This window comes from Hemicordylus capensis, chromosome 2 (assembly GCF_027244095.1).
Source record: "Hemicordylus capensis ecotype Gifberg chromosome 2, rHemCap1.1.pri, whole genome shotgun sequence".
Lineage (NCBI taxonomy): Eukaryota > Metazoa > Chordata > Lepidosauria > Squamata > Cordylidae > Hemicordylus > Hemicordylus capensis.
Window position 1 is genome coordinate 215,799,886 of NC_069658.1, and position 143,549 is coordinate 215,943,434.

General features: G+C 48.8%; 3 protein-coding genes and 1 long non-coding RNA gene across 4 annotated transcripts; 1 reads left to right on the forward strand and 3 right to left on the reverse strand.

Moving 5' to 3' along the window:
* Positions 1-5,746: 5,746 nt before the first annotated feature.
* Positions 5,747-80,973, forward strand: LOC128346847 (uncharacterized). Its single transcript, XR_008317235.1, has 3 exons — positions 5,747-5,869; positions 41,687-41,742; positions 80,232-80,973. It is a non-coding gene; the product is annotated as an uncharacterized LOC128346847 (long non-coding RNA).
* On the reverse strand, positions 52,068-53,903 carry LOC128346845 (E3 ubiquitin-protein ligase RNF167-like). The gene has a single exon (XM_053300572.1). The coding sequence runs from the start codon at positions 53,490-53,492 to the stop codon at positions 52,434-52,436; it is 1,059 nt and encodes a 352-aa protein (XP_053156547.1). The 5' UTR covers positions 53,493-53,903; the 3' UTR covers positions 52,068-52,433.
* Positions 58,876-60,273, reverse strand: LOC128346846 (E3 ubiquitin-protein ligase ZNRF4-like). The gene has a single exon (XM_053300574.1). It carries the CDS (start codon positions 60,013-60,015, stop codon positions 59,104-59,106), a length of 912 nt encoding a protein of 303 aa, XP_053156549.1. The 5' UTR covers positions 60,016-60,273; the 3' UTR covers positions 58,876-59,103.
* A 10,840-nt stretch (positions 80,974-91,813) lies between the features above and the next one.
* Positions 91,814-115,271, reverse strand: LOC128343770 (E3 ubiquitin-protein ligase ZNRF4-like; the record flags this gene model as incomplete). The annotated part of the gene is made up of 3 exons (XM_053293206.1): positions 91,814-92,544; positions 113,282-113,396; positions 115,223-115,271. Coding segments are annotated over 3 exons (810 nt in total), but the record flags the coding sequence as incomplete, so codon positions are not given.
* Between the last annotated feature and the right edge of the window lie 28,278 nt (positions 115,272-143,549).

Genomic DNA, 143,549 nt, shown 5'->3' on the forward strand with positions numbered 1-143,549 from the left:
CAAAATAATCCCAGTGGTAATTGGCACCCTAGGTGCAATTCCAAAACAACTTGAAGAGCACCTCAACACCACAGGGGCCACAGAAATCACCATCAGCCAATTACAAAAAGCAACTTTACTGGGAACAGCCTATATTCTGCGATGATATCTATAATAATAACAGCAACAACATTGACAATAAAATTCAGCCATCCCAGGTCCTTGGGAAGGTCTCGATGTCTGGATAAAACAAACCAGTCAATAACACCTGTCTGACTGTGTGAATAATAACAATAACAATTGATGCACCACTGTCCAAGATCGGTCCTCTTCCATCTCTTCCTCCAGTGGGTCCCCCATCTGCACATTGGATATTTTCCCTTGGCATCTGCCCAAATATTCTGGCCCCTGCCTCCGCCCCGCAAGCCCTGCTTAGAGATGCTGAAAAGAGGAAAATGGAGAGGAGATTGACATGGCATTGGATTCTGTGCTGCAATCTTGTTTTCCTGCGCTGAGGCTGCCCACTGGCCAGAAATGCCTTCCTCAAGCAATGCCATCTTTAAAGCATCTTTCCTATTGCGGGATGCTGGCTAAGTGATGTGACCATATTGGAATTGACATGGCAGCCAATGGTGCTTAAGAAGAGGCAATAATTTCCAGGAGAGGTTAATGCAAAATCAGTGTTAGGTCATGGACGTTTCTGGCCAGGCAAAGAAACTTGGCCAAGGTGCCTGCAGGGCTGCCACCTTGTAACCTGAACACATTCCTTTTCATTATATTGCCAAAACTGGTAATTACCTCATTTGGAGTCTGAATTTGCCCCACTCATGATGTATACATGTATCATGAATTGAGCATCATTTTTGTGATTTCCAATTCAGAACGTAACACACAATTTGGCATGTGCCAATCATCAGCAGGTGTCATCCTAACAAAGCACATACGGAGCGATGGCACGTTAACAAAGGTTCGGCCCTGGTGTGCATTTGAATGAGAGACCACATGTGAGCACTGTAAGACATTCCCCTTAGGGGATGGGGACACTCTGGGAAGAGCATCTGCATGCAAAAGAGTCCAGGTTCCCTACCTGGCAGCATCTCTAGATAGGGCTGAGAGAGACTCCTGCCAACAACCTTGGTGACGCTGCTGCCAGTCCGGGTAGGCAATACTGAGCTACATGGACCAAGGGTCTGACTCAGATTATGGCAGCTTCCTATGTTCCTATGATGCTGACCAGGTTGCACTTCAGAAAATTATGTTAGATGCCTGCAATGTCGAGCCTTGCACTGAACAGTGAAACACATCACACTGAGACCAAAAGTTCTTTTTCAGCCTTTTATCCGCTTGGGGATCATGTCCTAGACACTAATCACAGAGGTATGCAACAGCTTCCCTGGTGGCTTCTTAAAGTCCCAGGGACTGGAGTGCTCCCTGAGCAAGCGCCCCATGATACTTTGTCTTGGGAGCCAGGAACCTAACATAAAAACAGCCCTGCTGGATCAGGCCCAAGGAAGCCCCTCTAGTCCAGCATCCTGTTTCACACAGGGGCCCACCAGATGCAGCTGGAAGCCTACAGGCAGGAGTTGAGGGCATGCCCTCTCTCCTGCTGTGACTCTCCTGCAACTGGTACTCAGAGGCATCTGGCCTTTGAGGCTGGACTATAGCCCTCCGACTAGTAGCCATTGATAGACCTCTCCTCCATAAAGTTATCCAAACCCTTCTTAAAGCCATCCAGGTTGTTGGCTGTCACCACATCTTGTGGCAGAGAATTCCACAAGTGGATTATGCGTTGTGTGAAAAAGTACTTCTGTTTGTTGGTCCTAAATTTCCTGGCAATCAGTTTCATGGGATGAATCCTGTTTCTAGTGATATGTGAGAGGGAGAAGAATTTCTCTCTCTCCACTTTCTCCACACCAGGCATGATTTTATAGACCTCTATCGTGTCTCCCCGCAGCCGTCTTTTTTCTAAACTAAAAAGCCCCAGGTGTTGTAGTCTTGCCTCATAAGAAAGGTGCTCTAGGCCCCTGATCATCTTGGTTGCCTCTTCTGCACCTTTTCCAGTTCTACAATGTCCTTTTTTAGATGTGGTGACCAGAATTGTAAGCAGTACTCCAGGTGTGGCTGTAACATAGTTTTGTATAAGGGCATTATAATATTAGCCGTTTTATTTTCAATCCCCTTCCTAATGATCCCTAGCATGGAACTGGCTTTTTTCACAGCTGCCACACATTAGGTTGACACTTTCAACGAGCTGTCCACCACGACCCCAAGATCCCTCTCCCGATTGTGTGAACCCACACCAAGGTGCTTTATGGCTTGAGATGAATCTGAGCTTCCGGCCTTGGCCTGGGTTCACACGCTCACATTAATGTTGGTAGCCCACATTAAACCTAGATCCAAATAATGGTGTGAACCAGGCATTTGTATATTTTTCTCGTTTTGTTCACAATAAAGGTAAGTAAGCATAACATCTGGTACGTTCTCCTAAGACCCACACATCTTCACAGTTTGCGCACCTACCTGGAAATCTGTAGCCAGCACAGCTGAGCTGTGACAACTCCTTTGGGGGTCCCCTTCCCAGCTTTCGCCTCATCCTTTTCAGAAAAGAGAGTCTTGTTTCTTTTGGTTACGGAGGACAGAGAAACAAGGCCAAAAATTAAGCTGAATTTGAAAATGCATCCCGAGCCTTGCAGTTCCCTGGCTTTAATCGTGGTGCATCGGGTCCCCAAGGAGCTAAAAGCCACTTAAGCTGTCAGCTCCAATCCGGTGCGCATCTGAAGACAATCTCATAATTATATAAACATGGCCGTGGCGATGAAAAAGGATGGCCTGTCATCCCTGACTCTCTTCTCCGGCGGCTGTCAGTCAAGCACCTGACAAGGAGAGGGGACTAACAGCTCTTTCAGTGTGCGTTTTCCAAGACTTGATGGAGCAGGACAACGGACGTATTTCGCGCACGCAAAAGGCCTGGCGTTTGCACATGGCTACGCTCGGATTATTCACAGGAGTGGCTGTGACCTCCAAAAGGGTGAATGGGTTTGGGGCTCCACCCCTAGAATGCTCTCAAGTCCTTCCAGCCTTGCTTGCCTGAATTGGATTCCCTGCCCATGCCCACCCCCACCTCCCTGTCTCCACTGCACCATGTCATTTAAGGGTAAAAGCAATCTCAGCTTTTATCCAAAATTGCACAGAATGTGCACCATTTTAGATGACAAGTGAGGTTCTGGGGGAGGAAATGTATCCCTCTCTGTGATGGGGGGTCATCTTAGAGGGGGGTCAGGAGCCCCATAAGCTCAGATTCACTGATAACCTGCCTCCCCCAAATCGATCCTGTTGTGATTGTATGTATGGATCAACATTCTTTCTGTGCATGCATGCACAGCTGTGCACAATGCATGAGCAAATGCGCTCCAGCAGACTGGAAACACACTATCGAAAAATAGTCTTCCTACCAGGTTTGGGTCCTGGGCCCCAGATCAGGGAAGAGGCCTCAGAACCGGCCCCTGTGTCCTGTGGATAGGTGAAAATTAACCCCTCAGTTGCCCATTTTTTCCTGTGTATACCGAGGTCGAGTGCCAATTCCCCAACCACTGAGACGCAAAACTGCGGATACGGAGTCCACAATTAACTAGGTTATCCCCTATGAACAAAATTTGGAAACTGAAACACAAAACCAACAGAGAATTCCTAGTGGATTGGTTCCACTTCTGAAATAAGACATAGTCATCATGAACTTTACTTGAGTATACGGGAAATTTGGATAGAGAGAACTTTGGAAGCAACTCCTAAATTGGGCACCATTTGCTGAATTTATGAGACTCAGGTACGGCCTGGATTTAAATGGAGTTAACAAGGCATTCCTGTTCTGAAAAATCAATGCCCGGCCAGCAATTTAGAAGTATAACAGTATTTACTTAAGCAGTTACTGTAATAGTTGGTTAGCTTTTTGGATATTAAATTGATCAGACTATTTAAATTCTCTCTTTCTCTCTTCCTTTCTCTCCTTTTATCCAGCATTGAGATTAATGTTGGACATCCAGCCAATTTTTTCTGCCTAGACTTAACTCTTTGGGAACATAGTAATAACAGAGTGCTGACAGAACTTAATGGAAAATTACAGAAGGGTTTCTTCATGGTAAAGAAGAGAGGAGGAGAGCTGGTCTTGTGGTAGCAAGCATGAATTGTCCCCTTTGCTAAGCAGGGTCTGCCCTGGTTTGCATTGGAATGGGAGACAACATGTTAGGGTATATCCGCTCTGGGAAGAGCAGTTCCAAGTTCCCTCCCTGGCAGCATCTCCAAGATAAGGCTAAGAAAGACTCCTGCTGCAACCTTGGAGAAGCTGCTGCCAGTCTGTGTAGACAATACTGAGCTAGATGGACCAAGGGTCTGACTCCATATATGGCAGCTATGTAAAGGATGAGAATGCATAAAGGTTGTCCACACATTATGTTGTACATGTCTGTACTTGTGTTTGTACAGTATCTTTGTGAATATAATGGTTCGTGGGTTCATTTTCAAAGAAGCATAGACTGTGAGAGTTTGTAGGGACCTTCCAGGTCTTCTAGTCTGCCCCCTGCCCCGACTCAGTGCAGGAAACTGCTACAGCATCCCTGACAGATGCTTGTCTAGTCCAAAACCTCATGAGGCAGACTGTTCCACTGTCAAACAGCAATTAGGAAACTCCTGCTGATGTCCAGCTTGAATCTACACACTCACAATTTCAACCCACCGATTCTAGTCCTCAAGAGCAACAAGAGAACAAGCCTGCTCCTTCTTCTGCGTGACTGCCCTCAGATATTTGAAGATGGCTATCATATCTCCCGTTAGTCTTCTCTCCTCCAGGCTAAACATACCCAGCTCCTTCAACCATATGGACTATAGCTTAGTGATAGAGCATCTGTTTGGCATGTAGAAGATCCTAGGTTCAGTGCCTGGCATCTCCAGGTAGGGCAGGTAAAGACTCTTGCCTGAAATCTAGGAGAGCTGCTGCCAGTCAGTGTAGACAATACTGAGCTAGATGGACCAATGGCCTGACCAAGAGCGTAGCGATGCCACTGGCAGTTGTGCCCAGCTGTTGCCAGAGGCCCACAGACCCCTAGCCACGCCCCTGCGTCGGACATCAGACGCGGAGGGTGTGTGGTCGGGTTTGCAAATAGGGCAGTTTGTGAATAAATTCGAGCCAGCACCACATTTGCAGCGATGGCGGAGAGGGCCTGTCTCTGCTTGTAAAGGCAGAAAGACGCATTCCTGGCCAGGCTGTGAACCCAGCACTGTGGCTCCATTTTTTGAAAGCTTCTGCCAGTGCTCAAATGTGGCACTGGCTCTAATTTACTCGCAAATAGGGATGTGCAGAACTGGTCCAGTGGTCTGGGATCTAATGGTTCGGTCTGGGGGTTTGTGGGTTTGTGATCAAACCGAAACACACACACACCTGCCCCCGGTTCCGTCTAGACCGGAACCGAACCGCTGGTCTGGTCCGGCAGGTCCGCGAACTTTTTTAAAAAAAAATTTAAATGAAAAGTAACTACCTGTAGCCCCTTCGGGGGGGCTTGCTGAAGCCGCAGTGTGTGTGTGTGTGTGCGCGCGTGTGAGGGTTCCCTCTCCCCCCACCGGCCTCCTTCATCACCACCGTGGCCGGGTAAATGTAATCTTTTTGGCCCTTTCGTGCCTCCGTAAAGGCGAGCGGTGGCCATTTTGGCCACCGCCGCGCATGCTCAAATGCCCTCTGCGAGGCCTGGGTGAGGCCGCCGCTCACCTTTATGGAGGCCCGAAAGGGCCCAAAAGACTACATTTACCCAGCTGCGGCGGTGATGAGGGAGGCCAGCAGCGGGAGAGGGAACACCGCCCCGCCCCCCTCGCGGCTACAGCATGCCTCACGAAGGGACTACAGGTAGTTACTTTTCATTATTATTTTTTTAAGTTCGTGGACCTACCAGACTGGACTGGACCGGGGGGGGGGGTTCGATGGGGGCTGGGCCAGACGGTTCCATGAACACCCCTACTCGCAAATGGCGGGGGGGGAGGCCCTGTTTGCAAACCTGACCACACCCCCTTGCGTCTGATGTCAGACGCAGGGGTGTGGCTGAGGCGTGGGCCCTGGGCATGGCAGCCTGGGTTCTTTGAAAACCCCGCCCCCCGCACAATGGTGGCTCCGCCCCCGGGCCTGACTCGATATAAGGCATTTCCCATCATTCCTAAGTTTGTAACTGGTCCTTGAGGGACTTGGTTTCCAGACCCTTCACCTTTCCAAGTTTGCCTGGGTTTACCTACTCATCCAGTGCAGGGCATGGATCCTGTGTATTGTTGTATTTGGGAATTGAACAAAAATGTGGGCATAACTGTAAGTGCGTGCAGATCAACCTTCTGTGCAGGGGCGTAGCTGGGGAGAGGGGTCCCATGTTTGCCCCTCTCCCCAGCAGCCCCTTGGAGTGAGGGAGAAAAGGAAGAAAATAAGGAGGGCTGGGGCTGGGGGGCCCTCTGGAGTTGGGGGGTCCGGGTTCTTTCAACCCATCCACTCAATTATAGCTACACCCCTGACTCTGTGTTCCCTATAAAATATCGGTGGCCAAATAGCAGTCTCCCCACCAGTGTGAGCACATTCCGAGTACCCAAACCGTAGGCTTCTGCCCTCCCAATTTCAGAAACAAATCTAGCCATCACCTTCCGCTGCCACGGACCCTTTAATAACTTGGCCATTGCCGGTCACTCTGCTGCTGCTTTATACCCTAATCTGCTTGCGGTACAAGAGGAAATTGTCAGTTCCGGCCTCCAGTTAGCGAGCGGTAATTTGCTGGCTGCAGTTGTCAGACACTGTGGGCGCCTCTCCGAGAAGGGGGAGCCACAGCCTCAAGAAGGGGGAAAGTAATTAACTCCGAGAAGTGTGCGTAATTGCTTTGCCTGTTTGGGATGCAGCGGCCCCCACGGGCCACCGGACTGCTTGCAGATTTCTTCTGGATGCACAACAGTTTGCCTGTCAATCAGAGGGCTGCCTTGTGTTTTGGGGGTGGGAAGGGACATAGGGAGATAGGTACATAGGCACATAGGAACATAAGAAGCTGCCATATACTGAGTCGGACCATTGGTCTGTCTTGCTAAGTATTGTCTTCACAGACTGGACCTAGGAAGCTGCCTTATACTGAGTCAGACCATTGGTCTATCTCGCTCAGTATTGGCTTCACAGACTGGACCTAGGAAGCTGCCTTATACTGAGTCAGACCATTGGTCTATCTCGCTCAGTATTGGCTTCACAGACTGGACCTAGGAAGCTGCCTTATACTGAGTCAGACCATTGGTCTATCTCGCTCAGTATTGGCTTCACAGACTGGACCTAGGAAGCTGCCTTATACTGAGTCAGACCATTGGTCTAGCTCGCTCAGTATTTATTTATTTATTTATTTATTTATTTATTTTACATTTATATCCCGCTCTTCCTCCAAGGAGCCCAGAGCGGGGTTCTACATACCTGAGTTTCTCCTCACAACAACCCTGTGAAGTAGGTTAGGCTGAGAGAGAGGTGACTGGCCCAGAGTCACCCAGCAAGTCTCATGGCTGAATGGGGATTTGAACTCGGGTCTCCCCGGTCCTAGTCCAGCACTCTAACCACTACACCATGCTGGCTCTCAGCTGCCTTATACTGAGTCAGACCATTGGCCCATGTAGCTCAGTAGGGATGTGCACAACACCGGAAAACCCAGTTCAGTTTGAGTCAAACCAGACTTGAACCCAATTGGGTCCAGCCTGGTTCTGTGCACACTAGAGCTGGACCGTGACTGGCTTGAGTCTGAACCAGTTCGGGCCTGGTTCGGGGGGAGGGATTTTTTTTAAAAATGGCAGACTTACTGGCATCGCAGGGCCTTAGGGGTGCTGCTGCAGCTGGTGGGACGGGAGGCCTCTGGAGTCCCCCCCCACCAGCCTCCCCCCAGTCTCAAACGGGCTGTTCAGCAGGTTTTCAATCCGTTTCAGTCCTCTCTGCGCTGGCAATGGCCATTTTGGAGGCCACCACACATGTATATTGGCCATCTGCGTGGCTGGTTCATGATGGGTCAGTGCAGAGAGGCCCCAAACAGACTGAAAACGGGCTGAAACGGCCCGTTTGAGACTGGGGGGAGGCCAGATGGGGGAGAGAGAACGGCCAGAGACCCCCCTGCAGCCGCGGCAGCACCCCTCAAGGTCCTACAATGGCAGTAAAACTGCCATTTTGTCTTTAAAACAACAACAACCCTGAACCAGCCCTGGACCAACCCAGGGGGGTTGGCTCGACCTCATGCTGAACCAGGCCTGGTCCGGCTCGAGCGGGGTGAGGATCACAGAAGAGCAGGATCACCTTGTCCCTGGGTCACTGATGTCTCCCATTTGGTTTCCCCCTCTGGACTTTCCACCCCTTCCCCACCTAGGAATTCAACATAGGACATAGGACACTGCCATATACTGAGTCAGACCATTGGTCTATCTAGCTCAGTATTGTCTTCACAGACTGGCAGCGACTTCTCCAAGGTTGAAGGCAGGAATCCCTCTCAGTCCTATCTTGGAGATGCTGCCAGGGAGGGAACTTGAAACCTTCTGCTCTTCCCAGAGTGGCTCCATCCCCTGAGGGGAATATCTTACAGCTCACACTTCTAGTCTCCCATTCATATGCAACCAGGGCAGACCCTGCTTAGCTAAGGGGACAAGTCATGCTTGCTACCACAAGACCAGATCCCTGGCTCTTGCATGGCTCCTCTCCCTGGCTCCTCTCCCTCGCTCCCTGCTTCTCCTCTTCCATGGCTTTGACAAAATATCAGGCTGGGGCCGGCCTGCAGATGAGTCACAAAACCAGGTTTGGCCAACCAAGCGCTCTCAGTAAACTTTCTGGTTTGGTGGCTTGTCTGAGACCATAAGTATTGCCGGGTGGCGCGAAGGCCTGTGTTTGGCTTGGTGGGGTTACATAGGAAGCTGCCATACGCTGAGTCAGACCATTGGCCTATCTACTCAGTATTGTCTTCACAGACTGGCAGCGGCTTCTCTAAGGTTGCAGGCAGGAATCTCTCTCAACTTGGAACCTTCTGCTCTTCCCAGAGTGACTCCATCCCCTGAGGGGAATATCTGACAGTGCTCACACTTCTAGTCTCCCATTCATATGCCACCACGGCAGACCCTGCTTAGCTAAGGGGACAAGTCATGCTTGCTACCACAAGACCAGCTCTCCTCTCCTCTGGGTTACCAACTGTCCCTTATCAGCAGGGATGTTCCTTGTTTCAGCCCCAAATTGCCCATCTCTTATGGGATGCCATCATTTCCCCCTTTTTTCAACGAATGGGAAGACCCTCGGGCGCAGAGCAAACATTTTCATTAAATTACATTTTTGATCATTACATTTTCACTAATAATGAAATAATTAATGCGCTCCAACTCCTTTGCCTTCTCCCTCCTTACCAGAGTCCTCTGTGGTTCTGGTGGGCTGCAGGTTGCCAACATACCCGTATAGGGGACATTACAGCCATCAGTGATTGACTAACGTAGCATTATCTGGGTATCTGGATCATGAAAACCATGCAAGCAATGACTGCTAGATAGTGCTCATGTGTGAAGCCTATTTTTACTGGCTAACAATGCTTCTCTTTCTAGAAAACAAAACGACATCGTACCCAATTTGGCTAACCATGGTTGTATCAATAAGCAATCTAAGTTGTAACATCATACACTGTCGTTTAAGATGAAAGTGGTAAAAAGACATACAGCACTCCGGCTCACAATGACTCCTGCATAGTCATGTCCCATATACGAATATGAATACGACAAATATTCATACACCACTTTTCAACAAATGTTTCCAAAGCGGTTCAACATAGATATAAATAGATAGATAGACAGATAGATAGATAAAAGGGCTCCCTGTCGCCAAAGGGCTCACAATCTGAAAAAGAAACATAAGACAGACACCAGCAGCAGCCACTGGAGGGATGCTGTGCTGGGGATGGATAGGGCCGGTTGCTCTCCCCCTGCAAAATAAAGAGAATCAGCACTTTTAAAAGATGCCTCTTCGCTCTGTTAGCAGGGGGATGTTGACAACCCTAGGTAGCCTCCCAGGCTTTGCAGAGTGGCTCTAGGCAATTGCTAACCCCCTCTCCCCAAATTAGGCTCTCTGGCTCATGTCTGACTAAACCCAGCATCTTTTCGGGTTGAAAGTTCTCCTAACGCATTGCTGAGATGAAATTTTGCCTGCTCCTCTTTGCGAACCCCAAGCACAGGTCGCTCAGTGGGGAAGCATCTGCTTGGCTTGCAGAAGGTCCCAGGTTTGATCCCTGGCAGCATCTCCAGCAGGGCTGGGAAAGACCCTCCCCTGAAACCCTGGAGAACTGTTGCTGGAGAATATTTAGAGATGGAGCTGTAGCTCATTGATAACCTATCTTTAAAAAAAATAAAAGTAATAATAAAAATAATCTGTACTTTTGTATTTTAATTATGCATTGTTTTAATTACTGTAAACTGCTTTGAGATAATCTGTACCTTTGTATTTTAATTGTGCATTGTTAATTCTATTATTGTGAACCGCCCAGAGATGCGGGTTTGGGGAGGTATAAAAGTGTTAATAATAATAATAATAATAATAATAATAATAATAATAATAATAACCGCTTTGAGATTACTTTAAAGAAAAGTGGTATATAAATCGAACAATCAATCAATCAATCAATCAATATCTGCTTTGCATGCAGAAAGTCCCCAGCTGCATTCCTGGCAGCATCCCTGCTAGACTTGAGAAAGACCCTTGTCCCTCTGAAACGCTGGAGAGCCACTTACAGGCCAAGGGTCTCATTCAGCAGACCGCTGCTTTTTAGGAGCATCCGTAGCTCAGTGGATATAGAACACCTGCTTTGTGTGCAGAAGGTCCCAGGTTTACTATCCATGTAGGACCGGGAAAGGTCTCTGTATGAAACCCTAGAGAGATGCTGCCAGTCAGTGTAGAGAGTTCTGAGCTAGACGGACCAAGGCTGTGACTCAGCAGACAGCAGCTTCCGATGTAAAATAAGAAGAGCTCTGCTGAAGCAGACTAAAGAGTTTTCTGGTTCAACATCTGCTTCCATCAGTGGCCAATCTAATGTTTCTTGGAAAGCCTACAGACCAGAGCATAGAGGCAACCGCCCTCTCCTGTATGCCTCCAGCATTTGATCCTCTAAGGTAGACTGCTCTTGGACAAGAAGGAGCCATCTAGCTGTCTTTGCTAATAGCCTTTGATGGACCTCCCTTCCATGAATTTTTCTAACCCTTCCCCCCCACCCCACCCCCTGCTGAAATCTTCTACGCCAGAAGCTGTCACTGCAACTCAGGGCAGTGAATTCCAATTAAGTGTCATTTAAAAAGAAGTGCTTCATTTTGCTTCTCATCCTGGCTGGTGTCCACTGGACATCTTGTTGGATTTACAGCTCAAGAGAGCCGTGAGAGGAAAGAGGCTTGGATTACCTTTATCCGTGCTCTTCATTAATACTAATCACGGTGCTAGTCACGGGGCATCAATCACATTTCTGTCTTGCTGTGCAGGCGGATGTTTGGTGGGCAAAGGGTAGAGGCATGCTCCTGGTCCTTTTCTACATTTCCATCAGCCAGTTTCCATCAGCCAAATCTCCACCAGTTCATATGGACTGGTTTTAAAACCTGATATTCTATTGCACTTGTGATGGTGTGATGCCTTCTTCCTATGATCAGTGGAAGTGTCAGGAGGCATGAAGCAGAACGTTGTGTTTGGGAGGAGGGCTGGTCTGTTGCTAGCAAGCGCGAATTGTCCCCTTTGCTAAGCAGGGTCCACCCTGGTTTGCATTTCAATGGGAGACTACATGTGTGAGCACTGCAAGATATTCCTCTTAGGGGATGGGACTACTCTGGGAAGAGCATCTGCGTGCTTGCATTCAGACAGTTATTTATTTATGGAATTTATATACCGCCTAGTATAAAAGTTCCAAGTTCCTTTCCTGGCAACTCCAAAAGAGAGACTCCTGCCAGCAACCTTGGAGAAGCTGCTGCCAGTCTGTGTAGACAATACTGAGTTATTTGAATGGGAGACTCCATGTGTGAGCACTGTAAGATCTTCGCCTTAGGGGATGGAGCTGTTCTGGGAGGAGCATCTGCAGGCTTGCATGCAGAAGGTTCCAGGTTCCCTCCGTGGCATGTCCAAAATAGGGCTGGGAGAGACTCCTCCATGCAAAATATGGGAGGAGAGCTTGTCTGGTGGGAGCAGGCACGATTTGTCCCCTTTACTAAGCAGGGTCCACCTGGTTTGTATTTGGACGGGAGACTAGAAGGCTGCTCCCTTTGTTTACGAGTGGGAGAAATGAACTAGAAAGACAAAGATGGAGAGAAGGCATGGGAGAGCAGGAAAACTGCCCCGAGCAGAGCAGTGTCCTGGAGGGGCAGGGTATAAATATTTCAAAGAAATAAAGGGGGGGAGGGGGGGCAAGAGGTGGTAAGGCAGAGAGAGTCTGAGTCTGGGGGAGGTTGGGGATAGGACCGCAACTCTGTGGTAAAGCACTTGCTTCACCAGGAGGCACCAGTTTCAGGGTCTCCTGGTAAGACTGGGAGAGGAGAGGAGACCTGGTCTTGTGGTAGCAATCATGACTTATCCCCTTAGCTAAGCAGGGTCTGCCCTGGTTGCATATGAATGGGAGACTTGAGGTGTGAGCACTGCAAGATATTCCCCTTAGGGGGATGGAGCCACTCTGGGAAGAGCATCTAGGTTCCTAGTTCCCTCCCTGGCAGCATCTCCAAGATAGGGCTGAGAGAGACTCTGGCCTGTGACCTTGGAGAAGCTGCTGCCAGTCTGTGAAGACAATACTGAGCTAGATAGACCAAGGGTCTGACTCAGTATATGGCAGCTTCCTATGTTCCTATGTCCTTATGAAGGACCCCTCTCTGGAACCTCAGAGAGACCTTGCCAATCCAAGCAGACGATACTGAGCGAGATGGAGCAACTGAGCATAAGACAACTTCCTAACGCCGTTTATGGGGATGGGACCACAGCTCAGTGGCAGGACTACATGCATAAGCACTGTCAGGTATTCCCCTGAGGGGATGGGACTGCTCTGGGAAGAGCACTTGCATACTTGCAGGCAGAAGGTCTCAGGTTCAATCCCTGGCAGCATCTCCAGATAGGGCCGAGAGTGACTCCTGCCTGAAACCCCGGAGAGATACTGCCAGTCAATGTAGACGTAGGTCGCATTCACACATAACATGGAGCCCGAGTTTAATGAGCCAGTGCAGATGTCCAGTGCGCATGGAAGCAAAGGCAGGATACTCCGCTTCCGCGAGGCGACCAACTTTCTTTTTTCTTTTGCAACTCCATTCTGAACCCTACGGTCTTGATGAGTTTTGTTGCCCCAACACGAAGTTAAACACAGCCTATGTGACATCCAAATTTGGAACCGCAGGCTGCATACCCTGTGACTTGAGGGAGGAAGCTCATTCCTCTTTCTGGTCATGATTGGCTGTGCGGGCTGTCCTTGATTTATTTATTTATGACATCGATATCCCGCTCTTCCTCTGAGGAGCTCAGACTGGTGTACATGGTTAATTTTATCCTCACAACAACCCTCTGAGGTAGGTTAGGCTGAGAGATACATGACTGGCCCACAGTCACCCAGTGAGTTTCAGGCTTGAATGAGGATTTGAACTCAGGTCTTCCCGGCCCTAGTCCAACACTCTAACCACTATGCTATGCTGGCTCCCTCAATGCAAGAAGGAAGCCTGCACATCCAGTTTCCCCTCCTCGCTGCAGACTTGCTGACTGCCGGCTCCTTGCTCTCCGTTATGTCTGAATTTGGACAGGACACCCCGGGGTGGGGAGCAGAACCGCGGGCCCATTGGACCCACAGTTGCACGTTATGTGTGAATGTGGCCAATACAGAACTAGATGGACCAATGAAGACAGCTTCCCATGCTAGGCTCATGGCACCTGCTTTGGATGCAGAATGTCCCAGTAATGTTTACTCTCTGGCAGAGGTGCACCTAGGTAATTTCGGAGCCTGGAGCTTAAGGCCTTTGGAGGCCCCCCCTCTGCTGCAAGTTAAGCATCGTTTTCTAACACGTCGGTTCTTGAGGGCGACAAACCACACCACCCAGGACAGACTAAAGAGGATTTGGGGGACCCCAGGGGGTGTGGAAGCCAGTGTTCCCTCTAACACTTGCAGAAGGCTCAGAATCTGAGGGGTGAGTTAGAACTCCCTGTGCTGGATGGGGTTACACTCCCCCAGAAGGAGCAGGCTCTCAGCTTGGGAGTACTCCTGGACCCAGGCCTCACCCTGGTTTCTCAGGTGGAGGCCATGGCCAGGAGTGCTTTCTATCAGCTTCGGCTGATTCAACAGCTGCACCCATTCCTTGAAGAGGATGACCTCAAAACCGTGGTGCATCAGCTGGTAACCAGCCTGCTTGACTATTGCAATGCACTCTACGTGGGGCTGCCTTTGTACGTAGTTCGGAAACTTCAGTTAGTTCAGAATGCAGCAGCCAGATTGGTCTCTGGGGCAACCCGGAGAGACCATATTATGCCTGTTTTGAAACAGCTACACTGGCTGCCGATATGTTTCCGGGCAAAATACAAAGTGCTGGTTATTACCTTTAAAGCCCTGAACAGCTTGGGTCTGAGATATCTTAGAGAGCGTCTTCTTTTACATGACCCCCACCACACGTTAAGGTCATCAGTTACCACTGGTTCGTTTGGTGGGGACTCATTCATTCATTCATTCATTCATTCGGTTTCTATACCGCCCTTCCAAAAAAATGGCTCAGGGTGGTTTACACAAAGAAATAACAAACAAAAAAGATGGAACCCTGTCCCCAAAGGGCGGACTCAGAGGCGGGCCTTCTCTGTAGCTGCTCCCGGGCTGTGGGATGCACTCCAAGCAGAAATTCGCGATCTTAATTCCTTACTGACCTTCAAGAGAGTCCTTAAAACCCATCTGTTTGGCCTGGCCTTTCAGAGTTTTAATTAGTTTTAATTGTTTTAATTCTAACCTGGGTTTCAGGGTTTTAATTGTTCTGATAGTTTAATTGTTTTTTAAGATGTTTTTAATTGGTGTTCATATTTATATTTCTGTTTTAATTGTTATTGGTTTTAATGGTTTCTGTTTTTAATTGTAAACCGCCCTGAGCCATTTTGGAAGGGCGGTATAAAAAAATCGAATAAATAATTAATAAATAAATAAATAAATAAATAAATAAATAAATAAATAAATAAATAACAGGGATTCCCAGATGTTGTTGACTACAACCCCCAGAATCCCCAGCTGCAATATCTTTTGCTTGGGGATTCTGGGAGTTGTAGTCTGGGAATCCCTGTTAGAGGGAACAGTGCTGGAGACCCTGGACTTTGCCCCCCAAGTCCAGGGGTAAGAGCGCCTCTGGTCTCTGGCAGCATTTCCAGGTAGGCCTGGGGAAGACCCATCTCAGATCCTGGAGAATTGCTGCCAGCCAGTGTCGACAGCAATTTTGAGCTTGGACAAACTTCCAAGGCAACTGGTCAGGGCCAAAGTCAAAGCCAGTCATGAGGCTTTGGAGCTAGATATTGCAACACAAGGGGAGGTTGCTCCAGGAGCATCTCTCAGCAAACTGCTGGGTTCTGTAGCCTGCTACTCTGGCAAGGTGTCTTGGCCCCGCCCCTTCCAGGAGCAAGCCTTGGTCTTTTAAAGGGGCCTCGTTCAATTTTGCGGGCACCTTCTTCAATGGAACTGGGAGGCCTCCATCATAGCAGGGGGATCCTTGGAAGATTCCTCTGAAAGGGAGGATGTCAGCAGGCCATGTTCTCTGGTCCCAACGGGGGTACTGACTGTCCTCCCGGTTCAGCCGGCATGGGGGTTCCTAATGGTGTGGAGTCACTTGGTGCCTGGGTGGATGGTCCCTCCCAGGTTCTGCCCTTCCAAGGAGGAAGAAAGCCTCCTATGCCTGCCTATGGAAGGTTAAAAAGAAAGAAAGAAAGAAAGACATCCTCTCTCCCTGCCAGCCCCCAAAAATCCAGTGCTAAGAAACAAATCCATTACATGAAAAAATAATCAGTCGTGCTCTGAGTCATTGACTCGTCCCTTTTCATGTGCTCTGGCAGAGTGGAGTAATTGCCTCCTATAATAAATCAAATGCTTTCTCTGGATGAACTTCCCGGAGTTACTGGTGTGGCGGAAACCCTTCCTTCAGTTCAGTAAGAAGCAACGACTCAGCCAGAGGGGGATTCTGCTACCACTTCCCTGGCAGATGGCCATCCAGCCTCTGTATGAAAACTTCTAGAGGACATAGGAACACAGGAAGCTTGGGACCTTCTGCATGCAAGCAGGCAGGTGCTCCTCCCAGAGTGGCCCCATCCCCTAAGGGGAATATCTTATCATGCTCACACATGTATATAGGAAGCTGCCATATACTGAGTCAGACCATTGGTCCATCCAGCTCAGTATTGTCTACACAGACTGGCAGCGGCTTCTCCAAGGTTGCAGGCAGGAGTCTCTCTCAGCCCTATCTTGGAGATGCTTCCAGGGAGGGACCTTGAAACCTTCTGCTCTTCCCAGAGCGGCTCCATTCCCTGGGACCTTGGGACCGACTGCGTGCAAGCATGCAGATGCTCTTCCCAGAGAATATCTTACAGGGCTCACACATGTGGTCTCCCATTCAAATGTGAACCAGAGTGGACCCTGCTTAGCAAAAGGGGACAATTCATGCTCACTACCACCAGAACAGCTCTCTTCCAGCATCCAGCTCACCCCCAGTTGGAAAGCGGAATTTGTGCAGCCCTGATCTACGGCCTGGAGCACAGACAGGTCTCCCCACTTCTTCCACTTACGGAGTTTCCAGACTCGGGTTTCATGCTCTGCCTGCCCTGAGGCCGTTGCTGCCCCCTTGTGGCAGCCTGCTACATTGCAGCCATCTCCTAGCCTTCTGAAACCCTGGACAGGTAGCAGGAAGCGTAAAAGGTTTCCCGGGTGAGGCAGACATTGAGGCTCTCCACAGGAGGGCTTGGCCTGCTCTCCCAGTACAAGAGCACTATTCCCTCCCTGGGTGGCTGGATCGGCTCTGTCACGGAGCTGGTAGGGGCAGTGGGATCGGAGGCTGCCTGGATTCCAGAAGTCCCAGAAAGCCCAGTGTGAGTTTGCAGGGCATTCCGGGGAGACACCCGAGGCCGAGAGGCTTGTTGTAGCCTCCGGGAGGCTTGTTGTAGCCTCCGGGAGGCTTGCAGTAGCCTCCCGGTTGGGGGTTTCCTTGTGAGTCACCACGGCGTGGAGCTACGGAACCTCATGGCCTCTCAAAAGTGGGCTGGGCTCCTTTAGCCCGCTTTTGAGAAGTCGTGAGAATAGCCTCACAGCCTCTGTCTCAAGGTCCTCTTGTGCTGGTGTGCTGTCTTGCTGCTTCTCCTGACAGTCTGCTTGGTGTGATCCTTGGCTATTGTCTGACCCAGCTCCTCTTGTGATTCTGGCTCTTGGCTTCTGTTTGGTCCTCTGGCTCCTGATGACAGTTTGGTTTGATCTTTGACATGGCTTGACCTCTAGCATGTTACTGACTTCCAACTCCTGTCTTGACCTTCCTGGCTCCTGGTGGCCCACCTGGCTTGAATCCTGGTTTGTTCCTGATCCTTGGCTCCTGTTCCTCTCGCTCTCATCGGCTTCCTGGCTTGACCTTCAGGATGTTCCTGGTTCCTCGTTTCGGTCTGATCCTCTGGATCGTGGTTACTACTTCGTTTGGCTTTTGGCATGTTCCTGACTCTTGGCTCCTGTCTTGATTCTCTGACTCTTGATTGTTGATCTGACTTGACCTCTGGTGTGTTACTAGCTTTTGACTCCTGTCTCAACCCTCCTGGCGGACTACTGGTATGACTCCTGGCATGTTCCTGACTCAGGGCTCCTGTCTTGACCCACCTGTCTCCTGATGGACTACTGGTATGACTCCAGGTGTCTTCCTGAGTCCTGTCTCTTGTCTCCTGTCTCAACTTTCCTGCTTCCTGATGGTCTACTGCTATGACTCTTGGTGTGTTCCTTACTCCTGTCTCCTGTCTCAACCCTCCTGCCTCCTGATGGACTACTGCTATGACTCCTGGTGTGTTGCTGACTCCTGACTCCTGTCTTGACCCTCCTGGCTCCTGGTATGACTCCTGGTGTGTTCCTGACTCCTGTCTTGACCTGCCTGGCACCTGATGGTCTACTGGGATGACTCCTGATATGTCTCGACTTTCCTGCCTCCTGACAGTCTACCAGTATAACTCCTGGCATGTTCCAGGCTCCAGATGGTCTACCTGGCATGACTTCTGATATGTTCCAGGCTCTCTCAGTCCTGTCATCAGGGTCCTGATCCCTGCAGGACCACTGGCTGCCCTCTGCTTCAGGCCAGTCTCCCACCTCATCCTTGCCCAGCACCAGGGGCGTAGCAAGGTTGGAGTGGGCCCAGAGACAAAAGGTTTTGTCAATTGTGGACGATGCAAGTCATTTAATGGTACCAGAGAAAGACATGCTGTTCTGGTAGCTCCAGGTCTCAACACTCACATCCATTTCAGAGGATGAATACAACTGAAGGAAGCCCAGGTGGGTGTGCAGCTGGGGGAGTCAGTCATGTGACTTGCCTTTAGCGGGGGCCCCAAGGCAGTGGGCCCCCAGACAACTGTCTCCCCTTGCCCTGTTATAGTTACGCCCCTGCCCAGCACTTTATACCAACAAGACAGGCACACAGAAACAACTCCATCCAGCCCAAATCTGAACATACCTGCTTGCTCAGGCTTGAACGAGCAGATCATTTCCAGCAAACGGTGCCAACAGCTTGTGGGCAATCCCACAAAAGAAACCAACAACATCATGCACCTTGATTGGGCCATATGGATCAGAATTAGCTTTATCAAAGTGAAACCATACAAGATTATCTCTTCCAATTGCACTCAATCTCCAGACCATCCCAGTCCTTCTGTAGCCAGGGGGAAAGAAAGGGCTTGGGGAGGAGGATTCCGGAAAACACCAGGCAGAAGCTAATTGCACCATCATTGCTGATAAAATTGGAATGCATCAGAGAAAGAGAGAGAGAGAGAGAGAGAGAGAGAGAGAGAGAGAGAGAGAGAGAGAACTATTTAGTTCTACATTGTTTGCAACATGGGTGGACCAACGTAGAGCAGATGAGGTGCCATGATCCTGATGTGGGGCCAGCCCAGATCCTGATCCTGATCCTGTTCCTGATCTAGATCCATGATCCTGATGTGGGGCCAGCCCCCTTCCCAAATCAACCTTTGCAAGCTATGAAAGTGGGGCAGCGGGGAGGGCAGGTTGTCAGCAGCCTCTCCTTCTCTCCTGGTGCTTCTTGCAGGCTTTGCACAGAGGGTGAGGAGAGGCGTTCCTTGTGAAGCTTGCCAGGGTCAGATTTGTTCCGGAGAGCTGCTCCAGTGGCAGCCGTGGGAGGCATCTCACTACTCTGCTGATGGCTCAGGGATCTGCCATCTGAGGCAACCGCCTCACCTCACATAGGAACATAAGAGCCCCTGGTGGCGCAGTGGTAAAACTGCCGCCCTGTAACCAGAAGGTTACAAGTTCGATCCTGACCAGGGGCTCAAGGTTGACTCAGCCTTCCATCCTTCCGAGGTCGGTAAAATGAGTACCCAGAATGTTGGGGGGCAATATGCTAAATCATTGTAAACCGCTTAGAGAGCTTCCAGCTATAGAGCGGTATATAAATGGAAGTGCTATTGCTATAAGGAAACAGCCATATACTGAGTCAGACCATTGGTCTATCTAGCTCAGTATTGTCTTCACAGACTGGCAGCGGCTTCTCCAAGGTCACAGGCCGGAGTCTCTCTCAGCCCTATCTTGGAAATGCTGCCAGGGAGGGAACTTGGAGCCTTCTGCTCTTCCCAGAGCGGCTCCATCCCCTGAGGGGAATATCTTACAGTGCTCACACATCAAGTCTCCCATTCAGATGCAACCAGGGCAGACCCTGCTTAGCTATGGGGACAAGTCATGCTTGCTACCACAAGACCAGCTCTCCTCCCTCGCCTCAAGAACAAGCTGTCCCGTATTTATAAACTCTGGAGAAGAACCTCCACTAACTGGGGGGTGATGGGAGTGGGAATTCAGCAACATCTGGAGGGCCCCAGCTTGGGAACCCTTGTGTTAGGCTGCTCTCTCGTTGCTTTCTCTCGCTCCACTGCTGCTTCCTTGTTCTGTTTGTCCGCCCACAGGAGTCGCTGTCGACTCCTGGCGCCCACAGAGCCTTGTGGTTTTCTTTTGGTAGAATACAGGAGGGGTTTCCCATTGCCTCCTCCCGCGCAGTCTGAGATGATGCCTTTCAGCATCTGCCCGATATAGTACCAGCGGGATTCGAACTGGCAACCTTCGGCTTGTTAGGCAAGCATTTTCCCCACTGCGTCATTAGGTGGCTTCCAGTTTGTTACTGCGTGGCATACAGCATTTTATGTTTTCCCATGCCAGCTACAGCAGAAGCGGTCTCAGAGAGGTCTGCTCGGAATCTCCAGTTACCAGATCTTTACTGGCTTGAATGGGAATGGAACTGGAATAAACCCGGCCGTAGCCAAGTCTGAAAGAAACCCCCCAATGTCTTGGTTTGACTCCTCGGCTCTCAGAGATTTGGGCTGGGAATGCTTCAGAGCTCCTAATGTAGCAGGGTCTGCTGGCTTCACAGACATTCAGCACCGCCCTGGCCTAAAAAAGGGAGTGAATATAGCCAAGCAAAGAGCTTTTCCAAATGGACTGGTGTCTGGCGTTTGATTTGCTGCTGGCGTGCTCGCCTCGAGGCTTTGCACGGAGATGTTAATCATTAGCGCTTTTTTTTTTGTATTTTCAGCAAAAAGGAGAGCGGGAGAGGGAGAGCCGGGGAGCAGGGAACACACAGACACCGAAAGAATCGGTCACGCGTGGCATTCATTATTGGCCCAGTGGCAAAGTATTAAACTGCCAAAGTACCTGCCGACCTTGGCTATGCAGGGGTAAAAACACTTGGTTTTTGTAAGGGACACAAAGGGCACCCTGTGACTTTTATTAATAATTGGGAAACCATGGCTGGGCCAAAGTTTGTTCTGAATGTGAGGCTCAGCTCGATTCCTAGGTTTTGGAATTATTTATTTACAGGTACAGACCTGCAACAAAATGTTGCAGTATATCCCTGGCGTTCATGTGTTACTTGGCGGAGCATGGTGAACGTTTTAGACCTTTCCACCTCAGAAGGAGGCATTGTGATTGTCTTGAGGGAGTATTCTTCAAGCTGAGAAATGTCCGACTCTTTTTGTTCAAGCCCTCCTCCTCTCCCCCTTCTCGCCACTGCGTTCCAGTCTCTCTGCCCACCTGCTTGTCTATTAACTGCCCTCTGAGTCTGCAAACATTCCACTTCATTGAGTTATATTGGGGCAACGGGGTTTTTTTGTCCTCCTCTGATTTTCTATTGAGATTTTTGTGAAACTAAAATATTTGTGGGTTACCCAGAGTCTGCCAATGCCCCCCTCTCACCCTCAGGTGCTCCTGTGATGCTTCCATAAGGATAAAAACATTTCCAGCTCTTTCAGAAATAGGCATGAAGAGATATGCTGCATGGATAAACCACCTTTCTGCCCTGCCACTTGAGGGAACCACAAACAAGAAAAAGTCAGAAGAGATACATCAGAATTGTTTCACACCCTCGGTCAGGAACAGAGGATATGAGAGGCCTCAGATTTCTGGCCTGGGTGCCTCTTGCCTTTGAAAGAACTGGCAGGACCTCAGAGCTCTCGCTGAAGAGACGCACAAGGTCAGATCTCACTTGGAATACTTTGTCCAATTCTGGGCACTGCATTTTAAGAAGGACATTGATAAACTGGAATGGGCTCAGAGGAGGGTACCCGAGATAGGGGAAGGGTCTGGAAACCAAGTCCTGTTAGGAGCGGCTGAAGGAACTGGGGATGCTGGGCCTGGAGAATATAAGACACAGGGGAGAGGAGAGCTGGTCTTGTGGTAGCACGCATGACTTATTCCCTTAGCTAAGCAGGGTCCACCCTGGTCATTTATGAATGGGAGACTTGATGTGTGAGCACTCTAAGATATTCCCTTCATGGGATGGAGCAGAAGAGCAGAAGGTTCCAAGTTCCCTCCCTGGCAGCATCTCCAAGATAGGGCTGAGAGAGACTCCTGCCTGCATCCTTGGAGAAGCAGCTGCTGCCAGTCTGTGTAGACAATACTGAGCTTAGCTAGATGGATCTATGGTCTGACTTAGTATATGGCAGCTTCCTATGTTCCTCTGATGGCCATCTTCAAGTATTTTTATATTTCTATACTGCCACATTTATCAGCTCTGGGCATTTCACAACAACAAGACAAAGACATATTCAGTTATCTGAATATCTGATGGACTGCCTTCCTTGAAGAAGCAGCGGGCCTGTACTCTCTTGCTCCTGAGGACAGAATCAATGGGTTGAAATGACAAGGAAACAGATTCTGGCTATGGTTAAGGGGAGTTCCTTGACTGTCAGAGCTGTTGGGCAGTGGAACAGTCTGCCACATGCAGTGGTGGGATCTCCTTCTCTTGAGGTTTTCAACCTGAGGCTGAATGACCACCTTTCAGGAATGCTGTAGCAGATTCCGGCTTTGAAGAGGAGCTTAGACTGGGAGATCATTGTCCAAGATCATGAGAATGTAAGAACATGAGAACAGCCCTGCTGGATCAGGTCCAAGGCCTCTCTAGTCCAGAAACCTGTTTTCCAGAGTGGCCCACCACACCAGATGCTTCTGGGAAGCCCTCAGGCAAGAGGGGAGGGCATATCCTCTCTCCTGCTGTTGCTCCCCTGCAACTGGTATTCGGAGGTATCTTGCCTCTGAGGCTGGAGGTGGCCTATAGCCATTCAGACTAGTCACCATTGATAGATTTGTCCTCCATGAATTTGTCCAAGCCCCTTTTCAAGCCTTCCAAGCTGGTGGCTGTCACCACATCCCGTATGATCCCGTCAGATTCTACAGGCCTAGGAGTCTACATCTGTGATTGATTGCTTGATTGCTTAAGTGCCGTCAAGTTGGTGTTGACTCTTAGCGACTACATAGGTAGACTCTCTCCTGGATGATCTGTCTTCAACTTGGCCTTTAAGGTCTCTCCGTGGTGCATTCATTGCTGTCATGATTGAGTCTATCCACCTTGCTGCTGGCTGTCCTCTTCTTCTCTTTCCTTCAATATTTCCCAGCATTATGGACTTCTCAAGAGAGCTGGGTCTTCGCATAATGTGTCCGAAGTATGAACGTTTGAGCCTGGTCATTTGTGCCTCGAGTGAAAATTCTGGATTGATTTGTTCTATGATCCATTTTTTTGTTTTCCTGGCTGTCCATGGTATCCTCAAAAGTCTTCTCCAGCACCAAAGTTCAAAAGCGTCAATGCTTTTCCTTATCTTGCTTCTTCAAAGAACAGCTTTCGCATCCATAGAGCGGCACGGGGAAAAGCATTGTCCAAACAATTCTAATCTTTGTCATGGCATCTAAATATTCTTTCCAAGGCCTTCATTGCAACCCTACCAAGTGCTAGTCTATGGCGTATTTGTTGACTGCTGGATCCTTTATGTTGATGGTTGATCCTAAAAGGCAGAAGCTATCCAACACTTCAATGTCTTCATTATCAATTCTGAGGCTGGTTGCTGTACCCGTTGTCATTAGTTTAGTCTCCTTTTCATTTAGTCGCAGTCCCATTTTTCCACTGTGCTCCTTGGCTTCCATTAATTATTAGACCATTCAGTCTATAGTGGGGACATGGGTCAACCAGCCAATGAAATGTTCCATGGCCCCTTATGTCAGCGACAGCCTACCTGTTGCATTGTGGAGCAATTGGTTGACTTCTGGAGCAATAACAGCCTCAATTCATGAGCCATTTGGGACGATCAGTATCATCTGGGCTCAGCGTGCTTTTTGACAAGGTCTACACCCGGGAGACGGAAAAGAGGTGATAGCATGGCTGGACTTCCAGCTTTTAGTGTGTTATCATGCTTTTATTGTCGTGACCACCGGACCTGCAGTGGCCAAATCTGTAAGGGTATTTTAAAAGCTTTAAAAGTTTTTAAAACACAAAAACTACTATAAGAACTACTATAACTACTATATAACTATAAAAACCATATAACTGCAAAAACTACTATAAAAAGAGAGTACTCCGAGTGTTCTCAGAGTAATAGAAATGAACACTGGCAGAAATGTCCTCCAAAGATTACTCCATGGAGAGAATCATAATGCCCTTATACAATATATATCATATACCACAAAATAAAGTAATGTGTGCCGTCGAGTCGGTGTCGAGTCGGACCTATGGTCTGACTCAGTATATGGCCACTACCTATGTTCCTATGACTCGTGGCAACCACAGAGCCCTGCGGTTGTCTTTGGTAGAACACAGGAGGGGTTTACCATTGCCTCCTCCCGTGCAGTGTGAGATGATGCCTTTCAGCACCTTCCTATATCGCTGCTGCGCAGCCCTTATACAAATCAACGGTGCGGCCACATTGGGAGTACTGCGTAGAGTTCTGGTCACCATATCTCAAAAAGGGCATTATAGAACTGGAGAAGGCATTATAGATCCAGAAAAGAGGGAAACCAAGATGATCAGGGGCCTAGATGTAAGGCTACAACACCTAGGGCTCACCTATTGAGTTTCTTCATATTAATCAGCTTCTGTTTGTTTCAGCATTTTGAATTTTGTGTTATCACCTATTGGGATATTTATACACTGTATGCTTACTCCTCACTTCTATTCTATTATTTTACCATTGATATTATAATATACTTCAGCATTGACTAGGTACTTTTCTTTTTGTGTGTGTTTCGATTTTTAGTTTAGTAAAAAGACGATTGAGTGGGGACATGATAGAGGCCTATAAAATAATGCATGGTGTGGAGAAAGTGGGGAGAGATACTTATCCCTCTTGAGAGACACTTTTCTCCCTTTCGCGTAACACTAGAACCAGGGATCATCCCATGAAACTGATTGCCAAGAAATCTAGGACTGACGAAAGGAAGTACTTTTTCACAAAGCACATAATTAACCCTTGGAATTCTCTGACACAAGATGTGGTGACAGCCTCTCGTCTGGATGGCTTTAAGAGGGGTTTGGATAACTTCATGGAGGAGAGGTCTATCAATGGCTACTAGTCTGAGGGCTACAGGACACCCCCAGCCTCAGAGGCAGGATGCCTCTGTCTACCTGTTGCAGGGGAGTAACAGCAGGAGGGAGGGCATGCCCTCAACTCCTGCCTGTGGCTTCCAGGGGCATCTGGTGGGCCACTGCGTGAAACACGATGCTGGACTAGATGGGCTTCCTTGGGCCTGATCCAGCAGGGCTGCTCTTATGTTCCTAGAGTAAAACAATTTGTTCATTATTACATAACCCTGACATGAACCCTTTTCTTTGTGCAAAAATGACTGCAATTTTGCCCTAATAGTCTACCTCCCCAGGTCATAGCCTTTTGCACATACAGCTGTGTGTTCTCACCCCTTCTTTAATGCTACCCCTAGAAAGCTGCAAGTGCGACAGTGCTATTGCCTGTACTCTATGGGAGTAAAGTGTGCCCTCTAGTCATATTCGACTCCTGGTGCCCACAGAGCCCTGTGGTTGACTTTGGTAGAATACAGGAGGGGTTTACCATTGCCTCCTCCTGCACAGTCTGAGATGATGCCTGTCAGCACCGTCCTATATCGCTGCTGCTTGATGATATAGGTGTTTCCCGTAGTCTGGGGAACATACCAGTGGGGATTCGAACCGGCAACCTTCTGCTTGTTAGTTAAGCATTTCCCCGCTGCGCCACTTAAGGTGGACCTCTAGGGCAGTAGATGTTGCCAGAAATAACTATGAGCATTTGTCCCCTGAGATGGTACCATTGGCTAAAATTTGTGGGTCTGGCTCATGGTCTACCTTGACTGTTTCTGGCTCGTGATTCCCAACTGCCTGCAGTCCACAGGTGCCAGTTAGTTCTCCTCTCCTTCATTCCACATGGTCTCCCCTTCTCCTTCTCCAACATGGATTGCAAAAACCTTCCCCCCGCCCATAGGCTGTTATGTGTCAGGAGTTAACATGTTGTAACAGCTTTTGGAGTCTCAGGTGGCAGGAGATCTGCAGCTGTCGGTACCTAATTAAATTCTTAACAAGTGGTGCCACAATTAGGCATGCTGAACGCTCCTACAGACTGAAGATCTTGGTTGCCTCACGCAGAGACCTGGCAGCGGAGGACTCGTGGAAAACCCACATCTTGTTCAGGTGTTACAGGCTCTAGGTGCTGGTATTCTCTTTCATCAGTTCAGATTCCCAGTCGTCACATCGAACCAGGAGCAGGGGGGTGTTCTTGAAAGAGGGACAATGGCCGCATTCTAAGTAGAGTTTGCTAGCAAACATTTGCTCAAATATTGGCCCTAGTAACCCCCAGCACAGTACCTCCAGTGACTGTTGCTGGTGTCTGCCTTATGTTTCTTTTTAGCTTGTGAGCCCTTTGGGGACAGGGATCCATCTTATTTATTTATTATTTCTTTGTGTAAACCACCCTGAGCCATTTTTGGAAGGGCGGTATAGAAATCGAGTAAATCATCATCATCAATCATCATCATCATCTCCAACTTTGTGTACATCTGCATAGGTATGCATGTGTGTGTTAGGGCTGTGTCGGTCTGACCAGTATATTCAACCCAATGTGCCCTCTGTCAAGCATTGTCGGAATGAGTTCAGACATGACAGCTCTGACCATTGGATGCTCCTCACAGTGATGGCTGAACTCCGACAGAGTTACGACATCCAGTTGGACCCAAATTAAATGGCCAGCAAGCTGTCTCTCAGCTCTGGGCCGGTCATTTCACTTGAGTCCAGCAGGATGTCAGGAAATGGCTTTCCAATCTGACACAACATGACCTGACAATTTTGGGAGCCAAGTTAGCTCTCCTGATAATTTCTCTCTTGGATCAGATTGGACATGAAAATGCACAAGCCTAGTGTGTATTTGTATGCTTGTATAGATAAGTATTATAGTACTGATTAGAGCTCAACATATTGTACATGAATTCAGCTGTCTGTATGTACATGATCCCATTGAGCAAAGAGGCACCTTTTAAAAGTGGCGATTCTCTTATAGCAGGGGGAGAGCAATTGGCCCTATCCACCCCCAGCACAGCATCCTTCCAGTGGCTGTTGCTGGTGTCTATCTTATATTTCTTTTTTAGACTATGAGTTCTTTGGGGAAAGGGAGCCATTTTATTTATTTCTTTGTTGGATTGTTTATATCTATGTAAACCGCTTTGGGAACGTCTGTTGAAAAGTGATCTATAAATATTTGTCATATTCATCTTCGTATCCTCATGTGAACGACTGTGTGTTCATTTCAAAATTGAACCTCAAACACAGGGTACAGTCAGGAAGTGTTCAGCTCTGCATGTATATTGAACATAATCTGTGAATGACCAAATGTGTGTATAGATCTCCTCCTAGTCCCACATACGCAAGTGGCTAGCAGGGGTTGCCCACTGGGATTGGGGGGAGGGGCAGCACTTTGCACATGCTCAAGGGAACTCTTATTTTAAGAGCAGAGCAGAGCAGAACACAAAACCAGAAACATACTCAACTGCCTCTGCAGTCTTCTGACTGCTTAAACTGAATTGTTTATCTTTGCGCGTGTGCATGCTGGGAATCCTTGAAGGGCGAAGATTGATGGAGTATTTAAAGAGCAGTCACAGTGGTTCTTCACCCACAGCGTGAGCCTAGCTTGGCAATTTGCATGACGGAATACACACCAAGAAGCAGAATGCTAGTTCAGCCATCCGCTTTGCTTCTCCCTATTTGCTGTGGCAGGCTGCCCACTTATTTGCCAAGTAACACATTCACGTTTATTCATCTATATGGTAATATTTTCTTTCATTCAAAAACATGCAGAAACATTTTTTTTAAGTTGGAATGTTGCAGCAGGGTTAGTGATAACACACGTACTAGCCAGTCAGTACCCACAGCCAGATTTCCCTTGGTTCCAACTTAGTCATTTCAGAGCTTGCTCCAAGAGAGAAACAGGTATATTTGTACTAATTAGAACTAGCACTAAATTATTGTTTTTTTAACGTTTCATTTGAAGTGAATTTCAGATTTACTCTCAAAAAGAAACATCTGAGAATTTAAGGGGTCAAAGAAATTTCTATACGTCATGTGAAATTTCTCAACAGGTTCTAGAAAAACAAAGGCTGCTCCCAATTTGGCCTCAATGGGCTAAATATTTATAAAGTTGGCAATCTTTTTGTAAGTTTATGAGCATGCATGCTTTGTTTGTAGATCATAACCCTTTCCCAAATCTTTGAGAAAGGACAGAATGCAAACCAAACAAGGAGAGGAGAGCTGGTCTTGTGGTAGCAAGCATGACTTCTCCCCTTAGCTAAGCAGGGTCTGCCCTGGTTGCATATGAATGGGACACTAGAAGTGTGAGCACTGTAAGATATTCCCCTCAGGGGATGAGGCCGCTCTGGGAAGAGCAGACGGTTTCAAGTTCCCTCTCTGGCTTTTCCAAGGTAGGGCTGAGAGAGATTCCTGCCTGCAACCTTGGAGGAGCTGCTGCCAGTCTGTGAAGACAATACTGAGCTAGATAGACCAATGGTCTGACTCAGTATATGGCAGTTTCCTATGTTCCTATGTTCCTAACTCAAAGCTATCCTGATGAGCTCGAACACTGGGGTCAAAACCAATACAACGAAGTTCAGCAGAGACAAATGCAATATTATGCATTTGGATTAGAAAAATTAAATGCTCATGAACAGAATGGGGGAGATGTGACTTGGCAACAGGACATGTGAAAAGGACTGAGGTGTTTTAGTGGATCGCAAGTTGAACATGAGCCAGTAGTGTGATGCAGCAGCCCAAAGCACCAATGCAATCTTAGGCTGCATTAACAGAAGCATAGTGTCTAGATCATGAGAAATAATGGTTCTACTCTATTCTGCACTAGTCAGACCTCACTTGGGATCCTTTGTCCAGTTCTAGGACCCTCATTTCAAGGATGCTGATAAACTGGAATGGGTTCAGAGGAGGGCAACCAAGAGGGTAAAGGGTAGGGATGTGTGAACCGGCTCAAAGCCCAGGCTTAAAATAAAAGCTACTTTCACTTGCGTCCCCACCTTACGTTAGCAAATCCCTCTTTATTTGTAAAGGGCAATCCTCGCCAGATTCCCCTTTACAAGTATACTCCCAAAACGGCCCACAAATTGGTTTGGCCCCGTTCAATGGCTGAACTGAATCAGACCCAGTTTGCCCTGGGTTTGAATCCGGTCTGGATTCAAACCGAACTGGCCAAACTGGTTCTGAGCACATCTCTAGTGAAGGGTCTAGTAACCAAGGCCTATGAGGAATAGTATGTTTAGCCTGGAGAAGAGAAGACCAAGGGGAGATATGAGAGCTGTCTTCAAATATCTGAAGGGTTGTCACATCAAAGAAGGAGCAGTTCTCATTTATTGTTCCTGAGGCCAGGACTAGAATCAGAGGGTTGAAATGATAAGGAAGTAGATTCAGACTGAGCCCTCCTTTCCCAAACTTATTAAGTCAGGGAAGCTGTCAAGGAGGGTTCTCGGAAACTACTGCTATGGCCTTCGGACTCCGGATACTAGGCAGCATGGGAAAGATGTTGCCCATGGTTTCCGGTGACCCTGCATGTACTGAAGCATCCAGGTACATCGGGAGCCCTGGGGAATACATTTCCCATGCTCCCGAGCATCCTTTAGTACTGCTGTACACATTTTCCTGACATTGATTCAGGCTTGAAACCCTATTCGTGTTCCAGTTCCCAGAAGCCACTTACCTCTCAAGTCTACGTGTTTGATTATTCACAAGTTTGACTTGCATCTGGCTCTCAACCATGGGGAAGAGAACGAGGGACTAAAGAGAAGAATTATTTGACTATTTCTCTTCCTGGAGATTCTTTTTTGAAAAATTAGGGTTTGAAGCTCTATCTCTCTCACTTTGGAAGGGGCGTCCCTCTGGTTTAGAAGTCAACCCGCACACCCGGCAAGCCGCTAATTGTGATTTTCAAAATCAAAGGCCTGTGCCAAAGGGGAAAATATATGTAATCGTCTACGGAAGCCTGCCCTTCCTTTCCCTGCCTTGAATTTGAAAGTGAAGGGATGCAAAACCTTTTGAAAGCAATAGTTGTAGAAGTAGAGATAATAACAACCCCATCGAAATGCAAAAGGAGCTGCTTGATTTTGAATCGTCATGGCTAGCAGCCACTTCAGAATCTGGTGGATTTGCTTACCGGGTGGAAGGGACCACTTGATGCAACATGCTTGATTTTTTTTTTTTTTTTTAAGAATAGTGACTCTCTTTTTCTTTTGTGCCATTTTTGCCATTTGGAGTACAGCGTACAGTTCTGGTCACTGTATCTTAAGAAGGATATTGTAGAACTGTAAAAAGGTGCAGAAGAAGGCAACCCAGACGATCAGGGGCCTGGAGCACCTTCCTTATGAGGCTAGGCTACAACACCTGGGGCTGTTTAGTTTAGAAATGAGGGGATTATGGGGATTATTCATGGAACAGAGAGAGTGGATAGAGGGAATGTTTTCTCCCTCTCTCACAGGGGTCAACCCATGAAATAGATTGCCAAGAAATCTAGGACCGACAAAAGGAAGTGCTTTTTCACACAATGCATCATTAATCTATGGAATTCTCTGCCACAGGATGTGGTGATTGCCACTAGCTTGGATGGCTTTAGGACAGGTCTTTCAATGACTACTAGTTTGAGGGCTATAGGCCACCTCCAGCCTCAGAAGCAAGATGCCTCAAAATCCCAGTTGCAGGGGAGCAACAGCAAGAGAGAGAGCATGCACATACCTCTTGTCTGCGGGCTTCTCAGAGGCATCTGCTGGGCCATTGTGTGAAACAGGATGAGAACATAAGAACAGCCCTGCTGGATCAGGCCCAAGGAAGCCCATCTAGTCCAGCATCCTGTTCCACACACTGACCCACCAGATGCCTCTGAGAAGCCCACAGGCAGGAGTTGAGGGCATGCCCTGCTTTTACTCCCCTGCAACTGGTATTGGATGCTGGACTGGATGGGCCTTGGGCCTGATCCAGCAGGGTTTTTCTTATGTTCTTATGAACCCCTGGGAGTAGGCAGGGGTATAGTGGAGGGGGGATGTGCAGGGACGGAGCGCGGAGACTTCTCGGTTTCTCTGGCTGTTGGGGTGGGCATGGTCGTGTTGACTATCATGGAGAGTGCTTGCACTTCTGAATTTGCAACTACATCACTGCTTGTAGGGAGTACACGGAGACCTGCCACCTCCCTGACTCACTTGCATGCTAAACTGCTGTCTCCCAATCAGGAGATTCTCCTCTCAAGCCAAGACAAGTACGGTCTCCAGGAGAAAGGGGGGAGGAGTGTCAGGCAGCACCCATCGTTCCTCCTCTCCATGTGATTGGCTGACTATGTGCTCAGGTTCAGCCCAGCCCTCCCTCAGGCTGACTGACAGCTTGGGCCATGAGGGAAATTCTGGCCAATGCTTAGCATCTGCATTGCCCTGGCTGCTGGGCCTGTCAGTCGGGCTGAGGGAGGGGTGAGCTTAACCAAGCCAGCCAGTCACGTGGAGAGGAGGAGGAGGGGGGAGAAGTGGGGCCAGGTCAGAGCCATGCTGTGGAACCCTGGTCACGAAGCTCCAGAGAATGGGAGAAGGAAGTCACAGCAAGGAGTTAGGGGGCTGTTTGTTTGTTTGCCTGATTCCAGAGCAGATTCATTTAGATGGCATTTTGGTTCCCACCAGTTCTGGCAAGATTTACTTCTGTGTGTCACGATTCTTGGTTGCTTATGTGGGCTACCTGAGCTCCAGCTTCGAGAAAGAAGGTGTGCTCTTGTCATTTTATTTACAACCCTGTGGGGTAGGTTAGGCTGAGAGATGTGTGACTGGTCCAGAGTCACCCACAGGCATGCACAAGTGGAGATGCATCATCCCCTGTCCCCCCCCCGCCCGTTTCATTTCCAGTGAGGTGGCTTTTGTCGGTTGGTGCCATCTGGCCGAGATACCCTGGATATCGCGTCAGCTCTTGGCAGCCGGCTGAGGGGAGGCGGTACCTTTGGGAGAGAGGGATTCTCCAGCTTGAGTCACCAGAATGACTTTTCAATTGGCAGCTCATTCCAGAGGGAAGGAGGCAGATGAAAGAGACGTTATATGGGGCCATAGCTCAGTGGTATATATGTTTTCACAAGCAGGACATGACTGGTTTAGAGTTTAGGTCACAGAATGCTAGAATTTTAGAGTTGGAAGGACTTTGGGGGTCCTGCAGCCACACCTGGAGTACTGTGTACAATTCTGGTCACCACATCTAAAAAAGGTCATTGTAGAACTGGAAAAGGTGCCGAAGAGGGCAACCAAGATGACCAGGGGCCTAGAGCACCTTTCTTATGAGGCAAGACTACAACACCTGGGACTTTTTAGTTTAGAAAAAAGACAACTGTGGGGAGACATGATTGAGGTCTATAAAATCATGCATGGTGTGGAGAAAGTGGATAGAGAGAGATTCTTCTCCTTCTCACATAACACTAGAACCAGGGGTCATCCCATGAAATTGATTGCCAGGAAATTTAGGACCAGCAAACAGAAGTACTTTTTCACACAACACATAATCAGCTTGTGGAATTCTCTGCCACAAGATGTGGTGACAGTCAACAACCTGGATGGCTTTAAGAAGGGTTTGGATCACTTCATGGAGGAGAGGTCTATCAACGGCTACTAGTTAGAGGGCTAAAGGCCACCTCCAGCCTCAAAGGCAGGATGCCTCTGAGTACCAGTTGCAGGGGAGTCACAGCAGGAGAGAGGGCATGTCCTCAACTCCTGCCTGTGGCTTCCAGCAGCATCTGGTGGGCCACTGTGCGAAACAGGATGCTGGACTAGATGGGCTTCCTTGGGCCTGATCCAGCAGGGCTGTTCTTAGGTCTTCTAGCCCACCCCTCTGCCCATTGCAGGAATCGGCTACAGAATCCCTGAGGGCTGCCAAGAGCTGACGCGATATCCAGATGGCCACTCAGCTCCTGTGATCCAGCAGGGCTGTTCTTATGTTCTCATCCAGCAAATGAGAGCTCACTTCTGCATGTCAGACACTTGCACTGTCCCACAGCACATAAAACCTGGAAATTCCTGCTAACACAACTAGGTAGGAGGAGAGAGAAGTGATTGTGTGGAAGCAAGGTAGGAGCAGAGGTGCACTGAGGTTATTTTGGAGCCTGGACCTAAAGGCCTTTGGAGGCCACCCCCCGCTGCAAGTTAAGCATCACCCCCCTATTCTTACCCCACATATTTCTTTCCCCACTTCCCGCTCTGTCTCTAAAGCACCCGGCACACGGCGGGGTCTCCTCTTCTGTCACCACGGCATGGAGCCGCACCGTGGCAGAACATGATTGGAAAACCCAGGTTAGTGGAGCACTTGGGTTTTCACCACCCAGGACAGACTAAAGAGGATTTGGGGGCCCTCAGTGGGTGTGGAGGCCATGGACTTTGGCCCCAAAGTCCAGGGGTAAGAGCACCACTGGATAGGAGGGAAACCTAGCCAGGTTTTCCTCCTACCTTGCTTCCACACAATCACTTCTGCCTCCTCCCAGTTACTTGTACCCACAGAATCGGAAACTGGGAGCACACATTGCTCCCAAACCTGGGTAGAGCAGTTTCCGCATGTGTGAACAGCATCATCGCTTAGTCTAAACCTGCTTCCTTGTCATTCTAACCCATCGGTTCTAGTCCTGCCCTGAGAAGCAATGGAGACGAAGTCATAGGAACACAGGAAGCTGCCATATACTGAGTCAGACCATTGGTCTATCTAGCTCATTATCGTCTTCACAGACTGGCAGCGGCTTCTCCAAGGTTGCACGCAGGAATCTCTCTCAGCCCTCTCTTGGAGAAGCCAGAGAGGGAACTTTGAACCTAGATGCTCTTCCCAGAGCGGCTCCATCCCCTGCTGAGGGGAATATCTTGCAGTGCTCATACTTCTAGTCTCCCTTTCATATGCAAGCAGGGCAGACCCCGCTTAGCTATGGGGACAAGTCATGCTTGCTACCACAAGACCAGCTCTCCTCTCCAAGTCCATTTCCTCTTCAACGTGACAGCCCTTCAGACCTTTGAAGACAGCCACAAAGGAGCCTGAAGAAAGTTCCCTGCCCCCAAAGGGCTCCCAGCAGGGGTGTCGCTATAACTGAGTGGATGGGTTCAAATAACCCAGAGGCCCCAGCTGCTTTGGGCCCCCCAGATCCTCCCCTCCCTATTTTCTTCATTATCTCCCTCACTCCAAGGGGCCTCCAGGGAGAGGGGCAGGCCTCTCTTCTAGCTATGCCCCTGACTCCCAGTCTAACAATATAAAAATAAACAAGTGCCACACACATACATCACTGGGAGGGGTTCTATGCTGGGCTGAAAGAGGGACAGTTGCTCTCCCCTTGCTAAGAGAGGAGAGAATCACCACTTTCAAAGTTTCCTATTGGTTCAGTTAGCAGGGGTGATTCCCCAGCTGCGTGCCACAAACAGACCTGAAGAGGTCCACTGCCCCAAAGGGACTCATAACCTTTAAAAAGAAGCACAAGGGAGACATCAGCAACAGCCACTGGGAGAGTGGCTATCCCTATCAGGAGGGATAGTTGCTCTTCCTCTGCCAAACAGAAGAGAGCCTCCAGCTGAAAAGATCACTCTTGGCCCAGTTAGGAGAGGTGATTCCCAAATGCAAGAGGGCCTGAAGATAGTTCTCTGCCCCCAAAGGGTTTACAATCTGCTGGGCTGGGCGGGATAGGGACAGCTGCTCTCCCCTTGCTAAATAGGAGAGAGCCTCCAGCTGAAATGTTGCTTAGTTCATCCATGGATGGTTTGTACCTGAGTAGAATCTGGTCCCATCTCTGGTCCTGGTGGTATTGTCATACAATGCCTGCTGTCCTCTGGGGTTCCTGGGCACATATGAAATCCCACCCCTGCCTCCCACCTCCGTGGGCCCCTCCCTATGGAACCTCTTCCTGTTAATTACATGGGGGGGGAATCCTCTCCCCCAGAACTCGGCGATTCAAGGTGGCATTTGAGAGGAATAGTTCCCTTTAGCATAGCCGACAGCTAATTTGTGTAAAGTTTAATTACAGCGCGCATTAATTAACTGGCAGTGTGTTGCAATACTAAAAGGGAGGCCATCTGTTCCCAGAGAAACCGCCTCTTTCCCCCACCCCCTCCGGATTGCAGACTTAATAATGTCATTGCTGTGGAGGTTGTTACATCGGAGGCAGCCTGAACATAAAGTCACATCAAAGAAGATGGAGGACTCGCCGCTGAGGGGCTGAACCCAAAACGCTCAGGATCTGCTCTGGTGCAGAAGCTAGCTCTTGCTCTAATCTATTCCAAAAGCAAGACAGATCTTCCCAGCCCAAGGTAGCTGGCATGGTGATGTCATGACACCACATAGCCAATCAGATATGGCTAGCAGATGTCACAAGGCTTTATCAGAGTAAGGACAAAGTCATAGCAGAGTGAGGACAAAGTCATAGCAGAGTGAGGACAATGCTTCCTGCCCTCTTTAAATGTGAAAATAGGTTCTGCTTTGCATCCCCCCCACCCACTACAACTGGTAGGGTGAGCTCTCTCTCTCTCTCTCTCTCTCTCTCTCTCTCTCTCTCTCTCTCACACACACACACACACACACACATATCAACCTCTCTGAGATGCAGGACAGCTGCTGCCAGTCAGTGCAAACAGTGCTGAGCTAGCTGGACCAAGGGTCTGACTTGGTATAAGGCAGCTTCCAAGGATCCTATATTTGTTGCAGGGCTGCTCAACTTTGGCCCTCCTGCAGATGTTGGCCTACAACTCCCATAATCCCTGGCTATTGGCCACTGTGGCTGGGGATTTTGGGAGCTGTAGTTCAAAAACAGCTGCGGGGCCTAAGTTGAGCAGGCTTGGTTTAGGGGAAAGGGCTGTAGCTCAGTGTTAGAGCACCTGATTTGCATGCAGAAAGCCCCACATTCAATCCCTGGAAGCATCTCCATGCAGGGCTGGGAAAGACCACTCTCTGAGGTGCAGGAGAGCTGCTGCCAGTCAGTGTTGAGCCAGATAGACCAAGGGTCTGGCTCGGTATAAGGCAGCTTCCGAGGTTCCTCTGAGTGTTCCAGAACAGCTCCTCCTCCTGTCTCCCCCAATCTAAGCTGAGTCATGAGTGCGCTCTGAGTGACCCAGCTCCCTACCTGCTCCCCACACAATGCTTCTTGGGGCACTGCTGGGAAGAATTCGTCCAGCAGCGCCAGCCTCTGCTTGGTAAGCATCTGATTAAATGAAGGAGGGTACCTACCAGCTGACCCCGTTGCGGGAGTGCTAGTCCGATGGAGATAAAAAGGCTCTTTAGAGGATTGATTTCAGTATCGCTTTTTGAACTCTTTCCCGGCGCTTTAGGAAAAGATTGCTCACTTATCAGCAAACGGATGTCTGGCAGCGAAGTGGGGAACTGCAAGCTGCAGAGGAAAATGTCTGGGGAAATGCAGCATCCTAGGATCCTCCAAAGTTGCTCCAGCCTGCCATTTTCGTCACACCTCATGGAAATGGGTATCAAGAGGGAGACCTTCAGGGCCACCTTCTCCCATCGGAGGCCGCCCAGGGGCGCCTTTCCATGAGGCGAGGTGGGGCGGGTCGCCTCAGGTGGTGGATTGTGAGGGCAGCGAGATGCCTGCCACGGCGGCCGTTGGAGCAGCTCTTCAGGGTCAGTTTGACACTTGTGAGCTGTGCAAGGAGCACTTCTCCTGAGGGATGGGGCTGCAGCTCAGCGGTCGAGCATCTGCTTTACAGGGAGAAGGTCCCCTGGTTCAATCCCTGGCAGCATTACCAGGCAGGGCTGGGGAGCATCCCCTCTCCGGAGCCCTGGAGAGATGGTTCTAATCAGAGCAGAAAATGAGGCATTTCACACGATCAGTGTGAAGCGCCAGATGGGGTTAGGCGGTGAGAGAGGGCTTAGCCCACTCTCCCCGCAGACAAGCATGCCGGCAGCCCTGGGCAGCCAGATCGGCCTCCCACACTACTGCCGGCTCCATCATGGAGCTGGCGGGGGCCTGTGGGGATCAAGGGCAGCACGCCCACCCCCCCCAGAAGTTCCAGGGTGACCTCTCCTCCATGACGTTATCCAACCCCCGCTTAAAGCCATCCAGGTTGTTGGCTGTCACCACATCTTGTGGCAGAGGATTCAACAACAACAACAACAACAACAAATATTTATAAACCGCTTTTCAACAACAACAACAACACAAGTGGATTATGTGTTGTGTGAAAAAGTACTTCCGTTTGCTGGTCCTAGATTTCCTGGCAATCAATTTCATGGGATGACCCCTGGCTCTAGGGTTATGGGAGAGGGAGAAGAATTTCTCTCTCTCCACTTTCTCCACACCATGCATGATTTTACAGACCTCGATCATGTCTCCCCGCAGTCGTCTTTTTTCTAAACTGAAAAGCCCCAGGTGTTGTAGCCTTGCCTCATAAGGAAGGAGCTCTGAGCTATGATGATGATAGCAATAGCACTAGCACTTACATTTATATACCGCTCTATAGCCGGAGCTCTCTAAGCGGTTTACAATGATTTAGCATATTGCCCCCCAACATTCTGGGTACGCATTTTACCGACCTCGGAAGGATGGAAGGCTGAGTCAACCTTGAGCCCCTGGTCAGGATCGAACTTGTAACCTTCTGGTTACAGGGCGGCAGTTTTACCACTGTGCCACCAGGGGCTCCTGGTGATGATGACAACATTATTTATATACTGTTTTTCAAAAAATGTACCCAAAGCAGTTTACAAATAAATAAATAAAAAATAAAATAAAATAAAATAAATAAAATAAAATAAAATAAAATGGCTCCTTGTCTCCAAAGGGCTCAAAAGACACATAAGGCAGATACCAGCAGCAACAGCCACTGAAGGGATGCTGTGCTGGGGCTGGATAGGGCCAGTTACTCTCCCCCTGCTCAATAAAGTAGAACTACCCCTTTTAGAAGGTGCCTCTTTGCTCAGTTAGTATGGTCCTGATGTGTGTGCTGTCATACTCAGAGGACCAGTAGGTCCTCTGAGTATGACAGCAGGGTTTTCTTGGGGTTTTGGCGGGGGTACTGGTTCACCTAGTGGGCAGGGTCCTTGTCTGCCTGAGTCATCACTCTTCCCACTGTTAGAATATAAAAAAGCATAAGAATAGCCCTGCTGGATCAGGCCCGAAGTCCAATATCCTGATTCCCACAGTGGCCTGCCAGATGCCTTTAGGAAGCTCACTCTGCAACTGGTATTTAGAGGCATGCTGCCTCTGAGACTGGAGGTGGCCAATAGCCCTCAGACTAGTAGCCATTGATAGATTTGTACTCCACAAATTTATCTAAGCCCTTCTTAAAGCCATCCAAGCTGGTGACCATCACCACATCCTGCGGCAGAGAATTCCATAGATTAATTATGCATTGTGTGAAAAAGGGCTTCTGTTGGTCTTAAATTTCCCGGCCTTCCATTTCATGGGATGACCTCTGGTGTTGTGAGAGAGGGAGAAAATTTTCTCTCCACTCTCTCCACACCATGAATAACCATATAGTCCTCTATCATGCCCTGCCCCAGTTGTATTTTTTCCTAAACTAAGAAGCTCCAGCTGTTTTCTCTTTCTCTTTTCCTGGATTTCCCACCTCATCCCTTGCCTGAGGGGTTCCAGGGTCCAGGATCATAAAAGAATCCTTACATTCCTCACTGAACTTCAGATTGTCCTTGGAGGAATCCTGAAGTTCCTGTCTGGATTTCAGTTTGGGGACATTTCATCTGGCAAACCCCTAGAACCCCAAAACACATTTTCACATGCAAGTGGAATGTTATTTTGCACAGACACTTTACTGGAATAAAACAGATGTGCAATGGCAACATCAATACAATTCTGGGGTTGGTTTGTGCTGTGACTGCTTATAGAGCTTATAGAGTGGTTTATAGAGGAAAAACCAAAAATGCTAAGTAGCTCCACTTTGAGGATCATGGCCAGCATCCTGACTAATGTCCTGCTTGGGCAAGAAGGTTGCACTAGCACAAGGCTGTTGCACTATACTAGCTGTGCAAAGATGAGTGTTGCACTTGTGCTTGTGGAGCAAAGTGCACAGCCTTGGCACACCTCACATACTTTGCAAGGAGTGATGCACATGGCAATAGCGCCGTTCCGAAAATCCCTGTGATTTAGCGCAGTGGCGCAATCTTAGCACTGCTTTGTGGGCAACAGGATGCTAGACTAGAAAGGCCTTGGGCCTGATCCAGCAGGGCTGCTCTTATGTTCTTATGACTGGTTGACTCACTGATATGGAATTAATCTAAGGAACTCTCTGCCACAAGATCCAGCAGGGCTGTTCTTATGTTCTCATGATGGTTGTGCCAGCTCAGCGTTGGGCTGTCAGCCGTGGCTGGCAAGCTTGTGAGTGACAATGCCTCAAAGAGACTAAGCTGCAGAGCCGCTTCCAGGCAGATTCTGCAGAGGACAGCACATCTGGAGCGCAAGCATGAATTCTCCCCTTTGATAAGTAGGGTCCATCCTGGCTTTCATTTGAATGGGAGACTACACATGAGCTCCGTAAGATATTCCCCTTAGGGGATGGGGCCGCTCTGGGAAGAGCACCTGCATGAAAGGAAGTGCACAAATCGAATTTTCAGATTCGGTTTGAATTTGAATCGAAACTGTCCAATTCGATTCGGAATTCAAATTGATTTGAATTTGAATCCATTTGACCTATTTTGACACCCTTTTGACACACCAGGGCACCTGAATGGTTTTTAAAAGGTGCCAAAATGTCCTTAAACTGCCATCGAATCAATTTGAATTGATTTGACAGCCTGGAGGGTCATTCCATTCAAATTCGAATGGTTTGAATCGGCCAGATTCTAGTCGAATCAATTCAAATTGGTATTGATTCACACATCCCTATCTGCATGCTTGCATGAGGAAGGTCCCAGGTTCGCTCCTTGACATCTCCAGAGAGGGCTGAGAGAGACTCCTGCCTGCAACCTTGGAGGAGCCGCTGCCAGTCTGGGTAGACAATACTAAACTAGATGGACCAAGGGTCTGACTCAGTAGAAGGCCGCTTCACTTGTTCCAGGGTAGCATTTTACACCAGTTGCCTGGAAGAGGGTGTTTAACACCATGTCTTAAAGGGGGACTCGCAAAGCACAGTGGTGGCATGTACATGCAATTTGTTATGGAGCCAGGTCTGTGTGGGGGGCCGAGGGGGAGGGATACCACCCAGCGGCCATCCCCACTGCAGGGATAAATAGGAACTCCAGGAAACAAACAGCTTTTAATTAGAGCAGGTGCTCAGCGCCGAAGGAGCAGCAAACATTGGTTCAAGCCAGGAAGAGGCCCCAGAGAAAGGGCGGGCAAGACGCCATCTAGTCGCTCTGATCCAGAGAGGCCCTCGGTAATGTAGCAACAGTCTGTCATGTAAAAGCATGTGTCTGGGTCTGCAGTGGTTTGCACTCGCCATCTGAGCACGTGGGGAGGGGCGGTTGCTGGAATAAGCATCTTATCTTTTATTTAAGGTAGGAAATCCCTCTTGGTGTGAGGCGTTGGGATGGGGATGTTGTGGGACATAATTTGAGGTCGCCCTGCAGCCTTATTTATTTATTTATTTATTTACACAGTCAGACAGGTGTTATTGACTGGTTTGTTTTATCCAGACATCGAGTCCTTCCCAAGGACCTGGGATAGCTGAATTTTATTGTCAATGGTTATAGATATCGTCGCAGAATATAGGCTGTTCCCAGTAAAGCTGCTTTCTGTAATTGGCTGATGGTGATTTCTGTGGCCCCTGTGGTGTTGAGGTGCTCTTCAAGGTCTTTTGGAACTGCACCCAGGGCGCCAATTACCACTGGGATTATTTTGGCCTTTTTCTGCCACGGCCTTTCAATTTCAATTTGTAGATCTTTGTATTTGGTGATTTTTTTCTATTTCTTTTTCTTCTATTCTGCTATCCCCTGGTATTGCTATGTTGATTATTTTGACTTGTTTTTCTTTCTTCTCGACTACAGTTATATCTGGTGTATTGTGTGGCAGATGTTTGTCTGTTTGTAGTCGGAAGTCCCATAATATTTTTACATCTTCATTTTCTTCAACTTTTTCAATTTTATGGTCCCACCAATTTTTGGCTACAGGTAGCTTGTATTTTTTGCAGATGTTCCAGTGTATCATCCCTGCTACCTTGTCATGCCTTTGTTTGTAGTCAGTCTGTGCTATCTTTTTACAACAGCTGATGAGGTGGTCCACTGTTTCATCTTCTTCTTTACAAAGGGGGCACTTGCTGTTTGTGGTGGATTTTTCAACTTTTGCTCTTATTGCATTTGTTCTTAGTGCCTGTTCTTGCGCAGCCAGTATTAAACCCTCTGTTTCTTTCTTCAAGTTGCCATTCTTAAGCCATTGCCAGGTCTTCTTCTTCTTCTTCTTCTTCTTCTTCTTCTTATTATTATTATTATTATTATTATTACTATTAATTCAATTTCTATACCACCCTTCCAAAAACGGCTTGGGGCAGTTTACACAGAGAAATAATAAATAAATAAGAAGGATCCCTGTCCCCAAAGGGCTCACAGTCTAAAAAGAAACATCAGATAGACACCAGCAACAGTCACTGGTGATACTGTGCTGGGGGTGGAAATGCAGCCTCGACTTGGTAGACCAATGGGAAGTGCACGGTACACCCAGAAACATAGCAACATAGGAAGCTGCCATATGTTAATCTAAGGAACTCTCTGCCACAAGATTTTTTGTTAACCCAGGGTTTTGTTTACCCAGGTGTCTAAAGGAGTGTAGTGCCCAATCACGATGGAAGGAACATAGAGCAGCTATTGGTGAGTAGCACTGGTTGGGTGAAAAGTAGGGGTGTGCGGAGCCGGTTTGAATTGAACCCAGTTCGATTCGAATCGGCCTTTTCTGACTGGTTCCAGCTTGAACAGGACAGGGCCCCCAAAAGAGGGGGCTGGTTTGACTTTGAACTGAACTGGGCCTAGTTCGAATCGAGCCGGTTTGGCCAGTTCAAGTGCTTTACTTATAAAGGGGAATCTAGTAAACATTTCACTTTATGAGCGGGGGGCGGGATTCCCTAACTAAAAGGGGGTTGAGGCCTGAGCGGGGTGGGTGAGAAGGCACCATATCCGCTGTGGCAGTGGCAGTTCCTCGGTGGCAGCGGCTCAGCCCCACCGATGCTCCGCCCCGCCGAATCGCAGACTGGTGTTTGGTCCACTTCTGGCCATCGCGCATGCACGGAGACCATTTGCATTAGCCCTGCACATGCACAGAGGTTGGAACTCAGCTGTCCGCTGGACCATGGTACGGGGGGCGGGTGGAAGCGCTGGCAGGGCAGTGCTGGCAGAGCCGAGAAGCAGCCGGGGAGCTGCCACTAGGAAGCCACCACCGCTACAGCGATTCAGGTGCCCTCTGACCCGCCCCCCTCAGGCCTCAAGCCTTGTTTAGTTAGGGAATCCTCCCCCTTGCTTGTAAATGGGAATCTTTATTGGATTCCCCATTTACAAGGAAAGCACTCGAACCGAGTTGAACTGGGTCAAACTGGGTCAAACTGGGTCAAAAGCACGAACTGAACTGCCACCGGTTCTAATGAATTGGTTTGTGGACGGTTTGGTTCAAATTTGGTTTGAGCTCGAACCCGAACCGAGCCACTGATGCTGGTTCCATGCACACTCCTAGTGAAAAGGTGGATTTCTATAGTTTCAGCCCCTCAGGACTTTGGGACTTCAGGAACTGTGGATAGACCCTTCCTCACCCATCAGAGCTCTGAGTCTCAGTGTCTGCACATTTCACAGACTCACACAGAATCTCAGGGAATTTCTAACTAGCAAAAGGACGTACTTTTTCACAGAGCACAACATTAATGTGTGGAATTCTCTGCCACAGGATGCAGTAATGGCGACCAGCTTGGATGGCATTGAAAGGGGCTTAGACAAATTTACAGAGGACTGGCCTGTCAATGGCTACTAGTCCTGATGGCTATAGGCCACCTCCAGGCTCAGAGACAGGATGCCTCCGAATACCAGTTGCAGAGGAGCAACAGCAGGAGAGGGGGCATATCTCCACCACCTGCTTGTGGGCTTCCCAGAGGCATCTGGTGTGTCATTGTGGGAAACAGAGTACTGGACTAGAGAAAACTTGAGCCTGGTCCAGAGAGGCTCTTCTTATGTGGTCATAATATGTGAAGGCCTAAGGGACCCTGGAGGTCTTCTAGTCCAACCTCCTGCTCAATGCAGGGATTTTCTACAGGATCTCTGACAGATGAGGCCTCTTTCTGAAAAACCCTTTGAAAACTTGCAGGCATTTCCCTTCGGGAGGCACCCTGAAATCTGTGTGGTTTCACTTTGGAGGGCATCCTGTCGAATTTCACTTGCTGTGCAATGTTGGTGCCAATGTGTGCAGAGACCCCTCGAGAAATTTCATGTCTCTTAGAGCAGGGATTCTCAACGTTGGGTCCCCAGGTGTTATTGGACTTCAACTCCCATAATGCCCAGCCCCAGTAGCCTTGGGTTGGGGATTATGGGAGTTGAAGTCCAATAACATCTGGGGACCCAACGTTGAGAATCCCTGTCTTCGAGGATCTGCCTCAACCCCCCTTGAAAATCTCAGAGGGCTTCCCTTGAATCCAACAGTGACATCCGCTCCAGATTTCACTTTCTACGAAATTTCGGCTTCAGCCCCAAAGAACACTTTCAGTGCTCTAAAGCATCCCAAGATAATAATCTTCTTTGTAACAACAATTCTCCCAACAAGAATCGATAGCCAGTCGCAGCTTCTCTGCTGTGCTGTATTTCATTTACTCTGAAATAGCCTGTCCAGCCTTGCTGGTTGGTTTATTGGGGGCACCTGATTAGCCACTGTGTGGGAGCCAGTTTGCTGGGCTAGATAAACTTTTGGAATGATCTAAGGGGGCTTTTTCATCACTTCAGAGGCCGAGAGGATCACAGGCTCCTATGCCAAAACACTAGTATAGGAACACAGAACATAAGAAGAGATGTGCTGGATCAGGCCTAAAGCCTATTTAGTCCAGCATCCAGTTTCCTACAGTGGCCCACCAGATGTCTCTGGGAAGCCCACAGCCAGGAGGTGAAGGCATGCCCCCTCTCCTGCTTTTGCTTCCCTGCAACTGGCATTAAGAAGCATCCTGCTCCTGACCCTGGAGGCAGTCTATAGCCAAGACTAGTAGACCATGAATTTCTCTAAGCCCCTTTAAAAGCCACTCAAGCTGGTGGCCATCACCCTGTCTGGTGGCAGAGAATTCCATAGGTTAATTAGGGGCTCTGTGGAAAAGTACTTCCTTGGGCCGGTCCTACATTACTTGGCAATCAGAGATGTATGTTTTGGGTGGTATATAAATACGTTGTTTAACAACAACAACAACAGCAACAACAACGATGATGAAATAATAATGAAAAGAAATAGAAAAAATCACAAAATACAAAGATCTACAAATTGAAATTGAAAGGCTGTGGCAGAAGAAGACCAAAATCATCCCAGTGGTAATTGGTGCCCTAAGTGCAATTCCAAAACAACTTGAAGAGCACCTCAGGGGCCACAGAAATCACCATCAGCCAATTACAAAAAGCAACTTTACTGGGAACAGCCTATATTCTGTGACGATATCTATAATAATAACAGCAACAACACTGATAATAAAATTCAGCCATCCCAGGTCCTTGGGAAGGACTCGATGTCTGGATAAAACAAACCAGTCAATAACACCTGTCTGATTGTTTAAACAAAAATAAAAATAATAATAAGTTTCATGGGATGACACCTAGTTCTAATGCTGTGAAAGAATTTCTCTCTCTCTCTCTACCCATCTTTCTATACCGTACATAATTCTATAAATCTCTATCAAGTCTCACAGGAAGATAGAAAGCTGCCATCTACTGAGTCTGGCTCACTCTGTCTACACTGACTGGCAGCAGCTCCCCAAGCTTTCAGGCAGGCATCTTTCCCAGCCCTACCTGGAGATGCTGCCAGAGATTGAACCTGGGGACCTTATTATTATTTATTATTTATTATTAAAACTTTTATACCGCCCTTCCAAAAGGCACCTTCAGCATGCAAAGCAGATGCTCTGCCACTAAACTAAAGCCCCATCCCTGTAGCTGTCATTTAATGTAGAAATAGCATGTGGTTCTCGCCTCGAACCAGTTGCCCCAGGAGAGCAGTGAGCCGGTGCCTTCTCTGGAGGGCTTTGGGTTCCTGCTCTGTAGTACCCAAAGAGCTGCAGCCCTCTCATACATACTAGGGATGTGCATGGAACCAGCAGGGGCTGGTTCGAAGGTGGGGTGGACACTTTTCAGGACAGGGGAGTGTACACTTCCCCACTGCCACGTTTCCCCTGCCAGCGCTCCCAGACAGGCGGGGCAGCAGCTTACCTCCCTGCTGACCCCGTCCCCTTCATCGGTCCAGAAGGACCAGTAGTGTGCACACATCACTTCCGGTCACTTCCGGACCAAAGTGGGGATGTTGGCAGGGACGTATGCTGCCGCCCTGCCGGTCCAGTTTTCAAGGGAGCACCAGTGGGGAAAACGAGGCAGCGGGGTGGGGTAAGCGCACCCTCCCCCATCCATAAAGGTGTCCCTGTCTCCATATTCAAACTGGTTCAAACACGGGGTTCTGAACCTGTTCGGCGTTCTAGGAATAGCATGCCGAACAGGTTTGTGCACATCCCTCATACATCCATGGGAATTTCAATTAGCAGAGCACCAGCATTCGAACAGAGAATCCCAAATGTTGTTGACTACAACTCCCAGCATCCCCAGCCCAAGGCCTGTCATGGCTCAGACTTCTGACTCAGAAGAGTCAGAGCAGGATGACTTACCAGCTAGTGAGGGCTCAGAGGCACAGCCACAGGATTTGGCAGAGAAACCAGATTCTGAAGCTGAGGATTCACAACAGCTGCCAGACATGATCTCTGATGGGGAAGAGACTGGGATTTCACCTGTCTTGAGAAAACGTCTCAAGAGGCAGGCTCAGTGGGAGTCACGCAGGTGTAGGAGATCCCAAGAAAGAAAGCCAAAGTGCTGACTCAGGGAAGCCTGATTGGCTGCTGGTTCTCTTGAGCCATATATATTCAACAGTCTCTCCTTGCTCTGATGCTGTTTGCAACTTTGTTGGCTGCAGATAGTGTGCTCTTGAATTTTGACCATCTCTGTGTCCCAGTTTGCCTTGTCTGTACTTTTCTGCATTGTTCCCTTAATTCCTTGTTCTGTGTTCTTTGCTTGTTTCATTCCTTGTTTTGTCTTTTCCTTCCAATTATTACTCAGTTAGTGTTAGAGGGAGGTACCTAGTTTCAGTTCAGGGGACTCAATCCATTGACTAATTGCTTTGTGAGCCTTTTATTTTCCTTCATTTGGTTTCGCTGCTGCTTTCTGGTTACTTTCTGGTTAGGGGGAGTCCTGAAGGGGGTTGTAAAATCCTGTTGGGTTAGCCGAGCTAACAGATTCACGACAAGGCCATTGCAGCCGAGGGTGCTGTGAGCTGCAGTCAACAACATCTGGGATCCCCAGTTACAGGGAGCGCTGCAAGGGGCCCTTGCCAAGCTGCGGTTCTCGCCAGGGGATGGCCTCCCTCCCACAATCAATGGTGGGCGTCCTAGTGCTGTGCTTGTCCAAGGGTGTTGCACTCAGGCAAGGCTGTTGCGCTAACCTGTGCTAAGGCTGGAGCTTGCATTGCAGACTAGTGTTGCACTAATGTTTGTGCTTGTGCAACAAGGTACAAAGCCTGTGGCACATCTCATGTTTTGCCAGGAATTTTTGCCCCATGCTATTAGTACTAATATATATATTAACAATGTCTCCCTCTAGTGGTAGCCCTGTGTGCTGCTTCCTCATTCTGCCTAATGGTAGGGTGAACCTTTCTTGAGCAGAGTCTGGGGGGTGGGGGGCAAAGGAGAAGGCTCTAATTCTGGACACTCTTGGTCTTCTCAGCCAAGCTGCCAGCCAGCTGATTTCTTTCTCTCATTTCCCTTGCAAATCCCTTAGTGGGTTTTCATTCTCTCCCTCTCCCTCCTTTAATATTCTGCACCTGGAAATCCATCCTCAGATTGTTTTATCTCTATTAGCCCCTGTGAGCAGATGACAGCCAAGTTCGAAAGCAGAGAGAGGAGGTGGGGCTGGCTCGCCCAGATGCTAATTCAAAAACGCGGCATCGTTTATAATGTTCTTAGCCGCCTTGGCGGGGTCTCTGTCCACCAGACTTCCTTAAGCCACACAGAAAGGATGGAGCTAAACCCAGCTTCTGCACAGGGAGGGAGGAAACAGAACTTAGCCAAAAAACAGAATTTGAGGGAGGGGAAAAAGGACGTAAGTGACAAAAGGAACAGAAAATGGTCGCAATGCATGTACTCGCTGCCATTTGGAAATAAAAATGAAATTATGGGATGTATTTGGTCCTGCAACAAAAGGATACAGTATATCCTTGATAGGCAAATGTTACTTGAGCCTGTGCCTGGGCAAGGTGAAAGTGGTAGACAACTTTCCCCCTTGGAAGCAGGTTGTGATGGTCTTAAGGGAGTATGCTTCAAGCTGAGAAATTTCCCACTCTTTTTGTTTAAGCTGTCTTTCCCCTCTCCTTCTCACTGAGTTCCATTCACTCTGCCCACCTGCTTGTCTGTTAACTGCCCTCTGAGGACACAAACATTCTGCTCCATTGAGTTATATTGGGGCAATTTGGGTTTGGAGGTTTCTTTATTGGGGGTAGAGGTGTTGCATCCTTAGGTTTTTTCCTTCAGATGTCTGTGAAACCCATATATTTGTGAGTTACTCCTGAGTCTCCTGGTATCTCCCTCTCACCCACAGCTCTGAGATCATAACATTTCCAACTCTATATATACATATACATATATATTTATATATGAAAAATTCATAATGTCTGGGTTCCACTACAGAAACAAAACCAGGTGTTTCTACAAGATCCAATGAGAACTACAAGATCCAGTGAGAAATTCAGCAGAGAATTCAGAAGTACTGCTGTAGTAGATACTAGGCCTGCACATAGGTACAAAATTCAGAATCAGGTCCAACCCATTCTCATCCCAAAATGTCAGTTCCGGGTCCTTTGTACCCCTCTGAAATTTAGGGGCGGAATCAGGATCTGGATCAGAATCAGTGTCGGAAAGGGATTTGGAGTTGGACAAAAACATTTTAAAACTTTTAAAAGTAGCCACAGATACTCACTGTGAACCCAGAAGAAAACTAAAACTAACCTAGGAACATAGGAAGTGGCCATATACCGAGTCAGACCATTGGTCTATCTAGCTCAGTATTGTCTACACAGACTGACAGCAGCTTCTCCAAGGTCGCAGGCAGGAATCTCTCTCCGCCCTATCTTGGAGATGCTGCCAGAAATGGAGCTTGAAACCTTCTGCTCTTCCCAGAGCGGCTCCATCCCCTGAGGGGAATATCTTGCAGTGCTCACACTTCTAGTCTCCCATTCACATGCAACCAGGGCAGACCCTGCTTAGCTAAGGGGACAAGTCATGCTGGCTGCCACAAGACCAGCTCTCCTCTCTAAAAATCAGGATGTCATGTTAGGAACATCAGAAGCTGCCATATACCAAGTCAGACCATTGGTCTATCTAGCTCAGTATTGCCTACACAGACTGGCAGTGGCTTCTCTAAGACTGCAGGCAGGAATCTGTCTCAGCCCTATCTTGAAGATGCCAGGGAGGGAACTTGGAATTTAAATGCTCTTCTCAGAGCAGCTCCATCCCCTAAGGGGAAAATCTTACAGTGCTCACACATCAAGTCTCCCATTCATATGCAACCAGGGCAGATCCTGCTTAGTTAAGGGGGCAAGTCATGCTTGCTACCACAAGACCAGCTCTTCTCTCCCTAAAACCAGGGAGTTGCAGGGGAGGGGAAGTGAGGTAACATCAGAGAGTCTAAAGGGAAGTTACCTCACACCAAAGAACCACAAGAGGAACCCAGAAATCAACTGGTGGCTGCAAATGTGAGTGAAAAAAACAGCTTAAAAACATTTTAAGTATATGATACGGAGGGGCGGGCAGACAGGTGAGCAGAGAGAGGGCAGAAGATGGGTTTTTCCCTCCCCAGCTGCGTTCACTTAAAAGAAAAGAAAAAATCTTGCCGCCGTTTGGAGTTCTTGAAAGCTCGGAATTTTTCTGCAGGGGGTCGGAGAAGTCCGATCCGAACCAGGGTGCTTAAGTTTGGGTTCTGACACTTTGCGAACCCCTCCGAATTCAGTAAAAGCCGACATGTACTGATTTTACCGCTCTGATTTTGCTCAGGCCTCATAGATACCTTCTGCATAAGCCCTAAAGATCCACTCCTGCCCCATTTCACTGCTTGCTGCTCAAGCTATGTGCTGTCATGCTCCCACCCATAACCCACGCTGACCTCCTCCCTTTTCTGCTTCTCTCCAATCCTCTGATCCCCACAAAGTCCACGCCATGGGCTAATTAAGGCCTGTGTTTGCTTTTTGGAGCAATTTCAAGCAGATTGCAGAACAAAGCCCTGGTGGAGATTGAAGATGGGAGGATGGGAGGGAAATGATTGGCCGAGCCTTCCTAGGAGACCCTGAAGAGGGAAAGTGTGGAGTGGCCCTCAATGAAGAATTCTAATCTGGCTTCAAGTGGATGCATCAGGAAGTCATTTTGTAGAGTGTTTTTCCCTTTCCTCGATCAAGATCTTCAACCACTAGCTCTTGTCAGGAGTTTGCAGTCATAGGAAGACAGGAAGCTGCTGTTTCCTGAGTCAGGCCATTGGTCCATCTGCCTCAGGACTGTGTACACTGACTGGCAGAGGCACCCTAAGATTTCAAGCAGGCGTCTTTCCCAGCCCTACCTGGAGATGCTGCCTGGGGTCTTCTGCAGGCAAAGCAAGTCTTCTTCTGCTAGGTTCATTCACACATTCAAGAGTAGGGTAAGAGAAGCCTCTGGCCCTACTTTGGGAGCTGTGCCTGCTTCTGATATTTGATTGTCTATCCATTAAAAACAACTTTGGAAATGCTGTTCGTGATCGTGTGCTAAGCAGCAGCTGGGTTGAAGGGCTTCCTCTTACCCAGTGGCTGTACCCGGGTCTTTAACAAGGTAGGAGGAAGAGTCCTTCAGTCCAGAGGCAGCTTAGCACACACATATAGGGATGGCGCTTTCAATTTTTTTAACTGTGATCAGGGAGGAGAACTGGTCTTGTGGCAGCAGGCATGAATTGTCCCCTGAGCACGGTCTGCCCTGGCTTGCATGTGAATGGGACACTACATGTGAGCACTGCAAAATATTCCCTTCAGGTGATGGGGCCGCTCTGGGAAGAGCACCTGCATGCAGAAGGTTCCAAGTTCCCCCCTTAGCATATCCACACATTGCTGAGAGAGACTCCTGCCTGCAACCTTGGAGGAGCCACTGCCAGTGTGGGTTGACAGTAGTGAGCTAGATGGACCAAGGGTCTGATGCCACGTAAGGCAGCTTCCTATGTAAATATTGGGAGCCTGCACAACGTGAATTGTGTGAATGAACCTGAATCATAGTCCTTCCCATAAAAATTCATAGGAAGCTGCTTTATTCTGAGTCAGACCATTGGTCCATATAGCTCAGTAGTGTCTACACTGACTGGCAGCAACTTTCTGAGATTTCAGGCAGGGGTCTTTCCCAGCCCTACCTGGCGTTGCTGCCAGGGGTTGAACCTGGGACTTTCTGCATCCAAAGCAGATGCTTGCTGTGGCATCTGTAGCGGCACTCACCAAGGAGGTGTGGTGTAGTCATTGTCACCATGTAGATAGTTCATGGTCGACCAAATTAAAGGGGCTTCGCCAGCTACCTTGGTTTCATGTATTTGTGAGGCTAGCGTAGCTCAGATTTACTTATAGACCCTAGGGGTGTGCATGAACCTGTTTGATGTTTTGATTGTGGAACAAACCAGAGGCAGTTCGGTCCACAATCAAACTGAACTGAGCCGGGTCCAAGGGGGTCGAACTGTTTTGGGTCGAACCATTTGGGTCGAACCATTTCAGGTCGAACCGGTTTGGCGGTTCGAGGGGGCTATGCTTGTAAAGGGGAATCCGATGAGGAGTCCCCTTTACAAACAAAGGGGGTGGGGGAGTCCTTAAAAAGGCTTCTAAAGAGACTTACCAGTCTGGCAGTTCCAAGAAAGGCCCCAGAGCTCCCAAGTCGCCCACCTACTTGGCACATTTTCCTCTCCGCATGGAGGAGGAATCTATGGAGCCAATGTTGGAGGACCTTTAGAAGTGTTTTTGGGGTCTTGGGGTCCTGCACTCTGTCTACATCCTCATCAGAGGTTTCATCCAGAATGGACCATCAGCTCATCCTCAACCACAGCTTCTGCTTCCTGGCCAATTTGAGCCTTAACAGCTCATTCCAGAGACTGATCCTGGCCTCCCTTGACCATGTCAAACCATGTCTGTTGGTTCCCTCTAGGCCCTCTTTTGCTTGCAACAGAATTGGGCCCTCAGCTGTGCCTTGTTTAAGCTTGGTCTGGGGTATGGACAAGGACAAACAGATGATGTGGTATAGCACTGCTCTCCCTAGTGGTCTTGGGGATGTCCATTGCTCAATGGTGGAGCTTCTGTTTTGCTTGCAGAAGGTCCCAGGTTAATCTCATGGGACTTCATCCCCCTGCTAAATGAACCAAAGAGGCACCTTTTTAACGTGGTGATTATCTTCATTGAGCAGGGGGAGAGCAACAGGCCCTCTCCATCCCTAGCACAGCATCCCTACAGTGGCTGTTGCTGGTGCCTTATGTTTCTTTTTAAGATTGTGAGCCTTTTGGGGTCAGGGAGCCATTTTATTTATTCATTGTGTAAACCACTTTGGGAACTTCTGTAGAAAAGCAGTATAAAAATATTCGTCATATTCGTATTGTCATATCCGTACCTCTGATCTGTTCGATGTGGCGTATTCATATTAATATTCATATTCATGGGATCGTAGGTCATGAATGCAGGTTATGAAAGCAGACAGAGGCAGCGGTAGACCACTGCCTCAGATTTTGCCCCAGGGCCACCTTCAACCTCACTACACCCCTGACTGTGCCATGCAAAAGCAGCATGGCTTCATCCTGTCCCCCAGCCAGTCCCATGTCTGAAACAATGCCATGCCCCACATCTCATGGAACCATTGCCCAAGGTCTACAAGCAGCAACAAATGACAAAAGCCAGTTAGAAATCAGTGCTGAATAAACACTCTGTATTTTCTGATGTATCCCAGAAGGCCGTTGGTTGCCAGCATACTTGAGGAGCAGAGTCAAACATGGTGATGTCCTCAGATGACTCACACGATTCCATAATTGTCCATTTCTCTCAGTTCCCCCTCAGGACAGCTATTTATCTTGCTTATCGGAATTGCTATGATGTTCATGGTGCAGCTCCTTCTCCCGTTTACAAGCGGCCAAGATCTACTTTCTCAATAACAATTACAATCAAAACAATACAATTTGACACTTCACATACCACCAATTCTTTCCAACTGCCATGATTCAGTTTCCCGTTTGGTCTTCCAACAGGGTTCCTGGACTTTCAATAATGGTCAGATTCAGAACTGGGAGGGGAACCGCTGGGAAAGCAACGGACACCGTCTTTGGTCTTCATTGGGTTTGCTTTTGCTGGACCACACTGTTTGGCTGTTTTCCCTCATCCCCTCTTTCCACAGTCGTGTGGCTTGTAAACGGGTGACCACCATCACCTTCTGCTTGCAGAGAGGGCAGGTCTTACTTCTGGCCTGGGTGATATGCCAGAGGTCGACACATTTGCTGTGAAAGGCATGAGAACATGAAAGAACCTTCAAGCTGTCACATTCTACATACTTCTCCAGACAGATGGCACACTCTTGATATGTGGAACTGGTAAAGGAGAAGCTGGGAAACTCCTTCCTGTTTTCTTGGGGAGGCTGGCTTTTCCCCTTCCACCATTTTAAGCACCGCAAGAAATATCTCTCCATGAATGAACAGGCAACCACGCCAATCGAGAGCATGCACACTATCCAAAAGGCGTGGAGATAGACCATTTGTGAGCAAGGACCAGGCAGTTGAATGTGGCATAGGCAGGGATCCGAAGAGGAGATACGGGTGGTCCTGGAAGCACCTTGCCAGGTGAAGTGGAAATACTCGGGGATCAGGATAACTGAAGTCAGTTTCCCGGAGCGATGGAGCCACTTCAGGACTTTGGAAATCATATCGGTGGTGAAGACGGATGGGATGTGGATCTCCTGCTTGGCGTCCGCCTCGCTCACCATGCTCACGAGGGTTTGGGAGTTGGTGTTGTGGACAATGGCAGCATGGTACCCCGCCTGCTGGGCATGAAGGACCTTTGTGGCGAAGGAGCAGTCGTACCGGCGGATGAGTGCCACAAAGATGGAGGAGGAGTTGGGTGGACTTTCAATGGGGTGGCACGCATTGGCGGGCTTCGCCTCAATCAGAAGCCCCTTGAGCCCCTCTGTGGGAAGAGGGGGCCCGAACAGCGCAGGCAAAGCCCTGAAATCTAAGCAGGTGGAGTTGTGGCTGCAGACAGCACGTATGAAGGATTTCCCAGTGGGGACTTGGAGCACCAGCATGATTGTGATAACATGGAAAGGTGCTGGGGAATTTGACCCCATACTGGTAGACACTGCTGGGGATTTTCTAATGTTCTAAATCCTACCTGAGGGACAACTGGGCAGGGTTGACTTGGAAGGATCTTTAGGCTTCAAGGGTCTATCGCAAGGGCCTCACGCTCAAGATGGCCGCCCTAGTTTTTTCCATAGGACTAAAGAGTGGTGGGCAGAGATGACGGGTAGAGCTGGTTTGGTGCTTTTCTGCCCGACCCTCAACAGGCCTGGCCTGCTGGCTACTCCTGACTGATGCTCAGCTCCTGTTTTCAGATGACCTTCTAGAACTTTCTCCTTAGGCCTTTGTGACTTCACTTGCTAGACTGGAAAGGGAATTCTCCACCATTCTCTCACTCTGTGTGATTTCTGGGAAATCCTCTGAGAAAATTCTCCTTGAGAAGAACCCTGACACTAGGGCTGTTCTCATGATCAGTGTTAGGGCAGGAGAAGTCGCCTACTCTAATATAGCAGCTGTGCATGCTCCTGATTGGCCACCATGAGAATTCTACAAGCAAGCTAGGAAGAGGAGGAAACGCTGATCTGCAAGCTGAGTATGGAGGTGGACAGCAGCGCCCAGACATCTCCCCTGCTAACTGAACCAAGAGGCACATTTTAAGAGTGGCGATTCTCTTTACTGAGCAGGGGGAGAGCAACTAGCCATATCCATCCCCAGCACAACATCCCTCCAGTGGCTGTTGCTGGTATCTGTCTTAGGGTTCATTTTTAGATTGTGAGCCTTTTGGGTACAAGAAAACATTTAATTTAATTTAATTTAATTTAATTTAATTTAATTTATGTATAGCTATCTGTATATAATGCTTTGGGAACTTCTATTGAACAGCGATATATAAATACAACAACAACTATTTATATACCGCTTTTCAACAAATGTTTCCAAAGCAGTATACATAGAGAAGAGATAGATAGATAGGTAGATAGATAGATAGATAGCATGCAGAAGAGCCCAGATTCCCTCCCTGGCATCTCCAAGATAGGGCTGGGAGAGACTCCCGCCTAGAACCTTGGAGAAGCCTCAGCCAGTCTGTGTAGACAATACTGAACGAGATGGACTTGGTAGAAGGCAGTTTCCTATGTTTCTGGGCTGTGGGATGTACTCCCTGCAGACATCTGAAGCTTAACAACATTACTAGCCATCAAGAGAGCCTCGCAGGGTCTTAAAATCATTTTAAACTGTTTCAGTTTTTGATGTTTTTCTCGGTTTTAATTATGCTTCTGTTTTGCTTGCAGTGAGCTGCCCAGTGCTAACAGATGGGGCAGTATAGATAACAGACAGACAGAGAGACAGGCAGACAGATAGAGCTGGTCTGAGAAGATTGTTGGTCTTGTGGTAGCAAGCATGACTTGTCCCCTTAGCTAAGCAGGGTCCACCCTGGCTGCATATGAATGGGAGACTAGAAGTGTGAGCACTGCAAGATATTCCCCTCAGGGGATGGAGCCGCTCTGGGAAGAGCAGAAGGTTCCAAGTTCCAGCATCTCCAAGACAGGGCTGAGAGAGATTCCTGCCTGCAACCTTGGAGAAGCCGCTGCTGGTCTGTGAAGACAATAATGAGCTAAATAGACCAAGGGTCTGATTCAGTATATGGCAGCTTCCTATGTGATAGATAGATGCTGCCAGAGCAGCATCCAAGTTGCAAAGAAGCAAACTGGGAAGCTTCCACTTGTGAGAAACATCCAAGGCATTTTGCGGGAAGGAAAGGGGCCTTCAGATTGCTCAAGTGTGAGCGTGTGGAAGCCTGCAATGAAGCCGGGGATGAGAGTTATGTTTTCTTTCCTTCAAAGTCTAAGAGACGGGAGACAAACCCGCTCGCTCATCCTCTCTCTTGCAAATTCTTCAAGGCAGATGAACTCTCCTGGAAAGGTGAGAAATTTCACAAGCATCCTGAGCTCCCAGCTACACCTTTAGATGAGGCATGCTGCAGAGCTTATCTCTCTCTAGGAGTGCAGGAGAGAGCTCACGGAGGTGTAAGATAGAAAGCACAGGGTTGTGAGCCAGCGTTAGCGATGGCTTCCTTTTCATCCGTGAGCCCTGTTCTCCACCCCGCTCCCCAGCAGCTTGAATCCATCTTGCAGCATTACTGAAAGGGTGTTTGATTGGTTCGGCTGTGGGGAGTAATAGCAACTCGGACTTGTTCAGATACCCCCCCCCCCAGCGTGTTCGCAGCGCAGCTGCTTGGCATCTCTTCCAGAGTGTAAAAACGTCTGGCTGGAGGGGACGCAATTAACACAATGTGTTATGGAAAGTGGAAAGTGGGGAGGGGGAAAAACTGGGCTCTGTTTGTGGGGAGGAAAAGTGTGACATTGGAAACAAAAGAAGAGGTGGAGCAGGGGATGACAGCAAGGGAGAAAGAGAGGAGAGCTGGTCTTGTGGCAGCAAGCATGACTTGTCCCCATAGCTAAGCAGGGAGACTTGATGTGTGAGCACTGCAAGATATTCCCATCAGGGGATGAAGCCACTCTGGGAAGAGCAGAAGGTTTCAAGTTCCCTCCCTGGCAGCTTCTCCAAGATAGGGCTGAGAGAGATTCCTTCCTGCAACCTTGGAGAAGCCGCTGCCAGTCTGTGAAGACAATACTGAGCTAGATAGACCAATGGTCTGACTCAGTATATGGCAGCTTCCTATGTTCCTAAGAGGCCCAGAGTTCAGAGACTGGCAGCCTGTTTCCCAGGTCCTAGGCAGGCGTCTTTCCCAGCCCTTCCTGGAGATGCTGGGAAAGATCCTTGCCCGAAACCGTGGAGAACTGCTGCCAGTCCGAGTAGATGATACTGGATGACTTACTAGATGGACCCAAGGTTGGCATCAGCATCAGGTAATACATGCATAGAATAGATGAATCATTGCTCAATGCAAGATCATCTCCTTTGCATGCAGAAGGTCCAAGGTTCAATCCTCAGCAGCATCTCCAGGAAGGGCTGGGAAAGATGCTCAAGCGGGTCGGTCTGGGCCCAGAGACATGGGTGTCATCAGGGCCAGGACAAGGGTCGATTTCCAGAGAAGGCTTCAGACAAGGCAAACGCAGACATCAAGCATCTTGCTAGTACTCCTAGCAACAAGTTACAAGCTTGAAGCAACAGTTCTGTAGGGCCAGCCAAACTCCTATGGGCTCCTCTGTAGTCACGTGGGCTGGCTGGACTACTGAGCAGCAATACCCTTTCTGGCCATCATCTGAAGTGGCGCTGTAGTGCAGCAATGGTACAGCCAATGACTCCTGCCATCTGGGAGTTGCTTTGCGTGTTGGAGGTCAACCCCTCCAGTGCCTTACCAGTGGAGCTCTCGGGGAAAAACATTTTATATGGAGAATGCACCATGGTTATGATCATACCCCCATTTTCAGAATGGAGCACCCTTTTCAAAAACTTGGAGGCAGGTTGCCCAATAGAGAGCGATGGAATAAAGACCTGCACTTTCATCACTTCAAAGCATTCTATGTGGGGCTGGCTTTGTATGTAGTTTGGAAAATTCAGTAAGTTCAAAATGTGGCAGCCAGATTGGTTTCTGGGGTATCCCAGAGAGAACACATTATGCCTGTTCTCAAACAGTTGCCCTGGCTTCCGATATTTTTCCGGGCAAAGTACAAAGTGCTGTTATTACCTTTAAAGCCCTGAATGGCTCGCCTGGTTACCTGAGACAGCACGTTTCTCTACAAGATCCCCACTGCTCATTGAGATCATTAGGAGGGGTCTGTCTTTGGGTGCCACTGGTTTCTGTTTCTGGTGGTGACCTGGGATTGGGCCTTCTCAGTTGTTGCCCCTAGGTTGTGGAATGTGCTCCTCATGGATATAAGAAGATTGTCTTCTTGGAGGCCTTCAAGAGAGCCTTAAAACCCCATCTTTTTAGCCTGGCTTTTAAAATTTTTAAAACATTTTATATCCCACTTTGCCTCCAAGGAGCCCAGAGCAGTGTACTATATACTTAAGTTTCTCCTCACAACCACCCTGTGAAGTAGGTTAGGCTGAGAGAGAAGTGACTGGCCCAGAGTCTCATGGCTGAATGGGGATTTGAACCCAGGTCTCCCCGGTCCTAGTCCAGCACTCTAACCACCACACCACGCTGGCTTTTAATGATATCTAGTGTTAATGTTAGGTTTCAATTGTAATTTTAATCTGCTTTTAATTGGTTTTTCAGTTTAATTCATATATAGTTTTTATTTTAATCTAAACCACCCCTCAGCTACCTTTTGGAAGGGCAGTACAGAAATCAAATGAATTAAATAACAAATAAATAAAATATATCAGAAATGCTCTTGGGTATCAGGAACACTGGCAAGCAAGATGTGCCCGTGTGGCTAGTCTCCAAATCAAATGCCTTGCACTTTTGAAGTGCAATCAGCAACGCAACAGCCTTGCATTGCCGGCTGAGCACAGAGTTTTAAATATTGTTATCAGCAAAATTGAGGCACAAAATTGAGGAGCTATTGATAAGAAACGAGAATCACCTTGCTGGATCAGACCAATGGCGTATCTAGTTCATTTGCAGCCAAAGACCCCACAAGAAGGGGCCCTGATCCATCTGAAGATGTCACAGCTGGCATGAAGCCCATAGCTCTTCCTACGGGTGTGTCTTCTAGTAACTGGCACCAGGGGTGTAGCAAGGTTGGAGTGGGCCCAGAGACAAAATTTTAAAATGCACCCCCCCCCTGAAGCTTAGCTCATGAAGTAAAGAAACCTTAAATGAGGCTGAATAGTGGTAACAAAAAGCATAGTAAAATATATGTGTATGTGCCACAATAGAACATCATCCTAAATTATCTTTAAAAGGTTTTGTAAATTGTGGATGATGCAAGTCATTTAATGGTACTAGAGAAAGACATACTGTTTTGGTAGCTCCGGGTCATCAATTTTGGAGGATGAATACAAGTGAAGGAAGCCCGGGCGGGTGCGTGGCTGGGGGAGTCAGTCATGTGATTTGCCTCTGGCCCCCCCCCCAAGGCAGTGGGCCCCCAGACAACTGTCTCCCCTTGCCCTATTATAGTTACGCCCCTGACTGGCACCCAGGGGAAACCTTCTGCAGATTGTACTATTGCTCTAACGCAGGGATTCTCAACGTCGGATCCCCAGATGTTATTGGACTCCCATAATCCCCAGCCAAAGGCCACTGGAGCTGGGCATTATGGGAGTTGAAGTCCAATAACATCTGGGGACCCAGCGTTGAGAATCCCTGCTCTAACATGACTGACCGATGATGCATTTGACCCTTCCTTCTACAAAACCTTCTAAACCAGCAGCATTTGCCACATTTGTGGCAGGGAATTCCACAAGTGAACGGCTTTTTCGCCAGCTTAAACCTTGTCAGCCTAATGACTTGTCAGGTCACTGTTCTGCCAAGGTCACCCATCTGCCTTCCTCCCTCGCCCCCAGAATGCCTGCCCTCAAAGCTTCCAAGAGTCATGAATTTTATTTCCAGTGGGGGGTGGGGAGAAATCCCTGACCACTTTCACCCAGAGCTGAGAATGAAACACAGAACCCCAATAAAACCAAGGGGACAAGAGGTGGCGTTCAGGAGAATGTTGTTGCTTATGATTTTCCAGGTCAGCTTCCAGGGTATCCTTCTTTCTCTTTTTGACCCTCCTCCTCCTGCTCCTCCCGCAGCTCCTCATCCCATCCCTAGGTTGCAGGGCTGACTTTCTGTTTGCAAATGGGACAGGTCCTCTCAGCCCTGGGCTGGGTCAGAAACCACGTGTTGATGCACATGTGGTGGTAGGCGTGCGTGCAAGGAAGGATCTCCAGCCTATCCCCTTCTTCATATTCCACCATGCAGATCACACACAGGTCATACGCATCACCTCTCTTGAAGGTTTTCATCCTGATCCCCCGTTTTCTCCGGCACCATTTCACGAAACTGGCAGCTATCAGGACCACCATCACCATGCTTACGAGGAACACCAGTCCATACTTCTGGAGGAATTCGCTGATCTTCTCTTGGGTGCAGTAACCTGGCCAGACCTGTAGGTGATGCCGAGCGGGGTCCCAAAAGGAGATATCTGCATCGTCCCAACAGGGGTTATGATAATCCCAAGGCACCACAGCTGTGATCCTGGTCCTGTTTTCAGAATGGAGCACCTTTTTCAGAAGCTTGGCGTCAGACTGCCCAATAAAGAGCGACGGAATGAAGACCTGTGCTCTCATCTCTTCCACCTCCTCGGCCATGCTCACCAGAAAATCCGAGTTGATGTTATGGACAATAGCAGCCCGGTACCCGGCTTCCTGGGCATGGAGGACCTTCGTAGCAAAGGAGCAGTCATACCGCTGAATGAGCACAATGAAGCGTTCCAGAGGCCTTTGGAAGGCTGGAGGCGCTTGTATGGGCTGGCAGGCATTCGCGGGCACTGCCTCGACGAGGTAACCTGTGAAATGCTTTGGCAAGAAGGCCAACCCAAAGCAGGCAGGTATCGCTTTGACATCAAGGCAGGTGGAGTTATAAGTGTGGACCAGCTGGACAAAGGGTTTCCCCAAGGTACCCTCTAGGAACAAGGAAAAGGCCGCCAGCAGATGAAGTATAAGGAGTAAGGACCTCATGTTGGAGATCACCTTCTCTAGAGGGGATGGTGGGATGGAGAGTTAGGTGGAACATATGGGTCTCACCTGGGCATCTTGAAGAGATGGGCTGGGACCATCAAGTGGACATCCACCGCAAGTTCTGAGGTTCTCAGTAGTAGTGGTGGTGGTGCCCTCCTGGTGAGGGGCTTTCACAGAGCCTGTGAAGCATGGCTCACAGTTCCTCACTTTCCACCACAGCTCATGGACTCTCCCTGCTCCACACCACTGCTGGTCTGAAGCTGCCTTAGGCCCTTGTGACATCACCCTTTCAATGCTTGGACTGTATCGCTGGCTGGTGAGTGTGGGGAAAGAGAGCGGACAATATGAAACTCACTGGGTGACTCTGGGCCAGTCACATAGGAACCGAGGAAGCTGCCATATACTGAGTCAGGCCCTTGGTCTATCTAGCTCAGCATTGTCTTCACAGACTGGCAGTGGCTTCTCCAAGGTTGCAGGCAAGAATCTCTCTCAGCCCTTTCTTGGAGATGCTGCCAGAGAGGGAACTTGGAACCGAGATGCTTTTCCACTCTGGGCTCCTTGAAGTGTGGGATATAAATGTCTAGATAGATAGATAGTTAGATAGATAGATAGATAGATAGATAGATAGATAGATAGATAACTTTTAAAAATATCACACGCTAAATCTTCCAAGTCCTTATGTTTCATGGTCTGCAGAGAGTGTCTCTAGGGCAGTTCATATAACCATAAACTGGGTAGGAAATGGATCATACCCTGTTTCGGGAGTTGGGTGTGTTCCTCTTTTGCGTTGTGGCCCAGTTCACACAACCATTCGAATCGACGTTTAATGTGGGTCACTGATATGATTGTGTGAACCCATGCCAAGATTCATTGCAGGCTATGAACCACCTTGGAGTCGATTTACATAATCATGCTAATATTGGTAACCCACAGAAAAGCCAGATTTGAATGATTGTATCTCAAGGCAGAAAGGCTGTTTGCTTGTGGCGGTTGCCCAGGAAGCCAAACACCTTCTCCAAGTGGAGAATTCTAGGTGCCTCAGCAATTCAGAATACCCATCCCCTCCAATACACTACTGCTCGGGGAGGCTCACAACCACCTTGTGATTTTTTTTTTTTAAATGAAAGATAATATATAAATTTATGAATGAATGAATGAATGAATGAATGAATGAAATAGATACATAATACAGTAAAAGATTAATAAAGTTAAGCAAGTTGAAAGGCCAAGTTAAAACCACATTTAAAATTGCAAATTTATGCTTCACATTGGAAAGTTAATTCAACCCCATCATGAGATGAGTGGCTACTTAAGCTTTAGGAATATGCATCAATGGCTAAGATTACTTCATATATAAAGAACAAATCAGAGAATAAATGTGTTTCAGCATGAGAACTGTTTATACATTATAATTTGGTGCATGGTTTAACGCCTCATCCGAGATTTGGGTTTTGGGGTTTTTTGGTAAATAAGGCCACAAGTTCTATATTTTCAATTCTGAGGCATATCCAAATACGTAGATATTAGGGTTGTGCATTTTGGGGGGGGTTCTGTTTTGTTTTTGGCCTGAATCCTAAACACCCCCATTTTGTTCTGTCTTTGAAATCAGCCAATCTGAAACACCCCAATTTTGTTCTTTGCTCGAAATTGCAAAATCTGAATCTGAAACGTTTTGGAATTTAAAAAGTGGTCCCGTGGCAAAACTAGGGGGTGGTGGTGGTATTTCCCAATGTGTGGAAGCTACCACCCAAATTTCAGAGGAATTGGGCAAAGGGCTGATTTTTGGTGAATTTTTGAAGTTTAAGATTTTTCCCATAGGGAAGAATGGAAGTTTCAGCAAAAATATAGCTTCACATCGGGGGAAAGGGGTGGCCCAGAGCAGAGTAGGGTGGGTGGTAGTGCCCAGTGGGGGCAAGGAAGCTTCCAGAATTATTTTAAAAGAATTGGGCAGAGGGCTGATTTTTAAAGATTTAATGGAGTATACACGTCTTTAAAGTTCTTCCCCATAGGGAATGATGGAGGTTTCAGCAGCCCCATAACTCCACTTGGGGGACACCGGGGTGGCCCAGATTGAGTGGTGTAGTAGAGCACATAGGGTGCCAACCACTGCCATGGTTTGCTATCTCATGGGGTACTGGGTTCTGTTGTTTGTGAGATGTTTTGAGTGTAGATTCTCTGGTAGCATATGACAGTGGATTCATGGTTTGTCATTGAAAATCTCATATGCTACCAGAGAATCTACACTCAGAACACCTCAGAAACAACAGAACCCAGCACCCCTTGCGTTAGCAACCCATGGGGGTGGTTGGCACCCAATGTGCACTACACCACCACTCACTCCCGGTCACCCCAGTGCCTCTCAGGTGGAGTTATGGGTCTGCTGAAACCTCCATTATTCCCTATGGGGGAAAACCTTAAAGATGCGTAAACTTCAACAATTCCTAAGAAATCAGCCCTTTGCCCTATGGAAACTGGGTTGTGGCAGGCACCCCTTGGGGCACTGCCACCCAACTCACTGTTTTGCCCCTCAGACCCCCTTTCTGCCACACATCTGCCCCAAAGTCATGTAAAATTCAACAATTCCTAATCAGTCCTTTCCCCAATTCCTTTGGAATCTGGATGGCAGCAGGCATCCATTGGGGCACTACCACCTGACCCACTCTTCTGCCCCCAAAGCTCCATTTCTGCCCCGAATCCATCCCAAATAACATAAACATCACACATCATCAACAACATCAGAGCTTTGTAAAGAATCCCCCTCCCCTTGCCTCGTGCAAGTGGGAGGGTGTTTGTCCCAGCCCGGGACTCACGAGGCCCAAGAAGCAGCCGAGTAGGAATTTTTTGCTTCCAACTTATTGACTGTTGTTGGGTTTTTTTCCGCCTACTCCGTTCTGCAGTCAGTTGGTAGTTAGGTTCTAGGTTGGCCACGTTGGCGGTAACAGTGCGGGCTGTGGGTAAGGAGGTTTAGATTTTCAGTGAGCACCCTTGGACATTTTAAGGTGGATTGGTCAATCGCTTCCTTGTGGCCTGTGCGGCACGGGAAGAATTGCATTGCCAAGAAACCTGCTTCAGGACTTCACCTACCTTTGGGCTGTGCGGTCCGGGGAGGTAAAGATCCGAAGCTGTCCAGATCCCCTCTTCTAAAGGGGGTGGTTGGCTTTGAAGGAATTGGGCGGGAGCTACCTGCCTTTTTCCTGAGCCAGGGTGTGTCGCCCTTTCAGGCGATGGGTAGGACGTTTTGAATCCTAGCCCACGCCTAGGTGCCCGCACTGTTTCATGTTGGTGATTAATCACCTTGTTTCCAGTCCGCCATACATGTTGTTATATTAATAAAGCGTGGCCCGTTTCTCCCATTAAAAAATGTCTCTGTGTCTTCTTGGGCCGGGGTCTGGGTACAACCAGACAGATTTCCAGAGGTCATGCACATCCACATCCCACCCAGAAATGCAATTCATCTACATACAACAGTGTGAAACAACAACAATGAAATGCACACTGCCCCATGCAGTGTGTACACTGCCCCACTGGTCAATGAGGGTAAATACACACTGCCCCACTGGCCAATGAGGGTAAATTTTACCCTCAAATTTCCTTAAAAGGAATAAGGAGGCAATTGCCAGCAGATCAGCCCATGCTTTCGCTGGCCAATCTGCAAGCTAGAAGGGCTGGAAATTCAAACAGATGTCAAAAGTCAAAATGGAGACTACAGGAGAAAGACTTTTCGTGATTGCAAAATGGAGTTCCAAAACAGCCAAAACAACAAAATGTTTTTTATCCGAAACAGGGACGTTTTGTTTCAGCTACAAAATTTTCTGTTTTGAGCACTGGATGTTTTGTTTCGGCTACAAAACAAAATAGCCTGTTTTGGGCACAAAACGTTTTTTATCCGAAACGAAACACACACACACAGTAGATACAGTATATTATTTAATTGTTACTGAGTTGGAATGAAATAAAAAAGGGGGGGTGAGTAGAATCCAAGTTGATGCATTAGTTAATTGTGAGATGTCATGTGTGTTTTCTTCCCCCCCCCCGCGTGTTGTTGTTTGTTATTTGTTGTTTTTGATTTGTCTGAAATGAAATGAAATATTTTTTAAAAATACAAATTTAAAAGTCTCAAATTAAAAGTTATTAGGAAAAAGCGAAAAACTGAGAGCTGAAAAAAGCCCTACCATTATAAGCAGTACATAACATATTTAAAAGCCTGTAAAAGGCTCCGTAAAAAGATGTGTCATTAATTGTCTTTTAAAAACACAGCGGTGGGTGGGGGAACAATACTTCTTTCTGTGCTTGTGCGGCAACTCTAACAGATGCACAAGCTACAGGCTGCCCTCTGCTTGTGCCCTTCCAGCCACGGAGAAGAATTTGGCTCCAACTCCTTCTGCCTGGCTTGCCCGTGAAATCGGCTGCCATCAGTTCGGGATGTTCCCTTCTCCTCCAGTCCCTCCGGCCCCCGCCCCCGGCAATTTACTTGTTTGTTAGGATTTTTGATGTATTTAAATGTCAACAAGCCACCAAGGAGATGCAGCAGTATCTGTGTGAGAGTGGAGTAATTATGGGGAAAAGGTCCCGCTTTGCCACTTGAAGTGGGAGCCAGACCTGGTGGCGGGGAGAAGGCAGACTTCCTCAGCGTTTAACTGATCACACACCAAACTCCAGGCGGTTTTGGAAGGAACTGATTGCTAGACCCATTTCAAACTGGCTTTTGGGTGGGCTATGGGGTTGAGACAGCCTTGGTCGGCCTGATAGATGACGTCTACTGGGGATTCGAGAGAGGGAGTGTGACTCTGCTGGTTCTTTCGGACTTCTCGGCAGCGTTCAGTGCAATCGACCATGGTATCCTTCTGGATCTCCTGGGGGAGTTGGGGATAAGGGGCCCTGCTTTGCAGTGGTTCTGCTCCTATCTCTCAGGCAGATTCCAGATGGTAGAACTTGGTGACAGTTGCTCCTCAATACAGGAGCTGTTATGTGGAGTCCCCCAGGGCTACATGTTGTCACCAATGCTTTTTAATTTCTACACAAAACCACTGGGTGAGGTCATCAGGAGATTTGGTGCTGGGTGTTATCAGTATGCTGATGATACCCAAATCTACTTCTTGTTATCTTCATCATCAGGAAATGGCATTCATTCCCTAAATGCCTGCCTACAGGCAGTAATGTGCTGGATGAGGGATAGCAAATTGAAACTGAATCCAAGCAAGATGGAGGTGCTCATTGTAGGGACTCAGGATTTGAGGGATGAGTTAGATCTTCCTGTGCTGGATGGGGTTACACTCTCCCAGAAGGAACAGGTACGCAGCTTGGGAGTGCTCTTGGATCCAGGCCTCACCCTGGTATCTCAGGTGGAGGCTATGGTCAGGAGCGCCTTCTATCAGCTTTGACTGATTCGACAGCTGCATCCATTCCTTGAAGAGGAAGACCTCAAGAGAGTGGTGCATCAGCTGGTAACTTCCAGGCTTGACTATTGCAATGTGCTATATGTGGGGCTGCCTTCGTACGTAGTTTGGAAACTTCAGTTAGTTCAAAATGTAGCAGCCAGATCAGGCTCTGGAGTAACTCGGAGATACCATATTATGGCCTTCCAGGGTTTTAAAATTGTTTTTTAATTGTTTTAATGGTTTAAACTGTTTTTAATTGGCTTTGTTTTGATTGTTTTTAAATGACCGATTCATAGGTTTTGTTTTATTGCTGTGCACAGCCCAGAGCTTTTTGGATAGGGCAGTATAAAAATGTAATAAATAAATAAATAATCTCCATCTTCTTTCTCGTTTCTTCTGTGGGGGTACTATGGGTTGGAACTGCTGAAACTATCACAAAGAAGTGGGGTCTCCCAGGGATCTGTACTGGGACCAGTGCTCTTTAACTTCTTCATAAATGATCTAGAAGTTGGGGTAAGCAGTGAGGTGGTCAGATCTGCAGATGACACTGAACTATTTAGGGTAGTGAAATCCAAAAGAGAGTGTGAGGAGCTCCCAAAGGTTCTCTCCAAACTGGGAGAGTGGGCAACAAAATGGCAAATGCAGTTCAATGTTAGGAAGTGAAAAGTGATGCATATTGGTGCGAAAAACTCCAACTGCACATATATACTGTGAGGTCTGTCGGTTAGAGATGTACAAACTGGTTTGGCGTCAAATGGGTTTGATGTTGAACTGGTTCGGTTCGAAGGTTTGGGGTTGAGCCAAACCTTCCACTGGTTAGGCTCTACCCCAGAACGAACAACTGGGCCATTATTTTAAGTACTTACCCCCTCCAGGGGGACCGAGGCCATGGGGGGTTCCATGGAGGTTCTACTCCTCCCCCCACCGCTGCTGGCCTTCCTTATGCCAAAAACCGCCCGGTTTGGGCATTCTTTGGCGCGACCTGGGCCTTTCCCCCATTGCGGTGGCCATTTTGGAGGCCACTGCGCATGCACAGTGGATCCCTGCATGGCCAGGTCATGACCTGTGGCAGCCTCCAAAATGGCCACTGAAAGGGAGAAAGGCCTGGAATGGGCCGAAGAATGCCTCACCCGAGGTTTTTGGCATAAGAACCCCACCCAGGGTTTTGGGCATAAAGAAGGCCACAGTGGGGGAAGGGGGAACCTCCGCAGAACCCCCTCTCTGTGGTCTTGGAGAAGCCCCCCGGAGGGTGTAGGTACAAAAATGGTTTTTAAAAACTCAAAATGGCTTGCGAACCCCCTCCAAACTGAACTGAACCAGGGGACGTTTGACGTGGGGCAAAACCAAACTGGAACAGTCTGGTTTGGGTCTGGTTCATACTCTAACCAAACCAGGCCAACTGGTTTTGTGCATACCCCTACTGTTGGTGACTGACCAGGAGAGGGATCTTGGGGTCATGGTGAACAGCTTGTTGAAAATGTCAACTCATTACGTGGCAGCTGTGAAAAAGGCCAATTCCATGCTAGGGTTCATTAGGAAGGGGACTGAAAATAAAACTGCTAATATTATAATGCCCTTATACAAATCTCTGTTGCGGCCACATCTGGAGTACTGCATACAGTTCTGGTCACCGCATCTAAAAAAGGACATTGTAGAACAGGAAAAGGTGCAGAAGAGGGCAACGTCGGTTTTACAGTCTTTGTTGTATTTTAATTATATTAATGCTTTAATAGTTTTATATTGTGAACCACCCAGGCACCTTTTGTATGAGCCAGAATATAAATGTACTAAATAAATAATAATAAAATAAATAAATAAAGATGATCAGGGGCCTGGAGCACCTTCCTTATGAGCAAGGCTACAACACCTGGGGCCTTTTAGTTTAGAAAAAAGATGACTGTGGGGAGACATGATAGAGGTCTATAAAATCATGCCTGGTGTGGAGATAGTTGATAGAGAGAACCTTTTCTCCCTCTCTCACAATGCTAGAACCAGGTGTCATCCCATGAAACTGATGGCTAGAACATTTAGGACTGACAAAAGGAAGTACTTTTTCACACAGTGCATCTATGGAATTCTCTGCCACAGGATGCTTTAAAAGGGCTTTAGACACATTCAGGGAGGAGAGGTCTATCAATGGCTCCTAGTCTGGTGGCTATTGGCCACCTCCAGCCTCAGAGGCAAGATGCCTCTAAATACCAAGTGCAGGGGAGCAACTTCAGGAGAGAGGGCATGCCCTCACCTCTTGTCTGTGGGCTTCCCAGAGGCATCTGGTGGACCAATGTGTAAAAAGAGATGCTGGATTAAATAGGCCTTGAGCTGTTCTTATGTTTAATGACACCAACCGGCTTGCCTCCAAGCACCTAAAATGATGTCATCAGGGTACACTGACAGACATGGAGGGAGCTGGACACAGAAATGGCTTCCAGGGTGTTCAGGTGTGAAGGCAGAGAGTCAGAGTTAGGAGCTGAGAAATTGGAAAGGTGGGAATCCACGTAAAAGGAGAGAGGGCTCTCATAAGAACATAAGAACAGCCCTGCTGGATCAGGCCCAAGGCCCATCTAGTCCAGCATCCTGTTTCGCACAGTGGCCCATCAGATGCCGCTGGAAGCCACAGACAGGAGTTGAGGGCATGGCATCTCACCTGCCATTACTCCCCTGCAACTGGTACTCAGAGGCATCCTGCCCTTGAGGCTGGAGGTGGCCCACAGCCCTCCGACTAGTAGCCATTGATAGACCTCTCCTCCATGAAGTCATCCAAACCCTTCTTAAAGCCATCCAGGTTGTTGGCTGTCACCACATCTTGTGGCAGAGAGTTCCACAAGTGGATCACGCGTTGTGTGAAAAAGTACTTCCGTTTGTTGGTCCTAGACCTCCTGGCAATCAATTTCATGGAGTGACCCCTGGTTCTAGTGTTGTGTGAGAGGGAAAAGAATCTCTCTCTCTCCACTTTCTCCACACCATGCATGATTTTATAGACCTCTATCATGTCTCCCCATAGTCATCTTTTTTCTAAACTAAAAAGCCCCAGGTGTTGTAGTCTTGCCTCATAAGAAAGGTGCTCTAGGCCCCTGATCATCTTGGTTGCCCTCTTCTGTACCTTCTCCAGTTCAACAATATCCTTTTTAAGGTGTGGTGACTAGAATTGTATGCAGTACTCCAAGTCTGGTCGCACCATAGTTTTGTATAAGGGCATTATAATGTTAGCCGTTTTATTTTCAATCCCCTTTCTAATGATCCCTAGCATGGAATTTGCCTTTTTCACAGCTGCCGCACACTGAGTCGACACTTTCAACGAGCTGTCCACCACAACCCCAAGATCCCTCTCCTGGTCCGTCACCGACAGCTCGGATTCCATCAGCATATACTTGAAGTTGGGTTTTTTCGTCCCAATGTGCATCACTTTACACTTGCTAACATTAAACCGCATTTGCCATTTTGTCGCCCACTCCCCCAGTTTGGAGAGATCCTTTTGGAGCTGCTCACAATCCATTTTGGATTTCACTACCCGGAAGAGTTTGGTATACGATGTCAGCTGGATCGCCTTGATCCACACATTCGTTGATACTCTCAAAGAAGTCCAAAAGGTTGGTGAGGCAAGATTGACCTTTGAGGAACCCATGCTGGCTCACTCCCAGCAGGGCCTGGTCTTCTATGTGCTTTACAATTTTATCCTTGAGGATGCTTTCCATCAATTTGCCTGGAACGGATGTTAGGCTAACTGGCCTGTAATTTCCCGGATCGCCCCTGGATCCCTTTTTGAAAATCAGTGTTACATTAGCTTTTGAGTAAACTCCATGCACTCTGGAGCGAAGTGACTCTCCTGATTTTCCCTTTCAGCTTCCTTTTCACCATACTCCTCATGTTGGAGAAGTTTCCTTTTCTGACATTCGAAATGTTTGTTTTAGACATCCTTGGTGATTCTCTCCCCGCATGTATGCTGAATTTGATGGCACTGTGGTCACTGTTCCCTAAAGGGTCGATGACACTGATGTCACGCATCAGGTTCTGGGTGTCACTCAGAATTAGATCCAAGGTTGCCTTCTCTCTGGTTGGTTCCATGACCATAGGGCAAAGTCATTTAGCGTATCTAGGAATTTGACCTCTTTGTCCTGACTTGAATGTGAATTTACCCAGTCTTTGTGTGGGTAGTTGAAATCACCCATAATTAAAGCCCTGCCTCTCCTTGACGCCTCCCTGATTTCCTGCTGCAACTCCCAGTCACTGTCGGCATTTTGATCTGGAGGGCGATAGCATGTCCCCAGTAGCACGTTCCCTTTCCGGCCTTGTATAGTCACCCACAGGATTTCTGTGGAGGACTCCAGTCCACCTATGTATTCTAGCTTGTTAGATTCTATCCCTTCTCTAACATACAGTGCTACCCCTCCTCCAAGGCACCCCTCCCTGTCCTTTCTATAGAGTTTATACCCAGTGATAACAGTGTCCCACCGGTTCTCACTGTTCCACCATGTTTCTGTTATGCCCACTATATCTATTTCTGCGTTAGCAACCAAGCACTCCAGCTCACCCATCTTGGCTCGGAGGCTTCTGGCATTGGCATACAAGCACCTATACACTGATCTCTCACCTGATGTATGCTATTCTTTTGACTCTTTGACCTGTTGGCACAGGCTCCCGTCTGCTGTTTATGCGGTTCTGCTCTGTCCCCTTCTGTTTTATCTGAATCCTTTGCAGCCTCACACTTTAAAGGATGGCTTTTGCCAAACGGGATACTGCCCAGCTCCCATTGGCTGTTCACCAGGTGTCATTTTAAAAGCTGCTCTGCAACCTTTTTGATTTTAAGCACCAACAGTCTGGTTCCATCTTGGTTCAAGTGCAGCCTGTCCCTTTTGTACAGGCCTTGCTTGACCCAAAATGTATCCCAGTGCCTAACAAATCTAAACCCCTCCTCCCGGCACCAACGTCTCATCCATGCATTGAAACTCCTCAGCTCTGCCTGTCTCACTGTACTTGCGCGTGGAACAGGTAGCATTTCTGAGAATGCTATCTTGGGGGTCCTGGACTTCAAAATGCTACCTATCAGCCTAACTTTGGCTTCCAGGACCTCCCGACTGCATCTCCCCACATCGTTGGTGCTGATGTGCACCACAACAGCTGTCTCCTCCCCAGCACTGCCTAGGAGCCTGTCGAGATGCTGTGAAATGTCCACAACCTTTGCACCAGGCAGGCAAGTCACCGTGCGGTCAACACGCGGGTCACAAACCCATCTCTCTATCCCTCTAATGATCGAATCACCAACTACAAGGAGGCCCCCACCCCCCAGAGGAGTATCCCTTGTGCGAGAGTATATGGGCTCATCATCCATGGAAGGGGTCCCTTCTAAAGGAGCATTTCCCTCTTCCTCAGACCGATGTCCTCCTTGCCCAAGACCTTCATTCTCCCTGACAGCAGAGGAGCTACCAGCCCTGGAGTGGGATGACTCTATCACATCCCTGAAGGTCTCGTCCACATGCCTCTCTGTCTCTCTGAGCTTCTCCAGATCCGCCACCTTGGTCTCGAGGGAATGGATTTGTTCCCTGAGAGCCAGGAGCTCCTTGCACCAAGCACACACCCATGACTTCTGCCCATGGGGCAAATAGTCATACATGTGGCACTCTGTGCAATACACTGGGAAGTGCCCCTTCCCCTGCTGACCTTCTATCTTCATACTGTTTTAGTTGGCTGTTTACAGTATTTAGGGAGCTTATTGTCCGTTTATTAGATAGTTTAGTAGGATAGGTCTCAGCTGTAATGGTCAACTATTTAACTGTCCAAACAGTCTTTCCCAAGAATATGAGGGATACGAGGGAGGGATATGTACTTACGTTCTCTTCTTCACCAGGCTCCTTGTGATCCTTGTGATCGCAGGGGCTTTTTCCAGGCTCCTCTGCACACTTCCCGCTAAACTCCTGCAAAACTCCTACGTTCTGTTTGCTATCCCTGTTTGTTATGCTCTGTTCTATGCTATCCCTGTTCGCTATGCTATGCTCTGCCTTCTGCGTAGATGCTAAAGACGCATGAATCTTGGGGTGGGGGGAGTTTCGATTCAATGTCACAGTCCTCCTGGTATGGATTGAGAGCTAAAAAGCCCTTTATCGACGTGAGCAGTTTCCCTCTTCTGAAGTGCAAGGAAGGGAAGCAGTCCCCTTGGACGCCCTCCTGAGATGCCAGCAAAGAGTTCTCAAAGAGATGCCAGCAAAGAGATGTCAGCAAAGAGTTCAGCAAAGAGCAAAGACGCCAGCAAAGACCTCTCAAGACCGAGGCGGTTGGATCAGGGACAGGCCTGTCAGTTGGCCTCTGTTGCCAGATTTTGCTTTTTTAAAGCCAATTTTTGGGTTACGGCCCATTTGACTCATGAGTATACCCCTTAGGTTCTGGCCACCCTCTCATACAGCATCCCCACAGAGGGAGGGCAGCCCCACAGAACCCCTAGCTGATTCACTCCCTTCAAGAAAGCAGATATGGGGAAGGAGACCTGCCTGAAGGAAGTGACCCATAAGGATTCGAGGTTGACTACTCTAGCTCCTGTTTCCAGGCGATTCTCAAGGAATTTCATAGCTGTAAGTGAAGGGAACATAGGGAGTTGCTGAATCAAACCCTTGGTCCATCTAGCTCAGGCATCCCCAAACTGCGGCCCTCCAGATGTTGCTGAACTACAACTACAAAAATTGTGTCTAGGGATGCTGGGAGTGGTAGTTCAGCAACATCTGGAGGGCCGCAGTTTGGGGATGCCTGATCTAGCTCCATATTGTCTACACAGACTGGCAGCAGCTTTTCCAGGGTTGCAGGCAGAAGTCTTTCTCAGCTCTCTCTTGGAGAAGCCAGGAGGGGACTTGGAACCTTCTGCATTCAAGCATGCAGATGCTCTTCCCAGAGCGGCCCATCTCCAAGATAGAACTGAGAGAGATTCCTGCCTGCAACCCTGGAGAAGTCGCTGCCAGTCTGGGTAGACAAAACTGAGCTAGCTGGACCAAGGGTCTGACTCAGTATATGGCAGCCTTCTATGTGGCTAATGGGGGATATTATAGCTATCTTCAAATATCAGAAGGGCTGTCACAAAGAAAGAGGGATGGACTTGTTCCCTGTTGCTGCTGAGGGCAAGTCTAGAACCAAGGAGCTGAAATAATGAAACAGATTCAGGCTAGACATCAGGAAATTCCTCTTAACTGCAAGAGCTGTTCAGTAATGACACCGTATTGGCATTCTCGCCTTCTCTACAGGTTTTCAGATAGGGTCTGGATTTGTCAGGGATGCCGTAGCAGATTCTTGCTCTGGGCAGAGGAGTGGACTAGAAGACCTCTTAGGTTACCTCCACTCTAACATTCTGTGATCCTTCTGACTGCTTGCATTTCCTGCCCCATGCTTGGCACTTTCCCCCATGGGATCAAATCCTTCCCCTTCCCTCCCACCTTGGTGATGTTATTAAAAAATACATGCGAGATAATCTTGTTTCTTCTAAAGCACACAGTAGCTTACATGATTTGATAATAGCTTCTAACCATACCAATTGCCTCCGACCGGAGCCACGGTAAGACCTCTATTATCCCCGCCTCTCTAATTTGTCTCTTTCAGGTCACAATTTAATCTCTTCCCACGATTACATGGGCTTAAAAAGGCAGGTGAATCCTTACAACAAGAACTTAACCCCAAATTCCTTATGAAGAGGCCTGGCTTCTGGTTGAAATTCTCATCCAGGTTTCCTCCTGGAATCAATCGTTCCCTTGAACTAGACACCCTGGTCATCTCACTAACTTCTACAGGAACAGGGATGCACAACTTTGGCCCTCCTGCTGCTGTTGGACTACAATTCCTATCACCCCCTGCTTCAGTGGCCAATATTCAGGGATTGTGGGAGCTGTAGTCCAACAACAGCTGAAGCTCTGCAGCCCTGCATTAGAATGTAGATCACAAACCACATCTGGGGTAAGAGCTTTTGCCCATATTTTGGAGGTGAAGATTCCATTAGGGTTATAGAGAGGTGCATCTGTGTGTAGACCTCATGGTGACTTGCCTGCCTGGTGTGAGGGTTGCGGACAACACAGCATCTAGATAGGCAGTGCTGGGGAGGAGTCAGCTCCTGTGGTGCCTGTCTGCACCAACGACGTTGGGAAATGCGTAGGGATGTGCAGAATGTTTCGATGTTGAAACGTTTCAACTCAAAATGGACCATTTGGAAGTCTGTTTTTCCCTTGCTGATTGGTTTTCTGGCACTGGCTTCTGATTGGCTTGTGATCTCCTTGGTTCTTGGTTGGCTTGTTACCATACAACTCAAGTGTTATCATGGGAAACTGGCCTCATTGGCTGGGAGAAGGGAGAGGGGAACCCAAAAGGAGGGAGTTTCAAAATGTATAGGGACTGGAAGGCAGAGAGAGCCCTTAAAGTGTGCTTGTCTTGAAGAGGATACATCAGGATGGAAGGATGGAAGGTTTGATTTTGTGGTTTTCTCAGCAATGAGTATAATATGCTGTGCTATTGCTGCTATAACTATCTGGTTTTGCTGGATCTCAGATTGACAAAGGCAGAATTTGGGTGCCTGCCTTCCTTGAATTGTGTTTTGTTTTGTTTGTGAGATAGTGTTGTGGTGAGAAACGGAGAGTGGCAGCTGTGTGTGTGTGTGTGTGTGTGTGTATGTGTGTGTGTGTGTGTGTGTGTGTGTGTGATATTTCTTGGTGATTGTTGTGGTGAGCTCTATGTCTGGCCTTGAAACTGACTTGTGCTTCACTCACTGCTCTGGTCTGCTCTGCAATCTGCATTCTGCATTGCAAGGTGTACTCAGTCAAAATGTGGCTGAAGACACTGTTCTCATTGAGCTTATGGCTATGCTTGCTGCTAAGGGTGCCGCCGTGCCAGCTGTTGCATTGCTTGGAAGTCAGGGGCCATAACTGTGTGTGAGAGAGCAACTTGTGCCAATGATGGATTCATGGTCAGTGATTCTTCTTTGGCTGTTTTTGGACAGTGTTTGAAATATGTGTTCTGTGTTGGGAGGGACCGCTCCTAGGGGTGTGTATGAATTGAATTTTTTGTTTCGTTTTGTACCTGAATCAAAACACCCCTGATTTGTTTGGGGTCCAAATCTGACCTCCCCCGAATGACCCCAGATTCAATTTGTACCCGAATTTTCCAAATCAAAATCAAAATAAATTTGAATTTTAAAAAGGGTCCCAGGGCCAAAAGAGTGGGGTGGGTTTTAGTGCCCAATGGGTGGAAGCTACCACCCAAATTTCAAAGAAATTGGGCAATGGGGTGATTTTAAAAGAATTTTATAAGTTGGTGTATCTTCAAGCTTTTCCCCATAGGGAATAATGGGGATTTCAGCAACCTTACAGCTCCATGTGGGGGGCACCAGGGTTGCCCAGAGTGGGTTGTAGTGGGTGGTAGTGCCCAATGGGTGCAAGGAAGCTACCACCCATATTGTCTTTGTGGCAGATTCAGGGCAGAAAGGGCATTTGGGGGGCAGAAGAGTGGGTCAGTAGATAGTGCCCCAATGGGTGCCTGCTACCATCCAGATTTCAAATAATTAGGTGAAAGGGGTGATTTTTAAAGAATTTCTGAAGTTTGTGCATCTTTAAGCTTTCCCCCCAAAGGGAATAATGAGGATTTCAGCAGTCCCATAACTCCACTTGGGGGGCATCAGGGTGGCCCAGAGGGAGTGGTGGTGTAGTGCACATAGGGTGCCAATCACCACCAACCCACAAGCCCATGAGACACTGGGTTTTGTTGTTTCCGAAGAGTTCTAAGAGTAGATGCTCTGGTAGCAAATGAGATTGCTACCATTGGATTCAATGTTTGTCAATGTTTCAATTCAAACATTGGATTCAATGTTTGTCATTGTATGGCAGCTGTGAAAAAGGCAAATTCCATGCTAGGGATCGTTAGAAAGGGGATTGAAAAGGAAAAAGCTAATATTATAATGCCCTTATACAATACTATGAGGCCACATTTGGAGTACTGCTTACAGTTCTGCTCATACCATACCTCAAAAAGGACATTATAGAACTGGAGAAGGTGCAGAAGAGGGCAGCCAAGATGATTAGGCACCTAGAGCACCTTCCTTATGAGGCAAGGCTACAACACCTGGGGCTATTTAGTTTCGAAAAAAGACAACTGCGGGGAGACATGATAGAGGTCTATAAAATCATGCATGATGTGGAGAAAGTGGATAGAGAGAAATTCTTCTCCCTCTCCCATAACCCTAGAACCAGGGGTCATCCCATGAAATTGATTGCCAGGAAATCTAGGACCAACAAACGGAAGTACTTTTCCACACTACGCATAACCCACTTGTGGAATTCTCTGCCACAAGATGAGGTGACAGCCAACATCCTGGCTTTAAGAGGGGTTTGGGTCACTTCATGGAGGAGAGGTCTATCCACGGCTACTAGTTGGAGGGCTAAAGGCCACCTCGAGCCTCAAAGGCAGGATGCCTCTGAGTACCAGCTTCAGGGGAGTGACAGCAGGAGAGAGGGCATGCCCTCAGCTCCTACCTGTAGGCTTCCAGCGTCATCCGGTGGGCCACTGTGTGAAACAGGATGCTGGACTAGATGGGCCTTGGGCCTGATTCAGCATGGTTGTTCTTATGTGCTTATGTTGTGTTGGAAATTCTCCCATGAAGGAGAGCCTGCCACTGCAAGAGGCAGGCTCTTCTGGTGCCTAACAGCTCTTATACTTAGGAAATTCTTCCTGTGGTCTGTCCTGAATCTGCTTCTTTGCAATTCCAAGCCCTTCATTGTAATTGCATCAACAGAGCATCAACAGAGGACGAGTCCACCCCTCCTTCAACGTGACAGTCCTTCAGTTATTTGAAGGCAGCTCTAGTATTTCCCCTTAATATAAGGAACAGAGGAAGCTGCCTTCTATCGAGTCAGACCATTGGTCTATCTAGCTCTGTATTGCCTACACAGATTGGCAGCAGCTTCTCCAAAGTTGCAGGCAGGAGTAGTTCCTGGTTCTATCTGGAGATGCCAGGGAGGGAACCTGGGACCTTTTGCACGCAAGCAGACAGGGGCTCTTCCCAGAGCGGCCCCGTCCACTAAGGGGAATATCTGAACAGTGCTCACACATGCAGTCTTCCATTCAAATACAAGCCAGGGCTGACCCTGCTTAACGAAGGGGACAAGTCATGCTGTCTACCACAAGACCAGCTCTCCTCATTTTCTCTTCTCCAGGGTACGCATCCCCAGCTGTTCCTCACAGGACTTGGTTTCCTCCCTGTCTTGCTTGCCCTCCTCTGAACTTGTTCCAGCTTCTCAACATCTCCCTTACAGGGTCCAGAACTGGACAGGATTCCAAGTGGGGGGTCTGGCCAGTGCAGAATAAAGTGGAATGATTACTTCCTGTGATTGGGACACCATATTGAGCCCTGCCTTCCAAATAAACACACAGCCACATGCCTCTCAGACACCTGTGGCACCCAGGGCACTTTTTAATCCTCATTTCCAAACTGGATTCAGTGGCACAAACCAGCTGTTCCATTTGCCTTCACTTTCTTAGGAGCTTCAATCCATCTTCCTGCATTACAGAAAGCCTGTCGATTGTTCTACAGTCCCAAGGAATATACAACTTGTACTTTTGCAGATTACCCCAGGGAAACGGCATTCACGGCTTAGCTGTGCCGCACATTTTTAGGAGGCCAGAGATGTAATTGACAGAAGAAGGGGGTAATGTGATTTCTCACAGCAAGCTCTTGGGGGAAACAGGTGGGGGTTTTTTTGGGGGGGGGGTAGCAAACATAAATATTTGAGGTGGTAGCAAGAGTTTTCATAGCTGAGGAAGTGAGATGATGATGATGATGATGATGATAATGATGATGATGATGAAGAAGAAGAAATAAAATAAAATAAAATAATAATATAATCATCAATAAAATTACAACACATCAACTACAGAAGGCCACACTACTCGGGACAGCACAAATACTACGGCAATATCTTTAATTCTTCTTTAGTTATCCTAGACCAGGCCTACTCAACTTGAGCCCCCACAGCTGTTTTTGGACTACAGCTCCCATAATCCCCAGCCACAGTGGCCAGCAGCCAGGGATTATGGGAGCTGCAGTCCAACATCTGCAGCAGGACCAAAGTTGAGCAGCCCTGTGACCTTGACCCTTGGAAAGAGCCCAATAATTAAAGTACCAAATCCAGTCAATAATGTTTGGTAGACTGTGTGTAAATATCATCATCATCATCATCATCATCATCATCATCATCATCATCAAATAAATAATAATCTTTATATATATTTCTCTTAGGCATACCTGTCGCTAATCCCATGTGTGGCAGCTCTCGCAAGAGTTCGAGCAGCTACTGGATAGCGATGGGGACGGGTGGGAGGGAAGAAAATGGCGCCAGCAGCTGGCCAGCAGGGAAACAGAATGGTGGTGAATGGTGGCGGCCAAGCGGGAGGGGAAAGAGGGCATCTGGCCGGGAAGAAAATGGAGACAGTGGCAGGTGAGAGGGTGGGCGGGGGAAGCACCAGGGAGGGGGAACGGCAGTGGAGGCTGGCTGGCTGGTGAGTGGAAGCGGAGGCAGAAGAAGCTGGTGGCGGCGGTGGCGGGGGGGGGATGGCGGGGGATGGCGGTAAACTAGAGGCGCAGATGTTCAGCTAGTTAATTAATAAGCAAATACATTTATTTTTTAGTCGCCCCCTAACAAATTGTTCTCTGGGCGGTTCACAAAACAACATTAAAACATCTAATAAAAACACATAAAACACATTAAAAACACACACACCCCAAAAATAATCATCATCCAAAAATTGTTTAAAATCAAAATTTAAAAGCCTGAGTGAACAGAAAGGGCTTCACCTGGCATCTAAAAGAACAAAGTGATGGTGCCGGGCAAACCTCACTGGGGAGGCTGTTCCATAAATGGGGTGCCACCACCAAAAAGGCCCTCTCCCTAGTAGCCACCCGCCTTACTTCATTTGGCAATGGCACCCAGAGGAGGGCCTCCAAAAAAGATCTTAAGGTCCGTATGAGGACATATAGCTTCCTTCAACAAAGCTGGGACTGAACATCTTGTCTACATCCTCGGCCATTTTCAAATCACCATCCTCCTGCGCAATTAGGGTGGGGGGAACACCCAGATCCAGAGTGTGTCCCAATTCATGTGATGGGCCAACAAGATGTTGGGACAGACCCACGCAGAGACGTAGCCACCATTATGTGAATGGGTTCAATGGGTTCAATGGGTTCAGGCCGCCAATGAAAAGGACCGCCAAAGACCCATGGCTCGGACTGCAGAGGAGCCCAGAGCAAACTCTCCACTCCCATGCCCAGGCTTCCAAGAGCCCGGGTGAACTCTCTGTTGAACTAGCTGCCTGATGGGATGTTTTTACCTTTCTCTCCTTCTCTGGAGAGGGAGAGAAAGGGGGAAACTTCCTATCAGGCAGCTGGCGCTGCCTGAAATGACAAGCTGAGAGCTCATTTGGGCATTCAGCAGCCCGGGGCATGCCCCCTTTGCATGGCCCGGGCTGCCGAGACCCTGAGTGAGCTCTCAGCTTGTTATTTCAGGCAGTGCTGGCTGCCCGATAGGACATTTGTTCCTTTCTATCTTCCAGGGTTGGAGGTGGGATGCTTGATGGCCTGACAAGCTTGGAAACAAGGTAGGTGGGGAAATGGGTTTTGGCAGGTGATCCAGCTCCCTGCCTTTGAGCCTGCTTTGTATAAGCACCCAAGCATAAAACAGAAGTGTGCTTACCTCCTGAAACCAGGTAGGACCTACCCAGTTTATTATGGTGACATGAAGTGCTCTGGCATAAGTCCATTTCCTGAGTTCCTATCAGGGATGGCCCAAGGAGGCAACTATTAAAAGTGGCAATTCTCTTTCTTGAGCAGGGGGAGAGCAACTGGCCCTATCCATCCCCAGCACATCATCCCTCCAGTGGCTGTTGCTGGTGTCTACCTTATGTTTCTTTTTAGACTGTGAGCCCTTTGGGGACAGGGAGCCATCTTATTTATGTACTAGCTAGGCCGGACACAGAGCATCTGTGCCTCTAGTTTGTTGTCTGTCGCCGTGGACCCCTTCTGCTGTCGCCATTTTGTCGCCCACCCATTCCTCCCCCCCCGCCTGCCCGTTGCAGCCTCCTTCTTCCCCTGCCTGCCCATTTCTGACTCATTCTCTCCCTCACCCCCTGCCACCTTTTCCCCCGCCCGCCCATTGCCACCTCCTTCCGTCCATCACCTCCACCATTTTCTCAGCGCCGCCGCCCCCCCCCCCGCCACTGGCCGGCCACTGCCACTGCCACCAAACTCTCGCGAGAGCTGCCACATATGGGATTAGCCACGGGTATGCCTTAGAGAATTAAATATATAGGATGTATTGTGTATGTGCCTGTGTGAACCACTTGGGAAACTTGTGTTGAGAAGCAGTCTATAAATATCCACCGTATTTGTATTTTGTATCAAATGCTGCCTTGCCCCAGAACCCTGGTGGGCGCTAGACTGACCTTCACTAGCGTTGAAAGTGGCACGGGGGAGAAGGAGGAGGGCAGGTTGTCAGCAGAGCCTCTCCTCGTGCTTCTTGCCAGCTTTGCAAGGTGTGTGAGGAGAAACACTCCTTGCAAAGCTTGCCAGGGTCCAATTGGTCCTGAAGAGGTGCTCTGATGGCACCAGCGGCGGGGTGGATCTTGCCACCCCACTGATCCGCCTCCTGAGGCAACTAGCTCCCCTTGCCTCATGAAAGGGACGCCCCTCCCATGCCCAAAGCTCACTTGCCGTCCTCAGCAGCCACAACCAAACTATCAGGCAACACAATCAAGCCCCAGTTGTTGTGCCTGAACTTGGAATTCCATTGCAACAACCAACAAAAGAAGGGTAAAAATGGGATGTCTTTCTTTCAGATACAGAGAGGTGGGCAGAGGAATCGCAGAAACCGATCCTGGCTCCGAATACAACCGCAGTCGTGGGAGACTCCAAATCGGATTTTGGCTCTGGTGACACAAGCGGAATCCAGCTGTTGGCTTGATGCAGCTGCCGCGGTTTCCTTCTCTCGTTTTGCTCTTGCGTTCCCCTCGCTGCCTCCGTGAGGGTTTGCCTGCCATTAATGGCAGGAGTCCATTTGGCTGCAGCCTCCAGCACTGCAGTTGTGCAAAAAAAGAGGCAGGGAGAGGGAGAACAGGCCAGCTGCCGACAGCAAGCCTTTGATGAGTTGTCTGCTGCTTTGCCATCGGTATTAATAGATGGCCACATTCTGCTTTCAGAGGGACCATGGCAAACAACCATAGATTTTTCGGGGGGTGTTATTCAGAGATTTCTTTCTTCCCCACACAGGGAGGGAGTTCAGTGAAATGGCAAGAGGCTATCCCAGACTCTCTACTGCTTTCTAGAGAGGAAGGAGTGGTGGAGGAGCGCTGGTCCTGTGGTGAGAGGCAGGAATTGCCCCCTTTGCTAAGCAGGGCCCACTCTGGTTTGCATTTGAATGGGAGACATGTGAGAGTACTGTAAAACATTCCCCTGAGAGGAGGGGGCCACTCTGGGAAGAGCACCTGCATATTTGCCTGCCGAAGATCCCAAGTTCCTTTCCTGGTGTCTCCAACATAGGGCTGATAGAAACTCCTGCCTGCAACCTTGGGAGAAGCTGCTGCCAGTCTGTGTAGGCAATACTGAGCTAGATGGACAAATGGTCTGACTCAGTAGAAGGCAGCTTCCTAGGTTCCTATGGTCTTCCTAGGGATGTGAGAATCAATTTGGGTACAAATCGATTTGTACCCAAATCTAGCTGATTCAGGTGATTAAGAGTCAGAACAAATCAACCCTGTGGTCCATTGGCTAGATTTGGGTCCAAATCGAATCACACCCGATTCAGTTCAAATTGATTCATGATTTGGATTCCTCCTATTAATTCCCCCAGATTCCCAGCTTTCATTTTTTTTAAAAAAAGCTAAGCTCTAGCCCTTGTAGAAGTTAAGTTATGGAGCAAAATGTGTGGTCACTATTTTTCATGTATTTGGATTCTTTGGTGTATAATAACATTCCTTCAATGAATCCCTATGAGGATTCATTGCACACCTTCATTTCTTCTATTCATTTTGACTGTCTTTGGACAGTGCCAACTGTCAACTGCCATGTGCCAACTACACCCCACTCCCACCCACAAGGCAGTGGGGTACTACTCAGTTTATGTTCTAGGATTTTTTTCAAGTGTTTAGACTCTTTGGTGTCTAATAACCTTTCCTCATAATGAATCCCTATGAGGATTCATTACACACCAAAGAGTGTAAACAACTCAAACATTCCTAAAATATAAAATGAGTACCCAGTGCTTACGGTTTGGGGGGTAGTTGGCACATGGGATGCCAGTAATTCCCCACCCCCATCCACAAAGCAGTGGGGTTAAAATGAACAGAAGGAATGAAGGTGTGTAATGAAGACACCAAAGAACCTAAACACTTTAAAAATTCCTTTAAAAAAAAAACAACTGAGTACCCCAGAGTGTGTGTGTGTGTGTGTGTGTGTGTTGTAGTTGGCACATGACAGTTGATAGTTGGCACTGTCCAATGACAGTTAAAATGAACAGAAGAAATGAAAGTGTGCAATGAATCCTCATAGGGATTCATTATGAAGAAAAGTATTATATACGAAAGAATCCAAACACTTGAAAAATAGTGGCCGCACATTTTGCTTCATAACTTCACTTCTACAAAGGCTAGAGCTTAGGTTTTTGTTTTTTTAATTAAAGCTGCAGATCCATGTTAGGGTTAGGATAGGGTGACTTCAAATCCCCATTATTTCCTATGGTGGAAATATACAAAACCAGTAAAGAATAAATAAAACAAAATCATTAAAAATCAACCAAATGCTCCACTGCCTTGAAGTTTGGGTGGTAGGCGGCACCCATGGGGACCTACTTGCCACCCAAATGTGGTGCCCCTAGGACTTTTATAAGTGGTCCAAATTGATCCAAATCCGAATCAAATTGAATCAAATCCAAATCAAATCTGGAGTGATTCAGGGGGACAGATTCAGACAGAAAACAAATCAGGGGTGATTTCTTTCAGGCACAAATCAATTTTAAAAAAAATTGATTCGTTCACATCCCTCCCATCCACAGCAGAAAATCCTGGGACAAGCTGAAATTAGAGGCAAATCTCCTGACCAACGCTGCCCTTATGCCAGGGCAGTATAGATGACAGCCCTCCAGCTTTATTGGACTATGACTCCCATCATCCCTAGTCAGTAGTAGTCAATAGCCAGTGGGCCAATGCTGTGCACCCCTGTGCCTGAATAAGGCCATCACTCTACCTAGTTGTGTGGGATCTGGAACATGCATTCCAGACTAGCACTAGGGCAAGCAAATGCTTGCTTGTGCAACAAGAGACACTACCTGTCACACGCCTCATATGTTTTGCAGGGAAACTTTGCACAATAGCACAATTCGAAAAATCCCCACAATGTAGTGCAGCAATCATGCATACTCAGTGCAGACCATTTTCTGCCTCATTGAGTCTTGCACTGAGCTATGTTCCCATCGCCTAGTTTTTGGGGTTTTTTAACTAGTGGATCAGACATGTAGTCTCCCATTCAAATGCAAACCAGAGTGAAACCTGTTTAGCAAAGGTGACAATTCATGTTTGATTGCACAAGACCAACTGACCTCCAACAGAGCTGGCAAAGACTCCCATGTGAAACCTTGGAGAGCCAATCAGAATCAATGACATTGAGCTAGGCAGACCAAGGGGGTTGACTCAGTACAAGGCACCTGCATATATGTTCAGCCAGTGACCCGAGGAGCTGTCCAGAAAGCAGGAGGAACTAGGAGCTGGTCTATGGAGTCGTTGCTCTAGCATCTCCCAGGGTTTTTATAGTCAGCCTGGGAGTTATTCACACATGGCTTCATGCTGTGGGGTAAATGTTGAGCAAAGCCACTTCAAGTTTCACTCGCGGCATTGAGGGAAGCAGCCCCTCCCCTCTGCTCTCGGGTTTGCTTTTGATGCAAGTTCACATGGCATGCCTCTAGGTTTTCCTTCTAGCCAATGGCGGGGGGGGGGAGAGATTACTAAAGAGCTACATTGCATTTGTAAAGAGAGTATCCCTCTTATCATGCTAATGATTCTACATCATGCTAATGATTGCTCTTTGAACTAAGAGCATCTCCTTCTCTGTTTGTTTTCAGGAAGACCCTCAAGACCTTCCTGTTCTCGCAAACTTTAAATTAATAATATTAATAATTTTAATAATTTCTTTTATATTGTTTTTATCATGTTTTATGTATTTTATCCTGTGATTTTAATGTTGGGATTTGTACACCGCCTAGAGATTTACATATCAGGTGGTTTAAAAATATGATAGATAGATAGATAAATAAATAAATACGGCAGTGCCTCTCCCTATTTGCTCTGGGGTTTCCAGAAAAAGTCGCTTAAAACCAGCATTTTAAAAACCCAGAAATAACTCGATAAGCTAGAATTCACAAGACAAAGCCTGATTTGTGTGGGGGGTGCTTCCAAGGATCTCGAAGGGACTTCGGGATACGTTTGGCTGGTGTGTGAACGCACGCTCTCTCTTCTGAAGGAGATTTGGGGTGGAGGAAGCCCTGTGTGTAAAGTCTCCTGGGTGCGGCTTGTTTTGACTATTTATTTATTTATTTATTCATTCATTCATTCATTCATTCATTCATTCATTCGATTTCTGTACCACCCTTCCAAAAATGGCTCAGGGCGGTTTGCACAGAGAAATAACAAATAAATAAGATGGATCCCTGTCCCCAAAGGGCTCACATTCTAAAAAGAAACATAAGACAGACACCAGCAACAGCCACTGGAAGTACTGTGCTGGGGGTGGATAGGGCCAGTTACTCTCCCCTGCTCAATAAAGAGAATCACCACGTTAAAAGGTGCCTTCTGGCCAAGTTAGCAGGGAATTTTCCTCAGGTTCCCTCAGCTTCTCCCAAGGATTATCTCTGAAGTGAGCTGCGAAAAGAGCAATGCTTGACACAGATTACCTGGCTGTGTTGGGGCACACCTGGAAGCTGAGCCTCCCTGTGGCCCTCAATGCTCCCTGCGCATGCGCAAGGCAGGTTTGCACAGACTAAAAAAACGTGCACAGAAGGGGACAGACCAGAGGTCCCCCCACCTGTGGTCCTCCAGATGTCACTGAATTACAACTCCCATCATCCCTAGACACAATAAATTGTGACTGGGGGTGATGGGAGTTGTAGTCCAGCAGCATCTGGAGGACCACAGGTCCTCCTTTGAGCTGAACAGCTCACTCTGCATCACAAACGTTGCATATTTTACTCCTTCAAGGTCACACCTCACCTCCGAAACAGGTGGAAACTTTCTCCCTTCCAGACTCTCCTCTTTAAATCTGCTTCCTGCTTCTCATCACCATTTTTAATGATAGGAATATTGTACCGGTGTGACTTATAAGTGCTATTCTAAGGAAGAGCGAGTCGATATATTTGTTTTCTCGTTTGATATACGGCTGCGATAGGAAGCCATGCATGAAGTTTATTAAACCTGCCTAATTTTCTATCAGTTCTGAGAACGATCGATCCTGTCTGTAGAAGTTATCTGACTTTCGCACCGGCGTAGGTTAAAATAAAATCATTTAGAAGCAAAAGGGAAAGTGAAGGGGGGAGAGAAAGGAGAAACCAATCCTGCGGAAGAGCGGTGAACACGGAATATAAAGGGCCTTATTTGAATGCAACTGGAAAATTTCTCAGATCAATGGGCCAAAGAGTTGATATTTTTTTAGTGGGGGGGGGGGGGATGGGGGAAAGAAGATATTAGAAATCCGGAAACACAAATCAGCGAGGTTCTCGCTTCTGCTGCCAATGAGCGTTCGAACTGCACAGGAAATTACTCATTGTCCTGCTGTGGTTCGGAGCATGGGTTGAATGGAAACAGGTCTAGGCAGGGAATTCTGGGAAGCGTCAGCTCTGTGGATGGAAATCAAAGTCGCTGCAGCTAGAATGGAGCTGGCCATTGAAAGCTACAGAGCAGTCCTTCCCAGAGAATGGAGGCGTCTTCAAGCAGAAGGGTCTTGGATAAGGGACTCTTGCCACTGAGCTCAGGTACCATAGAGTCTGTACCCCGAGACAACTCCCAGGGAGGCGGCTGACAGGCCAGAGACTTCCTGCTCCACAGTGCCTCCACTGTGGCAGTGGCAGGAAGGGGAATTGCAGCCAGACAACCCAGAAAGGATCAGGTGACTTGTTGGTCCTAGATTAGGGTTCTCTTGGATTGGCTCCCCGACTAAGCTTCTGGTCTATGGAAGAAGGTGCTAAAGAGACGTCCCTTAACTGCCTACTTTGGAATCTGACCGCCAGTCGCATCATCTGCCTCTGGCCTTTGGGTCCTTGTTTGCCTGGGTCATGGAGAAGGCATAAGCACTCTAAATACCTGTCTGGAGACAGTAATGGGCTGGATGAGGGATAATGAACTGAGGCTTAATCCAGATAAGATGGAGGTACTTATTGTGAGAGGTCGGGAGATGAGTTTGATCTGCCTCTTCTGGATGGGGTCACACTTCCCCAGAAGGAACAGGTACGCAGTCTGAGGGTGCTTCTGGATCCCAGCCTCTTTCTGGTTCCCCAGGTTGAGGCGTTGGCCAGAGGTGCCTTCTATCAGCTGTGTCCATTTCTTGAGATAATTGATCTCAAAACAGTGGCACATATGCTGGCAACCTCCAGGCTTGACTACTGAAATTTGCTCTATGTGGGGCTGCCTTCGTATGTAGTCTGGAAACTGCAGTTGGTCCAGAATGCAACAGCAAAGTTGGTCTCTGGGTTATCTTGGAGAGACCATATCACTCCTATCTTAAAAGATCTACACTGGCTGCCATTAAGTTTCTGGGCAAAATACAAGGTGCTGGTTATAATCTATAATCTATAAATAACCCATATATAACCTCTAACCTATAAAGCCCTAAACGGCTTAAGCCTTGGGTATTTAAGATAATGTCTTCTTTGCCATGATTCCCACTGTCCATTAAGATCATCTGGAGATGTTCATCTGCAGTTGCCAACGGCTCGTCTGGTGTCTTCTCGGGGACGGGCCTTCTCCGTTGCTGCCCTGAGGCTTTGGAATGCGCTCCCTGTTGAAATAAGAGCCTCCCCATCTCTGGCAACTTTTAAAAAGTTAATCAAGGCACATTTGTTCACCCAGGCTCTTAATTAGATTTACAGTTTTAATACATTTAATTTAAGTTTTACATTGTTTTTAATGTTTACATTTTATTTTGATTGTGTTTTTATTGTGAACTGTCCAGAGACGTAAGTTTTGGGCAGTCTAGAAGTTTGTCAAATGAATGAATGAATGGTGACTGTGGAGAGTGAGTCCCGGGCAGAAGAGAGGTCTGTCCCAGCCCAGATCTTGGCCCTTTATGATGGCCCACTGGAAAGAGCGGTAGGCAGGGCAGCCAGAGCCAGACACCCTTGCAGAGGAGTCCTGAAGCTCTGGGAACAAGTCACCCCTAGGTGGCACCCTGTCCACTCCAGTCCCCTCTGTCACCCCTGGGGCAGAGGGGACACCCAGCCCAGACAGAGCTGCAGCTATGAAGAGAGCACTCGCACTTGCTGCCTTGGGTGTCCCTCCCGATGGGCCGCCTTGGCTGGAGGGAGAAACCAGCCAGAAAGGAGGAGGGCTGCCTTGGGGGTCCAAGAAGCTCCTGCTAGCCCCATAAGCCCTCGGTCCTCATCGTCACCTTTGCTGGCTCCGCTGATAGCTGCCCTGTGGACTCATGGCCTCAGCTGCCTACCTTACAGCCTTACCTGCCTTGCCTCATCTGGGTTCAGAAAAGCAAGCAATGGAGTAGTCCATCCCAAAGACTGGTGCTGACTGGAAGCATCCTGTTTCACACAGTGTCCCACCAGACGCCTCTGGGGAGCCCACAGCCAAGAGGTATGTCCATGCCCTCTCTCCTGCTGTGGCTCCCCTGCCACTGGTACTCAGAGGCATCATGCCTCTGAGGCTGGAGATGGCCCACAGCCACCAGACTAGTAGCCATTGATAGATCTGTCCACCATGAATCTGAACCAGGATGACCCCTGGTTCTACTGTTGTGAGAGAGGGAGAAGAATTCCCTATCCACTCCCTATCATGTCTCCCCTTAGCCGTGTTTTTCTATATGAAAAAAAACCTAAAATGTTGTTGCCTGACCTCATAAGGACAATGTAAAATGAGAGCAAACTCCCTAAGGCTTAGTTTCTCCAAAATTTATCAAAGTATGTTCAGCCTTTTGAAAATTCTCTGAGCAAGCTCAGAAAAACTAAATTGATTATGAATTTCTACTTCACTACCTGTTTCTGCATAGCTGGTACGTTAAAAAAAAGAAAGAAGTTGTCAAGTCCTTCACAGGCCATAATACCTGGCTACCTACAGCTTGTGGATCACAAGCTGGGCAGACAGAAACCTGGCCACAAAGCATGGACCAGGAGCCAATGTGGACCTCTCTTCCCCAACAACGCCAACAGATAGGAAAGCCATCTTTTGATCAAAAGAGCTCCAGATGGAGAGTGATCATGGTGCCTACTCTTGGGTTTGCTCATCCAAAGAGCTCTGCTTTCAAATGCATCGGGCAGCTGTCCCCCATCAGAGACAGTTCACTCAAGCCTAGCTGGAGATAAAGGTATTAACAAGATGGAACATATGCGCCAAGTGAGCATATGGAAGGCTATCAGGAAACAGGGATGGCACTGAGAAGTTTAAATAGGGAATATCACCATATTTTAAGAAGGACATTGTAGAACTGGAAAAGGTGAAGAAGAGCACAACCAAGATGATGAGGGGTCTGGATCAACTTCTTTTGGAGGCAAGGCTACAGCATCTGAGGCTTTTTAATTTGGAAAAGAGTCGACTATGGGGAGACATGACAGAGGTGTATGAAATTATGCATGGAGTAAAGAGAGTGCACGGGGAGAAATTTTTCACCCTCTCTCACAACACTAGAACCAGGGGTCTCCCCATGACTCTGAAGGTCAGGAAATTTAGGACCAACAAAAGGAAGTAGGGATATGCAAACTGGCTCAACATCAAGCTGGTTCGACATAGAACTTGGCCAGCTCGCCCCGGTTCGCCCTCACGCTGTACCAGACCTGGTCCAGCTCGAACTCAGTTCAGGGGCGTTAAGAGGGGTTTAGATAAATTCATGGAGGACACGTCTATCAATGGCTAATAGTCTGGTGGCTATAGGCCGCCTCCAGCCTCAGATGCCACTAAATACCAGTGGCAGGAGAGAGGGCATGCCTTGCCTGTGGGCTTCCCAGAGGCATCTGGTGGACCACTGTGAGAAACAGGATGCTGGACTAGATAAGCCTTGAGCCTGATCCAGCAGGGCTGTCCTTATGTTCTTATAAACTGGAACTGAATGTTGGGATTCCTCCCAGGGAGAAACAGCTGCGCATTTTCAAGAGAAGTCAAACGGGTTTCTCTAAGACAAGTGCCATTTCTCTGGAGGTAATGTGCATCCCTGTCTGGAGAACAATAGGCCCATGGTTTCTTGGGGAAAGGAACAAAAAAGGGAGGAATGATAATTAACCGCAACAGATGAAGAAATGCACAAACAAGCCAGCAGCTACAAGAGATGCAGACCTCCGGGGAGAAGGTCAAGCTGCGTCCCCCTCCAACTCCCCCTCTGCATTCCCACACTCCTAGCTTTACTGGAGGAGATTCAGCAAGGTCACCCGCGGCAGCTAATGATGCCAAATCCAAAGTGTCGGGTGACGGGACTTAAATAGGCTGAGCACCACTTGATTGGCTGAAAGGAATGCAGCCGTGACGACGTGGTCATGACCCGGTGTAGGACAGCAGAGGTCTTTGGGTGAGTTGCCTTTCATCCAGAAGTCTAAGCCTGCATTTGTGTGCAGAGATAAGCATGGCTGGGTCCCACATAGCCAGGTGGTGGCAATTAAGCCCAGACAAAAAGACCTAACTCATGGTCCCCCGAGTGTGGGTCCAAGGAGGAGGGCTGTTAGAAAGTACCCCCCGGCCCTTCTGCAAGAGATCAGGAAGATTAGACAGCTCTGGTGGTCGGGACCCGAGTTGGAAAGGAACAGCTCTATGATTCCATTTCTCTGCCTGCCCTGGAGGGACACAACCCTTTGGGTTCTGGGGGAAAAATCTGCCCCATTCCAACACTGAAAGGGAATGTCTGCCATGAAGCTGTTGGGTGGGTTACCCCTGCTAACTTGGCAAAGAGGCACCTTTTAACGTGGTGATTCTCTTTATTTAGCAGGGGGAGAGTAACTGGCCCTGTCCACCCCCAGCACAGGACCTCCAGAGACTGTTGCTGGTGTCTATCTTATGTTTCTTTTTAGATTGTGAGCCCTTCAGGGACAGGGTTCCATCTTATTTGTTTGTTATATCTTTGTGTAAACCGCCCTGAGCCATTTTTGGAAGGGCAGTATAGAAATCGAATGAATGAATGAATGAATGAATGAATGAATGAATGGAAGGTAACACCTGGGGAGGAGGTCTTCAGGGAGCAAGGTGACCAAGAAGAGCTGGTCTGGTGGTAGCAAGCATGAATTTCCTCCTTCATTAAGCAGGATCTGTTCTGGTTTGCCTTTGAATGGGAGACTACATGTGTGAGCACTGTAAGATCTTCCCCTTAGGGGATAGGGACATAGGAAGCTGCCATATACTAAGTCAGACCACTAGTGTATCTAGGAGTCTCTCTCAGCCCTATCTTGGAGAAGATGCCAAGGAGGGAACCTGGAACCTAAATGCTCTTCCCAGAGTGGCTCCAACCCCTAAGGGGAATATCTTACAGTGCTCACACATGTACTCTCCCATTCATATGCAACCAGGGCGGACCCTGCTTAGCTAAGGGGACAAGTCATGCTAGCTACCACAAGACCAGCTTTCCTCTGGATGAGGCCACTCTGGGGAGAGCATCTGCAGGCTTGCATGCAGAAGGTTCCAAGTTCCCTCTCTGGCAGGAATTCCTCCTTCTATTTAGTCTCGAGGAGATGGGTGATGAGTGGAGATTGCTGCCTGGTTGTCAGAGGCATCCAGAGAGGTGCAATCTCGAAGACACACACACACCCATGCAGGGCTGCACAATGTTGGCTCTCCAGTGGTTGCCAGACTACCACACCAATCATCCCCTGTCATAGTGGTGATAGTTGGGGATGATGGGAGTTGTAGTCCAACATCTGCAGCCCTGCCCCCAATGGAACAGCATAGAGGAGACAGAGAAAGAAGGTGCTGAAAACCTCCCTGCTCCCTGTAATTCACTCTACAGCCACAAGAGGGTACATGTCGAAGGTGAGGGAGGCACCCCATGGGATTTCTGCCCATCCCTACTACTACTACTACTACTACTAATAATAATAATAATAATAATAATAATAATTCCATTTCTATACTGCCCTTCCAAAAATGGCTCAGGGCGGTTTACACAGAGAAATAACAAACAAATAAATAAGATGGAACCCTGTCCCCAAAGGGCTCACATTCTAAAAAAGAAACATAAGATAGACCCCAGCTACAGTCACTGGAAGTACTGTGCTGGGGGTGGAGAGGGCCAGTTACTCTCCCCCTGCTAAATAAAGAGAATCACCACGGTAAAAGGTGCCTCTTTGCCCAGTTAGCAGGGGTAACTGGGATTAGATCAATTCAGGGAGAACAGAGAAGGGATTAGATCAATTCAGGGAGAACAGATCTCTTAATTAATCAGCCACAATAGCTAAATGAACTCTATGGATTATTTTTATAGATTAGTGCTGAATTGATTATCCTTGAAGAATTTGGGGTCTCCAATTAGGGGCAGAGAGCAAAATTAGGTGGGGCTGAAAATAGAGGGATTTCATGAGGGGTTCAGAGGTGGCTGCCCTTTTTCCCTTTAATTTGGGGGGTGATTCTTTAGGAGTGGTGGCAGTGGTGGTATGGAGCTCATCTTAGCATCCAGCTCCTGCCAGCTTCCATGATTTCCTCCTTGGAATGCCCCTCACATGCACTTTGTGTTATCCGGAGGAGGTTTCTCCTCACAACAACCCTGTGAAGTAGGTTAGGCTGAAAGAGAAGTGACTGGCCCAGAGTCACCCAGCTAGTTTCATGGCTGAATGGGGATTTGAACTCGGGTCTCCCCGGTCCTTGTCCAGCACTCTAACCACTACACCACGCTGGCTTGGGAAGGTTCTTCAACTAATGTACATGGGAACAGGAAGGTGATAATGTCAGGGTGGGGGATAATCTTTCCCACCCCTCACCCCCCAAGCTGTGTAGTTAGATTGGATCTAGGGCTTTGGGCTGAATCCATTTACCATCCCCGTCATTCACGGATGGTGTTACATGAATTATTGAAAATATCTCCCATGCAGTTTAAGAATGGGACATTTCAAGGATGACGGAATAAGCTAGTCAACAGCGTGACAAAATGGGGAAATCGTGAAAAGGATACTTTGGTGCCAAAAAGAAAATCCATATTAATTTGGGTGGAGGGAAACCCCTCTAAACAAAAAAACAAACAAACAAAAAAGCACATTTGTAGACAATGTATTCACTTTGCAAGTTAACTGAAAAACATCCTGGAAAACATCTGCCTAGCTGTGGATGGGCTCCAAGTTAGAAGTTATTAGAAACTGCACAGCACAGCACAAACAAGGCCACGATCCAGATCACGAGCATGAGGCAGAAGAGGAGGAAATGCACATTGTTCAGGAAGTGGCATCGCATCGGCAGGCAAGGGAAACTCTGGTTTGGAATGCCTGGTTTAGGTGTTGGAGGATTTGATGGGCAGTTGTGCCTCACGTCCCAGCAGGACAGCCAATGGCATTCCGGGATGAGGATCACATAAGCCGTATGGTCATAGTGAAAGATTCTTCTCAGCTGTGTCGAAGCGGATTCGGCGATGAACAAGGAAGGGATGGTGACTTGTTGTTTGATGTCTTCGTTGTCACTTAACATGGTCACGAGGGCTTGGGAGTTGACGTTGTGCACAATGGCGCCCTGGTAGCCAGCTCGCTGGGCATGGAGGACCTTGGTGGTGAAGGGACAGTCGTACCTCCGGATGAGGGCGATGAAGGCGATGAAGGAACCATTGAGAGATGGAGGAGCTTCGATGGGGTGACAGGCGTTAGCAGGCTGGGCTTCGATGACATAACCCAGAAGACCTTCATGTTGGAGCGAAGGCCCAAAGTGCGAAGGCAGCGCAACGAAATCTTGGCTGATGCCATTATGGTTGTATACGGCACGGATTAAAGCTTCTTTGCTGGGGATATGGAGGAAGAGAAGGACAATCACGATAACCACATGGAGAGGAGAGGAGAAAGCAACATGCATTCTAGAGTCAATCAAAAACTGGGGCTGTCTGAAAAGACTTCCAAGATCTTTCTGGACCATGGGAGCATTGATACGGTGGTTCCTAGATTGTCCATGAAACCAAAGAGTTGCTGAGCATGTGGAATGCACCAAGTCTTGGGAAATCTAGCCCTTGATGTTGACTGATGATCTAGCCCTTGATGTTGGTCTCCCCCAAGAGCTTCTGGGCTTCCCACCAAGAGTAACTTTCCCACAGGCCTTTGTGACCTCATGACCTCACTGATCTGCCTCCATGCACCCAGGAAACATCTTCACATGCAGCATGGCCCCACAATGCGAGCCAGGCCTTCTCAACTTCAGCCTCCCCAGCTCTTTTTGGACTACAACTCCCATGATCCCCAGCCACAGTGGCCAATAGCCAGGGATTATGGTAGGCCAACATCTTCAGGAAACTGAGCAGCCCTGAAATTGAGCAGCCCTGCTTTAGGCCAAGGTTATCTGGACAACCTAGGCTTGTTTTGGGCCATAGCTTGGTGGTAGAACAGCTGCTTTGCATACTGAAGGTCCCAGGTTCAATCCCTGGCAGATGCCTATCTGAAATCCTAGAGAATTTCTGCCTGTCAGTGTAGATCAGGGCTGCTCAGCTTTGGCCCTCCTATAAATGGCCTACAACTCCCATAATCCCTGGCTATTGGCCACTGTGGCTGGAGATTATGGGAGTTGTAGTTCAAAACAGCTGGGGGGGGGACCTAAGTTGAGCAAGCCTGGTGTGATTGATTGATTGATTGATTGATTAAATGCCGTCAAGTCGGCATAGATAGACCGATGGTCTGACTCAGCATACGGCAGCTTCCTATGTTCCTATGAGGACGTTTGGCTGCACAGTTCCTGTGTAATCTATTGGTTAAGTAACCTTGAAGTAGCATTCATTGTGATGGAACAGCCAGCAGAGAGAAAGCAAGTGAGAGAATGCGACGACCCGTATGCTTTGTGAGAGCCCGCTCTTGGCATATCGCACCAGCCAGTTAACTATAAAAAGCAGCAATGGTTTTTCCAAGGAGACAGACTTGCGGTGCGGACAGAAGTCCCTTCCACAAGCTCACTTTTAAGGAGGTGTCAAGGGAAGGACCGTAGCTCAGACCAGCTCTCCTCACCCATGCTGAGAAGCCAAGCAAGCCACAAACTTTAAAGGAGGAGTAGGCAGCCTATGGCACGTGGGCCCAAAGTGGCATGTGAGAGATCATTCTGAGCGGTGCTTGGGTGCTTCGCTAAATCCATGGAGGACGAGGCTATCAATGGCTACTAGTCTGGTGGCTAGAGGCCACCTCCAGCCTCAGAGGCAAGATGGCTCTAAATTCCAGTTGCAGGGGAGCAATGGCAGGAGAGAGGGCAGGCAGATACCTCTTGCCTGTGGGCTTCTCAGAGGCATCTGGTGGGCCACTGTGGGAAACAGGACGCTGGACTAGGTAGGCTTCTTTGGGCCTGATCCAGCTGTTGCTCTTCTTAAGTTCTTAGAGAGCTTGAGAGGGGAGATTTCTTTACCTGCCGCAGCTACAGCGGAAGTGCACAGTCTAAGAAAGAGGAAGTAGAGCAGAGGAAGCCTAGTCAGAGAAGGGATTCCCTGGCACACTATCTCTACCCCTAATGCCCCGTGTGTCACCTTAAGTGGCGCAGCAGGGAAATGCTTGACTAACGAGCAGAAGGTTGCCAGTTCAAATCCCCACTGGTACTATATCGGGCAGCAGCGATATAAGAAGATGCTGAAAGGCATCATCTCATACTGTGCGGGATGAGGCCATGGCCAACCCCTCTTGTATTCTACCAAAGAAAACCACAGGGCTGTGTGGGCGCCAGGAGTCAACACCAACTTGACGGCACATTTTACCTTTAATGCCCCTCATGGTCAATAGAGTTGCTGGTGCTAAGAACTGCATCTCCAACAGTCTGCAGGAACTGCAACAGTCATCAAGGCTTGCTTGCTTGCTTGCTTGAGTGCCATCAGGTTGGTGTCGACTCTGAGCGACCACATAGATAGCTTCTCTCCAGGATGATCGGTCTTCAACTTGGCCTTTAAGGTCCCTCAGTGGTGTATTCATTGTTGTTGTGATCGAGTCCATCCACCTTGCTGCTGGTCGTCCTCTTCTTCTCTTTTCTTCAACATTTCCCAGCATTATATACTTCTCAAGGGAACTGGGTCTTCTCAAAACGTGTCCAAAGTATGATAGTTTGAGCCTGGTCATTTGTGCCTCGAGTGAAAATTCTGGATTGATTTGTTCTAGGATCCATTTGTTTGTTTTCCTGGCTGTCCATGGTATCCTCAAAAGTCTTCTCCAGCACCAAAGTTCAAAAAGCATGCTTACTCTGAAGTAAATCTGACTGATTTCAGTGGAGCTTCCTCCTGGGAAAGTGTGCAAAGCATTGCAATCTTAGGAAAGTATCATATAAGGAGTCAAAGCTTGTAGTTGGGCATAGCTGGAAGTCAGAATGCGTTTTGATTGGGTCTGCAAATGTTGTTGGGCTGTATCTCCCACAATCCCCAGGTACTCGTGTGTGTGTGTGTGTGTAGCCAAGTTCCGTCTTTCATTTGCAACATCTCCCTTTCCAACCCCCTCCCTATTCCTCGGGGTTTTTGCTCAAGCTGGAATCGTCAAGTTTGCCTTGCATTTCACTCGAAGCAGCAACTTCATTCATGAGGACTAGGCACATGCGAAGCGTAATTGACAGAAATCTGAATTTCTCATTCCAACCTGTGTTCCCTGCCATGGTGCTTCTGCCCCCTCCCCGCCCCCCTTCTCTTGTCAGTTCTTTGGCGCAATATGAAATCCCTCCTGCTCCTGGTGTGATGTCCCCCTCCGGCTTGCCTTCTGTTTCCACGCAGGCCTTCTCGCTGATGCACACACAGGGTGCCAAATGCACAGGCCAACTGGGCTCCCTGCCATGCTCTGCAGATCCCACCCACCCCCCCCCCCCCCGCCTTCCCTCTGCTCCACACTCCTTTCCTGCCGGTTTGCCAACCCTCCAGGGATTAGGAGGCAACGAGGCGGGTGTGTGTGGGGGGTGCACTCCGACTAATCCAGGACTACCATGTGCGAGGACAGGATAAGAAGCTGGAGCTACTGGCCTGTGAGAAAGCTTGGCTGCTTCTGGTGCCAGAACTGTCCTGTTGAGAATGGCGAGTTTTGCCTGTGTGCAGAAAAGCAGGCCTGCTTTCCATTCTTTTTGAAGAGAAATGCTACAATGAATGCACAAAGTGTATATTAAGCATCTCTACAATGGCCTTAATATTTGCCATTTTTCACATCTCTAGACAAGACTGGTGATGTTCTGTCGCAAAGAAACAGAACGAAGTGGTGCCTCTGACCTCAGACATACAACGCTGCTGAACCCTGAGTCAGACATTGGTCCGCTAGCCCTGTGTTGTCTGCTCTGATTGGCAGCAGCATTTCAGACAGAGAAGGCTCTTCCCAGCCATCATCATCATCATCATCATCACCACCACCACCATCATCATTTTATTTATTCGATTTCTATACTGCCCTTCCAAAAAATGGCCCAGGGCGGTTTACACAGAGAAATCATAAAGAAATAAGATGGCTCCCTGTTCCCAAAGGGCTCACCATCTAAAAAGAAACGTAAGGTAGACACCAGCAACAGTCAATGGAGCTACTGTGCTGGGGGTGGAGAGGGCCAGTTACTCTCCCCCTGCTAAATAAAGAGAATCACCACGTTAAAAGTGCCTCTTTGCCAAGTTCGCAGGGCAATCTTCTTAAGTGAAGACGGGAGCTTGGTCTCTAGCAGAGAACTCTGAGCCCTCCCTGTTTAAATATGAGCAGTTGAAGCTATCTCCTACAAGGAGGAGGACCACTGCTCCAGCCAGCAACGTGCCCACAAAACAGACAGCAAAATTGGGGAGGGGGCTGCAGCACACTCCGTTTTTAAGAGGGGGCAGTGCTGGGACTGGCAAGGGAAGCAGAAGTCTGACAGCGAAGACGCTCTGGACCGCCGCCAGGCCCTAGCTCGGCACAGATTTCAGTGGGAGAAAAAGGCAACATGTTTTCCTGGAAATGAAAGCCTCCTCTCTGCTCAGGAATCTGATCTCGGGGTCCTGATGAGACGGAGTGGCTCCTCGCAGGAGGCCGTGCCAGGACGCAGCTCGGCCAGCTGCGCCTGCCTCCCTGCTCAGCCCGCTCTCCGATCACCAGCCGGGATGGCTGTAATTTGTACCCCATCCTTCCGCAGCGTGCAAGCCGTTGTTTGCAGATGTTAATTAGGAATTAATTAGAGCTCGCCACCCCGCCTGGCGTGCGTGGGAGCACCCCCAGCACTCGCAGACAACCCCTTCTCTCTAAATCACTGGAAGGGAAAACAGGCAGCCATGCCGAGAGAGGCGAGCGAAAGCCAGTGCCAGCGATGGGAAGAGCAGATGCCACGTGTCCGGAAGGCCGGAAGATGAACGGAATAATTAGGCCGAGCGTGAAGTTTGCCTTTTGGAGTTTTTGAAGCTTTCCAGACTGTTTGGCCCCCAGCCACCTTTACAACAGCCCTGTAAGCAGGGCCGGAGTCACCACTGTGCGAACGGGTTTGAAGAACCCAGGCCGCCACGCCTCAGGGGCCGCACCTCATGCCCCGGCCACGCCCCTGTCTTTGACGTCAGCTGCAAGGGCGTCATTTCGCTCACAAAAGAAATGGAGAGGAGAGCTGGTCTTGTGGTAGCAAGCATGACTTGTCCCCATAGCTAAGCAAGGTCTGCCCTGGTTGCATCTGAATGGGAGACTAGACGTGTGAGCACAATAAGATATTCCCCTCAGGGGATGGAGCTGCTCTGGGAAGAGCAGAAGGTTTCAAGTTCCCTCCCTGGCTTCTCCAAGATAGGGCTGAGAGAGATTCCTGCCTGCAACCTTGGAGAAGCCACTGCCAGTCTGTGAAGACAATACTGAGCTAGATAGACCAGTGGTCTGACTCAGTATATGGCAGTTTCCTATGTTCCTATGTTCCTAAACAGGACCACGCGGCCCCATTGACAAGCAAAACCCGGCCAGTGCTGCATTCTCAGCATGAGTTGGGATCGACTCTCCCTGACTTTCAAAGTTATGGCCGCACTGCAAATGTGGCGCTGGCCAGACGTAGCCCACAAATGGGGCCACACAGCCCCGTCTGCGAGCTAAGCTATACCCTCTGCATCTGACATCAGATGCAAGGGGTGTGGTTTAACCACACGCCCTGCATCTGATGTCAGACGCTCACGGCTGAAGCTGGGGGCGGGGCAAAGGCAATGGCGGCGGGCCGGATCCGGGCTGCCGCTGGTCTTCCTCTGCCGTTGCCGGTAAGGTAGGTTAGTCAGGGAGACTCAGCCCTTGGCACAGAAACACCCCTACAGACTATGCAAATAAATGCTCCTCCTGGGATTCCCTACCCAGGGTGGTCACTTCCAGAAACAGTACCTGCACTCAGATTGAGGAAGCCACCTTACCCCGAGTCAGACCATTGGTTCATTCCATTTGAATGGGAGACTACATGTGTGAGCACTGTAAGATATTCCCCTCAGGGGATGGAGCCGCTCTGGGAAGAGCAGAAGGTTCCCAGTTCCCTCCCTGGCAGCATCTCCAAGATCAGACTGAGAGAGACTTCTGCCTGCAACCTTGGAGAAGCCGCTGCCAGTCTGTGAGGACAAAGCTGAGCTAGATGGACTGATGGTCTGACTCAGTATATGGCAGCTTCCTATGGTTCTAATGGGGATTGAGCTCCATCTATCTTGTCCTGAGCTCCTTGGAAATGAAGCAAGAACGTCTCAAATGCTAGTGAGGATCGCTGGCTCAGCAGAAGAGCACACCTTTTGCATCTAGAAGGTTTAAGCCCCAGCATCTCCGGCTAAAATGAATATACAGAGCGGCCTTCTACTGAGTCAGACCCTGGGTCCAACTAGCTCAGTATTGTCTACCCTGACTGGCAGCGGCTTCTCCGAGGTTGCAGGCAGGAGTGTCTCCCCGCCCTATCTGGAGAAGCTGCCAGGAAGTGAACCTGGGACCTTACGCATGCCAACAGATGCTCCAACCCACTCCCTAAGGGGAATCTCTTACAGCAGGCAACGCTCACATGCAATTGCCCATCCAAATATAAGCCAAAGCAAACCCTGCTTAGCAAAGGGGGCCATTCACGCTTGCTACCATAAGCAAAAGGGTCTCAGACAGCTGTGCTGAGAAAGAGCCTACCCAAGAGACTCTGGACATCGGCTGCCAATCAGAAGAAGGACAAACTCAACTAGCTGGGCAGGAGGAGAGCTGGTCTTGTGGTAGCAAGCATGACTTGTCCCCATAGCTAAGCAGGGTCTGCCCTGGTTGCATCTGAATGGGAGACTTGATGTGTGAGCACTGCAAGATATTCCCCTCAAGGGATGGAGCCACTCTGGGAAAAGCAGAAGGTTCCAGGTTCCCTCCCTGGCAGCATCTCCAAGATAGGGCTGAGACAGATTCCTGCCTGCAACCTCGGAGAAGCCGCTGCCAGTCTGTGAAGACAATACTGAGCTAGATAGACCAATGCTCTGACTCAGTATATGGCAGCTTCCTATGTTCCTATGGGCAAATGGTTTGACTCCGTAGAAAGCAGATCCCAGTGATCTTCACTATTTTTTCGGTGGGGATGACTTTGGCAAAACATCTCCATGTCCCCCTTTGCTGACCTCTGCACAGTGCTGCTGGCTGGTGGGAGAGGCCTGCAAGAGAAAGGTGAAGCACGAAGTCCTCTCTTAAGAGCATTAGGAGAGAAGCCCCGAGAAGGGCTACGGCTCCCAGCACTCCGTGCACGCCTTCCAAGATGGTACTGGGGCTCAAGAAGGTTAGGTTTCCCTTAAAGGAGCCCCCCCTGCCCTATACCCACACACTGGTGCTGGGCAATAAGTTCTTACCCTGCACAGCACGCAAGAATAGTCATGCCTGCATGGTGCCAGGGGACTGTGTAGAATGTTCAGCTCGGGCCAAAGCTTCACACGGGCCCAGTAAACAATTCGCCTGCACTGGCTCCCAGTCCATTTCCAGGCCCAATACAAAGTGCTGGTTTTAACCTCTAAAGCCCTAAATGGAACATAGGGACATAGGAAGCTGCCATATTCTGAGTCAGACCATTGGTCTATCTAGCTCAGTATTGTCTTCACAGACTGGCAGCGGCTTCTCCAAGGTTGCAGGCAGGAATCTCTCTCTGCCCTATCTTGGAGATGCTGCCTGGGAGGGAACTTGAAACCTTCTGCTCTTCCCAGAGTGGCTCCATCCCCTGAGGGAAATATCTTAAGAGTTCTCACACATCAAGTCTCCCATTCATATGCAACCAGGGTGGACCCTGCTTAGCTAAGGGGACAAGCCATGCTTGCTACCACAAGACCAGCTCTCCTCTCCTGGCTTGGGACTAGGTTATCTGAGAGAGCGCCTTGCCCCATATGTCCTGACTCAGACCTAAAGGTCTTTTTTGGAGGCCCTCCTCCAAATGCCCCTGCCATACGAGGCGAGGTGGGTGACTACTAGGGAGAGGGCCTTCTTGGTGGTGGCACCCCATTTATAGAATAGCCTCCCCAATGAGGTTTGCCTGGCACCATCACTTTGCTCTTTTAGATGCCAGGTGAAGCCCTTTCTGTTCACTCAGGCTTTTTAAAACTGATTTTTAAAATTGATTTTTTAATTATTTTGCCTTGTATTTTGGGTTTTTTTCTTTTCTGTTTTGAGTTGTGATTTGTTTGTCGCATTTTATGTGTTTTTATTGGATGCTTTTTAATGTTCTGTTTTGAGCCAGTCAGCGAACAATTTGTTATGGGGCAGCTAACAAAGTTGCTTATCGTTGTTGTTGTTGTTGTTATTCAAGGGGCAGCACTTAGGGTTGATGGACCTTACAAGGAAGACGACAGCTCTATAACAAAAGCCAGGAACTTCTTGAAATAAATGAATAAACAAATGAATGAATGATGCACAGCCAGGAAGCCAAATGGGCTGGGGGAAAGAGACAAGGATTGTGTTTTTCTTGTGACTCTGCCTCAGAATACACCCCTCCCCTCTGTCCTCTTCCCCCAGGGTATCCTGACAAGCTGTTGACACAGCCTCGGTGCACCCGAGCAGCTGATCCTTGCTCGGAGATCAGCCGGAGTGGGAAGCTTCCGGTTCAAAGCCGTGCCATGGACATGGAGTGTGCAAATGTCACATTTGGAAGTATTAACAGTCTGCCTATTACTGTTCCGCTCGTATCGTCATTTGTGACCAACGGGCCTCGAAGCAGCTAAGAATAATTAAAAACTAAACCATTTCATTACGAGCAACAATACCCTTCAACGACTCCGATCATCCCACAGAAACAAACACAGCAGGAGAGGACCCCATTTGGTTTTTTGTTGTTTTTTTTAACCCAAAACCAGCACTTTCAAGGTCCAAGGGTCAGATGCCAGGTGAAACAGGCAGACCCTTGCTGCCCACTGGCATGGATCAACCTGGCATTCTCTCAGGGGTGAACAGTAGGGGCTGAGGGGCTCAGATAGATTGGTCACCTCTTTGGGCAGAAGCACCAATCCAGACTCCGTAGTATATGGTGTCCCACAAAGTCAAAGGGGCAGTTCATACAGCCATAAACTGGGTAGGTTGCCATCGCCCCCAGATTTACAGGTATTTGCCAGGTTTTAAGCCTGTTCCCTAGTGCCCAGTTAGCCAAATAGCTTGCCCAGATTCCCAGCTAAAAGAATTTTTTAAAGCTAAGCTCTAGCCCTTGTTGAAGCGGAATTAAGGAGCAAATCATGCGACCACTCTTCTGTTCAACTGCTGGATTGAGAGAGAGGCAGGCGCATTCCCAGATGGGTTTTTTAGTTTGCTTCTCCACTGGAATAGAGGGTTTGCGTTTGCACATCAGTTGGAATTGCGCCGAAGTCAGTGCGAGATATTGGGAAGCACTTCTCACTTGATTCGGGTTTTCCATTGTGCATTAGAGCCTAAATCGATTCGGTTTATGTCTGGGGTAAAAAAAAAAATCCACTTTTGGGGTCATTTTTTTGAGGGGCAAATTTGGATTCGCAGCAAAGCCTCTCAGTAAAGCCACACAGTAAAGCCTACACTTTGGGAAAGCTCCAGGTGAAGCAGAGGAGACAGGCTGGGAGAGTTTCCCACAAAAAGTCATCCTTCCTTAGGAATATTGCCTTTGTTTTTTGTCAGCAGGGGATCTCTATAGGGCAGTTGAGAGGATGGCGTGCTTTTGATGTAGATCACTGAGCCCTTAGGAACATCGGAAGCTGCCATATACTGAGTCAGACCATTGGTCCATCTCGCTCAGTATTGTCTACACAGACTGGCAGCAGCTTCTCCAAGGTTGCAGGCAGGAATCTCTCTCAGCCCGATCTTGGAGATGCCTCCAAGGACGGAACTTGGAACCTTCTGCTCTTCCCAGAGCAGCTCCATCCCCTGCTGAGGGGAATATCTTGCAGTGCTCACACTTCTAGTCTCCCATTCATATGCAACCAGGGCGGACCCTGTTTAGCTAAGGGAACAAGTCATGCTTGCTACCACAAGACCGGCTCTCCTCTCCTCTCCTAATGCACCATGAGAGTGTGCGGTGCATCATGGGGAGCCTTCCAATGCTGGGTGGGAGTCCCTCAGTCTCCCGGCCCCGACTGCAAGCAAGCAGCCAAACAGAGGTAAGAGCATGCACTCTCTCTTAACCCTGTTTAAGAGGATGGCTGGCTCAGTGGGTTTGCCGCTGAGGTGCCGCCAGGATCGAGCATGATCCCAGCAGTTTTCACGCGCAGGCAAGATTGGGCTCGGCTTCATTAGCCCTGTGCGTGTGTGAACAGCCTCACTGCCTACCTGTGTATTGTAGTGTTTAAGGTTTTCGGCTTTATAGTGTGATTGTACGCATGCCTACTCAGAAGTGCGTGCCATTGCTGTCGATCAGACTTTCTCCCACAACTGAAAAGCTCAGCGTAATTTTTGTTCTATTGCTGCTATGAAGATCTCAAAGTTAGCGCAGTCTTCGTCTATGTTCTGTAGATATTATTTTGTTCTTGTGCGTTTTTTAAATTTTGCTTTAAGCCACCATGAATTCTCCCTGTCCTCTTCTGATCTTTTCCAGCCTATACTAGTAGTCTAAATGAAAAAGAGTCCTTTAGGTGTTAAGAACATAAGAACAGCCCTGCTGGATCAGGCCCAAGGAGGCCCATCTAGTCCAGCATCCTGTTTCACATAGTGGCCCACCAGATGCTGCTGGAAGCCACAGGCAGGAGTTGAGGGCATGCCCTCTCTCCTGCTGTTACTCCCCTGCAACTGGTACTCAGAGGCATCCTGCCTTTGAGGCTGGAGGTGGCCTATAGCCCTCCGACTAGTAGCCCTTGATAGACCTCTCCTCCATGAAGTTACCCAAACTCCTCTTAAACAGCCTTCCGGGTTGTTGGATGTAACCACATCCTGTGGCAAAGAATTCCACAAGCTGATCATGTGTTGTATGAAAAAGTACTTCCGTTTGTTGGTCCTAAATTTCCTGGCAATCAATTTCACACTGGTGGGCCACTGTGCAAAGCGGAATGCTGGACTAGATGGGCCTTGGGCCTGATCCAGCAGGGCTGTTTTTATGTTCTTACGTTCTTAAGTTTTTAATTTAAAGCATGGGAGTAAATGAAACCTCCAGGTTCAGAGGCAATCTACCTTTGAGTGCAGTAAGGGAGGGCTATTGCATCCTATTGCTTGCCTCCCAGAAGCATCTGGCTGGATGAAATTGATTGCCAGGAAATTTAGGACCAACAAACGGAAGTACTTTTCCACACAATGGACAATCAACTTGTGGAATTCTCTGCCACAAGATGTGGTGACATCCAACAACCCAGAAGGCTGTTTAAGAGGAGTTTGAATCACTTCATGGAGGAGAGGTCTATCATCGGCTACTAGTCGGAGGGCTATAGGCCACCTCCAGCCTCAAAGGCAGGATGCCTCTGAGTACCCATGACACTTATGACACTGATGCAAGACTAGATCCCTGCTAACTGAGCGAAGAGGCACTTTTAAAATGGTGATTTAGCAGGGGAAGCGTAACTGTCCCTATGCAACCCCAGCACAGGGTACCTCTAGTGTCTGCAGCTAATGTTTCCCTTTTTCTTTCTAGATTGTAAGACCTTTGGGACAGGGAATCACCCCTGCTAACTGGACAAGAGGCAGGAGGGGCAAGTCGGCTCTCTTCTATTTAGTAGGGGGAGAGCAGCTGTCCCTATATGACCCAGCATAGCATCCTTCCCTGTGACATGGCTGCTGCCGGGCTTCCCCTGGTGGGATATTTCAGATTGTGAAGACTTTGGGAACAAATAACGTTTTTATTTTGAGACCTGCAATTTAGCAATCACCATTGCTAACCCAGCAAAGAGGCACCTTTTAAAGTGTGATTCTCTTCTATTTATCAGGGAAACAGCAACTGGCCCATCCAACCCTGGCATAGAATCCCTCCAGTGGCTGTTGCTGGAGGGATTGTTCACTTTATGTTTCTTTTTAGATTGTGAGCCATTTGGGGACAGGCCGGGGACTAGGGATGTGTGGGTCGATTCGATTCAAATCTGGCTGATTTGAATTATTAGAATTCAAATATAATCACTTCTAAAAAGGATAATTCAATTTGAATTTGAACCGAATAGGCCAGATTAGAATTCGAATCGATTTGAATCAATTCAGTGACAGTTTAGGGACATTTTGGCACCTTTTAAAAACCATTCAGATGCCCTGATTGGCCGGGGACCTTCTTATTTATGTATTATTTAGCTTTCTATGTAAACCACTTTGAGAACATGTGCTGGAAAGCAGTATATAAATCATATTAGTCGTTCAAATGTGTGGTCATAGCTCTGTTCTGTTCAAAGTATTTTTGAGAATATGTTTTTTTAATACCAGGATATGAGCATTGAGAGTCCACTCCACTGTGTGTTTTGTAGCAGATGGGCCTGATCCAGTATGTGTCTTCTTATGGAGAGGAAGTAGGGGAAAATATATCCTCTCTCTGTATCTTCCCCCACTGCCAAGAAATCCTACTTTTTAAAATAAGCCATTTTTCTGTCGGTAGGCAGGACTCTTTGACTACAAGTCACACCCACCACGAGAGAAATGATCTTAAAATGTAAGTTCAGGTAAAAAGTGACTAGAGGGAAAATCTCCATGAATTGCTTGAGTCAGAGTTGGCTACTCAACGTCTAAACCCCAGGGTGAAATACCAACACCGCAACGTCTTCCTAGCTATTGTGTCTTCTTTACTTTCACTTTCATATGGTATCAGAAGAGGCAGAAATATCTTCCTTTCTGCGTACAATCCCAGCACTCAACGGGATGTAATTAATCCTGCGCTTTGGTTGAAGCGATATTTGTTTGCGGGTAGGAATAAGTCTTTTTCCGTGCAGAAGTGACTGTTCTCTTATCCACATTAAACAAACAGACGTCTTCCCTCCTTTTTCGTCCCTCATTACATCTTAGTACAACGTACTCTGCCATGGGGAAACTTGGCCGCGCATTTGTTATCACCAAAAAGGCAGCTTTCCTTCATTCCGTTCCTTTCCTTTTTTTTGGTGTTTTCCCCCCTCTTGGCAAAGGAAGGAGGTCTTAAAGAGCCCAGCTGGGAAAGAGAGAGGCAAGGCCAAATCTGTGCTGGTCAGACCTTCCTTGGAATCCTGTGTCCAGTTCTGGGCTTTGCCTTTGAAGGAGGTTGATGAAGTGGAAGGAGTTCAGAGCAGAGTAGCCATGAAGGGGAGGGGGGCGGAAACCAAATCCTACACGGAACACTTGAAGGAGTTGGGTATATTTTGCCTGGAGACAGTAGCGGCCCGTGAACGCGCCGCTGGGGGGCCGGCGGGAGGCACCTTTAAGAGTAAATGAATTTGGTGCTTACCTCCGCTCCTGCTGCACCTGAACACTGTTCGGCGAATCAGCCCCTGCGGTGGGGAATCATCCCCGACACTCACCTGGACGCTGGCAGGGGCTCGGCTCTGTGGAAACCAGGTGAGTGGTGAAGGTGATTCCCCACCGCAGAGCGGCATGCTGCTTCGCCAAACAGCATTCAGGTGTGGCGAGAGCGGAGGTAAGCACCGAATATATTTACTCTGAAGGGTGCCTCCCGCTGCCCTCCCCCTCAGTGGTGCGTTCATGGGCCGCCACTGCCTGGAGAACATAGGCACATAAGAAGATGCCTTCTAATGCCTTCTTAGGGAAGAGAGCTGGTCTGGTGGTAGCAAGCATGACTTGTCCCCTTAGCTAAGCAGGGTCCACCCTGGTTGCATCTGAATGGGAGACTTGATGTGTGAGCACTGCAAGATATTCCCCTCAGGGGATGAAGCCGCTCTTGGAAGAGAATCTAGGTTCCAAGTTCCCTCCCTGGCAGCACCTCCAAGATAGGACTGAGAGAGACTCCTGCCTGCAACCTTGGAGAAGCAGCTGCCAGTCTGTGTAGACCAGGCATTCTCAATGTTAGGTCCCCAGATGTAATTGGACTTCAACTCCCATAATCCCCAGGCCCAGTGGCCTTTGGCTGGGGATTATGGGAGTTGAAGTCCAATAACATCTGGGGACCCAACGTTGAGAATCCCTGGTATAGACAATACTGAGCGAGATGGACCAATGGTCTGACTCAGTATATGGCAGCTTCCTGTGTTCCTATGTACTGAGTCAGATCACTGGTCCACCTAGCTCAGTCTTGTCTACACAAACTGGCAGCATCTTATCCAGGATTACAGGCAAGAGTCTCCCCCAGGCCTCTCTCGGAGATGCCAGGGAGGGAACTTGGAAGCACTCTTCCCAGAGCGGCCCCATCCTTTAAGGGGAATATCTTACATGTGCTCACATGTGTTTGCATGTAGTCTCCCATTCAAAGGCAAGCCAGGGCAGACTCTGGGGCTAGTCACACAATGGGAGAAAATTGGGCTAGCAGAGGCTAGCCCTATTTTCTCCCATCATGCGAACCACCAGGCTCAGCTGCGAGCCCAGTGATTTGTAAGCGGGTCACCCGCTAAAGTACCCCTCCCCTTAAACCTGTTTGTGGAGCGAGTGCTCCGCAACCCTGTTTTCTTTAAAATCATGAGTTGCCGCGGCAACTCACGTGTAGACACCACCACCACCACCCCCGACTGGGTGGCTGAAAAGCAGCCTCCCGGCTTGGGGGGTCTCTCCAGCATGCTGGAGCTTCTGCCCTGGTTGCATATGAATGGGAGACTTGATGTGTGAGCACTGGAAGATTTTCCCCTTAGGGGATGGAGCCACTCTGGGAAGAGCATCTAGGTCCCAGGTTCCCTCTGTGGCAGCATCTCCAAGACAGGGCTAAGAGAGACTCCTGCCTGCAACTTTGGAGAAGCTGCTGCCAGTCTGTGAAGACAATACTGAGCTAGATAGACCAATGGTCTGACTCAGTATATGGCAGGTTCCTATGTTCCTAACATGAAATCCTGATTTTTAGAGAGTAGAGCTGGTATTGTGGCAGCAAGCATGACCTGTCCCCCAAGCTAAGCAGGGTCCACTCTGGTTGCATATGAATGGGAGACTTGATGTGTGAGCACTGTAAGATTTTCCCTTTAGGGGGTGGAGCTGCTCTGGGAAGAGCATCTAGGTTCCAAGTTCCTTCCCTGGCATCTCCAAGTGAGCTACATGGACCTAAGGTCTGACTCAGTATATGGCAGCTTCCTGTGTTCCTACTATACATACTATATAGGCTGTTTTAATTGTATTATTTGCAGAGCACTAGCAGATTATTTCATATTAAATTGCAAACCGCTCTGAGATTTTAGATAGGGCGGTCTAATAATATGATAAATCAATCAGTCAGGACCATGCGTTTTCCTGCACACTGATCCGACTCACGAGTAGAGTCTCTGCCAGCCTTCTTCCCGAAGGCCTCTTCCTGGCTGCTAAGCAACCACTTCTACACTGATCTAGGAGGCTGTGCCTCTCCCCGTGTGGTTTCAAAGGGGCTTCCTGCAGGAGTCAAGGGGTTGTAGACGGTTCTTGGGAGATGAAGGTTTGTGGAGGTCCAAAATGTGTCTGCCTTGGGGGTGGCATCTGTAAAGTCGCCATCTTCCCCGGATTTCCGGATTTTTCACACATTCCAGCTCTTTCCTTGGCTGCCCTTTTCATCTATTCATTCAAACCAATTTACATAGCTGGCTCCTGAGACGTGGGGGGTGAGTTCATGGTGATGGTGAGGTCAGTTGGAGGGCAAAGTTCTAGAGCAGGCCTGTTCAACTTTGGCCCCCCAGCTGTTTTTGGACTACAACTCCCATAATCCCCAGCAAAAGTGCCCAGTACCCAGGGATTATGGGAGTTGTAGGCCAACATCTGCAGGAGGGCCAAAGTTGAGCAGGCCAGTTCTAGAGGGAGTATGGGATTTGGAACCTGTTCTGGGTCTCGGCCGAGGAAAGACCCTGGTTGGGATGCCACGGATGACAGAATAGATGTAGTCCTAGACAGATGAGCTGTCCTGTTGTTCTAGGGAAGTTCCCCGATTAAGGGCTCCTTGTCTGAGCAGAGATCAGCCTCTTCTGTTTCCTTGTCACTACTCTCAGGGCCTGACTCAGGAGGGTTTGTGACGTCCTCGTGCCTGACTGATCCATTGTGGGGCATCTGATCTTTAGCCAAGCAAAGAACTCAAACAAAGGAGGGAAAATAGAAACACTCTCTCTACTACCCACAACAAACTTTCCAAAAGAAAACAAGAAAACAAGTTGTTCTGGAAAGAACCCATCTGCCTACTTTCCTTTCACTGTAATCTTAATTGATAATTACGATCCTCACAAGTTTGCATACTTCAGCCTTAAATGTTCACGCATTCGCCATCTTGAATTGGGGTGGATAACATCACATCTATGCTGCAGAGGTGTCCCTATATGTCCCAACAACTATACCAAACTTACTCCAGACAGTCCACAAGAGGAGAACTGGTCTTGAGGTAGCAAGCATGACTTCTCCCCTTAGCTAAGCAGGGTCCACCCTGGTTGCATATGAATGGGAGACTAGAAGTGTGAGCACTGAAAGATATTCCCCTTAGGGGATGGAGCCACTCTGGGAACAGCAGAAGGTTCAGAATTCGCTCCCTGGCAGCATCTCCAAGACAGGGCTGAGAGAGACTCCTGCCTGGAACCTTGGAGAAGCTGCTGCCAGGCTGGGTAGACAATACTGAGCTAGATAGACCAATAGTCTGACTCAGTATATGGCAGCTTGTTATGTACCTAAGTTAGTCCTTTTGTGCCTCAAATATTCAAGCACCCACCATCTTGTATTGGGTGGATGACATCATTACAAACTACACTCTTGAGCCGTCTCTACTGAGATAGCAAATTTAGTTCAGCTCACTTAGGCAATTCATAAGTTAGCCCAATTACACCGCAAACATTCATGTGCCCACCATCTTGAATTTGGGGGGGACATCATCACAAACTACACCCTTGAGGTGTCCCTTTGTGTCACTCACTACAACTGTACCAAATTTGATTCAAATCAGTTAGGCAGTTCACAAGTGAGCCCACTTGCTCCTTAAACATTCATGCATCAGCCTTCTTGAATTGGGGTGGATGACATCATCATGAACTGCACCATTGAGAAATCCCTTTGTTCCCTACAACTGTACCCAATTTGGTTCATGTTGGTACAGGCATACACACACACACACACACACACAAAAGCACACACACGGAGTCAGGTGTGGAGCCAGACTGCCAGCGGCCTGTGTGCAGGTGTGGTGGCGGCCCCAGTCACCCTGCCCCCCGTGTCTGACGTCAGACGCTGGGGCTAGTCACACCCCCGTGTCTAGCCCGCATCTGGGGCTAGGTTGGGGCCGGTGCTGTGTTCGCAGCGCGGCCAGGAGCAGCCATTTAACTCCCGAACGGGGGCTGCTCAGCCCCCACTTGGGAACTAACCCAGCACCCCACATCTGACATCAGATTCTGGGAGTGTGGCGGGGCTGCAAGGCATGGCCTCTGATTGGCGGTGGCCTGGGTTCTTTGAACCCATTCGCCCAATGGTGGCTCCATCCCTGCACGGAGTCACCGATACACAGAATGCTGGTTGATCTCATAAGCTTACTTTCCTTAAAGTAAAGTGCCATCGAGTCGGTGTCGACTGCTGGCGACCACAGAGCTCTGTGGTTTTCTTTGGTAGAATACAGGAGGGGTTTACCATTGCCATCTCCCACGCAGTATGAGATTATGCCTTTCAGCATCTTCCTGTATCAATGCTGCCTGAAACAGGTGTTTCCCATAGTCTGGGAAACATGCCAGTGGGAATTTGAACCAGCAACCTCTTGCTCCCTAGGCAAGTTACTTCCCCACAGCACCATTAGGTGGCTTTACTTTCTTTAAGGAAAGTTTTAAGGAAGGAAAAGGAAAAAGTAGAAGATTCCTAGTTCACTGAACTCCAGAATCAGATGGAGGGAGGGGAAAGGAGATCATTTGGGGAGCATCCAAAATTCAAAACATCTGGCTAATCTCCCCTTTGGTTGGGACACCTGATCAGTCCTCCCTTGCTGCCCCCAGACGTTTTGCCTCTTCGCCTGCCCAGACTGCCCAACCGAGGCCTGAGCACTACTTTCCTCCGTCCGCGCTCCTTTCCCCTCCAAAGCGAGTGGCTTTGTATGATTTGGGCGTTGCTGAATCTCAGAGATAAGTGAATTTTTCAACCCCAGGGACTGGCTGGCAGATCAAGGAGATTAAAAGCCCAATCAGCATGTTTAACGACTCTTTTTAATCATTTCCTGTGATCACACAGCCCCCGCCACCAACCTGGGTTCCCTCCCCAGCTTCCCGCCCCCGGTCCCTCCATCCCAGCCTGGCTGTGTCCGATGCCTCTGGTGCTTTCTAGATATATTATTATTGATTGCCTTTGATTTAGCTGCTGTCTCTGCCATTCATTCAAGAGCGGTAACTGGAGGTCTTTGTTCAGGCAGGCCGCGGGAGGTCCCTCAGTGCCTCCAGGTGGGAGGCTGAAAGCTCCTTCCAAAGGTTAATATCTCTCTTACTGAGCATCGCCAGCTGTCAGTTCGCAAGCCCTGAAAAGGGATTCACGTGGATTCTTTTAATTGTTAAACCGCTCAACGCAGGAAACTCATTGGGCTGGATATTTCCCCCGCAAATATTCAATCTTTTCTACAGCATGAAAGCAGCAAGGAAATCCACCTAGGGACCCTGCTTCTCTTGCGGCCAGCTGTGATTAAAGGAAAACAAAGGCCATTTTTCCAGGAAAGCTTTCAGTCCTTTGCTTTGTTGCCTTTCCGACAGCGATACGATGACAAACTGCTGCTTGGCATTGTGGACGCTCAAATCAGTGGTCATCAGACAGACCCTAGCCCCATCCAGACTAACTAGATTATCTCCTGGTTTCTTCATTATGGCCCTCTCTGCATGCCTGTTGAGCACCCTGTGAAAAGCTTTCCCCCAAGTGGTGGCCCTTTCATGAGGCGGCCTCAGGTGGTGGATGACTGGAGGATCAGCAAGGGAGGAAGATGCCCCCCACTGCCTCCATTGGAGCGGCTCTCTGGGACTGAGCTGGCCCTTTCGAGCTTTGCAAGGAGACCCTCTCCTCACACTCCTTATGACTCCTGCAAGAAGCATGAGGAGAGGAGCGGGGAGGGGAGAGGAGAGGGTGACTCACTGGGTGTCTCTTGGCCAGTAACTTCTCTCTCAGCCAATGACTTGTAGTGCACTTGTATTACTACTGCTACTACAGCTACTATGGATATTTACAATTTACATAAGGACATAACAGCCCTGCTGGATCAGGCCCAAGGAGGCCCATCTAGTCCAGCATTCTGTTTCGCACAGTGGCCCACCGGGTGCCGCTGGAAGCCACAAGCAGGAGTTGAGGGCATGCCCTCTCGCCTGCTGTTACTCCCCCGCAGCTGGGACTCAGAGGCATCCTGCCTTTGAGGCTGGAGGTGGCCTGTAGCCCTCCGACTAGTAGCCAATGATAGACCTCTCCGCTCCATGAAGTTATCCAAACCCCTCTTAAAACCTCTCAACCCCTCTCAAACCTCCTGCATGAAGTTATCCAAACCCCTCTGAAAGCCATCCAGGTATTTTATATACCACTTTTCGGCAAAAAGTTCTCAAAGTGTTTAGAAAAACAAGAAATACATAGAAAAATATATAAATAAGAAAGAAAGAAAGCACGCAAGAAAGCAAGGGGGGGGAAAGATAGTTTCCTGTCCCCAAAAGGCTCCCAGTATAACAAGAAACCTAAGGTAGACACCAGCCACAGCCACAGGAGGGAGGGATGCTGTGCTGGGGACGGAGAGAGCCAGTTGCTCTCCCCCTGCTGAATATAAGAGAACCAGCACCTCCAAAGATGCCCCTTTGTTCAATTAGCAAGGCAATGCTTTCCCTCTCAGGGCTGCAGAGAGTTGTGAAAGGGGGGAACCACCCCTTGACCTTGCCATGTGTTGATGACATCACAGCTGCCCACCAAGGCCTCAGAACCTTCTGCAGCATTGCTGCCGGAATGAGGACCTGAGCACCATCCCTCTCCCCCAGCCCCTCACTGGAGCATGGGCCACAGCCCAATAAACTGAAGAACAGTCCCTAGCCTTTCTGGACACCATGTGCAGGAGAATGGCATCCTCTCCAAATGCCCTTACTCTCTGGCGCCTGGGCCTCAAAAATCGTTGCCCTTTTGGCCTTTGCTTTATGGATTTTCTGCTAGCATGACTTGCTAGAGTATTCTTCTTCTGAGTTTAGGTCACTGCTTAAAGCCTCCAGAAGTTAAATCTGGCCGTGGGACGCATTAACAGTGGCTCTGTGTGTCCCAGTCGTGAGAAATAATCATTCCACTTTGTTCTGCGCTGGTCAGACCTCCCTTGGTCTCCTGGATCCAGTTCTAAGCCTTGCATTTTAAGAAGGATCTTGATCAACTGGGATGGGTTCAGAGGAGATGGCGAGGAAATTGACTCCTATGAAGACCAGTTGGAGGAGCTGGGTACGTTCAGCCTGGGGAAGAGAAGACTAAAGGGAGAGATGATAGCTGTCTTCATATCTCTTCAAATCTCTGCCACATAGAAGGAGAGGAGAGCTGGTCTTGTGGTAGCAAGCAAGACTTGTCCCCTTAGCTAAGCAGGGTCCACCCTGGTTACAAATGAATGGGAGACTAGATATATGAGCACTGTAAGATATTCCCCTTAGGGGATGGAGTCGCTCTGGGAAGACCATCTAGGTTCCAAGTTCCCTCTCTGCCATCTCCAAGATAGGGCTGAGAGAGATTCCTGCCTGCAACCTTGGAGAAGCTGCTGCCAGTCTGTGCAGACAATACTGAGATAGATAGACCGATGGTCTGACTCAGTACATGGCAGCTTCCTATCCTCCTATGTTCCTATGTAACAGACTTATCCCCTGTTGTTTCAAAGGGTAGGACTAGAACCAATGAGTTGAAATTTCAAGGAAGCACATTCAGGCTAGACATTTGGAAGAATCTCCTCACTGTAAGAGCTTTTGGAGAGTGGAACAGTCAGCTTCCTGCAGTGGTGGGCTCTCCTTTGCTGGAGTTTCAACTCCAGAGGCTCCAGAGAGTTTTCAAGCAGAGGCTGGATGGCCGCCTGTCAGGGATGCCGTCGCAGATGCCTGCACGGAGTAGGTGGCTGGACTAGATGACCTCCAAGATCCCCTCCAGATCTAACATTTAAGAGGATGATGCCACTTGATTCTAGAGCAAGCACACTAAAACACCAAGTCAAATGCAACCTACCCTGTCAAAAGGCCGTAAGAACAGCCCTTCTGGATCAGGCTCAAGGATGCTGGGTGTGGCTTCCTTTCTGGCTGAGTCTTGAAGTGGAGGCTTCCGGTGGTCACCCTGTCGCACACTCAGATAAATGGCAGAAAATAGCACATTTAATTCAGAAAAGAACAGCAGCTACCTGGTTCACCCGCATAGTCGCCCATCAGAAAAGGAATACAGCGTCAGCATGCTGGGACACAAAAAGCAGATTCCATAGCCAAAGAGGCAGCTGTGCCAAGCAAGTCTAGCAAAGCTGAGCCTCTTGCCTTGGTCATGAACCCCTGCTAACTTGGCAAAGAGCCACCTTTTAACAGGGTGATTCTCTTTATTGAGCAGGGGGAGAGTAACTGGCCCTCTCCACCCCCAGCACAGTATCCCTCCAGTGACTGTTGCTGGTGTCTAGCTTATGTTTCTTTTTAGATTGTGAGCCCTTTGGGGACAGGGATCCATCTTATTTATTTATTATATCTCTGTGTAAACCGTCCTGAGCCATTTTTGGAAGGGCGGTAGAGAAATCGAATTAATAACAACAACAACAACAACCCACAGCAACCTCAGCCCACAGGCAAGAGGTGAAGGCATGCCTTCTTTCTTGCTGTTGTTCCCCTACAACTGGCATTTGCAGGGGCTTGTCTCTGAGGCTGGAGGTGGCCTATAGCCCTCAGACGAGTAGCCATTGATAGCCCTATCCTCCACGAATTTGTCTAAGCCCTCCTTAAAGCCTTCCCGGCTGGTGGCTCTGAACACATCTTGTGGCAGAGAATCCCATGGATTAATTATGCCATACCAAGCAGTAAGGATGTGCCAGCCGGTTCAAATTTGAATTGGCTTGACATTGAACAGGTTCAGTTCAAGGACTCGACATTGAGCTGGCCTCGAACCAAACCTGCCCCGGTTCGGCTCAAGATCGAGTCCAGCACTCCCGGCTGGTTCTAACTGGTTTTTTAAAAAAATTAAAACAAGCTCACCACCTCTGGGGGCACTGCCACAGCTGTAGGGGGGTCTCCAGAGGTCCCTTCCCCCCCACCAGCCCCCCACAGTATTTTGGACCCCTCCAAAATGGCCGCCACAACTACACAGGGGCTGAAAAGCACCCGAACCGGGCCGTTGTGATACCAAAGGAGGCCAGCAGGGGGAGTGGGAGCCTTCGGTGACTTTCCTGTGGCTGCGGCAGCACCTTCGGAGGCAGTAAGTTTTTAAAAAATATTACCTCCAAACCGGCTCAAACTCGAACTGAACCGGGTGGGCGTTCGGGGGTGCACAAAACTGAACATGACCAGTCTGGTTCAAGTCCGATTTGGACTCGAACCGAACTGGCCAAACCGGTTTCATGCACACCCCTACCAAGCAGTGGCAGAGGTCTGTTTGGAACGGTCACTAACTTTTTCAGGGCAATAATAGTTTTCAAGCCAATCTGAAAGCAAAACGACAAGCATCTTTCCTTTGAGATCAGAAGGGGCCAGACTGCTGCAGCGTGCATGGAGATTAATGCAGAACCAAGCGTTCTCATTGGGCTCGAAGCAAACGGATTCTGAGAGGAAAGTTAGGAGCCGAGAGTGAATCCTGTTGCCATGCAGCAGGACTCTGGGCCTTGCTTTGGATCTCTTGTCACGCCACGCGGTATCTCGCCGAAAGGGAACATGGAGCGTGGAGGGAGAGGAGATAATAGGCGAGGATTTTCCTCCATTTCAGTGAGAACTCGGGCTCCGAATGACTGCCTCCTATCAGAGCTGGGATCTTGCGAGGTGAATAGCCAAGACTTTAGTAGAGAAGAGACTAAAGTCTGCTGGGTTATTATCTCAATCAGATTAGAAATGGGGAGGGGAACGGAAAAGACAAGTGAGAAGACATTTTAGAGAAGAGAGAGAAAAAACTCGCCAGAGAAAAGAGAAATTTTGCACAAGGGCATACCCGCCAACACTTCCCGGATGGAAACAGGGACAGGCTGGTGAATGTGTAAAGGGTGTGGTCAGCCAATGTGGGAGGTGTGGTGTGCGATGTGTAGGGGGCGTGTCCAAGCAACCCAGGGGGTGTGGCATACAGTTCTGACTACAAGCATGCTACAATATTGCAAGGGGTAGTGTCCTGTTTTATTTTGGAATTCTATCAATGTTGGGGTTTTTTAGCCTGTTTTCTGTAAGGAAAGTAAGCTTATGAGATCGCCCAGTATTGTGTGTGTTTCCCTATCAACTTCGCAAAACCTGCAGCAATGTGAACCAAATTGGGTACAATTGTAGGGACACATAGGGACACCTCGAGGGTGCAGTTTGTGCTGATGTCATCCACCCCAATTCAGGATGGCAGACGCATAAATGTTTGAGGCGCAAGTGGGCTAATTTGTGGACTGCTTAACTGATTTTGAACCAAATTTTCTACAGCTGTAGGGACACATAGGGGCAGCTCATGGCCTTGTTTGTAATGATGTCATCCACCCTGATTCAAGATGGCAGATGCGTGAATGGTTGAGGCACAAGTAGGCTAACCTGTGGAATGCTGAACCAATTTGAACCGAATGTGGTGCAGTTTGTTTGTTTGTTTGTTTGTTATCTACTTATTACATTTATATACCACCCAATCCAAATGGCTCTGGGCGGTACACAACAAAAATAAAACCCACAATCAATCCTTTTAAAAACAATCATTAAAGAACAATTTAATAAAAACAATAAAACTATAAAGAATTAATACATTTAAAACAGTTTAAAAAGCCTGGAAGGCCAGGCCAAACAGATTTAAGGGCTCTCCTGAAGGCCAATAATGAACTCAAACTAATGAACTCAAACACTCCCGGATTTCTGCCGGGAGTGCATTCAACAGCCAGGAGCAGCTACAGAGAAGGCCTGCCTTTGGGTTGCCACCAGACATACAACTGGAGACAGACCTCCTCAGATGACTTTAACATGCGGTGGGGATCATGCAGAAGAAGGCGCTCTCTAAGGTAACCCGGACCTAAGCTGTTCAGGGCTTTAAAAGTAATAGCGAGCACTTTATATTTTGTCCGGAAACATATCGGCAGCCAGTGCAATTGTTTTAAAACAGACATAATATAATCTCTCTGGGTTACCCCGGAGCCCATTCTGGCTGCCACATTTTGAACTAACTGAAGTTTCCAAGCTACGTACGAAGGCAGCCCCATGTATAGAGCATTGCAATAGTCAAGCCTGGAGGTTATCAGCTGATGCAACACTGTTTTGAGGTCATCCAAGAAATGGGCGCAGCTGTTGAATCAGCCGAAGCTGGTAAAAAGCACACCTGGACATAGCCTCTACCTGAGATACCAGGGTGAGGTCTGCATCCAGGAGTACTCCCAAGCTTGCATTCCTGCTCCTTCCAGGGGAGTGTAACCCCATCCAGCACAGGAAGATCTAAGTCATCCCTCAAATTCTGAGCCCCTACAATGAGCATCTCCCTTGCATGGATTCAGTTTCAGTTTGCTATCCCTCATCCAGCCCATTACTGCCTGTAGGCAGGCATTTAGAGAATGAGTGCCATTTCCTGAAGATGAAAAGGAGAAGTAGATTTGGGTGTAATCAACATCCTGATAACACCCAGCACCAAATCTCCTGATGACCTCACCCAGCGGTTTCATGTAGATATTAAAAAGCATTGATGACAGAATGGAGCCCTGAGGGACTCCATATAACATCTCCCATTTTGAGGAGCAGTGGTCACCAAGCTCCACCATCTGGAATCTACCCAAGAGATAGGAGCGGAACCACTGCAAAGCAGTGCCCCCTATCCCCAACTCCCCTTGGCGATCCAGAAGAATACCATGGTCAGTGGTATTGAATACCTCCAAGAAGTCCGTAAGAACCAGCAGAGTCACACTTCCTCTGTCGATTCCCCAGTAGACGTCATCCATCAGGCTGACCAAGGCTGTCTCAACCCCCTAGCCAGCTCTACAGCCAGTTTGAAATGGATCTAGACAATCAGCTTCCTCCAAAACTGCCTAGAGCTGGTCAGCCACCACCCTTTCAATCACCTTGCCTAACCCAGGGAGTTTGGAGACTGGCCTATAACTATCTATCACTAAGGGGTCCAGGGAAGGCTTCTTAAGAAGCGGTCTAACCATTGTGATGCATTTATGATATTAACTAGGCCCCCTCCAGCAATCTTCCTGCTAGATAGAAGCAGCCAAGTCGGGCAAGGATCCAGAGAACAAGTAGTAGGCTACACTGCCCCAAGCAGCTTGTCTCACATCTCCCTCACCCTCCTTCTCCTTCGGGACCAAGGATGTCAGCCAGGCAACTTCCTTGGTGCCTCTCCCCACTCTGCCTATACAATGTACAAGAGACCTATTGTGGGAATAACACAGCATCCCCATCACCAAAGCCACCAAGCTGCCACTCACCTGCCCACAAGCCGGCCACTCTGCTCCCACCTCAGGCACTCTTCGCCGAATCCGCCCTGCCCCCTCCCACCCTGAGCACCTTCAAGCAGCCGCAGGGCACTGGGTGAGTCAGGAAGGTCACCACCTCTTGGCAAGTGAGGGCAATCTCAGACTCTGGTCACTGATGACAAGTAATGGCCAACCCACGTTGACACAGCATAGGGAAGTGACCTTCACAGCCATTCAAGTGGAGGCTATTTTGACAAAGCGCCTTCAGTGTCATAGGCATTCCCCCTACCGTGCTGAACTTATCCTTGCCAGGACTATCACAAAGGGTGATAGTCATTTTTTTCTCTGGGATGCCACATGTGTTACGTTGGCCACAAGAGCTGATCTTGTGGTAGCCAGCATGAATTGCCCCCTTTGCTAAGCAGGGTCCACCCTGTTTCACTTTGGAATGGGAGACTACATGTGTGAACACTGCGAAGTATTCTTCTTAGGGGGTGTCGCCGCTCTGGGAAGAGCAGAAGGTTCCAAGTTCCCTCCCTGGCAGCATCGCCACGATACGGCTGAGAGAGACTCCTGCCTGCAACCTCGGAGGAACTGCTGCCAGTCTGGGTAGACAATACTGAGCTAGATGGAGCAATGGTCTGACTCGGTAGAAGGCAGCTTCCTTAATGGGGCCTGTAGTGAGACTGCAGAAGATATGGCGAGGAGGCCTAGTGGTGTGATCCACTTTTACCCTCTGCACATGGAAAAAACTTCTATACACTGCTGATATCCATGCATTTAAAGGGTTCCTTCTAAGCCTCTCTGGCTTTAAACTTTAAGAACCCTGCGCTCCTGTTTTGTATTGAAAACTGTGTATCCATCTGTATCCATATTTTGAGTTTATATTATTATGCCAATTAGTACAGCCAGGCATGGATAAGGTTTCCTTAAAACATATGCGTTAATCAACCACCTGGGGCAGGGAGGATGGGAAGAGGCACTTCCTGGGATTGGAATGTACTTGGCTACTGGCCAAGCGCATTGGTCTCACACAGGCTACTGATAAGGGCGGGGGGGGGGGAACAGCCCCTTTCTTGGTGCTGCTTATGAGAGTTGTAACAGTATCCGAAAGACACACAGACACCCTAGTAATTTGGAGCTTCAGCGTAGATCGAGATCCGGGAAGGTGCTACGCACCAGCTGGCATTACAGGGGCCACGTCCTTTTCATCGTCAAAGGGGCTCCCCGATAAAAAAGATTATTGTTTTCAGTATTATTATTATTATTATTATTATTATTATTATTATTATTAATTTGATTTCTATAGCGCCCTTCCAAAAATGGCTCAGGGTGGTTTACACAGAGAAATAACAAATAAATAAGATGGATCCCTGTCCCCAAAGGGCTCACAATCTAAAAAGAAACCTAAGAGAGACACCAGCAACAGTCACTGGAGGGAAACTGTGCTGGGGGTGGATAGGGCCTGTTGCTCTCCCCCTGCTAAATAAAAAGAATCACCACATTAAAAGGTGCCTCTTTGCCAAGATCGAGTCAGATCAGGGACATATGCTTTATCTTTTGTTCTGTAATCCTGCAATTACTTAGCTTTGTCTAATAAAACCCCTTGGGCATTGGCTCTGGTTTGAGCTTATTGCCTCCGAATCACCAAAAATACCTGTTGGACCCCGGTGACAATACAGGGACCTGAGCTCTTGTCCTGAGCTCCTTGGAAATGGAGCAAGAAGGCTTCAAACGCTAGTGAAGAAACGCAAGTCCCCTCCCTGGCAATGTCTCCAGATCGGGTTGAGAGATCCTGCTGCAACCTTGGAGAAGCCACTGCCAGTCTTTGTAGACAATACTGAGCTAATGTCTACAATACTGTGTAGACCAGAAATTCTCAGCGTTGGGTCCCAAGATGTTATTGGACTTCAACTCCCATAAGCCCCAGCTTCAGTGGCCTGTGGTTGGGGATTATGGGAGTTGAAGTCCAATAACATCTCGGGACCCAACGTTGAGAATCCCTGGTGTAGACTATACTGGACCAAGGGTCTGACTCTGTAGAAGGCAGCTTCCTATGTTCCTATGTGTCCTCCTGTCAGCTGGCGGAAATGCATTTTGGGCTCAGTCCACAGCTGATGGCGCAGTGGGGAAATGACGTGATTAGCAAGCCTGCAGTTGCCGGTTCGAATCCCCGCTGGTATGTTTCCCAGACTAAGGGAAATGCCCATATCGGGCAGCAGCGATATAGGAAGAAGCTGAAAGGCATCATCTCATACTGTGTGGGAGGAGGCAATGGTAAACCCCTCCTGTATTCTACCAAACACAAGCACAGTATTGTGGGAGTGGGAGGCCCAGCTGGATGGCTTTTCTGCTACTCCCTGGGACATCAGTGATAAAGCGGGTGGTGGGGGGAGAAGAGAGAGAGAGAGGAGTAGGAGGAGCAGGAGGAGCGACAGGAGGCTTCTGTTAAATAAAGCCCCGCTTGACAGAGCCGTGATTTAAGCCGCAGCTCTTTAAAAGGGGCTCAGAGGCAGGTGCTGACACCGAGCAGCTGGTGCCGAGATAGCCAGCGCTTCGACTGCACAGCTCAGCCGCGTCCGGCAAATAAATAACTGCCCAACAGGAACGTGTCGGAGGAGCCAGGGCTGTTGTGCCCAGCAAGGGAAGGTGGCGGAGATGGAGTCCCCCTCAGTGGGCTTTATTAACCCACCATCGCGCCTGACCTCTGCCTCCCACTGCCTCCCGGACTCTTGTCTGCTTCCGTCCGGTCCAGTCCCCTTTTGCCCGCAGAAAGAGTACGGACCCGGCAGCTGGAGTCCGAGCCGTGAAATGCGTCGCCCCGTCTCCCCGCCACCACTGATCCCCTCCACTCCCCCCTCCGCGCCGTCCATCTGCCCGCTTTGTCGACCATGACAGCTTCCTCGCTGAACTGCAAGGCCGTTATCATCCAATGCCCTTTTCGGCGGTGTTCACCGGGAAGATTAAAGCCCAGATGTCCGGCAATGACAATAAACAAAGCCGTAAATTTGCACGGCAGCCGAGGGCTGTTTACAAATCTGCAGAGCCACCAACTGCAGTTCTGGCACCTGCCAGTGCTGGGAATCCAAAAAAAGGAGGCCGGGACTGCCTCCCTGACCTTGCTCCCCCATCCCTGCTTGACCCATGATAGAAGTTTAACTCCAGCAGATAACGGGAGGTCTTCGCTCATTCCAGCCCTATTCCTAAAGGCTCTGGGATCGTCACACAGGGGTTACCTTCTGTGCTGGTCTAACTTCACTTGGAGAGCTGCTCTTGTGGTAGCAAGCATGAATAGCCCCCTTTGCTAAGCAGGGTCCACCCTGTTTTGCATTTGAATGGGAGACTAGAAGTGTGGCCACTGTCAGATATTCCCCTCAGGGGATGGAGCCGCTCTGGGAAGAGCATCTAGGGTCCATGTTCCCTCCCTGGCAGCATCTCCAAGATCAGGCTGAGAGAGACTCCTGCCTGAAGCCATGGAGAAGTCGCTGCCAGTCCGTGTAGACCAGGGATTCTCAATGTTGGGTCAACTCCCGTGATCCCCAACCAAACGTCACTGGGGCTAGGGATTATGGGAGTTGAAGTCCAATAACATCTGGGGACCCAAGGTTGAGAATCCCTGGTGTAGACATAGGACATAGGAAGCTGCCGTATACTGAGTCAGACCATAGGTCCATCTTGCTCAGTATTGTCTACACAGACTGGCAGCGGCTTCTCCAAGGTTGCAGGCAGGAATCTCTCAGCCCTACCTTGGAGAAGCCAAGGAAGGAACTTGGAGCCTAGATGCTCTTCCCAAAGCAGTTCCACCCGCTAAAGGGAATATCTTACAGCGCTCACACTTCTAGTCTCCCTTTCGTATGCAACCAGGGTGGAGCCTGCTTAGCTTAAGGGGGCAAGTCATGCTTGCTACCACAAGACTAGCTCTCAATACTGAGCTAGATGGACCTTTGGTTTGACTCAGTATATGGTAGCTTCCTATGTTCCTATGCAGATGGCTTGCTCATAAGTTAAGCTAAGGCCGCCCCCACTTGTGTGGGGCCCCCACTCTCTTCAGTTAAAGACTGAACTTTTGCACAGCAATCCTCTCCTCCCATGGGAAGCCTCACACGGCCCCCAAGGGGATGGTGATGCTCCATGTGTTAGAGCCTAGCTGTGTGTATAGACAGGGGGAACACCGGGTGTGGGGACAGGTTTTTTCTCTCTTTCAAAACTTCCAGGTGAGGGCTGGCTTTGCACCGTATGCAGATCTGCCACAGCAGGGAATTGTGGGGGGAACCCCAATCGCTGTTTCAGGGCACAATCAAGGGTGCGTGTGTCCACATGGGTGGATGGGCTGGCAGGGGGCACGCTTTGAAAGTGACTTGGAGGCAGTTGCCAAGACACGGAGAGCAGTTGCCAGGGTATCCTCCCCTGCTGCTTCCCTGCACAGAGCAACCCGGCTCAATATAGACCCCCCCCACCCGTGGCCTGACAGTCTCCTGAGAGAGCTGTCTGTGGGAGACGGGGTTGCTTTGTCATCATGCATTATTAGAGATTCTGCACAACACTCCGGTCCCCACAGATGGTTTTTTCATGAGTTGTAAGGGGGTGCCCCATGTCCTTACACTCTCATGAGTGAGCAGTCCGCTTCGGATCAGCATCCGTTCTCATCGCATATGGGGAATCTTGCCTTTCAATGGGGGAATGCTGATCCTACTGCCTGGCCCTACTCACGAGCAAGCCTAGGGAGCACAATGTTCCCCAAGGGGAAGGGGCTGGGGCCCACTTCCCCAACTTATCTGTGAAAAAAATTATAGTCATAGAATCCCTGGTTGAGGCTGCCTTTTAAACCTGACCCCCGGGGGGGGGGGGAATCCCACCAAATGTTCCCATCCCTGTGCTGTAATGGGACACTCTGCTATGCTGTCACCTGCAATGTTTCCGATTGTGAACATACATAATTGTCGCTTTATTCTCGGGGAGTGAAGTACTTACTGCCTGTCCTGTCACCCCGTCCCCTTTCCCCGCTGCTTGCCAGGAGGTGGGGAGGAAGGGACAGAGTGGGGAGAAAGCCTGCCCCTGTGCGACTTTGCCACTCGGCAGGCTGACAAGTTTGGGTTGGGACATCGCGGCGTCCCTTTTGCCGGGCAACTGCATTGCCACATCAGAGACAGAGAGGGGCAGGGCTGGTGCTCAGAGAGGCACACAGCAAGAAGCAGGTAGAGTAGGTGTGATCCCGGGCGGGTCTGCAACACCACCTCTACGTTTGCAGTTACAAACTTGGCTCAAAACTGCAGTTATGGCAGTGTCTGGATTTGGATGTTACACTTAGGCAGTTAAACCTCAGGTCCTGGTTCTAAAAAGGGAGGAGAGCTGGTCTGGTAGTAACAAGCATGACTTGTCCCCTTAGCTAAGCAGGGTCCACCCTGGTTGCAGATGAATGGGAGACTTGATGTGTGAGCACTGTAAGCTATTCCCCTTAGGGGGTGGAGCCGCTCTGGGAAGAGCATTTAGGTTCCACGTTCCCTCCCTGGCAGCATCTCCAAGATAGGGCTGAGAGAGACTCCTGCCTGCAACCTTGGAGAAGCCACTGCCAGTCTGTAGACCAGGGGTGGGGAACCTTGGCCTTCCTGCAGATGTTGGCCTATAATCCCCATAATCCCTAGCTATTGGCCTCTGTGGCTAGGGATTATGGGAGCTGTAGTCCAAAAAGAGCTGGAGGGCCAAGGTTCCCCACCCCTGCTGTAGACAATACTGAGTGAGATGGACCTATGGTCTGATTCAGTATATGGCAGCTCCCTTTGTTCCCTAAGTCTTGGCAGAAAACCTCACTGCAAACTGAAGGTTCAAACCGGAGTTTGGCGAGGCAAATTGAGGTTGCTTTAGCCACGAAACCACGGTGTTACGAATTCGGACATAATGGACTTCCAACCATTGCCTCGTTTAACACCGGTTTTACGTTACGTCCAAATTCAGCCTCAATCTGCTTCAACCTCCGACAATACACTGGAGTATGTAGCAGAGCCAATTTTTTGGGAACTCCTGCTGGTGTGGAGAGAAATGCCCAGAGAGTGAAAGATGACTCAAGAAGCATAGGTCACCATTGGGAGTTTCCACGCGATTGGTGTTGAGATGTGTGGCAACTCAGCCTAGAGAATTGCTACAGGGAAATATCCCGCAAGGCAGAGCAGCGAATGCCCAAAGCAGCAGCTATGGCCTTCCTTCCCCTTGCTCAGCAGTTACTGAAACACTGTTGCAGAAGTGGCTTGTTTACATGGGGTTCTCCATCTCAAAGCAAAAAGCTAGCTTTTGCGCACAGTAGGGCTGTTCTCACAATCAGCATGGAGGTGGGAGAAACTGCCCACCCTAATGCAGGAGCCATGCATGCTGCCTATTGGCTGTCGTGAGAATTTCACCAGCAAGAGAGGAGGAGGGGAACTGGATGCATGGGCTTCGGCAGGACCTTTCCCGGGGTGGGGGCAAGCTCCTGCTGGTGGCTCCTGAGCGCATAACCTATTGTAAGTGGGTGTGCATGCTAGCATGTAACCCCTAAACACATCCACTGTGTCAACCGCGGATGCAGGAAGGTGTGGCCAGCACTGGGACGAGGGCAGCTCCATCCTTCTCCCCACGCTTGGCAGTCGGTTCTTCGTTCAGCACTGACACAGAGCTTTATTTCTCTGCCTCGGAGAGGCAGAGAAGGTAGCCGTCAGCCAGCATTTAACAAATCACTGACTGCTGAGGATGGGCAGGGGGTGGAGCTGTCCCTCTTCCCAATACTGACTGGATCTGGAGGGCAAATGCCCCCTGCCACTCCCAGCGGATTTTCTTCCCTCTACCCTCACTCCAGAAATGCTTCCCTCTACCCTCACTCCAGAAATGCTTCCCTCTACCCTCACTCCAAAGCTAGGTGCAAGTTCTGGGCTCACCACTGCCACCTGCCTCCATACCCAGCTTACAGACGATCATTTCCCCCTCCTCCTGCCTTGCTTGCAGAATTCTCAAGATGGCCAATCGGGAGCTCACATGGCTCTCGAAAGAGGCTAGGAGATTTCTCCTCCCCATGTTCTGATCGTGAGCACAGCCCTAATGAGTTGTAATAGCCAGTAGCAACCTAAGACCTCCATGCACAGGAGGGAGGGTGCCAAATGCTGGTCCCTCCCCTTTGTAAGTGGCATAAGCAATAGCCGCTGCTTGATTTCATGTGTACCCCTCACTTCTGCCAGCTTTCCTTGCAGCAACAATAGACACCACTTTGCAATGTGTAGTGTATGCTAGGGATGTGCAAACCAGTTCAATGTTGAACTGGTTTGACATTGAACCGGTTTGGTTCTACCCTGGCCCAAACGGCACCACCACCACCCCAGCCTGGGGGTGGGTGGGATTTACCACCATTTTTTCTAAAAGATATTTTAAGTACTTACCCCCTCCAGGGGGCTTCTCTGAGGCCACAGGGGGTCCACGGAGGTTCCCCCTCCCTGTGCCAGCTTCCATTTTGCCAAACACTGTCTGGTTCAGGCACTCTTTGGCCCGTTCAGGGCCTTTCCCCCATCACAGCAGCCATTTTGGAGGCTGCTGCGCATGCGCAATGGGCCCCTGCATGGCCAGATCGTAACCTAGGCCAGACAGAGGTCCATTGTGCATGCACAGCGGCCTCCAAAATGGCTGCTGTGAGGGGGAAAGGCCCAGAGTAGGCCAAAGAACACCTGAACCAGGCAGTTTTGGGGGAAACAGAAGCTGACGGCGGGGAGGAGAAACCTCCACGGACACACACGCATACCCTACTGCAGCCTCGGAGAAGACCCCCGGAGGGAGTAGACACTAATTTTTAAAAAATGCTTACAAACCACCACCCCCAAACAGATTTACCGATTTCCTCCTCCACTTTCCCCCCCTTCTCATTATCAGGCCAGCAGTAGTGAGGGAGGCAACAGGGGAGGGAGCTGCTCAGACAGCGGGGGAATGCAGAGCAAGGCAGATGAGGCAGTGGGCAGTCCCATGCTACCCGGATGGTGCCACAACAATCTGCTGTCTGAGGTATGCACTTCACCTCAGACAGAGAGGAGAGCTGGTCTTGTGGTAGCAGGCATGACTTGTCCCCATAGCTAAGCAGGGTCTGCCCTGGTTGCATCTGAATGGGAGACTTGATGTGTGAGCACTGCAAGAGATTCCCCTCAGGGGATGGAGCCGCTCTGGGAAGAGCAGAAGGTTCCAAGTTCCCTCCCTGGCAGTATCTCCAAGAGAGGGCAGAGAGAGATTCCTGCGTGCAACCTTGGAGAAGCCACTGCCAGTCTGTGAAGACAATGCTGAGCTAGATAGACCAATGGTCTGACTCAGTATATGGCAGCTTCCTATGTTCCTGTGTTCATCTAGCCTCACAGAAAGGCTGCCCTGGCGATGGCAGCACAGCTGCCTCTGCCACTTTACATGGGAATCCAGCACAAACGATGCAGCTTGTCTTCACAGCATGAGGGTAAAGCAAAGAGATACCAGCAACAGTTTAACTGACATCACCCCTGAAGTCTCTGCGCAAAGTGGAGAGAAGTACATTTCTGTGGGAATCGTTGACGACGGCTGCCTCAAAGCTAGGTGAGTGCTGCTGGCTGCGCAGTGTGTTTTCTGAGAACACCCAGCATGTGCTGGAATCCTAGCATCTGGCTTTCTAAAAAATGTATCCCTTGCTCTCCAACGAGATGCAAGATTGATTTCAGCCATAAAAACTTGAGGGCCTTGGTAAATATTTGATGCTCGTAAACATGCTAATCCTTCTCCCCCTCCCCACAGGTCTCACTCGTTACCTTTCCCCATGTTAGTTATTACCACGGCCTGTGATTCATTCCTAAAACTTCCAGCGGCCTAACTCCTTGTGTTAAATTCCTAACGTTGAACGTATAACACTCAGACACTAATTTCTAACATTATTTGCTATTGCTGAGGTTCAAAAGTGGGCAAGGGAATTAGAAAATATGCTTTTTGCATTCTGAGTTTGGAGCACCTTTAATCTCTCATTGCCCCTTACCACTTAACCCTCCCCATTTGGGGATGGGGCTCAAAGCAAAAGTGTTCACTCCGCTAAATGGTGTGGCTACCCTTTATCCTCCCCAATGCTTTTTTGCAACATCCCCTCCCTTCTCCCCTACCACTAGCCTGGGGCGTAGCCACTATTGAGCGACCAGGTTCAAAGAACCCAGGCCGCCGCCCCTCAGGGGCCGCACCTCACGGCCCCAATATGCCCCCCACATCTGAAGTCAGACACAGGGGGCTGGTTTAGCTCCTGAGCGGGGCCACGTGACCCTGTTTTGGAGTTAAATGGCTATCGCTGAGTTCAGTGTGGCCAGGAGCGGATCTTCCCTGCCTTAAAGGCAGGGAAGAGTCACTCCTGGCCACACTGCAAACGCAGCACTGGCCTGAATCTAACTCCCGAATGGGGCCATGCAGCCCCATTCAGGAGCCAGACCACGCCCCCTGCATCTGATGTCAGAGGGGGGCGTGGTCCCCCCCACACACACAATCTGACATCAGACATAGGGGGCGGGGTGAGCGGGGCCACTGTGGCAGCTGGACATGGACCTCCAGCTACTGCCACTAGCACAATGGTACAAAGCAATGCTCTCCTTCTGAATAGGCTTCATGAGTAAGGGTGGCTCAGATCTGGGAAGAGTAATGGAATGAAAAGGGCTGAAAATGAGATTTACCATTTTGCTGGCTCCCCTTTGTGTGCAAACACACTTTGCAACAATAGCAATCCTCCAGCAGCCACAATCCCCACTCCTGAGAACAATGTCCTGAGAACAATGCTATATAATTACGCATACTACATATTGGAAAATGATAGCTGCTGAGAAGAGTACTTCCTCTGCTACCACTTGTCAACCCCCTAAACATTTCCCCCCTTTTCCTCACATTTTGTGGGTTTGACGTGCACTACCTATTTTCACTGCTTGCAAATGATGCATTTTGCCTCAGCCCTATGATAATATGTCATGTCACCAATCAGATTTGGCTCTGTGAGGACATCCCAAGCCAGTTCAGAGTGAGAGCAACGCATCATGTCATACAAAACCAGAAAACGGGGTCCAAGTAATGGTGCAGTGTGTGGTCACTATTCCCACCACATAGGCCCACAAACAGGCAGTGGAAAAGAGGTGAAAAGGTAAAGAAGCGAGGCTTGTGAGGCCTTTGAGCTGAAAAGTTTGTGGAAGGACACTTGACTCAGTCCTAGAAGAAAGCTGCTATGCAAAACTTGGCAACATTATTTGGGGTAGGGATCAACGCATCTTTTATATACTGCCTGAGCAAAGACTCTTGAAGCCTAATTTGTACCACATTTCCCCACAAATGCTCACAAAGACTTACCATTCAAGAACCAAGCCACTCATCATCATCAAATCATTGATTTAGTGCATTCCTTAAATGCTCAAAGAATTTCCTTTATATTGTCTGGGTTTTACAACAGCCCTGTAAGGAAGACATATGACAATTGGTAGAAGCTGAGAGTGAGTGGCTTGTCTAGGGCCATCATGTGAACACAAATTGTAGTGATCAGGCTCCCTTCCCTCTGAAGAGTTAACAGGAAGTGAACCCTGTCTTGACTGACAGGCTGGTTAACTCCAGGACTCAGCCAATCAGCACACCAGGGGGGTGGGACCTAGAGAGCTGTTGCCAGGATGAAGGGAGTTCTTTGTTAGAAGAAGCTTGGCTGGAGGTACACAGGAGGAAATGTGGCCATGGAGGCTGACTGCAGGAAGATAACTGTAAATCCTGGGAAGACAGGATTACAGGAGGCTTGAAGACCCACCAAGAGTTTGCTGAATTCAAGGAAAAGGGACGTTTAGTCTAGGGCAGGCTTCCCCAACCTGCTAAACTACAATTCCCACCATCCCAGCCACAATAAGTTGTAGCTGGGGGTGATAGGAATTGCAGTTTGGCAACATCTGGATGGCCACAGGTTGGGGAAGCCTGGTCTTTGGAAAAGTTTGTTTAGTCAGACCTTGCATTAGGGATGTTCTGTTTCTTGTGTGTGTGTGTGCTTTTGCATATTCCTGATATCATTCTATTATCATTTACCTGTAACGCAATTAAAATAAGAAACACTAGCCTAGCCCACCCTACCTAAGGTATTGCAAAAGACTCTATAAGCATTTAGGTGTGCATTCAGACAACCTATTTCTGTAATCCTACTAAGTATTCTTAACTGTATTTAAAGCTGAGAAAGCCTCAGACGGAAGCAGTCTGTAGTAATTGAATAAAACTGTTCTTGGTTGTTGTTGTTGTTTTAGTTCTTTTATTTTTACAAGCATCTCCGAGTTGGTTTTTAAATCAGGAATAGTGGGGGGTGAAGGGGGATTTCTCTGGTGCAAACATGGCCTCAAACAATCAGCAACTATCAGTTTTCTTCCACGTAGGCTTGCACGTGGAAGACTTTGTAGTTCTCCAATAGCAAAATAAAGATATTTCACTGGGTTTCCACCCCAAGCCTAGGGAGGTTCAAGCTCTGTTGATAAGAGGGGTGGTGTTGGCAGCATTTTGAACTTACCGATAATACAGAATAGTTTTAGTAAAAGCCTAGCCAGGCAGCTCTGCAGGGATGATTCAGCATTTCTGTCCCTCACGTGAACTTGCTCTGGGACAAAGGCTTTAATCTGCTACAAATGTCCATAACAATTGATTTGTTTTATTACATGTATCCACTTTTCTTTTATCATCAAACTCAAGGGGTACACCAAGGGCGCTGCCATCCAGGCCCTGACTCAACCTGTAGATGTTCTTAGCTTCAGCAGTATGGCTGTATCAGGTACCCTCACTCTGAGTTGGCTTTGAGTGTCATCCCATACTGCCTTCACTCCAAGTTGGCTTTGGATATCCTCCCATAGTCCTGGAACAAAAGACTTTAAGCAGGGACTTCCTTGTTTACAGGTCGGTTGCTTAGCCACTTTGCCACACTAGCTTTCCTAAGGAGAAATATAAACTCCGATCCATATGAATCTTTAGAGCACTGATCATTCTGACCTCTTGGCTCAGTCACCTCCACCACACCCCATGTAAGGCAGACCAATTTGCTTCCCATGAATTGCAGGCCACAAAGCTGAAGCGGAGAGAAGACTGGCTCGACTTGAGACCTCCTAGGGAAATCCTGGCAGAGGCGAGATTCAAGTTGTGGGCTGTCGTGGTTCACAGCTCTCTTTCTTCACTACCCCTCTACGACAGCTCATCCCTCGTTACCCCAAGAGCACCAGGCAAGAAGCCATTACTTATAGGGTCCTGGCATGTCTCGTCACCAAGTTTAAATGTTGACGAGGGTGCATGTGTGTATTTTTGGTGGGGATGGGATTTATTCCTCCAAACAGTTGACCTGCTACAGTGCTCCTTGCCTGGTGCATCTGCTGTTTCCTTTTTCTTCGGCAAGCTGTCTTCGTTTCCAAGTGCAGCACAGCGAGGAGGGCGCAGCGCTCCTGAGCCCCGACACGCAGCAGGGCTCGGCGCTCTGCTGAATATTTCATGCGGACACATGCAGACAGACACGCCAGCCTGTTTTCCATTCAGATCTCTTCCCCCCACCCTCCCGGCTGCCTTGCTTTATGAATGATGCATCATGTTTAAACTTCAAGGTTTGGGAAGGCATTACGACACGCTTTAGGTTAGCCGCCTCGCCACTGGGAAGAGTCGAGGGGGAGTCGAGGGGACTGAGACATGGCCTAGCACCTTGCAGCATTCGCTTCCTGTCAATCGCTGATCCTCTGAGTGTGCATGAACCCCATTCTGCAGGCAAAACCAGGAGGGAGCCAGCATGGCGTAGTGATTAGAGTACTGGACTAGAACCAGGAAGACCGGGGTTCAAATCCCCATTTGGCCATGAAGCTCACTGGGTGACTCTGGGCCAGACATGTATCTCTCAGCCTAACCTACTTCACAGGGTTGTTGTGCAGATAAACATAACCATGTACATCCTGATATAGCATGTATATATGAGGATGTATGCACATCCTGATATAGCAGGATGGCTATATCAGGTACCCTCACTCTGAGTTGGCTTTGAGTGTCCTCCCTTGGAGGAAGAGTGGGATATAAATGTAAAAATAAAATCAATAAAATAAAAATATGCCATTATGACCAACAGCAATCACCACGCCTACTGGCTTCCTCCCTTCTACCATCTTCTCACCCCCCTTGGCACCATAGGCCACATTTTCTTTCACTCCTGGTGGGGCCAGTCCCTCCTCTTCAAGGCTTCCTACCACTCCCCTCCCACTCAGCCTCCTCCTTCTAGACTTCTCCTTTCCCTCTCATTCTTACCAATCACTCAGGGGGTGGGGAGCGCCCGGTGTTCCAGCGTGTCCCCAGAACACAGGCCCATCCCGTCCTCACGGTCTGGGCAGCTCCCATCATCTGGGCAGCCACTGCTGCTGCTGTCACTCGCACCCAACACCCGCAGCCACCGCTTGCTGGCCTGCCTCTTGCTCCACCACCACTCCTACATGCAGGGGCGTAACAAGGTTGGTGTGGGCCCAGAGACAAGATTTCAAAGTGGGCCCCTCACTGCCTTCCTCGCCTTCTCCTGGCTGGCAGCAGCAAGGCCGGGAAGGAACACAAAGAGCAGCCTCCAAAAATTGGGGATGGTCACGGGCGGGCGGAGGCTCACAGGTGCCTGCGATGATCTCGCTGTTGCTCACCTCGCTCCCGCCTGCATGTTCAAGGCTGCAGTCATGTGCCTCTCACGTGCGGCACCCAGCCAATGAGAGCGAAGGGGAAGGAGGAGGCGGTGCCTACGCTGTGCAACACGGCAAAAGGGTGTGGTGGAAGGAGGAGGAGGGAGAGAGAGAAGGATATGGTGCCATGGCACGAAAAAAGAACAATTTTTTTCAAGAAGTAAATTATAATGAATGAAGCCCGGGCGGGCGGGCAGGTGAGAGAGTCATGTGACTTGTCTCTCGGGGGGCCTCAAGGCAGCCGGCCCCCAGACAACTGTCTCCCCTTGCCCTATTACAGTTACGCCCCTGCCTGCCTCCCTGCCACTGCCCACACTCCCTGCTTGTTCTGAAGAGGAAGGATTTGAAGGGATGGAGGCAGTTGGGTGCAGGAGTGGTCATGGGTGCCCCACTGCTGGGGTGGGCCTTCATGCTGTAGGGGTAAATATAGGCCCACTGCCTGAAACCACTCCCACCTCACATCCCTTGGTCTCTAGCTTCCCTTGGCCTACTGCTTCCTTGACTCCCTGCCACCTCCTTTCCTCAGCCTCTTTCTTTCCTTGGCCCACTCTTGTCTTTGGCCCTACGACTTTTCCCCCTCTAGGCCGCCTTTTTCATTTGGCCCAATCTTCACTCTGGTATGCTCTCCCGGTGGCTATTTGCTCCTCGCTCTCCATCACGGTTTTTAGATCGCTAGCTAGATATTAAAGATAGATTATTTAGACAGATAATATTTAAAATATTAAAACCATAAATCTAATTGGCTCCTCTTGCTGGCCATTTTCACTGCTGCTCAGTTATTCCATATCGGTGCCCTTTGCTCACAGTTGCACTGCATCATGGGAGGATGGATGGATGGGAACAAGGTGACTATTACGTGCTAGATGTTTTCCTACATGACTCTGAAGAGTTAGCTTATACAACAGGAGGCAAATAGGATAACTCATTGAAAAACTGACAAAAGAAAATAATGTGAATGTGAATTTGTCCAGGAATTCCTTTAATCGTTTGCTTTTCACTGCTACGCCACCTCCAGGGACACAGGACACAGTTTTCTAAGAAACCCTGTAAAGATGCCGTGAGATAATGCCTCACAAGGGACAGGCAGGTATCAAACAATCTGCTTTTGTGTGGGCACCACAACCACAGCACCTGCTTGTCATCTTTACGCTGATTTGATTTAAATAGATTGCCAGGGATCTCCAATCCCCCCAGGTAGAAATCTAGGGAGAAATGCAGTCATTCTCCTCACATTGTTATCTCCATTATGATTTCTCCTTTGTGCTTATTGATTATCTGAATCCAGATAAGACAGAGGTACTTATTGTGCGGGGTTGAAACTCAGGAGACGATTTTGATCTGTCGGTTCTGGATGAGGTCATGCTCCCCCAGAAGGAACAGGTACGCAGTCTGGGGGGCCTTCTAAATCCGAACCTCTCCCTGGTGTCCAAGGTTGAGGCGGTGGCCAGAAGTGCTTTTTATCAGCTTCGGCTGAAACGCCAGCTGCGTCTGTTTCTTGAGATGAACAAATGATGCAGTGCAACTGTGAGCAAAGGACACAGATTTGGAATAACTGAGCAGCAGTAAAAATGGCCAGCAAGAGGAACATTTCCCAACTATTTCCATCGGTGGTTAGCTTTCCTGTTATTCAAGGTTCAGATTGTTTCATGCATGCAAACTTCATTCGCAGCCGCAAGGGATGATGGTTTTTGTTATCCATGATCAGGGTTTAACCTGAAGTGTCAGGACCTCGGCCTCAGGCTCTGCAAGGGGAGAGTCCAAGTCTCGGTGAAAGGGGCTGGAATCATGGAGGCAGGCCAGAATCAAGGTGGTAGGTTTTCTCCATTCATACTGGGGCTGTTCTCATGACCCTAAATTGGATAGGAAGAATGCCCAGCCAGTGGGGGAGAGCCATGCATATTTCTGACTGGTAGCTGTGCTCATGTGTTTGCAAAGATCAAGGTAGGTGGAGAGGAGAGTGATCATGTGGGAGCCGGGAAAGATGGCTTTTCATTCCTTTTTGAGAAAACTTTGGGGACAGAACATGGGTGGACACACCATAAGAACATAGGAAGCTGCTCTATATTGAATCAGACCATTGGTCCATCTAGCTCAGTATTGTCAACACAGACTGGCAACGGCTTCTCTAAAGTTACAGGCAGGGGACTTGTTCAGCCCTATCTGGATATGCCAGGGAGGGAACTTGGTACCTTCTGCTCTTCCCAGAGCGGCCCCACACCCAAAGGGAATATCTTGCAGAGCTCACATGTAGTTTCCCATTCAAATTCAAACCAGGGTGCACCCTGCTTAGCAAAGTGGACCTTTCATTCTTGCTCCCACCAGACCAGCATTCATCCTACCTAGCTCGCAGCTGATCACTCTCCGCTCCTCCTACTTTGATCTTTGCATTCACACAACCACTGATCAGGAATGCACATGGTCTCCTCCCCTTGGCTGAGTGTTCCTCTGACCCTGTTAAGGGTCATGAGAACAGCCCTGTTGAGTATTCTTTGCTATTAGTCCACACCCCTGACCTCTACCTCTACCATTTCCACTTGTTTATCTTCAAGGTCTCCTTCAAGGTCCCCTGATAGACATTGCCCTGACTTAGGCCTCAATTCCTGACAAACAGAGGTGAAAGGGTTGCCACATTTCCCCCCCAGCAGAGCTCCTCTGCCTTGAAACAAAGTGCTCAGGAATTTGATAGACTCTTTTCCTCCTCCCCACTTAATGGTGTCCCCATGCAAAGCAAGACCACATCTGTTCTAAGGCCTGCCTGCTTGAAGCTTTTGAAGGCAGAGGAGCCCATCACCCAGAAAAGGTTGGCCAAAAAGAAAAAGAAGAAGTTGGCCAGAAAGAAAAAGAAAAGGTTGGCCAAAAAGAAAAAGAAAAGGTTGGCCACCTTATGAGAAAGATGGAAGTGATCGGAGCTTGGAGGGTTCATCAACTCTCCTTCAAGCTTTATAACTGAAGGAAGGGAGGGAGGGGGAGGGGGGAGAGAGAGAGAAAGAGAGATTGCAACCCAGGGTGAGAGAGTCGTTTGAGGCCATAATCCCTGCCCTTGGTTTCTTAAAAATGGAAAGCATTCACTGCACAGCCTTGGAAAAAAATATGCAGGAACGTGCCCACTCCCTTGCCAGGGGTGACACCACAAGGACAGGCACTTGGTCATGTAGAAAATGCACATCACCCCCTTCACTGGCCTTCTCCACTCTCGGACACTGCAAAAGAGGCAGCTGTGCTCCTTGGGAGGTGAGCTATGGCACCTCTCCAGGGGCTCTGTGCTACCGGATAATCCTAGAAAGCACAGAACTGAAAAACAAGCCTGCGATGCTTGGGAAAGAGCGTTTAGCACTCTAATCAAAAAGCAGTGTTCCCCTCCAACTGCAATCCCAGCTTTAAGCCATCCTCAGCCAGTTGTGTGGGTGCATTATTTGCATGCTGGTCAGAGGCTGCACACCCAGGTGAACACGACCCACCGGGATAATATGTATGGCCGCCTGCTTCATGAAAGGATGCCGTTGGTGGCTGATGTGTGGGACAAACGCCACGTTGCAGAACCAATTTTTATGACAGGGGTGTGGCAGAAGGTCGGTGGGAATCTCATAAGAACATAAGAACAGCCCGGCTGGATCAGGCCCAAGGCCCATCTAGTCCAGCATCCTGTTTTGCACAGTGGCCCACCAGATGCCGCTGGAAGCCACAGGCAGGACTTGAGGGCATGCCCTCTCTCCTGCTGTTCCTCCCCTGCAACTGGGACTCAGAGGCATCCTGCCTTTGATGCTGGAGGTGGCCCACAGCCCACCGACTAGTAGCCAATGATAGACCTCTCCTCCATGAAGTTCTCCAGACTGCTCTTAAAGCCATCCAGGTTGTTGGCTGTAATCACATCTCGTGGCAGAGAATTCCACAAGTCGATTATGCTTTGTGTGAAAAACTACTCCCATGTGTTGGTCCTAGATTTCCTGGCAATCAATTTCATGGGATGACCCCTGGTTCTAGTGTTATGTGGGAACTTTCCTCAAAGAGTTCTGGGTGGTTTGCAATAGATCAGCAAGAGCAGTGAACCAGCCGCGTGACACAGCTGCTAAAACACCAAATGCAATCCTAGGTTGCATTCATAGTGGCACAGCGTCCCGATCATAAGAAGGAATAAGACTATGTCTAGTTGTGAGCATCACATTCTTAAGGAGGATTTTGAAAAACTGGAATGGGTTCAGAGAAAGGCAACAAAGATGGGTGTCTGGAAACCAAGTCCTATGAGGAACAGCTGGGTATGTTTAGCCTGGAGAAGAAGAGACTAAGAGGAGATATGAGAGCCATCTTCAAATATTGAATGGGCTGTCATGTAGGAGGAGCAGTGGACTTGTTCTCTGTTGCCCCTGAAGACTAGAAAAGACAAGAATGCAGATTCAGGCGGGACATTTTGCTAATGTTAAGAGCTGTTGGACAATGGAACAGCCAGCCTCGTGCAGTAGTGCACTCTCCTTCCCCAGTGATATTCCCACACTCTAACCACTACGCTAGACTGCCTAAATTGATGGCCACTGAGCATATACCATGATCACCTGCTCCCCTGCCTCCATGGTGCCTTCCCTTCATCATACTTTTACGGCTCCCACTTCTACTACTATTCAGGCCCTGCACAAGACACAGAAGTGATCCTTTAAAACAGGATTCCCAGCCTTGGGTCCCTAGACGTTATTGGAGTACAACTCCCATCATCCCCTGCTGCAGTGACGCAGGGGTGGTGGGAGTTGTATGCCAACAAGAAGGTCGGGAACTCTCGCTTTAAGACAAGGCTGGCTTTTTACATCCTTAGCAGTAGGAATCTGAGTTTCTAAGGCCCCAGATATTATTGGACTACAACTCCCATCATCCCCTGCTGCAGTGACTGAAAGCCATTGGGAGATGTAGTCCCACAAGAAGGTTGGGAACTCCCGCTTTGAGATAAGGCTGGCTTTTTACATCCTGAAGAGTACAAATCTGAATTTCTAAGGCTACCCAAATATCTTCTTGGCGGGAGGCAGAGTGAGAAAGAAGAAAGTCAGGGCAAGAAACCAGCCCTCCCAATCTTGTGATCCGGGTGTGGATCGAGAGTCATTTTAACTTCAAAACAAATACAGACCGAACAAGCTCTTTTTACAGTAATAGCCAGTGATGGCAGAGGCAGGCCACACAGGGCCCAGGCTCTCACGACCCCATGCTGTGGTTAAATCAAAGCCTCAGAGGAGTGACCTCGCTTTGTCCCTGCCGGGCACCCGTCACTGTCGACTTCAATCAACCTCGTGGCCGAGTACCGTTGAGTAATCTGTTCCCTGGGAGGCCCTGAATGAATCGTTTTTCAGCTGGAAGTGGCCGGCGGGAGGCCCATCGCACGGAATTTGTTGCCATGACAAAGCTGTGGGAGACCCCTACCTTCTCGAGAGGGAGGGGCCCTCTTGCCTCGGAGCCTTCTGTTCCCCACATGCGTGAAGGTGGTAGCGCTGCCTTCCCTCCCGTCAGCAGGTTCCACAAGGGGCCGGACTCAAGTTGTCTCCAAATGCGTGCCTCAAGCAAAATGTTGAGGCGTACGGGGACCCCCTGCTGAGCGGCACCCTTCCCTATGGCCCGAAGGTGGAGTGGCGTTGGTCTCACGCAGTTCTGGATGTGGGTCAGGGTTAGAGATCCAGGACAGAGTGGGAGCTCTGCAGAAGTGAGGACGTGGAGAGCAGGAGGACAGCAGGGAACAGAGCTGGACAGCGGGAGGCAGAAAGGAGCAGAAGGCAGAGACCTGGGAGCGGGCACTGAGAAGCAATTGTTGGAGAGCTGTTGCACCGGCAAAGGCCTGGCCGCAAAGACAGGATTTCAGTACCAGCCAAGAGCAACGCCTCTTCCTGGCACTCAAACAGGCCCTGGTCCTGTCAAGCAAGTGCTTGAGCTGGCTTCTCCCTCCTCCCAAGCAGGTCGATTGGGAGGGGGACCCTGAACAATCAGGAGGCCACTTTGCAGTCGGCATAGAAGTTTGGCCCTGCTGTTCCAAGGCTCCTAGTTGTGCGAAGCACTGCCTAAGTGTGTACGAACACAGGAATAGTGGACTAACAGTTTTAGAGGGGGGAGGTCTCTTAGAGGCCATCTAGTCCAACCCCCTGCTCAGTGAAAGAATCCACTGAAGCAGGGGTACTCAACCTGTGGTACTCCAGATATTGCTGAACTACAACTCCCATCACCCCCAGCTACAATTTATTATGGTTGGGGGCACTGTTCCCTTTAAGGTGCATGCGTGCACGCACACGCACCAACTTCCAGGCCCTGCACAGCAGTTTCTGGCAGGCACACAGTCTCTGCTGTGCCCGCCACTGCCACCCAAATGCCAAACACCCTGTCCACCCACCCACCCCAGCCAGGGAGTATTGACATGTTTCCCCCCTCCCCCGGCTGGGTCGCCACCACACCACCACCACTGCCTCCTCCTCCCTCCCTCCCTCCCATCCCCCCACCTGGGCCGCGTTGTCCTCCTCCTCCTCCTCCAGTTCCAACTGGATGGAGCAGCCAGTGGAGGATACGAGGGAGGAGGATGCAAGGTCACCTCTCAGCTGCTCACCTCCCAGCAAAAAAAGTGGAAAAAAATCTTGCACAATCCACTTTCCGCAGCTCAATATTTATAAAATTGGTGGGGGGTGTGTGTGTGTGTGTGTGTGTGTGTGTGTGTGTGTGTGAGAGAGAGAGAGAGAGAGAGAGAGAGAGAGAGAGAGAGAGAGAGAGAGAGAGAGAGAGAGAGAGAATCTTATATCCCCACACTGCCTTGGTGCACCCAGGATGAAATTCTTTCCTCTCAATTATTATAAAAATTAGAGGGAACACTGATGGGGGGGATGGGAGTTGTAGTTCAGCAACACCTGGAGGCACAGATTGTGAACTCCCGCCCTAGAGATGTATGGGTTTCAAAGGGAGGCTGGGATGCCCGTCTGTCAAGTTTCCTTTAGTAGGTTTCTGCACCTAACAGAGGGTTGGTCTAGATGGTCTCCAGAACGCTTCCAACTCTAACATTCTGTGAGTCTATACATTCTTCACAACAACAACAAATATTTATATACCGCTTTTCAACAAAAGTTCCCAAAGCGGTTTACACTGAGAAATAACAAATAAAGAAGATGGCTCCCTGTGCCCAAAGGGCTCACCATCTAAAAACCCCCACAAACCTAAGATAGACACCAACAACAGTCACTGGAAGTACTGTGCTGGAGGTGGATAGGGCCAGTTGTTCTCCCCCTGCTCAATAAAGAGAATCACCACTTTTAAAAGGTGCCTCTTTGCTCATCAGGGGTAAAAATCCTGGTTAGTAAAAGAAGTTTTAGGAGCAAGCTGTGTGACTACAACAACAACAACTATTTATATACTGCTTTTTAAACAAAAGCAGTATATCAAGGAAGGGTTAAAGGAGTTTGGAACATTTATCCTGGAGATGAGAATTCATCCTGGAGATGAGATTAAGAAGAGATCTGACAGCCCTCTTCAAATATCTGAAGTAGGAGGAGCAGATTTGCTCCTGAATGCAGGACTAGAACTATTTATTTCATTTCATTTCATTTCTAGACCACCCCATCCAAAGGCCCTGGGCAGTGTACAAGTTTAAAAACACATAAAAACATACACTATTTAAGACCCGGTGCTAAAAACAATATAAAAACAATTTTAAAAAGCAATTAAAACCCATTTAAAACAAATTAAAATACTTCAAAAAACAATTTAAAGACCTTGGAAGACCAGGCCAAACAAGTAAGTTCTTAGGGCTCTCTTAAAGGCCAACAGCGAGCCTAAACTGTAGATATCTGCTGGGAGTGCATTCCATAGGCCAGGAGCAACTACAGAGAAGGCCCGGTTCCGAGTCGCCACCGGACATACCGGTGGTAACTGGAGACGAACCTCTCCAGATTACCTCAGCAGCCAGTGCAACGGTTTTAAAGCAGGCATAATATGGTCTCTCCGGGTTATCCCACAGCCCAATCTGGCTGTCGCATTTTGGACTAATTGAAGTTTCCAAATACATACAAAGGCAGCCCCACGTAGAGCACATTGCAGTAGTCAAGCCTGGAGGTTACCAGCTGATGCACCACTGTTCTGAGGTCATCCTCTTCAAGGAATGGATGGACGCAGCTGTCGAATCAGCCAAAGCTGATGGAAAGCGCTCCTGGCCATAGCCTCCACCTGAGATACCAGGGTGAGGCCTAGATCCAAGAGCACTTCCAAGCCACGTACCTGTTTCTCCTGGGGGAGTGGAACCCCATCCAGGACAGGAAGATCTAACTCATTCCTCTCCCTCAGATTCTGAGCCTATACAATGAGCACCTCCATCTTGTTTGGATTCAGCTTCAATTTGTTATCCTTTATCCAGCCCATTACTGACCATAGGCAGGCATTTAGGAAGTGAATGCCATTTCCTGATGATGATGATGAGGAGGAGGAGGAGGAGGAGGAGGAGAAATAGATTTGGGTGTCATCAGCATACTGATAACACCCTGCACCAAATCTCCTGATGACCTCACCCAGCAGTTTCATGTAGAGGTTAAAAACCATTGGTGACAAGTGATGAACGGAAATGACTAGGGAGGAGATTTAGGCTAGACATTCGGAAAAACTTCCTATCTGTGAGAACTGTTTGACTGTGGAACAGTCTGCCTCATGCAGTTGTACGCTCCTTCGCTGGAGGCTTTCAGACAGAGGCTGAGAAGAAGACCTCCAAGGTCCCTTGCAACATTCTAGAATGTGTTTCCCCAAAAAAACAGTTCAAGACATTGTGCCATGATGTGGTGTCACTCCCAGTGCATTCTGGGAAGTAAAATGGCACAGGTCGGAAGCCAGTCAGTGCTTCTCACACTGCTGCAGCTGCTGCTACCCAAAGGGGTGACTGGTGCTAATTTAAATAAGAAAATTTGTGTTTTGTTATTGTTGTAAAATTGTGTTGTAAACCTCCCAGAAACATAAGTTTTGGGTGGTATCTAAATACGTTTCAAAAATCAAATCAAATCAAATCAAATCAATCAATCAATCAATGTGCACCTCAGGACCTTAAATAAGCACCCCTCCAATGACAAACTGTCAGAGAATTTAATTGTCCCACCAAAGTGACAGGGATTCCTAATCCCTTTCAGATGCCTCCGCATGGTCAACATTTCTGTGAATGGTACATGGGGGCGCAGGTTGGACTTCACATGTAGTTCTCATTTAATTCCCATAGAAGTGACCATGATGGGTTTTTTTTAGGCTCCTGAAAAATGTCACTACTCTCGTCAAAACTCCTTTTCTCTCCCTTTAAGGCAGGGGTGGGCAAACCTGGCCTTCCAGCTGCTGTTGAACTGTGACTCCCATCTTCCCCAGCTGGGCTGGGGATGATGGGAGTTGTAGTTCAACCACAGCTGGAGGGCCAAGTTTGCCCCACCCCTGCCTTAAGGCATGGGCTCTCAAACACGGGTCCCCAGATGCTGTTGGGCTACAACTCCCATCATCCTCAACCAAAGGCCATTGTGGCTGGGGATGATGGGGTTTTTAGTCCAGCACCATCTGGGGACCCAAGGTTGAGAGCCCCTGTCTAAAGATATTTATTGTTTGTATTTATTTATTTATTAAATGTATGTATGTATGTATGTATTTATTTATTTATTTATTTAAAATATTCTCCCAGGAAGACTCCACCAAATGTATCTGAATGTGTTTCCCTAAGCAAAATCCTGTGCCAGATTTACATCCTGGGAACAGTACCGCGTTGAACGACATTACAGGGCACATTGAGCAGAGGATTAATAAAAAGATAGGCAAGAAAATCTGCCACATAAAAATCCTCCTGGCCCATTTGCCTAGGCTAAAATCGTTGGAGTGGGAGGACGCTCCGATCGAGTCAACATTGCTTCTTTCAGTGTCTTCAGCTCTGTTTGCTTTGCCCGTTACATCCCATAATATATCTCCCTGAATCCTGGTTTGTGAATCATCCTCAACATCTCTGGTTCCATCTCCTGGAGATCTGCATCTCTCCATCGCCCCCGAGGGGAAAGGTGCCAGCCATTCGATCACACACACCAAACAGTCTGCAGGTTATGCACAAGTCAACACACACATTACATCACACCTTGTGTACGCTGAATGCTTCATCACAGAATGTCAAGTGGGCAAGAGCTAGTCTTGGGGAACGCTTCAGAAACAAGCCTGTTCTTCCAAAACTATATTTGCTAACACAATGTTACCCTTTTGTGGTGTTCTGAGGCAGCAAAGAAAGAAATTCATTGAGGGGAAGGGCACGACAGAGCCATTTTTAGCCGCTGACAGGTCCCCATGATGCAGGGATTTGGAGGCCATTGATTGTAAATGATCCCTTGGCACACTACTGTAGTGATGGGAAAGAGGCAGGCGGACATCCTGAAGGCTGAAACCCAGCCCTATAGGTCAGTCACCTGAGACCCTATAGGTTTCACCAGATCCCTGCCCCCTGCAGCATCATATGCTCCAGGGCTTGGCCACACAATTTAAACTCTCCTGCAGGTGGTAGACTACAACCCCCATCATCCATGCCTATTGGCTGCTGTGCCTGGGGATGATAGGACTTGTGGTCAAGGGTCTGCCTATTTCCCTTGGTCAGTCAGTACTTTGTGACGTTGGAAAACCATTATCTTTATTGTTGTCTTTTGTGGGATGTCTTGTTCAAAAAATTGTTTGTGTGAGTCGTTAGCGCTAACATGATTTAGGATTCAGCTCTGTTTCCAGCTCTCTGATAGGGTGGCCACATGTCCAGGATAAGCCCAGGAATTGGACATCCTGTCCAGGATGAAGGAAAAGTGTCGCTCTGGATACAAAATGTCCAGGAAACTGAGTGGGAAGATTGCTTTCATGAATTTTACCCATTTTGGTGGTGGTGGTGGTGTGTGTGTGTGTTTTGTATACCACCCCTAACTTACATCTCTGGGCGATTTACAACAGACATAACACAAGCTAAAAAAAAATTAAAACACTAAAAACAGTTTAAAAACAAACCACAATTCTATGAATCTAGTTAAAAGCTTGAGTGAATAAATGCATCTTAAGGGTCTTTTTAAATCTGCCATTGACGGGGAGGCTCTTATTTCAGTATGGAGTGCATTCCAAAGTCTTGGGGTGGCAACAGAGAAGACCTATCCCTGAATAGCCACCAGACAAACTGCTGTCAACTGCAGGCAGACCCCTCTAAATGATCTCAATGGCAATGAGTCTTGTGGTGAAGATGTTCTCTTACTCTTTCTATGGCACCAGTGCTCTCTATAGATGGCTTTATAGTGCTCAAGGTCGAGCTGAACTGGGCCCAGTTCGGCTCGAGGGCAAACCCTCGAGTCAAGGCGGTTTGCACATCCCTACCCAAATCTACGTCTCATTGTCATCATCAATCAACATCATCATTATCATCATCATCATCATGAAATGACATTCATTCCCTAAATGCCTGTCTACAGGGAGTAATGAGCTGGATGAGGGATAACAAATTGAAACTGAATTCAAGCAAGATGGAGGTACTCATTGTGGGGGATCGGAATTTGAGTGGTGAGTTAGATCTTCCTGTGCTGGATGGGGTTACAGTACACAGCTTGGGAGTGCTCTTGGATCCAGCCCACTCCCTGGTATCTAGGGATGTGCAAACAGGTTCGACCTTGAATGTGTTTGACGTTGAACTGGTTCATTTCGACGGTTTGAGGTCGAACCAAACCATCCCCCTGATTGGTCCGACTCCAGACTGAACACCCGCCGACTGTTGGGGGGGGGTTGTGGACATTTAAAAAAAATTAAAAAAATTTTTTTTCAATTTACCCATTTGGGGGGAGTTGGAGGCGGCAAGTGGGGTGTCCGCGGAGGTTTCCCTCCCCCCGCTGGCCTCCCTTCATGTTTATACTGGCCCCTTTTGGGCCTTGGCCCCAAAGAGACCAATTGCGCAGTCACGGCGGACTCCATATGGCCACCGCACTAAAGGCTGAAGAGCCTGTCCGAAGAGCCTCCAACAACTCCCCCGAAGGAGGTAAGTTAAAAAATAATATTTTTTTGACTAAGCCGGACCTTTGGTCCAACTAGTTCAGTATTTTTGGCAATGTCAGGCAGTGACTGGCAGGAGATTCTCCCAACCCTACTTGGAGAGGCCAGGGATTGAACCTGGACCTTCTGTGTGCAAAGCAGGCGCTCTACAACTGAGTTACAGCCCCATCCCATAGGAAAATAGGAAGCTGCCTTATACTGAGTCAGACCATTG

Bases quoted from the DNA above. Each gene is read 5' to 3' on its own strand.
- LOC128346845 (XM_053300572.1), bottom strand. From the start codon at position 53,492: ATGGGGTCAAATTCCCCAGCACCTTTCCATGTTATCACAATCATGCTG.
- LOC128346846 (XM_053300574.1), bottom strand. From the start codon at position 60,015: ATGAGGTCCTTACTCCTTATACTTCATCTGCTGGCGGCCTTTTCCTTG.